The sequence below is a fragment of the Microtus pennsylvanicus genome, chromosome 12, assembly GCF_037038515.1.
Source record: "Microtus pennsylvanicus isolate mMicPen1 chromosome 12, mMicPen1.hap1, whole genome shotgun sequence".
NCBI lineage: Eukaryota > Metazoa > Chordata > Mammalia > Rodentia > Cricetidae > Microtus > Microtus pennsylvanicus.
The window spans coordinates 3,550,385-3,672,280 of NC_134590.1; the positions used below are offsets into that span (position 1 = coordinate 3,550,385).

Below are 121,896 nucleotides of genomic sequence, written 5' to 3' on the forward strand. Positions count from 1 at the left end.
AGTGTGCTGCAAAGCATTTCAATGGGTCCTCGTTATGTGGGAGACAGAGGTTCTTGCTGGGAGCCCTGTGAGGACTCATAACCCCACCCAACATTGCTGAGATCTGGCAAGAGGTCTCTTAGTGCTGGGAAAGTGGCTTCCCACCAGACCCTCTGTTTTTTTTTAATCTGTCTATCTATCTATCTATCTATCTATCTATCTATCTATCTATCTATCTATCTATCTATCCATCCATCTATCTACCTATCTATCTTGGAGACAGGGTTTCTCTGTGTAGTTCTGACTGTCCTGGAACTCACTTTTATAACCCAGGCTGGCCTTGAACTCAGAGATCCTGCCTCTGTTTCCTAAGTGCTGCTATCAAAAACGTTTGCCACCTTCACCAGTTCTATCTGCTGTTTTTAATACATGCTGAATGCTCGCCTTCATTCCCAACTGAAGTGAGTCTTCAAGAGCTCTGGGTTGTTAGACTGGGGACGAGTCTCTGACATTAAGTGGGCATTTTTCTTTCCCCTGTGTTTCATCTGTCCTGGTCATGCACCATAGTTTAGAATTATCAGCCATCATATCATTTGACTCACTCATTTATCTTAACAGATGGCCGTTCTGAACCAATGCCTCTGAAAACGCTAAGATTGTCCTGGGTATGCTAGTCCACTTGGTGAGGGTGACCTTTGCCCGCCAGAAGCTCAGTTGCACAGTGTTGTTCCAGACGGTGCTAGACTGTCACGCCACACTAGTAAGCACTGCAATGAACTAAACTTCTCTTGGGCCTTGGCTTCTGAATTCTACATAAACTGCAAACATACTTTTAATTATGTGCTATCTTTCCATTAATTTATTCCTGTACACTTTTTATGTTTACTCACCATGCCCCCGGACTGACCTTTCATTTCCGGAGAATGTGAGAGTATTCTTGATCTTCAAGAAGCTTACCGTGGCGGGGCATGCTGGTGCACACACTTAACCCCAGCACTCTGGAGCAGAGGCAGGCAGCTCTCTCTTTGAGTTTGGGGGCAGGCCTGGTCTACAGAGTGAGACCCTGTGCAATAAACAATGCCACCTTTTAAGAAGGCTTGAAGCTTTCAGAACTTAAAAGCACAGAGGGAATGTGTGAAAGCGAGTGTAAGATGCTGTAGAGTCTCTAACAGGGTACCTGCAAGTCTGGGGTCATTCACCAACAACGTGTTTCAGGAGTGCTCACTGTGACCTGGCTGTGAGAAAGGCGGAACAGCAAAGATGCTCTTTACCTCACTATAAAGTTGAGGAGTAAGGGTAGGTTGGACCTACACCATTAGGTTAAAGAGAAGAAAATGGCCGGGTTTGGTGTCTGTGTCAACTTTAGGCACTCAGGAGCCGAGGCAGGGGGATTGATGCAAGCAGGAGGTCAGTCTGACCTGTGTAACAAGTGTTGAAGACATTATAGAAACAATAGCGATGAGAGCAGGTGATGTGGGAGTCCCCTCTCTGTGCTGTGACTACCAGTAATGAATAAAGAAGCTGCTTTGGACCTATAGCAGGGCAGAACTTAGCTACGTGAGGAGAACTAAGGTGAATGCTGGGAGGAAGAAGGGCGGGGTCAGGAGAAGCCATGATGTAGCCCTGCTGGAGACAGACACTGAAACTTTGGTGGTAAGCCACAGGTACGAGGCGATGGTGATGCACAGATTAATAGAAATGGGTCAAATTAATATGTAAGAGTTAGCCAATAAGAAGCTAGAGCTAATGGGCCGAGCAGTGATTTCATGAATACAGTTTCTGTGTAATTATTTTGGGGCTAACCGGCCAGGAACCAACATGCGGCCCCTCCTTCCTACAAAAAGGCACAGTAGAAGACATGTAAATACTCTTCAGGGCTAGTGACCATGAAGTGCTATACGGAGGCCTGACCCGCTTGCAGCTGAGTTGGAGCTGGGGCAGCTGGAAGACTTCCTTGGGAAGCTGATGAACCCTGACTTTGATCTAGCTGTGAAAAGAGGGAGCATGTCCGGGTTAGCCAGCTGCCAGCCATACGCCACCACTCCCAGAAGGCGAATCCTCTGAGGAGGACAGGCTGTCACATTAAAAAGCAAAACAAGCCAGGCGGTGGTGGTGCACACCTTTAAACTCAGCACCCCCGAGGCAGAGACAGGAGGATCTCTGTGAGTTTGAGGCCAGCCTGGTCTACAGAGCTAGTTCCAGGGCAGCTAGGGCTGTTATGCAGAGAAATCCTGTCTCAAAAAAAAAAAAACCAACAAAACAAAAGCCAAGTGTCAGTTTCCACACTGAGGACAGCCAGAGAAACTGATCTGGATGAAGGTGATGTGGGCAGTGTGGGAAAAGGGGAGGAGATCGCTACAAATGAAAGGGGCATCGTGGATGGAATCAACCCTGGCCTGAGCCCTCGGGTCCAGACTCCCAGATTATTGAGGAAGAGGACGTAGAAGAGCGGTTGGACCACTGTCTGGAGAGAAGTGGTGGGGCATGGTTTAGGCCCTTCTTCGTTAGGAGTCCCGAGCCGTGGGAGCCGAAATGGAGGGCTATCAACCTCTCTCCTGCTAGCCGCACCATGCACACCTTGTTCCCCTGCCCTTCCCTCAGAGGAAGAAAAGTCTCAGGTCCTGGGGCTGATGGGACCTGTTCCATCACAGGCCTTTGAAGCTTAGGGAGCCACGTGAGCCATGAGAGCAGGTTTCCCAGCATAGTGCTTCCTGGATGTGGCGGATGTGAAGACGGGGAAGGACTCTGGCTCTGGGTGGAGTAGAAGCCAGATTGTTGGACCAAAGGCAGATACAGGTGTGAGAAGGAACAGAACCCCACATCGGGGAGGGTGAGGGGCAGGGGTGGGCTGGATGCAGAATAGTGAGATAAACATGCAGTCTGGAGAGAGAGAGAGAGAGAGAGAGAGAGAGAGAGAGAGAGAGAGAGAGAGAGAGTTAAAGAGGTAAGCAGAGGTAACTGCTACTCCCAAATGTCCCTGCCCCAGCTCTTACCTGGCCCAACACTTGTCTCCTCCTGGGAGTGCTCCCAGTTTGAGCACCCTCAAGGGTTTAAGGCCTTGGCTACGTGGTGAATCTGGGAAAAGTGCAGGGGTGAAGCAAGACCTTTAATGACATAACACCTTGTTTAATTCGTGACTTGATTGGGGATCAGCCTTCTGAGATGCAAGCTTCAAAGTTGGGTACGAGAGTGGCCCCTTAGGTAGCCTGAGGCTGTGGACGAACGGACAGATCCAGATCGTAGCTGTGCTCTGAAAGATACTGTAAGCCTAAAAAAAGCTGTATTTTTTTAATGGGGGGAGAGGAGGGATTTTGAGAAATTGAAGGAATTTAGGGCTTCAGCAGGAGTCTGTTCCTTTAGAGAGAAGACAGGTCTTCAAGAGCTGTCGGGGGCTCGGTGTAGGTGGAGAAATTACAGGTGGCTTGATTACAAGCCAGATGAAGGACAATCATAGGGAGAGATGAAAACAGACACGTGGGTGGCAGAAATTTCACAATTTTTATATTTATTGTTGGGCGAACTTGATTGTGAGATACGAAAGTGTTGCAGAATTTAGTTTGTTCATCAATGTGGTAGTAAGCAGATACGACAGTTTGCACTTTGGGTGACGGAGGACAGAAAGGGTAGAGGCCAACAGCTCCTGTTCTGGAATTCGGACAAGCTCACTCAACCAAGGCCATACGGCAGCCCCTCCCTCTGTGTAGCTAAGCGTGCTGCATCCATCAGCAGCCTCCAGCCTAGCTGAATCACCCTCTTCAACCTCCTGCAGCTCCAGGATCATTCAGAGGCCTGGCAGGTGGGAACGCAAGTGCTTCTCAACCGCAGATTACTGACGTCCTCCAGAGCAACACTGGGCACCTACGTTCAGGAGCCCAAAGCCACCCGAATGGATGCATATGTCTTGAAGTTAATGTTTTGTTCCCAGTAGGCAGTGCATGAAGGATGAATGAACCGAGATCTGCACTGGGAACTCACACTTCCCTTCTTCTTTGGTCCCCATGAGCTGTCGTAGTTTAACTCACAAGAGCTATTGAAGAATGAACACACATAGGAGATTAGGGCTTGCAGGCTGGAGAGATGGCTGAGTAGTTAGAGCTCTGTCCTGAGGACCGAGGTTCAGCTCCAGCATCCATGTGTGTGTGGGGGGTGTTCACAGCCACCTAGATACAACCTTAGCTTCCCAGGATCTGACACAGACACATACATAAAAACAATAAGTGGATCTCAGAAACAAAGACTAAGGCTTTGAAGGCGAAAGCAGTTAATTAGCGGTGCTAATTAACATTGGACCTACCACAGCATCACGATGTCATCTCTTTTCAAGCTGGCTGTCTCGTGACTTTGAACGTCAGCTTTCCTTGACTGTTGATGGGACTGGATTTAGAATACCACTCTGGAAGTTTAAGTGTTTAACGTGGGATAAGCCAAGCTAAGACACAAGTCAAAACATCTCATGCCTTTAGGTAACTTGGACTCTGGAGTCAGGTTACCAAAGTCTGGGCTTTTGTCCAGTCAAGTTACCTGTCCTGTGTCTAAGGTTACTTGGTGAAGAAGGAGTTTTGAGGAGGGTTAAACAAGGGTCTTGTAAGGGAAATTCTGGGTGTGAGGTAAGTCCTGTGTTAGCATCAATTGCGATTGCATCCCTAAGTCACTCAGCCTTGCTGGGCTTGTAAAGCAGAGAGAGCAGCGAGGGTACCCCCAGCCTTCCCCCACCCCCCAATCCTCTACCTTCAAACAAGGACTTCCTGTTCTTCCTATATGTGTGAGGCTGGAGACAGGGAGACCTTCGCTCCTGGGTGCTTTCTTTTTCTATCAGGAGACGAGTTAACTATAAAGTCCTCGAGTGTTTCCTTGTCCCCTAATGTGGTATGTGGAAGCGCTGGATGGTCAACACACTGTTAATTACAGTAGAAAACACGCAGCTTTACCAGGTGTGTGGAGAGGGTTCAGCTTTGAAGTGCGCAACACAAACTATGTGAAAGGCATTCGCGCCCTCTGGTGGCGACAGTTATACTGCAGACGTTCTTGAGTTGGCATTTCAGACGTTACATTTTGACTTATGTTCAGAAACTCTATTTTCAGGGCGGGTTAATGACGAATAGACACATTGTTCTACATTGCCAGTATGGATGTGGTTCTATGCTATTGCCATATGACATGTGGCTTCTATGCCAGGGGTCATTGCTTTGTCTCAAATTTCTGTTCTTCGTTCAAAATGTTTGCTTCTATATAATTATACAACCGTGGTTTCCTTTATTATTCTCAGCAAATAAATACAAAGCTGAAGAGAAAATGTCAGAAAACACGGCAGAGCCTCTGATGGGGAGTCGTATCTAGAATGTGTAAGAGTGGGTTCAGGGGCAGTGAGAGGGCTTTGTGGGTGAGGTGCTTGCTGACAAAGTCTGATGGCCTGAGTTAGAGCCCTGGAAGCTGTTTAGCAGAATGAGAGAACCAACTACTGAAGGCTGTATTCCGGCCTCCATATGATCTCTCTCTCTCTCTCTCTTTCTCTCTCCCCCTCTCTCTCTCTTTCTCTCTTTCTCTCTCCCCCTCTCTCTCTCTTTCTCTCTCTCTCTCTCTCTCTCTCTCTCTCTCTCTCTCTCTCTCTCACACACACACACACACACACACACACACTTTAAGAAATTGCTTTCTTACTTTATCTTGGTCATTCAAAAGACATTACTAAGAAAGAAACACTTTCCAAATAGTTCTCAAAACCAGCACTGTCTCTCCAAGCGGTGTGTCATTTGCACACTGCAGAAGCGCTGGAAGGTGTTGACTTTAATCATACACCAGAACCCTGATGTTGAAAAGCAGGAGTTGTGGTCCTAAGACCCAGAGACCTAGTGTGAGCTAACAAGTTCATAACTCCAGCTACAAAGCCACAGAGATCCCCAGTGGCCTGTGAGTGCTGTGGGAATTGTAGCTAAGACATCTGGAGGAATTCGGGTCTGTTGTACTCGAGTGGAATGTTTTCTAACTTCCGCGCCTTCTGCTTTCTTGTGTGAGCCAAAGAATGGCAACGTGATTGAAGCACGCATTTGATCTCTTGGGTTTTACACCGTGTGGCTTTGTCATGTTACAATCTATTTGAGCAGCTTGCATTTCAATCTTTGTTTTCAGGGTGGCTTAGGAAGTGACTCTATCACCAAAACAGATTCAGAAATCACACCTGGCGGAGAACAGCTGTGAAGCCACGAAGCTACTATCGGGTACCTAGTCCTAGAGGACCATGGGGATGTCCAGGACTCACCCAACCACACTGGCTTTGTAGCTCACTGTTGTTAGTATATAGCTGTAGTAGAATCTCACCTACACTTTGCACATACCAGTTTTCAGTATTTGTATATGCCTTTTCTCAAATATATTCCATTTATAGTAGGTTTTATCCCCAATGGCCCTTTTGCCTTTCATGCCCTCACAGCTCCAGACAGTCAGCTCTCAACAGGATGGATCAGAATTTCTGTGCTTTTTATCTTATTTTTCCTTTATGCACTAGGACTCTGACTCAGTTCCCTTACTTCAGGAAGTGTTGCTGGAAACTGCTTAGTAGTTGATAAAGCCAATAGCCGTGAAAAATCCAGTAAACGCACGCCTGTTATCTCCCAGGTGCTGTGTGTGCTTATATCCCATGTTGAAGCATTACACCCTAGCTCCCCACATACACATGTGTGTGCATGCACACACAACCACACTCTCTTCAAACATACGCACAGAAACGCATGTACACCCACAGATTTAAAGAAACAAGTGCACACACACAAGTACACATATAAACATATACATACACATATAAGAACACAACACATGTATGCACACAAATGCAAACATGGGACACACAGCTTCATACTGATGTATGCAAAGTACACATGTGTAGACATGCACACATAAATGCATACACATGTTTATGCCTAAATGCACACCTACACGCGCACACACACACATCACTGTATGCCCTAGGAAGGCTGTCCCTGGGACATGAAAATGTCATAATGGCCTTATGGTAAGTGAAATTCATTTTATTTCTATTAGTAGGTGTCCTGTGTATGAAGTAAGAGAAATCTTATACAACACTTCTTTTTAAAGTCCATTGACATTGATAGATAGATATATAATTATTGGCTTACAAAGAAGTGGTGACATATTTCCCTTTAGGGAAATAATTCATGTAAGAGTCAGAAACCAAGGATTATAGAATAGAGTTAATACTGAGTACTTAGTCTATGCAAAAGTAATTCACAGGATTCTTTCAAATCATGAGCTATTTAATTATAAATAAATATTTATGTGTGTTGGAGGGTGTCAACACACGCACATGGAGGCCGGAGGATAACGTGCAGGGAATTGGGTCTCTTTGCTCCATCACGAGGGTCAAACTCAGGTCATCAGACTCGGCAGCAAGCACCTTTGCCCACTGATCCATCCAACTGGCCTAACAAATAGAATAAAGATTGAATTTGTGCACTAACCTAGAGCCATGTCAGTTACTGAGGTGCACAACGCTCTATGCGCTACCATACAGTTCCCGAGTTTCGGGAAAGGGCTGGAGGTTGAAACATACAGAGACAGACAGAGATAGAGACAAGAACATGGACCTCTAGTCACTGGTAAGAAGCCCTTTATTCAATAGCACCACTGAGGCTCATATATTCAACAGTCAAGTGGGCCAACAGGTAAAAACCTTATCCTCTGATCCTCAAGGCCAAGGCAACACATGTTCGTGAAGCAGAGTTGGTAAACAACTTTGACACAGCTTTTAGTAACTTAAATCAGAAGGAAAGTAAAGATCTCTAGCAGGGAAGAGCAGCTGGAGGCCAGGACTCCAAATGGTCCCAACAAGTTACCATGACAGCAACCAAGATTTATATCTATCTGAGTCAGTTCAGAAACCATACATTTTGAATAAGTGTCAAATTTGGGTCAAATTTCCTTCTATTTTTGTTTTTTGGTATTGTTGTGGTTTGAATGTGAAATTCCCCTGATGTGAGAGTCCACTCTGGACACTGTGAATATGTTTTATTACCATTGGTTAATAAGGAAGGTGATTTGGTCAATAGCTAGGAAGAATAGAGCCAGGAGGAAATTCCAACAAAGATACAGGGAAGAAAGGGCAGAGCTTGAAAGATGCAAGGGGTCACCAGGGAAGCAAGATGTGAGGTAACAAGACACAAGTCTTGTGGTAAAATATGGACTAATAGAAATGGTTGTAAGAGGTAGTTAATAATATGCCTGAGCTAACAGGCCAAACAGTTTGTAATTAACATGAAGCCTCAGGGTGGTGATTTGGGACCTGGTGGGAGGGAGAGAAACCTCCAGCTACCTGTTCCTTGTGGGCTCGTGTTTCTGAACACTTGTTCCCCATCTGGTGGTTACAGAACCGTCAGGTACCTCACTGACGCAGGCCAGTCACCGCTCTTCAGCGGAGAGTCCAGTCCCAGTCCCTGTCTGTTCTCTCCTTCCTGACTGCAGAGACAATATGACTGCCCCCCCATTCTCCTGCTCCATCCCTGTCCTGCCATGCTGTCCTTAACTGTGAGCCAAAGCAAACCCTTCCTCCATTATGTTCTTTCTCCCCAGGTGTTTGGCCACCACATTGAGAAAAGTAACTCCTACCAGTACTGGACTCAGGACTTTTCATGTACCCAGCGTGTGCTCTGAACACAGGACTGTGCATGTACCCAGCGTGTGCTCTGAACACAGGACTCTGCATGTACCCAGCGTGTGCTCTGAACACAGGACTCTGCATGTACCCAGCGTGTGCTCTGAACACAAGACTGTGCATGTGCCCAGCGTGTGCTCTGAACAAAGGACTGTGCATGTACCCAGCGTATGCTCTGAACACAGGACTGTGCATGTGCCCAGCGTGTGCTCTGAACACAGGACTGTGCATGTACCCAGCGTGTGCTCTGAACACAGGACTGTGCATGTACCCAGCGTGTGCTCTGAACACAGGACTGTGCATGTACCCAGCGTATGCTCTGAAATCAGGACTGTGCATGTACCCAGCGTATGCTCTGAAATCAGGACTCTGCATGTGCCCAGCGTGTGCTCTGAACACAGGACTGTGCATGTACCCAGCGTATGCTCTGAAATCAGGACTGTGCATGTACCCAGCGTATGCTCTGAAATCAGGACTGTGCATGTACCCAGCGTGTGCTCTGAACACAGGACTCTGCATGTGCCCAGCGTGTGCTCTGAACACAGGACTCTGCATGTACCCAGCGTGTGCTCTGAACACAGGACTGTGCATGTGCCCAGCGTGTGCTCTGAACACAGGACTCTGCATGTGCCCAGCGTGTGCTCTGAACACAGGACTCTGCATGTACCCAGCGTGTGCTCTGAACACAGGACTGTGCATGTGCCCAGCGTGTGCTCTGAACACAAGACTCTGCATGTACCCAGCGTGTGCTCTGAACACAGGACTGTGCATGTGCCCAGCGTGTGCTCTGAACACAGGACTCTGCATGTGCCCAGCGTGTGCTCTGAACACAGGACTCTGCATGTACCCAGCGTGTGCTCTGAACACAGGACTGTGCATGTGCCCAGCGTGTGCTCTGAACACAGGACTGTGCATGTGCCCAGCGTGTGCTCTGAACACAAGACTGTGCATGTGCCCAGCGTGTGCTCTGAACACAGGACTGTGCATGTACCCAGCGTGTGCTCTGAACACAGGACTGTGCATGTGCCCAGCGTGTGCTCTGAACACAGGACTGTGCATGTACCCAGCGTGTGCTCTGAACACAGGACTGTGCATGTACCCAGCGTATGCTCTGAAATCAGGACTTTGTATGCGTAGATGGAGGCTGATTGTTCATTTCCTGCTCAGACCCAAACAGTATTAATTAAAATACTGCTTGACATACATATTAGCTCAGGCTTCTTACTAACTAACTTTTACATCTTAAATTAACCTATTCCCGCTATTTTGTACTTTACCATGAGGCTTGTGGTTTACCAGTGAGGTTCCCAGGTGAGCGTCTTTCTCCTTCAGCAGCTACAGGGCAGTTCTTCAACTCAGCCTGCTCTCTCTCTCCATCTCTGTGCAGATTTCCTGCCTGGCTATATTCTGCTCTGCCATAGGCCTAAAGCAGCTTCTTTATTAACCAATGGCAATAAAACATATTCACAGCAGACATAGGGGACTCCCACAACATGCTTGTCCCCAGCATGTGCCCTATTGCTCCCCTGTGTCTCCACACACCAAGAGTCTCCTTTAAAAAGCCGGAGAACATTGCGTTTGATTCTCCTGGGGTGTTGAAGGTGAGAAGAAAGGTGGTGCAGGTATTAACATTGATCTAATATTTGAATTTCTAGGTATTTTGCCAAGTGTTCTTTCTTAGCATCTCACCTGGTCTCAGCATAAGTTGTGGTTAGTTACAACTGGCTTTGAAAAATCAGGAATAGTGGCTCCCAGGAGACCAGGGAAAAGGGCAAAGTCCACATCCGTGGGGCTTCAAGGGTCATACTTTTAATTTATTTTTAAAAAATGTCTGTGCATGCGTGTGTATGTGCATGCACAAGTGTGTGTGTGCATGTGTGTGTGCGCATGTGTGTGAGCAGTTGCGCCCATACCATGGAGCCTGGATGGAGGTCAGAGGACTTTCAGGCCTCGTCTCTCTTCTTCCATCTTGTTGATGTGAGCTGCCCGAAGCGACACCATTTTGTTGCAGTTTCAGCCAACTCCACCTCATGTTTTTTTTTTTTTTTTTTTTTTTGGTTTTTCGAGACAGGGTTTCTCTGTGGTTTTGGAGCCTGTCCTGGAACTAGCTCTTGTAGACCAGGCTGGTCTCGAACTCACAGAGATCCGCCTGCCTCTGCCTCCCGAGTGCTGGGATTAAAGGCGTGCGCCACCACCGCCCGGCAACTCCACCTCATGTTTCACCCAGCTGCTCTGCAGCGCCCCCCGCCCCCCTGCCCCCCCCCCCCCCCTCCCGGCTAACCACATCCTGCTGACAGAACATCCGGATGCTGTCACACCTGCGTGTGATGCCTGCTGGGACACTTTCCCGAGACCCATTGTTTTACCACACAGCACTAAATTGTTTTAATCAGCTGGACCAAAACTTCTGCCCCCTGGCCTGTGACTGGTGTGATGTGGTTGTGGTGTTTGGCATTGTAAGTTCTCCCCTGACTCTGAGAGTCCTTTCTGTCCTGAGCCTGCTCTTGCCAATGACAAACAAAGGACTCTTATCTCACCTTCATTGAGTGACATTCTCCTGGGTCTTGGCGGGCATAGCAGAGGCTTGGTCTCTGTTCCAGGGTCCTTCTCTGTTGCTGTCATAAACGGCAAGATCAGAAGTGAACTGTGGGGAAATTTTATTTCTTCTCATAAGCCACATCTTCTAGGGAGGCCAGGGCAGGAACTCAAACAGGAACCTAAAGTTAGGAACGGAAGCAGGAATCACAGAGGGGTGCTGCTTACTAGCTTGCTCCTCATGCCTTGCTCAGCCTGCTTTCTTATACAACCAGGACTAGTTACCTAGGGGTGGCTGGCCCCTCCCCCATTGATAGTCAGTCAAGAAAATGCCTCACCGACAAGCTGACAGGTCAGTCAAATAGTTGCAATTCTTCATTTGTGGTTCCCCTTTCCCAGGTAGCTTCTAGTTTGTGTCAAGTCTACAAAAACTGACCAGTGCAGTTGTTTTTTTAAATTGTTTTGCACCGTGTAGCACATTCCAGGCCTCTGATCATCTAGGCCATCCTCTTTCCCATCTCCACCTCACTGTGAGAGCCAGCACGCGGTGTCAGGCTCGCGTGGCAAGAACTTCACCCACCGAGACATTTCCACAGCCATCCCCACATTTCTTATAATAAAAACTGATTTTGGACAACTTTAAAAATGGAACAAAAAAGTGCGTCATTTTGGAAGAAAACAAGGAACATGGTTTTGAGAGCAATGAGCTGGCTTGTCACCCTGCAGCTGTGTGTGATGAAGTTCTTCCTCCAGTCATCTGGCTTTAAGGTAAAAAAAACAATTCAGACCATCTTAAATTATGGATTTAGTCTTTTGGAAAACTAAAAATTTACCGGGCACAAAGAAAATGATTTATCATATCAATTATAGCCTACTGGCATATGAAATGCTCTGTTTTTATGAGCAAACCCTGCCAAGTGTCCGGTTATTCAGCCATTGAAGTCTATCTTTATGGGAATAGATGTCTGTTCCCATATGGCCCCCAGCCATACAGATGGGCGATTTGTCGCTCTGTTCCAGCCTGTAGAAAGACTGGTTTGATGTTTGAGTTGGATCTGGACCAACTAGGATGTGATGGATGCGGGCATCTGTTTGGTCCTCCATGGTGCTCATCCACATTCACTTTGGCTCCCAGCATCAGCCGGCATGCAGGGTTCGTTTCTGAAAGTTCGAGGTTTCCCATCACTGCTGCAGGCGTTTTATTAATTGCAATGTGAGCTGGCATGGTTCACTGCTTTCAAATCCTCCGCAAATGCCATCGGTATAAATAATCTTTTGTCTCTCTTACTTATGAACAGATCACAGAGTTCATTATCAGAGGTCCATTATGATGCAACATTTATGTCATTCTCTGATATGGAGTGAATGCAGCCATTCTCTCAGGATGGGGCCAAGGGATTTTTGGAAACATTTTTTTTTCTTTGAAACGATTCCATTCTTTGCTAGCTTTCCCTTGCTCTGAGGACTGGACTTTCCTTGCTTCTGTTTCAGTAGTTTGTGTAAAGCACCCCTTGTGGTGGTTCGAATGAGACACCCTCCACCCCCTACCTTCAGCCCAGGCTCATATGCTTGAAGACTTGGTTTCTGGTTGGTGTGAACAGCTTTATACTGTGCCATGAGACAGCATCATTAGGATTCATTTGTTTTTTGTTTTCCTTTTTTAAAAAATTACTTATTTTTAATTTATGCCAATGAATGTTCTGCTTGCATCCATTTATGCTTGCGCGCACACACACACGGTGCGCATAAATGGATGCAAACAGAACATATATGGAGAGACCCTGTTCACCCTCCCCCAGGAAAATAAATTAAAACCTGAATATCATTACACTGATCATAAGAGATCAGTTCATTTTCCCTTTGTTTCTGTTGTCCTTAATACCTCACCATAATCATATTTTGTATAACTATCTATCCATCTGTCTATCTATCTCTATTATCTATCTATCTATCTATCTATCTATCTATCTATCTATCTATCTATCTATCTATCTATCTATGTATCTATCTATCTATTCTATCACCTATATATCTACTCTATCATCTATCTGTCTGTCTGCCTGTCTATCTACCTTCTTACCTCCTATCTATCTATCTATCTATCTATCACCTACTCTATCACCTATATATCTACTCTATCATCTATCTGTCTGTCTGACTGTCTATCTACCTCCTTACCTCCTATCATCTATCATCTATCTATCTATCTATCTATCTATCTATCTATCTATCTATCCTTCTGTTTGTCTTCTATCTATCTATCTATCTATCTATCTATCTATCTATCTATCTATCCTTCTGTTTGTCTTCTATCTATCTATCTATCTATCTATCTATCCTTCTGTTTGTCTTCTATCTATCTATCTATCTATCTATCTATCTATCTATCTATCTATCTATCGTCAGGGTGTCTGTAGGTAACCCAGGCTCATTTTAGACTTGTGATCCTCCTGACTCACCTTCCTGAATGCTGGAATCACTAGTGTGGTCCATTGTACTTAGCGATCACTTTACATTGGAAATTTCTGGATTTGGGCTGGAGAGATGGCTCAGTGGGTGAAGGCCTTGCTGGGAAGCCTGGCAACCTGAGTTGAATCCATGGAACCCACACAGGAGCGAGAGAACAAGCAGCTCTGTAGTGGGTGGAGAGAACTGACTTCGCCATATTGTTCTCTGATTCCATGCACACTCCGGTGTGCACACAGATGTGCACAGAAGAGTAAAATGCTCACTGGATCTTGATTTTGGAGAATAAGGACACACAGTTTTCTTTGTATTTCTTGCGTCTAGCATAGTGTCCTGAATTCTCTTGCAGTAGAAAAATTGTCAAACTAAATTAAAGACATATAGAGTTCTTGGACTCTGACCGAAAGGGCTTAGGAATATGGCCTTTCTGTTTCCTCCCTTGTTATTACTAAAATGATAAAACCTTCACTGTAACTATTTTTAAAAAGACAAGAACTAGTGAACATGATTTTAGAATGACTCCAGAAACAAAGTTGCTGATACATGAATCACTTATCCTGTCATAGCAGTTTCTGGAAATATTGTCTGATATTAGAGTGACCTATAATCATATTTGTCCCCATAGGGCTCAGGGGCAACACCTGTGCTCCTTTGTAGGACCTACCTACATTATAGCTCCTAAAAGGTCTTCGTTTAATATATGTAATACAAAGTAAAACATTGCCAGACATGGCGTATGTGCATGTCCTTAATCCCAGGATTTGGAGGTGGAGGCAGGAGGATTACCAACTCACAGACAGCCTGGGACACATAGTAGGGGCCTGACCCAAAAATAACAAAGTAAAACATCAGGCTAGGGGAACTAATTTTTTTAAAACATTATTTTCTTACATGTGTGGGTGTTTTGGCTACATGTGTGCCTGGTGCACACGGAAGGCAGATGACAGCTTTGGATCCCCTGGATCTGGAGTTACAGATGGTTGTGAACCACTGTGTGGGTGCTGGGAATTGAACCAGGGTCCTCTGCAAAACCAGCCAGTGCTCTAGACCACTGAGCCATATCTCTGGCTAGGAAAGCTTTCTAATTATAGCGTGTGTCGTCTTAAAACATCGCAGTGTGGCAGAAACACTGTTGGGAAAAACATGTAGTCTGGCCTGTTTCTGTGACAGCTTTTTGTCAAACACCCGAAGAACCGAGAGTGGGGGCCCCAACTGTTGTTCTGTCGTGCGTCTGTAAATGCCCATTTGCTTCAGCACACGGCAGCATGCCTTTTGTCTGTGGCTGGTGAGCACACGCTAGCGTGCCTGGCTGGCGAACACACGCTAGCGTGCCTGGCTGGCGAGCACACGCTAGCGTGCCTGGCTGGCGAGCACACGCTAGCGTGCCTGGCTGGCGAGCACACGCTAGCGTGCCTGGCTGGCGAGCACACGCTAGCGTGCCTGGCTGGCGAGCACACGCTAGCGTGCCTGGCTGGCGAGCACACGCTAGCGTGCCTGGCTGGCGAGCACACGCTAGCGTGCCTGGCTGGCGAGCACACGCTAGCGTGCCTGGCTGGCGAACACACGCTAGCTAGTGTGCCTGGCTGGTGAGCACACGCTAGCTAGTGTGCCTGGCTGGTGAGCACACGCTAGCGTGCCTGGCTGGTGAGCACACGCTAGCGTGCCTGGCTGGTGAGCACACGCTAGCGTGCCTGGCTGGCGAACACACGCTAGCGTGCCTGGCTGGTGAACACACGCTAGCGTGCCTGGCTGGTGAGCACACGCTAGCGTGCCTGGCTGGTGAACACACGCTAGTGTGCCTGGTTGGTGAGCACACGCTAGTGTGCCTGGCTGGTGAGCACACGCTAGTGTGCCTGGCTGGTGAACACACGCTAGTGTGCCTGGCTGGTGAACACACGCTAGTGTGCCTGGCTGGTGAACACACGCTAGTGTGCCTGGCTGGTGAACACACGCTAGTGTGCCTGGCTGGTGAACACATGCTAGTGTGCCTGGCTGGTGAGCACATGCCAGCGTGCTGCTCGTCTGCGGATGGTGTGTGAGCATCTCAAGACTTACAGGCTTTTATTGTTTTACATCCTCAGTGGGTCCAGAATCCAGGAAATGCTTAGCGTGGTGCCTATGGCTCAAGGTTGGTCTTGTGGCTTCCGTTGAGGTGTCTGACGGGGGCTGGAGTCACCAGAGTGTGGCTGCAGACAAGAGGCTCTGCTTCCTTCTTAGGGCACCACCTCAGGCTGCTCAGGATATGGCTTTCCCCATGGGCAGGGATCCAGTATCGAGGCAGCATTCGCAGGGCAAAGGGTTTATGTAGTTTTTCACCTCAGGAGTGAATTCTCTTTTGTCTATTGTAGTTAAATCATTAAAGCAGGTTATTAAAAACATACTCACTAGGAGAGGAACTAAGCTTTCCCTGCGGAAGGGAGGAAATGCAAGGACTTGTGGGCATTCTTGCACACTGACCACAGGCACCTGCTGCCTGCAGAAGACAGTTTGCTTTCCAGCTGTGTGTGTGACTTTAAGGAATTTCGGTCTCCTTATAGACAAGTTGTAGACGTGTACACGCAGCAATAGATGAAGTAGTTCTGCCCTCCCACAGGGGAAGCCTTAGGTAACCTTAACGATGTTTCACAATGGGGCTCCAGTGAGCAGACGGGGAAAGGGGAATATTGCATCTGCAGCTGCGTTACAAATGGACGGTAGCGGTGAGCTTGCCCATGCATTGCCAGCATTACCGGCGTTACTGGCGTTACTGGTGAAGACAGACATCTCCGCAGACAGTTCACCTTGTGGCTTCTTCAGATTTGTGGTCAAATAATATTTGGTCACAAAGTTTCGTCACTTATGTTGTTAATTACAAATACTTCCTCTTCGTTGACTTCCGTTGATTTTGAGTGGTCCAAGGTATTCCAAACTAACTCTTTTCTAGAGAATATTTATGAATTCTAAAGGGAATATATATAATGTTTACAATTAGAAATAATTACCTATATGGTATATAGACACGCTATACATATTTTTTTATGGAACCTTGTTATTCTGGCTAATTTTATGTCAACTTGACGCAGGATAGAGTCATCTGAGAGGAGAAAAGTCCCAATTGAAAAGAAAATGCCTCCAAAAGATCGGGGTGCAGGCAGGCCTGTAGAGCATTTTCTTAGTTAGTGACTGATGGGGGATGGTCCAGCCCATTGTGGGTGAGGCCATGCCTGGGCTGGTGGTCCTGGATTCTACAAGAAAGCAGGCCGAGCAAACATGGGGAGCAATTCATGTAAGCAGCTCCCCTCCATTGCTTCTGCATCAGCTCCTGCCTCCAGGATCCTGCCCAGAGCGAGTTCCTATCCTGATAAATAAAGCTGCTTTGGCCAAAAGCAAGACCGGATAGAGCCAGGTAGGAAACCCAAGCAGAGATACAGGGAGAAAAAGGACAGAGTCAGAGAGAGAGGCACCAACAGCCACCCAAGGAGCATCATGTCAGAGCACCACTCCAAGAATTTTATGGCTAATCCTGGCCAGTCAATTGCAGACTCCATCCTAGATTCAGGTTTCTTTACTGGCACAGTGGAATGGCTGTACAGATAATTCTCCTGCAACAGGAATCCCTGGAACTGGAGTTATGGATGGTTGTGTACCACCCCCTGGGCCTGGCTCTTAACCACTGAGCAATCTCTCCTTCTCCTTCTCCTTCTCCTTCTCCTTCTCCTTCTCCTTCTCCTTCTCCTTCTCCTTCTCCTTCTCCTTCTTCTTCTTCTTCTTCTTCTTCTTCATAACCCAATGAGGCCATGTAGTGTCGCCATGTGCACATGGTGTAGGGAGGCACCCACCTACCATGATATCACTGAAGAAAACTGACTTCCCTGCCCCAGCAGCCAATATCATTTCCATTGTTCTTTCTCCGTTCTTTATAGACAGAGTTTCACTATGTAGCCATGCCTAGCCTGGATCTCACTATATAGACCAGGCTGACCTTGAACTAACAAAATCAGCCTGCCTTAGAATCCTGAGTGTTTAAAGGCGTTAAAGGTGATGAATGGGGCGAAAGGCAAGCAGAACCAAGCGTAACCATTTCCTATTTTTAGAAAATTCCTATTTTTAGCATTACATAAAAAGTCTTTGTGTACTCAAAGAGTTCTTTTACTTCTCCCAGCATATTAAGTATGTTAGTAAGTAGACTAATCACTCAGATACCTCGAATACATATATATCTATATCATTCTGTATGTGTGTGTGTTGAATGCTTACTTTCTGTGTAAAATGAGGACGTGACTGCTCCAAGGTGTGGTTGAGGGGAAGGATTTTATTGTCGACGTGAGGGAGAGAACAGCCAGGGGCATCTGAGAGAGTGCAGAGCAGCGAGAGAAAGCGGTAGATGGAATGGCCAGCGGAGTCAGACAGGCATGAGAGGAGAGAGTTGGGTGAGAGAGGAAGACGAGAGGGGATGGCTGAGATGGTATGTAGGCGTGAGAGCTGGGGAAGGGAAGCCCATGAACTGGAGAAGCTTAGGTAGCAGCAGGCTGAGAAGAGCTGAAAAGAAGTCCAGAGTGAGCCTGGAGGACAGCACACTTTGGTATTCGAACAGGCACCATACCCGTCTGTATGTTTTGGAGTGGCACTTCCTGTATTCTTTCTTTGATGAACTATTTAAAAAGAAGTTAAGATGTCACGATGCCTCACTCTTAAATCCTTCAACCTGTGTCACCTCAGAATGAATGTATCCTCCCAGACCAGCACACACTCTTTGCATGCCGGGAAAGTTAGAGTAATTAATAAATCTGGTAGGAAGTAGGTCTCAGTCCATGACTTTGGGGCATACCCATCACCTAGAGCACTACATTCAAAGTGAGTGAGCATCTGTCCTTGTCAGAAGAGATAATCCAGTTCCATTTCCCAGGCTCCAGCTCTTGCTCATACCTTGTCCCTCATCCCCTTCTTGTTCCTGTTCTCTCACCACTGAGTGATGCTGTCAGAGTTGATGGCGGGTTGCAGGACCTGCCATGACTGCCTAGCGTCTTTCCTCCTCTTGCTCAGCCTTCTCTCCAAGCTGTGACAGCACGTCCGCCTTGACTAGCCCAGCCTGTGAGCAAGAGACATTTAAAGCCTCCAGGGACAGTACTCAGTCCAGAGGATTGTAGGGTCCTGGGAAAACAGTCTCATTTGTTTATTTTTGAGACAGGGACTATCCTGCAGCTCTGACTATGCCTCCAGAGTGTTGGGATTAAAGGTGTGTGCTGACACTCCCAGCTCTACTTATTTTATTCAAAATTGTTTTCTTGATAAATCTTCCCCCCTATATTAGAAAATACACATTCAAAACACTCAAAGTTCTTCACACAAAAAAAAAAATTCAGGCATTTCCACTAAGGAAGGTCTTACTACTGTATTGAGCCACATAATTCTGCTTATGTTTGTGCATGGATTTCTGTTTGTCTTTGAGTCTAGGAAACTCTGGCCAGATTGGGGTGATGTCATGTGGATGAGTCTTCAAACCCTTGCTTGACAGGAAAGAAAGGTGTTGGTGGGAGCACATTCCTGGGGTGGAGACTTGGAGTAACTGGTTCAGACCTCATCGCTGCTGAGAATTGCCAGTGCTCATTGTTAGCAATATCTTGAGTGACTTTACTTTCAATTTCAATTTTGTAGCAGTGTGTGGCTTTGGGCCCGGTAGTTTATATAAAGGAGGAGTGAAAAGCAGAAGGAAGAGATAAGAACAAGGGGCAAGCGCCAAGCAGGTGGGAACTGCGCTGGGACCTGCAGGAAAGGGATCAGGTGAGTTTACTTTACAAAGCAATTTAGTGTTGACCTTGACTAAATCTAACTCAATGGGGCAACAGAGGTGCCTGTTGTCTGGTCTTCAGGAGTCTGTAGCGGGCCTTAATTCTGGGGTAGTTTAGCTTATCGCCTTTGGCGGGTGACATACAAGGTGGCAGCCTCACACTCTGAGGTCTCTGGATACAATGCTCTGGCATTCACAGCTCAGTGCAGCCACAAGTGCGGTGGGGAGATACCTGGGGTGGGAGACTGCCTGCTTCGCCGGGCCTTGCTGTAGCTCTGGCCTCCAGAAAAACACCATCCTTATCAAGGAGCTAACAGGCAATTGAAATCTAAAGAGAACAGTTTTGTCTGTCTCTAAATTATACCCTACTCAGAGTAGGGTTGTAAAAATATCTATTCAGAAATAAATTTAGTTAATCTCCCACTGAGTTTCTCTAAGCAAAGCACATAGTCAAAATTGACTTTGATGATGTGTAGGGTGTGCTTACACATATGCACTCACTCACTTACTCAAACACACACACACACACCCCATGATGTATGCATCTTTTCATACTCTTTATCTTATTCTCATAAATGGGAGTAAGCTGCAGAGAAGTTGATCATCCTCTTCAAGGGACTTTGCCTCTATTTGAAATTCTCAGGATTCTGAACATTCTCCTGCCTTGGCATGATGTGCTCATAAAGTCATCCCTGTTGTAGCAAGCAGCAAATTCCATCCATGTCTCTGATGGAACTATATTTAATTATGTGGGCTATCACATTAGGCTGTCATCTATCTATTGGTGGGAGATTGAGCTGTTTGCATGTTTTGGGTGTTGTGAACACAGCCGCCATGATCACTGGTGTTTAATGTCTGTCCAAGCTCTTGTTTACAATTTTTCAGGTACTACATATAAGCAAAAGTGGAGATGGATCCCGTGTTATTATGGTTAATGTTATAAAGATAACGATGCTATTTTCCACAGTGCTACAATCACTTCACACTCCTGTTAGTAATGCTGCAAACATCCACCTTTCCATATCCTGGTTCCCATTCTTTTATTTGTTCTTGGTTTTGCCCTATGTGGTAGCCGTGCTAGTGGAGTTGATGTGATGCCTGTGGTTCCCAGTGTCACTTCCTGAAACTGGGCCTAACAGAATATTGAGAAACAAAACGAACTGCGCCTTGAAATAATCTTATTTTGCTTAAACCATGAACATACAAGCCTAAACTTGACTTCAAGCAAATGCTTTGGTTTGACAGAAGCAAGACTTAAGTCCAGTTAACCCAGTGTAGTCAATGAACATGAGATTCTGTGAAAACAGACTCTGAAACAAGCACCCTTGCCTCCCCAAAGAGAAATCTTATATTTTTATATTTCTTCATTTGGAGCCCTCATCTTTCCAATAGACCCTCGTCCTTGACATTTTCTCATTGGAAAATAAACACTTTACCTTTCAATCTAGTGTTTCCCAGATACGAACTAAATCATTTAAAAATAAAATCTTCAAAATTTTCATGTGCCTCAGACTTTTCTTGGTGATCAGTGACCATGGGTATTGTCTCGTGTGTCTAGGGCTGTTTACAAACCCCTAGAGAGAAAGGTCTAGTGCAGGTCTTTGCCCATTCTTCAGTTGAGTAGTTCATGATGAAGGAGCTCTTTGTTGAGATTTTAATCCATTAAAACATAGGTGATATTTAATATTCCTCACCCCTTCTTGGGTTGCCTTCTTACTCTGGATAGAATCTTTCAATGCACAAACGTTTCTAACTTATATCTTGAGCTTTTCTGTACAAGAGAGCCAAAACGGAGTCTAGTACTGCTAGTCCTGGTTAGCCTATTGCAGTTAATGTCTTCCGGGCTCCCTGCAGACCATGCATGTTCCAGGTTGGGGAGAAGCAGGGAAGGGAAACAAAGATAGCCTGTAATTTCCTACCGTTATTGTGGCATTGTTTCAGTTGGCTATCTATGTAGCTGCTGTGATATGTGGGGTGTTTTCTGAAGTGCCCATAGTACCATTTCCTCATTTTAAAAGTTGGTTTATGGAGAGACCAAGACTTAGAACCAAGGAGTCTGTCATTTTGCTTGTTTGTCATGGTGTTAATAATCTCTATGAGCTGCTTCCTTGAGATTTTAGAAGCTTCAGAGTCTCATGTGCACTGTGGGTACTTTTACATTTCTGTGACATCACATTCTTAAGGTATCCTTTGTATGGCCCAGCATATCGTAGGGCTTCGGTGTAGTTAACAGTCACGGGAAGGATCACTTTCTTCTTACATTGAAGTGAAACTGCTGGCTACAGCAGTGATCATCTCAACAAAGCATCCTTGGAAAAATTGGATAGTGATGGAGAGTCCCTTGTAGGCTGCAGATGCAAGGTTACATGCAGACAATGTAGAGGTCTCCTCAGTCTGGAGTTGCTGGGTCCTTGGGTAATGCTGAGACAGGTAACTGTGATTTCATTTGTGTCAGGAGAATCTCGTAGGTTGGCAAGTTGCTATGGCCAGTGGACCAAAAATGATGGCCCCCATTTGTCTGGTGGAGAACCACAAGGAGCAGCTATCGGTGAACCAGAAAGCCCTGGAGATTCTGGACAAGATCTCGCAGCCAGTGGTAGTAGTGGCTATTGTTGGATTGTACCGTACAGGGAAGTCCTACCTGATGAACCGCCTGGCAGGACAGAATCACGGTGAGCATTGCTCATGTGTCAACATCGCCTCTGTCTGCTCTTCATCTTCTTCCCGGTCCTAACACAAAAGTTCAGCTCCTGTCAGTACAGCTGCCCTTTCCTGCCAGTGTCACCGCTAAATTACTATTCTGCAGTATTTGTTCCTACAGCCTTTCCTGACATTAAGAAAATCTCTCCTGCATGTGCTCAAGGCGTGTCTCCTCCAATGCTCTGAACTCTGGGATCCTGCGTGTCAGTCCCCTGCCTCATACAACATGTTTTCCTTTATCATTTCTTTAGGAATATAAGACTATTTGGCAAGGTGTGACCTTAAAAATCATTATTGGACTTCACACACTTTTATTTATTCTGAAATCACGTTGGGTTCTTTCAGCTTTATTCATTCATTCTTTTTGTTTGACTTTGGACAGAGTCTCCCTATGTAGCTCTGGCTAGCCTGGATTTTATGATGTAGATCAGGCTATCGCTGGACTCACACAGGTCCAACTGCCTCTACCTCCTGAGGCACATGTTACTCTGTCTTGTTAATTACTTGAATATAAAAGTATTAAGTCATTCTCCTCTCGAATCTCCCCTTACAAGTAACTCTGACTAGCACATCTTTCTTCCAAAGACTTTTATTTTTAAGAGATAGGATCCTGCTATGTAGCCCTAGTTGGTCTAGTGAGAGCTGTGGTGCTCAGACTAGCACTGGACCAGCAGCAAGCCTCCTTTCCCGGTCTAACTTACAGTAAGTGACACCTTATTGGCTTGAGACTACTCTGTTACAGTTGCCAGAGTCCTCCATGTTGGCGCATTCTTTAATGCCTCTTTGTTTCCATTCAGAACTTTTGTGTTTCATTGTTCTCATGTTAAATGTCCCCTATAGTTTGAAATCAATGACTCATAATAACAGAGTCTGGAGAAAATTGAGAAAGCACTGTCTTAAATGGTAGCTATTTACAGTCCAACATGCCTGACTTTGCAACACTCCTGCCCAGAGGATCTACAGCTAGTGTCCGTTTCACATAGTTGTGACCGTAGTTCCAGAGAGAACAGCTTGAGGAGTCAGCGTTTGTCTGGGTTCACAGTTTCAGAGGCTCACTCCAATGTCCTTTGGTCTGTTCACTCCGGACTCATGCCAAGGGAGAAGGTGATGGCTGCAAGCCTTTGTAGAGGAGGCTCATGGAGGACAAGAGGCAGGGATGAGGAAGGCCCTGGTGACCAACGATAACTTCCAAAGTCAGTGACCTAGTGACCTCCTTCCTTCAACTAGGCCCCAATTCCCAAAGGCTCTAGAACCTCTCCAAGTAGTGGTAGTAGATGGTCATTAAGGACTCTACACACAAGTCTCTGTGAGACATTCTACCCCATGCAAAACAGAACCCCTTGCCTCTCCCCCCAGGCTTCCCTTTGGGCTCCACTGTGCAGTCTGAAACCAAGGGCATCTGGATGTGGTGTGTGCCCCATCCTACCAAGCCAAAGCACACTCTGGTCCTCCTGGACACCGAGGGACTGGGGGATGTGGAGAAGGTAGGGCTAAGGTTCATGTCGGTCCTTTTTGCTGTTTGAAATCTGTTGTCATCTGTCTGTGATGTCTGCAGCCTGACCTGTGATGGCTGAGGGGACACTGGTCTGCTGGATTTCACTGTTAGGAAAGATCAGACCTCACGCTATCAGCCAAAATACACCTTTGTTTCTGTACCTTGGAGTAAGTGATTTGATCCAATACCTTACAGGTTAACTGAGCAGGTCAGCATAGTTTACTGTGATCCTGTACTTGGGGCAGAGATGGGGCATCCCTTGCGGCAAACTGGCCAGCCAGACTAGTCAAACCAGTGAGCTTGAAGTTCAGTGAGGGACCTTGGCTCAGCGAATACAGTAGAGGGCATCAAGGAACTCACTTTGGGCTTTCGCATGCTCACACACATATTTACACAGATATTGTCCCCCCCCCCGCCGTGGGAACATGAACACACAACCCACATGCAGTCAAGCACAAAGAAATAGCTTTTGTACACATAAGTACAGTAGAAAACTGCAATTATCTGAAAAAAAATCTTTGTTAAATTTATATATAGACTCTCAAATTGCAATTATTGTGAAATAGTATACCTGTAGCACATATATTTATAGAGTAAGAAATTCCAACATCCTTCACTGAGTGCCATTCTGAAAACCTAATACAGTGCTAGGTTTTTGTATATTATCTTCTTTCATAGAATTGAGGAAACAAAAACATTGTAAATATTTGAATCCTCTCACAAAATGAAGAACTTATTGTAGTAATATTTCACTTGTATTTTAATAAATAAAGCTTGCCTGAAGATCAGAGAGTAAAACAGCCACCCTGGTCAGCCACACAGAGCAGGTAGTATGGTGCACACCTTTAATCCCAGCACTAGAGAGGAATATAAGAAGGGAGTAGACAGCTCTCAGGCTCAATCTCATTCTGAGGTTTCCTAGAATCAGGGTCATCTTTTCAGTCTGAGGTAGAGGTGAGAGCCAGTGGCTGGCTGCTTTGCTTTTCTGATCTTAAGGTTGAACCCCAGTATCTGTCTCTGGGTGTTTATTATTCATTCAGATTCTTCTCATACTTGTCAAAGTTGTTATTGGCATTCTTGTCTATTGTCTTTGAATAGGAAATACCTTAACTGAAACGATGACCTACAGACTTTCTCTGGCTTTCCATCTCTTTCTGTCTTGCTGCTAGGGACTGAATGAAGGCTTTGCATATGCTAGGTACCTGCTCTGATACCAATTCCTGTTCCCAGACCTTTCTGTGTGTATGTATGTGAGTGTGTATTTACTTAAACCTGGAAAGTCTTTTTACATAAATATAATATAAATGTGCATGGGTCCTATACTACAAATTTCTCTGAAAGGACTCCTGAGAAGGACTCTTCTCAGCCCTCTTCCCTCATGTGTCTTCCAGGTTGACCCTACGAATGACTCGTGGATCTTTGCCCTGGCTGTGCTTCTGAGCAGCACCTTTGTCTACAACAGCATAGGTACCATCAACCACCAGGCCCTGGAGCAGCTGCAGTATCCTTGCAGGACCTGAGGCGCCATGTTTCATTGAGTGTTCTGGAATGCATATGGTGGCACTGACCTGCCCTGTCACTGTGTGGCTTTTGGTGGGGCAGAGGACACCCAAGGAAGCAAAGAGTGTTTATTGGGATTTATTTTTAATAAGAGAATCATGAATTCACTTTTCTTAACCCAGTGCCAGTTACGTCACAGAACTCACTGAGCTGATCAGGGCAAAGTCTTCCCCAAGTCCTGATGGAATAAAGAATTCCACAGAGTTTGTGAGTTTCTTCCCAGATTTTGTCTGGACTGTTCGGGACTTTACCCTGGAGCTGAAGTTAGATGGAAAGAGCATCACGGAGGACGAGTACCTGGAGAATGCACTGAAGCTGATCCCAGGTAGAGGGAGGGCTGGGATCTGCTGAGTTGCTCCCATCATCTGTGGGGTCCTTCTGTATTGGCAGTGGAATGGAGATCTGCAGGAACTCTGATAGGTCATTGGCTGGTAATGCCTAGGAGTTTGTGTTTAATTTCTTTTGAGAAAAGTAGAGCCTAGAGCATAGCAAAATTATTCCAAGCCAAGTTATTTTCAGTTTGTATTTTAGCATATAGAATATAAAGTATCTAAACTTCTCCAAGTTTGGACATTTGTATTGACTGACTTTGTGGCTGCCTTCTTTTAAGAAAAAGTTGGCCACATAATTTTTATTCATGAATTTATCATACATAGCCCATCTCAAAATACATTTTACAGAGTTGTACATTATTCTCCTCTCTCAGGAACATAGGTTCTTAATGCTGGATTGGTTATGTTGTGTGCAAAATTTATCATAATAGTCTATTTCAATTCATGCCACAGTTTCAGGATCAGTAATATTAATGGTCCATGTCAGTTCTATTAATGGTTTAAAACTATTTGCAGGGACGTTACTAGCCTGAGTGTGGAGCTGATGAAACCTTGTAAGGAATGTCAGTTTTTTCCCTCTCCTTTTTATTTCTTCGCTGTCCTGAAACAGGTGGAGAAGCGGTCTGTGAGCTCCTGCAGTCTGTGAGCTGCTGTAGTCTGAGCCACTGCAGTCTGTGAACCGCTGCAATCTGCATCCCTGTGTTGGCTCAGAAGCAGGCAGAGGAGCGGTCTGTGAGCTGCTGCAGTCTGTGAGCCGCTGCAGTCTGTGAGCTGCTACAGTCTGCATCCCTGTATTGTCACAGAGGCAGGCAGAGGAGCGGTCTGTGAGCCGCTGCAGTCTGTGAGCTGCTGCAGTCTGTGAGCTGCTGGAGTCTGTGAGCCGCTGCAGTCTGTGAGCCGCTGCAGTCTGTTAGCTGCTGCAGTCTGTGAGCCGCTGCAGTCTGCATCCCTGTGTTGACCCAGAGGCAGGCAGAGGAGCGGTCTGTGAGCCGCTGCAGTCTCTGAGCCGCTGCAGTCTGTGAGCTGCTGCAGTCTGTGAGCCGCTGCAGTCTGCATCCCTGTGTTGACCCAGAGGCAGGCAGAGGAGCGGTCTGTGAGCCGTTACATCTCAGAACTTCCAGAGCTCGGGAGAATGCCCTAAATTCAGTCTGGCTACAGTGGGCCACTAAGGCTTTTGATAAAATTTTAAAAATGAATTTTATTGTGTGTACTTTAGATTTATAAACTGATGTCATAGAACACAGGTGGGTATTAAGGTGGACACTGTAAGTCATGTAGCTAACATACCAGTCATTACACACAGTTAAGTCTTATGATAAACAGCTAGAGTTGACGGCTTAGTATGTACTTGGTGTTGCACATTACGTTTCCAGTTCTCCAAACTCTGCGAATGACTCCTGACTTCCCATCTCTCCTCTTTCCCATCTCTAGTGACCACTGTTTTATTCTGTTTGTATATTTTGCTTTAAAAATGAGTTCTGTTTAGAATCAAAGTAGTTTTGCTTTAGTGACCACAGCACCACAGCATTGTTCTTAGAATTGCTAATGTTGCTATTTCTAATCGTCTATCATCCTTTATTTGTGGCTCTTCTTTGGGGTTCCGCAGCACCCTTGCTACAAAGGAGTGATTGGGCCAGAAATCACATACAATCTGCTGTTCAGTCAACAGGGCACACAACAGTGTGCTTGATGGCATGTTCAGGGCTGTGGATTTCAGTCATATGCTCCTCCAGGGGGGGGCTGTCAAATGTCTCCTGAACTGTTTCACCAGATGTCTACCAAGTACAAACTTGGTATACTTTTGACCTGTAAAGAAGTGTTGCATGTTTATGGTAGAGACCCGTGAGCACAGAACACTTCACAGAGACAAGGGCTTCCATCATTTGCCCTCTGCTCTGAGACTACCCCATGGCTTTGTGTTTCCCTTAACACCAGGTGACAATCCCAGAATCCAAGCATCCAATTTGCCCAGGGAGTGCATTAGACATTTCTTCCCTAAACGGAAGTGTTTTGTCTTTGATCGCCCAACAAATGACAAGGAACTCTTACGCAAAATTGAGACTATCTCAGAAGACCAACTGGATCCTAAGTTTCAGGAACAAACAAAGGCTTTTGTTTCCTACATCTTCACCGAGGCAAAGATCAAGACACTCAGAGAGGGAATTAAGGTCACTGGGAATCGTGAGTGTTTTTTTTCACACTTCTGTATAATGTATATTGAATATATTGTAATGTGTATGCTATTTTTATTGATTCTAAAATAATGGTGTGCATATATTCTTAGTATGAAGAAAGGTATATATTTTATAATTATTTATTGAGGATTCAATACCTTTAAAACTGCAAACTTTGTATCTTGTATCTATGGTTTCCACACATCTAAAGAAACTCTCAGTTGCTAATACAATCACAAAGGCAAAAAAATTCTCAACTGATAATAAATTATTATTAAGGTCAATAAAGCAGATGTATATTATTTCTTACAGTGGAGGTGTTGTATATTAACTATTCTTTGCAATGGGAATGTGAAATATCTTTTTGAAGCTTAAAGTAGCTCTAATATAAATACTAGTGTTTAGGTCACTGTAAGCCCACACTTTAGAATCAGCAATAAACGCAGTCTGTTATATGTTGTCTCATTAGTCTCCTTATGTCATTTATTTTCTATTAAAATATAAGTTCTATTAAAATATTAAATGTAAATTGCATTTCCCAAAGGCACCTGAAGTTTTTAAATAAAAGTGGATTTTTTAAAAAATAAATTAAAAAAAATCACTGTGGACTGGAAAAACCATAAAAGTGAAGGGAAAATAAGAAATTGGTAGCATATATATATATGCCAGAAGAGGGCATTCAACCCCTGAAGCTGGAGTTATAGGTTATTGTGAGTCATTCAATGTGAGTGCTGGGAATTGAGCTTGGGTCCTCTGCAAGATGCTCTTAACTTGTTGAGTTATCCTTCTAGCAAAGAGGTGTGTGTGTGTGTGCATGTGTGAGTGATTTTCAAAATATAGTCTTAGAATCTTATATCCCATCAATTTATTTACCCTGAAACTCGTGGTTCATGAAGGACTGGGGACTCTGGTGACGACCTACGTGGATGCCATCAACAGTGGAGCTGTGCCCTGTCTGGATGATGCGGTGACAACTCTGGCCCAGCGTGAGAACTCAGCAGCTGTGCTGAAGGCAGCTGAGCACTACAGTGAGCAGATGGGCCAGCGACTGAGGCTCCCCACAGACACGCTCCAGGAGCTGCTGGATGCGCACACAGCCTGTGAGAAGGAAGCCATTGCTGTCTTCATGGAGCACTCCTTCAAGGATGAAAACCAGCAATTCCAGAAGAAGCTGCTGGTAATGTTTGTGTCATGACTCTGTCCCTTCATGGCTGTAGTGTTGCTGTGCCTTCGTTCACCTCGGGTGCTTGTCTTATTCAAAGATGAGCACTCTGTATTTTCATACTGAATGTAGTTGCGAAAGTCCATGAATCCTTCCCAAACCTCAGGCACCTTTAATCCAGAAATCCTTCTAATTGTTGGAAAACCAGGATAGACTTGTGCTTTGGGTGAATTCTGTCAACATATCTGTGGATTGCAATCCTGTCCAAAACATCCACAGCTTATCTCTGAACCTGTTTTCTGTACAAATTTTCTGTATAAATCCTTTCATTCATAGGAATCAAAGTTTCTTACACCAGAATTACATTGATGGTGTCTCCTGGTATCCCTTGTCATGTCATCACCATTATTAGAGACCCACAGAATGTAACGGCAGCAAGGAATCAAGAGATTGATGGATGTTGCTGTCCTTTAACTGGAAGTCTTAGTGACGAGGACAGTCCAGTTACCCATTGCTTTGTTTAGGTTTAAGGTTCTGAATTAAGTCACATTGAGATTATCTACTGATTCTGAGTCTTACTAAACTGGAATGCTTTCTCATGAGAATGACCATCCTTTTCATGACTCTTTAAAACTGTGTCTTCTTTATTCCTTCCATCTCATTTTGACTCTGTTTATTTCCCTTACAGGAATTAATAGTGATCAAGAGGGCAGATTTCCTGCTGAAGAATGAAGAGGCATCAGAGAAATACTGCCAGGAAGAACTGAATTGTCTTGCGAAAGCACTAACAGAGAGTATTTCAGCGGGGACATTCTCCATTGCTGGAGGACACAGGCTCTACATGGAAATGAGGGAGAAGATTGAGCAAGATTATTGGCAGGTGCCCAGGAAAGGGGTGAAGGTGAGGAACAGGGAGCATGGGAGCTTAGAGCAGAGGGAGGATTTCTGAAATCGGAGAGATAGAATAGAAAATTAACCACACCCTGGTGTTCAGATGCTAAGTGCTGGAAATTTACAAGGTGCACAAACTTAGTTCTCAAGATGGATCCATGTGGTATAGGAAGTCCTTCTGTATATGTGGTGCTTTTATTGGTTAATGAATAAAGAAGCTGCTTGGGCCTATGAGAGGGCAGAATAGAGCAAGGCAGGAATTCCAAGCAGAGATAGAGGAGAAAAGAAGGTGGAGTCAGGGAGAGGCTATGAAGCTGTCAAAAGAGACAGACACCCCAGAACCTTACCAGTAAACCATGAGCCTCGTGGTAAAATACAAAAATAAGAGAAATGGGTTAATTTAAGATGTAAGAATTAGTTAATAAGAAGGCTGGCCTAATAGGCCAAGCGGTGTTGTAATTAATATTGTTTCTGTGTGATTATTTGGGTCTGAGCAGTTGAGATACAAATGAGCAGTCTCTGCCTACATCCATGAGAGCATCAACTAAAGAAGTTATTGCATTCTGAGTGATAATTTCATGATTCTGTTGGAATGGTCTACCTATGAATGTCTTAGTTAGGGTTTCTATTGCTGTGAAGAGACACACTGACCACATTAACTCTTATAAAGAAAGCATTTAATTCTGGTGGCAGCTTAGAGTTTCAGAGGTTCATTTCCATCATGGCAGGAAGCATGGCAGCTGGGAGTATGGCAGGGTGCGGGCAGACATGTAGTTGAGAGTTCTATGTCTCTGGAAGGGAACTGAATACTGGGTAGCATATTGAACATATATGAGACATCAAAGCCCACCTCCACAGTGACACACTTCCTCCAAAAAGAGCACACCCACTCCAACAAGGCCACGACTCTTAATAGTGACACTCCCTTTGGGGACCATTTTCTTTCAAACCACCCCAATGGGATAGTAATAAATGTAAGAATATAGCTAACTGTAGTAAGGAGGGCCATTTGTTGGTTCCTGGCTACTTAGCCCCAAAATGATCACACAGAAACTGTATTAATTAAATCACTGCTTGGCCCATTAGCTCTAGCTTTTTATTGGCTAACTCTTACATATTAATTTAACCCATTTCTATTAATCTGTGTATCACCACATGGTTGTGGCTTACTGGCTAAAGTTCTGTCCAGTCCGTGGGGCTAAATGACTTCTCTCTAACTCCTCTTCTTTCTCCCATCATTCCGTTTAGTATTCCCTGCCTCGCTCTATTCCCCTGTATCTCTACTATAGACCCAACGCAGTTCTTTCATTCATAATGGTAATCACAGAATATAGAGGGGAATCCTACATCACCTCCCCTTTTCTGTTCAAATAAAAAAAGAAGGTTTTAACTTTAACATAGTAAAATTACATATAAGAAAACAGGTATCAAGCAAGAATTACAGTTATAATATTTATATCTAGCTTTCTTTTATCATATCTAAGGAAAACTATAACTATCTATTCTCAACTCCATCAAAGACTCCAGAAGAAAATAATATTACCTAAGTAATCAGGAAGTGTATTGTAAGCAACTTCCAAAACTCTAGAATTGACAGAGACATCTTGCTGCCTGGACAGTCATCCAAAGTGTTTTTTGTACCATTGAAGCATCCATCTTCAGCCTACATGCCCATAGTATCCAGCAGACTTTTTCCCAGGAAGCAGGAAATTTCAAAGACAGTTCCACCTATATTGACAGTTTATCAGTCCCTTTCTTCTGTGTGCTGCAGAATGTCTGGCAGACTCTTTTCATGAAGCAGGACCCTTGAAGGACTGTCCCACCTTTAACAGTCTTTTTTTTTTTTTGTGGCTCTTCAAGTTCAGTTAGTTCGTCAGGCAGTCTAGGCAAGAGCAGTTTCTTGCCCATATGACTAAACAAGCTCCATTTGGAGCCTCTTTAATGCCCATCTTCCTCTTGAAGTAGATTGGTGCTGCCAGGAGTAGATGTGTCTCATTGTCATGAAAAGTCCTAAATTCTTAAAAACACTTTAAATGCCATATTCTGAAAGTCTCTGAAAGATTTGAAGAATACCTATCTAACTAAAATATATCTCTATATATCTAGAAAACCTAACTAACATGACTGCAAGCTTGACTATTATAGATGATTCCCTATTAACTTATATTTCTTAATTATACATGACATTTTTAAATGAACTGCACAATCACAATACCTTAATTAAGAGCAGAAATATACATATATATCTCATAACAAAATTGACCTTAAATTTATATCAATAAACCAAGATACATGCCAAAGCAAAGTATCCATCTCTATAGCATATTCCCCTTTAAATATAAACATTTATAAACAATATTTGGGAGTATGGGAGTAGTTCTCTCCAGACTTCTACCTGCTGTTTATTGGGTGAAGTAATTTTTGAGGGGTGTTCAAGGCAAACTTTCAAGGGGTCTTGGTCCATCAAACCACATTAGTCTGGAATAATTCCATAGGTTCTCATCCTCTGTGGAAACAAAGGAAAAACCTCTTTTCCAAGGCAACATAACCTTAGACTCAAATTCTGAAGTCAAGATACCTTTAAAGTATATATGTTGGTTATTTAGCTCCTTCACAGTCAAAATATTCAAAGAAAACACCATCATATACATAATCCATACTCTGTGAATTTTCCATCTTTACATGGTCTATTTTTGTTTTACTCTTTTTAATCTGACTGTCTATTTCTTTTTTCTAACTCTCTATATGCTTTTTCTTCTCTCTCCCAAGCCTACGTACATTTATCCAACACTGTGACCCATTTAGAGGTCTTTTTTTTTTAAAAAAAATCTGGATTTGTCTTTATTGCATATCTGTAATTTTCTGATAAGAAGTGCTTCTTAAAATGCTAAGCACTTCTTAAGAATCTAAGCTGCACCAGTGTTAGGATATATACAGTACTTCCTGCTTGTTACACACTGCCCAGTATGGTGTTGGAACTGCTCACCACAGCCTCCTCCGAGAACCATGCACAATGCCCCTTCTCTAGGCACACAGCCAGTCCATGCTGCCACCAAGCAAGCCATAGCATGTTGCTCACAAACCCCATTCAACTGCTCAGTCTCCTGAAAGAGCCAGAGGTCACGCTGGCAGCACAGCCCAGAAAGCTGACATTTCAAAATAGCATGGCTTTTTTTTCTTTTGTTACCGCTGAATCAGGAAAACCTCTCTTAAAGAAGCTGTGGCAAGTTACCAGCTGAAAAAAAATGTGGCTAAACTTCGTTCTTTTGTGTCTAGAATTTCTTTTCAAGCTCTCTCAGGTTTTAAGTGGATTTTAGTTGGCCATGTTGGTAACAAGCAGTGTTTTAAATAATATGGATTCTGTATGATTATTTTGGCTCTGGATGGCCAGGAACTAACAATGGGTCTCCCTCCAACAGCTAATATATTACTCAGTTGTTGTCACCATGACACCATGGTGAGTCCTTTTTAGTCCTTTCTTTAGTTATCTACAATGCTTTGAGTGATGCCCCCTACTACTGTGAGAGTTTACACATCTGTACCATGAAACCCAGGCAGGTGGAGGGACGTGACCATGAGTACATCCAACAAGAGCAGAAGGAAGTGAAGCCCACATGATTATGCAGCATTTTGCATGGGGATACCATATTTGAAAGCACCATAGGTTCCAGTGAGCACATGTGCACATGATGTGAACTGGCCGGATCTGGGAGCAGGAGGTAGCAGGTGGGCCTAGAAGGTATGATTGGGAAAGCCATGGAGCAGGAAGCTCCTAGTGCCACTGTAGAGCAGGGGCAGTCTTCAGGCTTCACCATAGCATTTTGTCAGTGAGGCACAGTGGAGACCATGTTAACTCACATAGGTTCTCTCCCAGGATCCATCAAGGTCTTTGCTCCTTCTTGGTCCTGCAGGCAAGTGAAGTCTTCCAGAGATTTCTGAAGTCACAGGCCACCATCGAGAGTTCCATCCTGCAGGCAGATACAGCCCTCACTGCTGGGGAGAAGGCCATTGCAGGTACAGGAGCATGTCTCTTGGCTTTCAGGAGGGGTCAGGTTCCCACAAGGCTTCCTGATAGAAGTAGTAGTTAACCTATCCCTTTGTTAGCAGCTTTTTACCCTTCTGTGGATGCTCACTCCTAGAGCAACAGGAAGTCAGTCTGTGTTTCAGCCAGGTGGGCAGGGTCTCCTCCATCCCCTCCAGAAACACTCTGTCCATTGTGTGGACCAGTGTGGAGTCTGTAGTTTCCTTTCAGGTCTGAATTGCTCTCTGGGTTCTGGAATGTAGACATTTTACCTGACCCATCACTTTCTTCCCTCCCTGAATGTTCCTGGGACAGAGGAGCGGGCCCAGAAGGAGGCAGCAGAGAAGGAACAGGAACTGCTTAGACAGAAGCAGGAAGAGCAGCAGCAACTGATGGAGGCTCAAGAAAGAAGTCACAAGGAAAACCTCGAACAACTGAGAACGAAGCTGGTGCAGGAGAGAGAGCAGCTCATCAGAGACCAGAAGAAGATGCTGGAGAAGCAGCTGCAGGTGTGACTCCCCATCCCCCTGGTGCCTGTGCTCTTGGATCCTCAGGCAGGAGGGAAGATGGTTACAGCTGAGTAATGGGAGGAAACGTCATTGCTATGAGTTATTCTTTGGGATTCATAGAAAGACCCTGCTCTCTCTTTCCATGTCTTTGATTTTTGGTCTATATTTAGATTCTAGGAAATGTAGGTATTTATGGCTGCTGCTGGACACTGCAGAATGTTGATAGCATTTGGACTTTTGAGTTAGAGATTATATGACCGTATGAAGATTCACTAACACACTTTAAGCAGGTGCAGGTGGTAAGATTGGCAGTTGGCTTGCCTGGAGGCCAAGGTTGTCTGGACCACAGAGTCTCAGGATGTTCTGTGTTGACATAAAGTGTCCAAAATCTCCAAGGAAGAGTGTAGCAAATAATAGCTTCTGAACTTGGCTGCTGCTGTCTCTAGGGTAGGTAGCCTCCTCGATTTGGCATAGGGAATTCGAATGATTCTCTTACTGTCTATCTGCAAGTTAGAGGATGTATTCCTTAATCAGCTGGTAAGCTGCCATCAAGTCTGTCTTGCTTAACCAGTTGACTGAGAACTTCCTATGTGAGCTTGGTAGCAGAACAATAATGGTGGGCCAGATTTGGTCATTCAAACTATGCTACCTCCAACACATGGGTCCAACTCTGATGATGTTGTTTGTGCTAAATTATTTTGGAAACTGAGAAATCATTTCTCAGAGCAACCTAAAGACAGTTTGACAAAGATCTTAAACAAAGTATACCTTTGGGATTTAAAAATATTTGTTTTTGTCTCTATTTTGACTTTTTTAGGCCCAAAAGGCATTGCTTGCCGAAGGATATAAGAAGAAATCTGAGGAAATGAATGCAGAAATAAATAATTTGAAAAGTAAGATTGAGACTATAAAGAAAGAGAACACCTCGTTTTTGGAGCAAACCCTGAACGCCTTTGCTACAGTTCTCTGTGCTCCTATTGTCCTGGCTGTAGAGGTTGTAAAAGGCATTGCTGCACTCTTTTGAGACTCGATCCTCTGAGAACACGAGACAGTGAATATGTGCTTTGTCCCATTTTTAAGGCACACGTTCATTTTCATTAAGCAAAGTTTTAAACATGAAAGTGTTACTCAGTTTAGAACAGTTTAGCCTAGCCTATGTTTGCTCAAACAAATTCATGTATGTTTTGCTAGATGATGTTTGCAACATCATATGGTGGGGATTCTCTGAGTTATTGCTTGCCACGGTGACAAATTTAAAAAGACTTAAATGTCATTGATTGATATTGGCAATACAAGCTTTCATATGTGCCCACAGTTGAATACTTCTTAGTCAGGAAACACGATCTCAGTGGGGCCTCTTTTGTTCTAATAGTAAGTTGAGCACAGAGATACTTTATCAAATAAGTATGTCAAAACACCATGCCAATCTTCCATGCCAACACACAAGTGTATAAACGCAATGGGTTCTGAAAGATAGCCATCCGTGACAGGGAGGAAGGCATAGTGACCGCCAAGGATGATGACTGCGAAGCAGAGACATTTCAAAGAGGAATGAGGAGAAGTATTTGGGATGAGATAAAGCAAAACAGACCTCAAGTTTCAGGAATCTTTCTGTAGTAAATACTCAGACACCAGTGAGAGTGGAAGAGAGATGGCACCCACAGACCAATGCCCAGATGGCTCCCAGGAGGCTTTGCTCCCAGGTCCAATCTACAGTCTCATTTTATACTCTAAAACCACAGGGTGGGGTGGACAAGCAAGTAAGATTTTACAGACGCATATGCAGTAGTCAGCAGGTTGTTAAGGGCAATGACTCTTTGTTTCAGCTGTTTCTACAGGTAGCAAGTGAAATCATGTTTGGCAAACAGGTAATATAAGCAGTGCTTTAAGTAAATCTCTAAACAAACCAGAATCAAATAATTTGTCTTTTTTACCTTACTCTATGTAATCCCCTCATTTCCATCGTCACGAGTCCTCGTGAATCAGTCTTGAACAATGGGGCTGATTCTCCTAAAGTATCATCTGCGTTGCTCTCCACTGGCTTTCATTTGTATCTCTAGCCCTAATCCTTTAGACAGATTCTTGGCCTTTCCCACACTATTCCCAGCCTGTGTAGTGTAAAAACAGCGCTCCTCATTTGAAACCAGGCATGGACCTTTCTAATCAGCAGTACTCAAGTCTCATCCTCTGCTTCTATAGAGGACAATTGCTGCCAGCTAATCTATTTCATGCTGAGAGTGCCTGTGCTTTCCTGAACAATAGTTAAGTTTTCTTCGACCTGAGTAGATAGCTCATTATGTTGGGCTTGCTGGATTCCTATTGCATCAGCACCCATAGTCATAAATTTTGTCAGGATCATTCCTAGTGTTGAAACTTATTCTAGAGAGATTCCCATAACACTCCTACCTCATGTTTAGGCCCCAAGATGTGAAAGAACTCAGAATTTATCGAGGGTTTTCAAGAAAACTGTAGTCAAACGTTCCTTTGAGCCACCACCTCACAAATAATGAAAGAGAGACTTCTTATTAATCATGAAAGGCCAGCCTATAGTTTAGGCTTGTTCCTAACTAGCTCTTATAACTTAAATTAACTCATTTTTATTAATCTACATTTTACCGTGTGACTTTTTACCTTTCATTCATTCTGTATGTCCAAATCCCTCCACGTCTCATTGGCATCTCCTGCCTAGCTATTGGATATTTAGCTTTTTATTAAACTAACCTCAGTGATATACCTTTACACAGTGCAATCAAATATCTCACCGCAGAAAACCATCGATGGACCAGTAGGTTTCAGTTGGAGCCCAGTCTGCGATAACCATAGAGAAGGGTGGATGGATTGAAGTCTGCTAATGATAGGCAAGGGTTTCCCAAGGTGCTGAAATGCCTGTGGTTGTAAAGCTAGCAAGGCTGGGTAGGAGCCTGTGGACAGCTGTAGGAATACAAGATGAAGAAAAGCATGAGTGAGCGTCTACGTACAGTAAAATTTGCCTGGCTCTGATGGTAACAGTCCTGAACATGAATGGGGGACTGTTGGATTGTACCAGAGCTACAGGTCACAAGGTGATTAGTCTTTTTGTGTAGACCTCTTTTGACGTAAAGACCACAGGATAAATGACTTCTTCTAATATGGAAACCATGCGTAGAGAAGGAAGTGATGGCGGAGTCTGAGATATCTCTCTTTCTTCCCTGCAGGGGGATGTTCAATGAAGTAGCCATGGAAACCACTTTTCTCATCTCTTTGGCATATTTTCTGAGTAACCATGAACCAATTTGTTGCCACCTTCATCATATGCAGACACATAGTCATATTAAGCTTAAAAAAAGCACACTTTTAAAAAGATTGGAATTTATTCATTTAATAAATATATACTTCCTTTGACCATGTGTGCCACTGTAGAGGACACTGGGAAGGTACTGAGGGTCACATGGCTGCACCATGGTTACAATTCCTGTACTCTGAGGCATAAAACAGGTTACAGTAGCAAAATGCATACATAAAATTCCTTAAGAGCATCGTGGAGGAGTCCAGAGTCCACCAGCAGGGCAGAGAGACAGCTAGATGTGGATTAGTGAGTGGGTCTTCACTGGGGAAGGGATGTTTCAGACACAATTTCAGTAAATGCATAGCTATTCAGGAAATGCAGAACGCATGCTCCATGTAAGAAAAGAGAACGTATGTTGCCCTATCCCGCACTGCTCCAGGGATTGACCTAACATGGGCAATGAGGGAATGAAGACAACAAACAGACACAGTAAAGCTGAGATCAGGTGGGCTGGGCTCCATGATGGAGAAGCCACAATATTCAGGGAGCTCAGCGTGTTTATTACAAACAGTAGAAGAGGGAAGCGTGGTTTTGTACACAGCCGGACACAGAGGCGGGGTTTTGCATAAAATTGAACATGGAGGGAGGTTTAGGTAATCTAGTTTGGAGCTCACTCTGTAGGGGAGTGATCTTCCGCTGTAAATATCCAGGGAGGCAGGGGACAGAGTCACGGTGGACATTTCCTGCGTGCACAATCAACATTAGCTCTCAGACCAGAGGAAAGCGTTTCTCATGGGTGAAGCTTTGATCCTTAAGATGGCTGACTCATGCCAACAATACACACACACTCAGGGCTTTCTCCACTCCCTACAGCATGTAGCATTTACATTCTCTTCTTTTACATTTATTTGTTTATTGTCCTCCACAAACACAGAGAACTGAGAGAAACTTGTGGGGACTGGTTCTTTCCTGCCACTGTGTGGGTTCTGGGGATAGAACTCAGGTTGTTGGGCTTGGTGGCACTCACTTTTACCAATTTCTCCATGTGTCACTTTGGTTTGGAGGAAAGTTTGAGAGTTTTTTACTGCTGAAAGCTCAAGTGTTGAAGGAGAGATAAAGTGAGACAACAAGATGGATTCGCAGGAGCCAGGCTGAGTAGAATCTTGTAGACACAATAAGAATTGTATCCTACCCACAACAAGAAACAAAACCTTTGTGTAGGAAAATGACTTAGGTTAACCTGTTGTTTGTAATTCTAACTGCACGCAGAATAAATTAGAAATGTCTCAGAGCATTTCCTGGCTATGCCATCTCTCCTCCTGATGTCTGTTTTGTGAATCTGAAGTTATTCCTGCCTGAAGGCTGTCTTGTGAGTCTGTTTTGTCCCTGTGTCTGTCCCTGTGTGTGCTCACCTGTCTCTGTGACTGTTGTATTAGCTCTGTGTGTCTGTGTGGTTGTGCATGTATGTCCCTAACAAAGGGTTTGCTCTGTTTTTATTGAACAGCATAGAAAACATCAGATGGGAAGGAATGGAATACTTTATAGAAAGGGATCAAGCCACTGGGTCCAAATGACCCAGCTAACAAATGCTGTAGGAATTCCTACAGCCAGTAGCCTTTAGCTACCTGCCCACTTGGGCATGGCCTCTTATACTATAAATGCTGATGTAAAGCATGCAATTGCGCTCTCTTCCCGCTGCAGGATTCAGTTGCTGTTCCCTGTTTGAGCGGAGGACTGTGATCTGTGAGTCTATTCCTAAATAATACTATTATACTCAAGTCTGAGCTACTGTGGGATTTCCTTTTAGCATCCTTCTTCATCTGGCACCCACGTGAATCCGAACTCCACACCTACTGGGAGGATTGGCTTAAAGGACTAACCGATCCACAGCCCAGAAAGTCTCCACCCCCACCTGCTTGACTTGCTTTTACCTACTAAGCTTTTTTTTAAGCCCCCACCACAACAGAGCTAAGTGCATGTGGTGAGTTGGAAATAAACCAAGCTGGTACACATTTCCCCCCCACTGCTATGTTCCCTGCCATGTGGCAACTTGTGCATCTTCTGGTTTGTGCTCCCTGCTTATGAGTTCTGGGCTTCTTACTCCATATATGAAATTGATTTAATTGCTTTTAATTTGACAATTAAAGCACATTTCTCAGTATTGAACCAGAACCAAGGCAGGAAAACAAACTGACTCAGTACCATTGTGATGTGGGAGTCTGCTGTTTTGTGTTGATTTCATTGGTTAAATAAAGAGACTGCCTTGGCCCTTTAAGAGGACAGAAAATTAGGTAGGCGGAGTAGACTGAACAAAATGCTGGGAGAAAGAAGCAGATTGAGGAGTCGCCATGATTCTCCTACCGGACACAGATGCAGGTTAAGATCTTCCCTGGTAAGACACCTCATGGTGTTACAGGGATATTAGAAATGGGTTAGGTCAATATGTAAGAGCTAGCCAATAAGAGGCTGAAACTAATGGGCCAGGCAGTGTTTAAAAGAATACAGTTTCCGTGTAATTATTTTGAGGCATAAGCTAGCCATGCGGGCGGCTGGGTGCTGGGGACGCAGCCCCTCCGCTCATATTTCAACACCGTTGGTGTTGCCACCAGTTGCAACTTTGAAACCATGATACCTGCTGGACAATTAAGATTATTACACCTAAAATAATTTACTGGTCTTCATAAGAGGTAAATATTTTATTAATTAATAAATCAATAAACTTGAAAGTTATATAATTGCAGACAATATAACCATTTAGAAGTTTAGTAACTGTTTCGCTGATACTATGGATTGTATTCTGCAAGGCTCATATGGTTATGATATATCCATTTTTTGGATATTGGGACTCAGTTTTTTTCTTCATATTATATCCTTAAGAAAGTAGTTTTATAACAGAGCCAAAAATGAGGCACTTTTTAGAAATGAAACAGTTTTTATAGAATAATAACGAATAGCAGGCTGACAGGATTAATACCATTGGAAATCAAAAGTTACCTGAAAAAATTAATACTATTGAAAAGGGTAACATTAATTTGACAGACAAAATTTAATCCATGTCAAAGGGTACTTAGAAATTATCTGAAAGAATTTATACTGTTGAATTTGACAATCAAAATTTGTTAAAAACCTATGATAGGTTAGCAGATAGAGTATTTTTCCAGAAAGGCAATCTGCACATTATCCAAATAATGTTCAAGGATGAGATGTTATCTTTAAAGGAAAAACTTCAGACCTTGGAATCACATGTGTAGAATAAAGACCAGAAGCTAGGTGCCTCAGTGAAATCACTAGAAAGATATACAGGCCAGGAGATTCAGACTTGACAAAAGACAGTAGTAAAAAGATTGGAAACGACTGAGGAAATTATTAGAGCTGATGAGCAAGGAAAGAAGGTACAAGGACAGGGTGCAACATCGCCAGTAGCTGTCAGAAATGACTTACCTAGGATTTTAGCTTTCTATCCTGTAACCTTATCTGACAAAGCATCAAGTTCTAAAGGCCCAAATGGATCTAAAGAAGGTAGATGGATACCTATAGGAATGAATGATCTAAAAGAAATTTAGCAAGCTGTAGTAATTTATGGCTTGCATTCTGTATTTGTTAGGGAGATGATAAAGACATGGGCTTCTAACATTAAATCTATGCCACACGACAGGCTTCAGTTAATTTCAGCAGTCCTAGATGACAGGTCTCAACTGATGTTTAAATGCTATTTCAGAGAAGAGGCTGAAATTTTAGAACAACAGGAAAAGCAAAGGGACTTGAGACTTCCCTAGATCAAATTCTTAGTGAGGGCATTTATCCTGACCCACAGGCTCAAGCTCTTTGCAATGAACAAATCTTGTACCTGGTCTTGTAGAATAAAGACCAGAAGCTAGGTGCCTCAGTAAAATCACTAGAAATATATACAGGCCAGGAGATTCAGACTTGACAATAGACAGTAGTAAAAAGATTGGAAATGATTGAGGAAATTATTGGAGCTGATGAGCAAGGAAAGAAGGTACAAGGACAGGGTGCAACATCACCAGTAGCCTTAAATTCTTGGGACAGGATTCAAAAACTAGGAAATTGAATCATACATCAGGGTTAAACAGGGCCAGAGAGAACTCTTTAGTGACTTTTTCAAAGATTAACTAAGGCTTTATAAATAGGAGTAACAGACCCAGATGTCAGATGAGTACTTATTGAATCTCTTGCTTTTGAAAATGCCAACTTAGAGTGCAAAAAGATACTTGGGCCTTTAAAGGTTAGATTAGCAACAATGGATGAATGAATCCTGCATACAATGAACATTGCGACATCTGACTATAATATTGAGTCTTGGGTAGGAGAAGCAATTTTCAAAGGTATGAGGAGATATCAAAATGCCAAATGTTTTAGTTGTGGTAGAATAGGACATCTGAGGAGGGATTGTAGACTTACAATTCCTAGATATAATGTCTTCTCTTGGAATGGCAAAAATAAGAGGTATCAACCTTCTGGATTATGTAGAAGGTGAGGAAAAGGCTAACACTGGACCAATGATGCAGATCAACAAAAGACTAACAAGGCAACCTGATACCATTGAAAAATTTCTTGGGCGGGGGCTCGCACAGGCCACAAAGTCAAAAATAATCCAGTTATTCTCTGTCACTGTGGAGGACATTTCTTACCAGGAAAATTAAAATAATCCAGAGCCTTCTGTAAAAGACCATACTGTTCTGGATGATGGAATAAACATGGAGGATAAATAAAAATTCCAATAGGAAATAGGAAACGTATATCTTGGCAGACTTATATAAATGATCAAAGACCAAAGCTAAGGGTGCATATAAATGGCATTGTTATTGTGGGATTGATAGACATGGGTGCAGACGTGAGTATCATTACTCCAGAATCTTGGCATCCAAATTGACCTCTTAAAGTGGTAGATGTTGATTCCTAGGAATTGGAACCCTATCTCAAGTGAAACAAAGCATGATATGGGTTGAATGCATAGGGTCAGAAGGACAGAGAGGAAAGCTGACGCCATATGTGGCTAATATTGCAGTGAATTTATGGGGTTTTATACTGAAGCAGAAAATGAATTGACAATAGTTGAGCAGAAATTATAGTAAGTACATGTGAATAGAGTGAATCCAAAACTTAATTGTATTCTAGTCATACTGCCTTCCAGATTTTCTTCAACCAATAAAAGCAACACATATTCAGGACATCCCACATCAAACTAATGCTGGCTAAGAGACACCAAAAATGGGAAATACTTTTATACTGATAGTAAATTAAGACAGTTAATTAATTATGGGAATCAGAATGGAAGTTTCTGAAAAATGAAAACCAGGAATCTAACTACAAGATCTGACACCCTGATGTAAACATACATACAGGCAAAACACCAATTCACATAAAATAAAAAGAAGTAAAAAAATCAGGTGTCCTAGCTGTGTGTGTGTTTATTTCTTTTTTATTTGATTCTCTTGGTGTCCATGAGTTCTTTTGTGCCAGCGTCGTCTTATTTTGTTGTGATGACTCTACAACATAATTTGAAATCTGGTGTGACTATTATATGCTTCCATGTAGATCATGTGTCATCTTTTCCTTTTCTGTGGACAATGTCATCAGAATTTTGGTTGGTCTATATCTACCTTTCAGTCATGTAGGGCCAGTTTTGTGGTTTTGATTTGGCTGATCCACGAAGATGGAAGCTCTGCCTGTCTTCTAGTGCCTTCTTTCGTTAGTGTTTAATTTTTGCTGCAGAGGTCTTTACCTTCTGGGATTAGGTTTATTCCTAGGCAGTTTCAGAGATAGGATGAATGCATATTTCTTCCTGATAACTTTCTCAGTACATTTGCTGTTGTTTCACAGGCAGGCTTCTCCTGGTTTTGTGCTGACTGTGTATCCTACTGCTTGCTCAAAGTGTTCATCACGTCTAAGGGTTTTCAGGAGTAGTCTTTAGTGTCTTATGTATAGAATCATATGGCCTTCAAACAGTGACAATTGGACTTTTGTTCTCACCTACTTGTATTTCCCTTATTTCTCATTATAATGGGTCTTTCTTTGGACTGCAAACTCCTAAATTATGACACAGAGACATTTTATTAATTTCAAAAGCTTGACCTTAGTTTAGTCAACTAGCCCTGAAAATTTAAATTAACTAGTTTATATTAATCTATGTTCTGCCATGTGGCTTTTCACCTTTCCTCAATACTGTATATCCTCTGTGTCTGTTTGGCGAATCTCCTGCACCTCCAATTCTTTCTCAGAGTTCCTGTCTCTGCCCAGAAGTCCCAACTATCCCATCCTGACTAGTTATTAGTCATTAAACTCTTTATTAAACCAATCAAATGGTGTCTTAGGTAGGTAAGGAAGGGACATCTTATACGGAGTACAAAAAGATTATCCTGACATCTTGCACATTTTTACTCTAAGTAAGACTTCGATCACTATTCTGAGCAAAAGTGGAGAGAGTAGGCCTCCTCGTTGGATATCTGATTTTGGTAGAAATATGGATGTGTGTACAGGTGCCTGTCTTCTGTTTATGTGTGGAAGTCAATGTTGACTGTTCTCCACCTCTCTTCACCATAGGCTTGAGTCTCTTTCAGAACTCAGAGCTTGTTGTTCCAGGTAGACTGGTTGACCAGGGTATATAGAACATGCCACCATCTTTGGCTTGTACATGACTTCTCAGAGCTTGCTGCTTCAGGTATACTTTTTTAATATTTATTTATTTATTATGTATACAATATTCTGTCTGTGTGTATGCCTGCAAGCCAGAAGAGGGCACCAGACCCCATTACAGATGGCTGTGAAATGTGGTTGCTGGGAATTGAACTCAGGACCTTTGGAAGATCAGGCAATGCTCTTAACCTCTGAGCCATTTCTCCAGCCCCTGCTTCAGGTGTACTTTAAATCAAAAATCCAATTAAAAATATATTCTTCCATTGGAGTTGAAGGCCTTAATCCCTTTCTATTTTCTCAGTTAGCCTTTAAAGAATATTGTGGCCGACACAGCTGTCAGGAAAAACACAGGCAATGTCAACACTGTGTACAGGTGATTTGTTTGTATAAGTAGCTTTTTATAATTGGTTATAACATTTACTTCATTATATAATTCATATTGTGGATTGGAAAAGATGGTCATCTTGAATGACCACACGATGGCAGTGTGTGCAAGTCCTTCCTCTTTGGTACTGGCCTGTGATACTGCTGTTTTCTGATCTCTCTTTAGAGTGGATAGGCTACATCTAGAAAATGCTGGCAGAATATCTGCTCAAAATCCGTGTTTCCAAATTTCACCTTTGCTTACCTCACCCAAGTTAGCTGAAGTCCCATACCACACACTAACGTCCAGCTTTCTTGTTGCTTTAAAGGGTCCTGCAGACCCGGGCAGGTGTCTTATGTCCAATTCTGTCACCATATAAACCTTCTGCTTCTCTTCGTGTTTTGAACAACTCTATGTTATTGAGAGTTTGATTATGAGTTGTGCAGATGTGGGAGTGGATAGCTCAGGTACCCAGCAAGAATTCACATGGATAAAATCAAATAGGAGGAAGAAATATTCTCTCTCTCTATCTCTCTCTCTCTCTCTCTCTCTCTCTCTCTCGTTTTGCTTTAAGGAAAGAAAGGTTTTTGTATATTATTCCTTAAGTAGACACAAACATAGAGCCCTGTATTTGAATTACTGGGTAACCTGCAAGATAATGATTCCTGGGATAGTGATAACTCTCTACGTATTATAGCATCACATAAACAGACACCAAAGGTCGAAAGGAAGGTGAGTCTGCTCCAAAAATACAATGTTGTAGGCGGCAGTTACCCCTGTTTATTTTCCCGTGATACACGGACTCGCTAGCTGTGTATCTGCAAGGTAGCTTAGAGGGCTGTTTCACCTTTAGTAGGAAGAGTTTTCACAGGTGAGGAGAGGACTCATGAAGAAGCAGAGGGACGGGGATGCTCTCCCTACATTGTGATGTCCCGGGGCTTCCCCAACTTCACCTGCCTCCTCCTCCTGTGCACTCAGTTCATTCTTTACTCCACAAACCCACACTCAATAGCTTTCTCCTCTGACAACTAGCAACATTTCTGTCTAAATGGGCAGAGTCTGTGTCCTGGGGGAGCTGGAGAATTTAGACAAAGGGCAACAGTGAACATTTTCATACACTGCAGTTAATTCATTTTACCTTTACTTAGTTTCTTTTCTTTCCTCCTCTCCCCTCCCCTCCCCCCTCCCCCATTAAATGTGCTTATTATTGTGTGTGCACAGGCCAGGACACCCATGTGGAGGTGAGAGGCATTCTTGTGGAGTCAGTTCTGTGGTTAGCTTTTTCAATTTTTGCTACCTCTTAAGCCACAGCTCACCAGGTCAGCATCTCTCATCTCTGTAGCTACCAGCAGAGGTTAGGGCACAACTTCAGCCTAAGGAAATTCTGTTCCCTCAGGCACCGACTCTTTCAAAGTTACAACAGGAATTTATCTAAATCTCTGTCTCTCTAAAGAACTCAAGATTTACAGGTTGAGGCAAAATCCTGCTTCCCAGAGAAGCTGAAGAGCTAGCAGCTCACCTAGCTCACCTCCTGGCATCCCCCAAGAAGTTCTCTGCTTCTCCTTGGCCCTCCTTATAAACCCTTCCCCACCTGGCTCCGCCCTGCAACTTCTGGCCAGCTAGCTGCTGATGCAACCTCCTGACTGCAGGTGAATTTTATTTAATCAAACACATCTTTGCATCATTCAACAGATGTTCCAGAGCATAAACAAAAGTAACACACCTTAAAATAGTATTCTACAACACACTTCGCTCCCCCACCTTTGTGTGGGTTCCAGAGATGGAGCTGGGTCACCAGGCTGGTGCAGTTGGAGCCTTTAGAGCACTTCCCCCCTGAGCTCTCTGACTGATCCTACTTATTATTTTCTAGTTGCTTCTTTTAAAGATGATTTTTAGATGAATGGTTTCTGTTTAAGAACACACATTAAAAGCATCAGAGCTCTTCACCAAGGAAGCTGGGGGAATTTCCACTGGGAGAAACACATTTGTAACAGTCTCTGATTATGTAACTTCCTTCAGTTTCTGTTTCTTCTGTGGGGAGGACACTGGAGAGAGATTTCAGGAAAGAGAAGTAAACGCTCTCTACAGTGGGAGGTCCCTCAGCCAGCAGAGTATCTGATTGGCTTTCCTGCTGTCCTCCAGCATCTTGGCTCAGCTAACAGGGCTCTGATGCCTATACTTTCAGTTTCCTTTCTGCTGCAGCCTGGGATGCTCTCAGCAGTGTGTGCTTGGTGGACGCCCAGAGAGAGCAGCAGGGGAGCAGAGGCAGGGAAGCAGAGGAGAGTCTGAAGCAGCTGAGACCTGCTCTTGCACCTGTGGGATGGGGACCAAGTATGTTATTTACTTTTTCTTCCTTTTAGAAGCAGCTTAGTCTGGAACCTGGATTTGATTATTTTTGAATCTTAAATAATATTGTAACTGTAATGCCTACTAAATAGTTGTTTTTGTTGTGTATAATTTTACTATGTTAAAATTAAAGCCCCCATTTTGATTAGACAATTAGAATAATCCTTTTGTACACTGTAAATATGTTAATAAAAGCTGATTGCATTTGACTTTCATTTCCACGTGGTGACTGGGGGATGGTCAGGAGAGGTGCGTTCTGTGTTGTCTGGTCTGCAGGGCTGTGGCTGGCTTAGGTGTGTGAAATTTCTTTCCTTCGATAAGTGACAGATGCACAGTGGTGTCCTGACACTCCAGGCTCCCCTGCTCTGGCAGCTTCCACTGAGGCCCTTGGCAAGTGCTGTGGGAGCAACCTTGGGAGGGAGCCTTAGCTGTACCACAACCCCACAATCCTTGGCCAGACACTTAAGCAACTTAAGTCAGAAGAGTATCTTTTCTGTGTAGGAACCATTGAGAAACTTCAGTACAAGAACTTGGCAAATATCTGTTTAGAAATGAATTTAGTTTCTGTCTGACTGACTTTTATTAAGCATCAGTAGACCATCAAAATCCTCTTCGATTTGGGTGTATATGAGATATATAAATCATATGGGGCTATATGCATTTTGTCATGCTGTTGAACTTATTCTCAGATATGGGAGCAAGTTGAAGAGAACCTGTGACGTCACCTGCATCTAAATTCTCAGGATTCTGTACATTCTCCTTCCTCAGCATAATATCCTCAGGCTCATCTGTATTGTAGTGTGCAATATATTCTTTTGTTATTATTTTATTTTTTGAAACTATCTTTTCTCATTTTACATACCAGTAAAAATTCCCTCTCCCTCCCTTCCTCCTGCTACCCCACCTTTCACCCACCCCACCCTCATTCACTGCTCAGAGAGGGCAAGGCTTCCCATGTGGAGTCAACAAAGTCTTGTACATTACTTTGAGGCAGGACCAAGGCTATCCCCATAGATCTAGGCTAAGCAAGGTATCCCTCTGCAGAGAATGAACTCCTGGATGCCAGTTCAAGCACTAGGGGTAAATCCTGGTCCCACTGCCTGTGTCCCACATAATGCCCCAGTCATACAACTGTCACCCCCAGTGAGAAGGCCTAGTTTGGACCTATGCAGATTCCTCTGCTGTCAATCTGGAGTCACTGAGCTCCCACTAGGTCAGGTCCTCTCTTTGACTAGATTCTAGGAGCCTGGTCCAGTGCTAGCTGTGGATCTCTGCATCTGTTTCCATCAGTTTCTGGATGAATGTTCTATGATGACAAAGTAGTTATCAATCTGACTATAGGCAAAGGCCACTTCAGGTACCTTCTCTGCTATTGCTTAAGGTCTTAGCTGGGGTCATTTTTGTGGATTCCTGGGAATTTCCCTAGTGCCAGGTTCCTTGCTAGCCCCATAATAGTTCCTTTGATCAAGATATCTCTTTTCTTGATCTCCCTCTTTGTCCTTCCTCCATCTCAGCCATCTTATTCCTCATATTCTCCTCTCTCCTATCTCTTCTCCCCCCCCGCTTTTGTTCTTCCTCCCACTCCATACTCCCTATTTTCCCAGGCTTTCTTGTTTGCTTCCCCTTCCCTGGGGATCCATGTATGCTTTTCTTATTGTTTTCCTTGTTACCTAGCTTTTCTGGGGTCATAGATTATAGGCTGGTTATCTTTTGCTTAATGTCTAATATCCACTTATGGGTGAGTCCATGTTTGTATTTCTTGGTCTAGGTTATCTTACTCAGGATGTTTTTTATCTAGTTTCATCAGTTTGCATGGGAATTTCAAGACGTCATTGCTATTTTGCCACTAAGTAGTACTCTATTGTGGAAATGTACCACATTTTCCTTATCCATTCTTCAGGGGAGGGGCATCTAGTTTGCTTCCAGGCTCTGTCTATTGCAAATAGTGCTGCTATGAACATAGTTGAGGAACTGTCCTTGTGGTATGAGTGTGTATCCTTGGGTATATATTCTTGGGTCCAAGAGTGTATTTCTGGGTCTTGAGGTAGATTGAGTCTCAATTTTCTGAGAAACTGACGCATTGATTTCCAAAGTGGCTGTACACCAGCAATGGATGAGTGTTCCCTTTGTTCCACATCCTCTCCAGCATAAGCTGTCATCAGTGTTTTTGATCTTAGCCATTCTGAGAGGTTTAAGATGGTATCTCAGAGTTATTTTGATTTTGATTTCTTTGATGACTAAGGGTGCTAAGTATTTTCTTAAGTGTCTTTTTTCCATTTGATATTCCTCTGTTAAGGTTCTCTGTTTAGATCTGTACTCCATTTTTCAAATTGGAGCATTTGTTTTTTTGGTGTCTAGTTTATTGAGTTCTTTGAATATTTTCGAGATCAGAACTCTGTCAGATGTGGGGTTGGTAAAGATCTTTTTTCATTCTCTAGTCTGCCAGTTTGTCTTAATGACTGTGTACTTTGATTTACAAAGGCTTTTCAGTTTTAGGTGGTCCCATTTATTAATTGTTTCTCTCAGTGACTGTTCTCCTGGTGATATATTTAGGAAGTGGTCTCCTGTGCCAATGTGTTCAGGGCTACTTCTTACTTTTTTTTTCTATGAGGTTCTGTGTGGCTGGCTTTATGTTGAGGTCTTTGATCTATTTGGACTTGAGTTTTGTGCATGGTGATAGATAAGGGTCTATTTTCATTCTTCTCCATGTTGATATCCAGTTATGCCACCCCCATTCATTGAAGATGCTTTTTTCCCTATTGTATATTTTAGCTTCTTTGTCAAAAATCAGGTGTTCATTGCTGTGTGGATTAATATTGGGGCCTTTGATTCAATTCCATTGGTGTACCTATCTGTTTTTGTGACAATACCAAACTGTTTTCATTACTGTAGCTCTATAATAGAGCTTGATGTCAGGAATGGTGATGCAGGAACCCTGAAGGACCATCTCACCTTTAGGCAAGTTCAGCAGTCATTTCTGTGGGTCCTGCATGTCCAGTTCATACAACATATTATCAAGCAGTCCAGTCAGTCAAGAGCAGTTTCTTGCCCAAATGGCTAACCAACTCCATAAGGAGCCACCATGATGCCCATCATCCTCTTGAAGTAGATTGGTGCTTCCAGGAGCAGATGTATCTTATTGTCATGAAAAGTCCTAAGTTATTAAAACATTTTAAATGCCATATTCTTTTCATCTTTGAAAGGTTTCAAGAATACTTAGCTACCTGAAGTATATCTTTGTACATTCAAAAAACTTAACTAACATGATAACACACTTGACTATTATAGATAATTGTTTATTAACCTAGATTTATTAATTACACATTACATTTTTTAAAAAAATAAATACATTTTAATAAAAAACAGCAAAATCTTAAAATTCTATTATTTTTAAGACTATACTATAGAGTTAAGATATATGATGTGGGGGCTGAAGAGATGGCTCAGAGGTTAGCAGCACACACTGCTCTTGTGGAGGACGCAAGTTCAGTTCCCAGCACCCACACTGGGCATCCCTGTCAGTCCACAGCTCTTTGTCTTGTGTGGAGTTCAGGTGCATTCTCTGCTTGTGAAGGATGACTCACAGTGCCTGCCGAGTTTGCCGCTCAGTTCTGGTTGGCTGATGTTGTTCTCTTAAGAAACGAATTCTGAGAATTTCATTGCAGGCTTGACCAGGATGGAGCCCCAAAACGGCCGTGCTGTTCATGGTTTTCCTTCTAGTGGTTTGGTTGTTTGGGATTTGGCTCTTCAATTTGGGTCCTCCTGGATGGAACCATGGGCTGGATTCCCCACACATTTTACACATTACATTTTAAATGAGCTCTACAAACACAATACCATAATGAAGAGCAGAAATACACATATAACAAAATTTACCTTAAATTTGTGTCAATAAACTAAGATCCATAACAATGCAAAGTATTCATCTCTATAACATTTTCCACTTTTAATTTAAACAAACATTTATAAACAATCATTTAGGGAATTTGGGCATTGTTCTCCAGACTACTTCCTGCTGATTGGGGATGCTGTTAATCAGGTCTTTTATGGGGTATCCTGTGTGGGTAGGTGCATCTCAGCCAGTAGTTCTGAAGCTGTCATGGAGTTGGACCATCTGGGCCATTGCTCCAGAAAGTCTTGTTTGATAAACTATATTAGCCGGTAAGGAATCCATAGCTTTTGATCCTCTGTGGAAACAAAAGCAGAAGCTCTTTTCCAAAGCATATACTAGACCCAAATTTTGAAATCAAGGTATTTTCAAAATACTTATCTTGGATTAATTCAGTAGCATTTATAAACAAATATCTTTTAGCAGCTGTTGCACCTTCCTCAGCATTCAAACAATTCAAAGAGAACATAATAACATACAGTATCCAGACTCTCTCTGTGTTTTCCATCTTCATGTGGCTTTATTTTAATCTCTATTTTTTTAAATTTTATTTTTAATTTTTGTCTTTTAGAGACAGGGTTTCTCTGTACATCTTTGTTCTGGAACTCCCTCTGTAGGCCAAGCTGTCCTTGAACTCACAGAGATCCACCTGCCTCTGCCTCCCAAGTGCTAGGATTAAAGGTGTGTGCGACCACCGCCTAACTACACTCTTTTATTTTAAGGACTTTATCCTTTTTTTCTTTTCCAAGCCTACATATACTTTTAAATATACTCTAAATCGTTTAGAGGCTTCTTTGTTGGTCTGAAACTGTCTTTACTATATCTCTCTTTTTCTGACCACACAAGTCTTTAATTTGCTAAGCAATATGGCTAGGATTAAAGCTGTGGCTTTGACAGTGCCCATTCTTTAGCTTTTTTTTTTGAGAGTCTAGCCTCTTGGCAGAGGTACTGGCTGGAGCCATGTTTATTGCCATAACTCTATGGCATTTCAAGGCCTGTGCTGACACGAAGAAGCGTGCTGTAGGCTATTTATAAACACTGTTTAAGTGTTTTGTGACAGAACTTCTTAAATGGGATGCAAAGTTTTTGCAGCTAAAGCTGTCAGGAAGCCTCTCTTAAATGAGCCATATCTGGATCACAAGTATAGGCTGAAACTTCCCTCTCCCCATAATTCTCGTTGTCATGCCTCAACTTCCTTCTTGGTTGCCCTGCCTACACTTCCTGCCTAGCTACTGGCCAATCAGTGTTTTATTAAAAGCAGTATACGTGACAGGATAAAAGACCATTGCCTCACAGCACTTCCCCCCTTCTTTCTTTTTTAAAGAAAACAAGAACTCTGAACCTAATCTCCTTTGTTTAGCTTTTCTCCTGTTATCCATAACAACCTGTAACCAACATTCTAAACAAAGAAAAATATCTGTAGTCCATTTTTGAGAATGTGGCTACCTCCTGTTGATTTGGGGCACTGATAATCTCATGGGGACCTAATGAAAATTTAGAATTATGATCAAGACAGCTGGATCTACCCCATTTATTAGCTTTCTGAGAGTCTGGCCTCATGGTGGAGGTATTGGCTGGAGCCATGTTTATTGCCACAAGTCTATGACATTTTAAGGTCCCTGCAACCACCAAAAAGTATGCAGTCAGCTTTTCATCAACACCATTTAAGTGTTTTGTGGCAGGACCTCTTAAAAGAGCTGGAAGGTTTTGCAGCTAAAGCTGACTCAGGAAGCCTCTCTTAAATGAGAGCACTTGCCTCTAGCAAGCAGAGCGCACCCGAGACAGTGCTTCTATCAAGAAGTCATGCTTAACACTGTTATTTTGGGTCTAGAATTACTCCTGAGCTCTCTCGGGTTTTATGTGGATGCAGTTGTCTACATGTTGGGTACCATTCTGTTGACTGAGGTTTCTGTCTTGCCCGGTTCCCGCAGTCGTTAAGTCCTAAAGAAATCACACAGAGGCCTACATTAGTTATAAACTGATTGGCCCATTAGCTCAGCCTTCTTATTAACTCTTATAACCCATAATTCTTGTCTGTGTTAGCCACGTGGCTTGGTACCTATTTCAGGAGGCAGTCACATCTTGCATCCACTGCATCTGGGTCACAACTGCGGACTGAAACTTCCTTCTTCCGATAATTCTCATAGCCATGCCTCAACTTCCTGCCTAGTCACCCTGCCTATACTGCCTGCCTAGCTACTGGCCAATAAGTATTTTATTTATTTATTTATTTATTTATTTATTTATTTATTTATTTATTTATTATGTATACAATGTTCTGTCTGTGTGTATGCCTGCAGGCCAGAAGAGGGCACTAGATCTCATTACAGATGGTTGTGAGCCACCATGTGGTTGCTGGGAATTGAACTCAGGACCTTTGGAAGAGCAGGCAATGCTCTTAACCACTGAGCCATCTCTCCAGCCCCCAATAAGCCTTTTATTAAAAATAATACAAATGACAGGATAAAAGACCATTGTCTCACAGTACTTGGACTGCCTTTTATACCCTTTATAAATCCTTTGATGCACATAAGTTCTTAATTTTAAAACGTGGATTTTTTTCTATTTATTCACTCATATTGAAATTTTAGTATCATGTTCTAGAAATAATCTTTCCTCGAAATCCAAATTAGGTAAAATAGACACCAGGTTAGCCCCAGGTTAGTCGGTTGCAATTAAGGTCTTCTTTACTTTCTGTAGACAGACTCTGTATCAGATGGGGTGTGGGGTTAGGCAGTGAAAAGTCAAGTAAATGCACATGTAATTCACATTATTTATTCATTGGAACGTCTCAGTGTTTGTGTAATTTATGAATGTCTTTCAAAGCTCTGCTATATTTTCAGCCACTTTGAAGTCATTCACAGAGGGAACAAGGATTTAGAACCCACTGGTCTGCCATTTTGCTGAGTGTTTAAGGTTTTGCAAATTCACTTATCCTATTGGCAGTGTGCAGTAATCTGTAACATATAGGTTCACATAGATTTTGGGAGGCCACATACTAAAGATTACAAGGCTTAGCATATTGGAAGACCTTAATGAAGGCAACAGTTGTTTGGTATTTACTATTGAAGTAAACCCTTACATATGATGGCAGCCCATGTCTTACCAAAAGCTTCTTTAGAACTTTGAAGAATGATGAAGAAAGTGGAGAACCTCCTCTGTATCTATTCACCGCCAATAGGAAATGTGCAAATGTCATCAGTCCTGAGCCACTTAGGACTTGAGTAACACTGAAGCAGACAATGGCTTTGTATTCTGTTTGCAGATTCTTCTTGCAGATTCTTCTAGGTTGGCAGGTTGCCATGATCGGATCCCAAATGATGGCTCCCATTTGTCTGGTGGAAAACCAGAAGGACCGGCTGTCTGTGAACCCGAAAGCCATCGAGATTCTGAACAAGATTTCGCAGCCAGTGGTAGTTGTGGCTATTGCTGGATTGTACCGTACAGGGAAGTCCTACCTGATGAACCGTCTGTTAGGACAGAATCACGGTGAGTGGCATGCTGGGTACTAGCCAAAGGTTTGACTTTCTTTGTCCCTTTATCTTAATTCTGATTCCCAACTGTAACAAAGAAAAGCCAAAGTCCTTTCAACAAATCTATCCTCTCATGCTAATTTGCATGATTAATTACTGCTCCCCAATAATCGGTTCCTGCATTCCTTTTTTCTCCTTCCACTTCATTTAAGAAAATCTCTCCCAGGAGAGCTCAAGACAGGGCCTTTTCTGATGCCCAAAGCAATGGGATTCTGTGTGTCAGTCTCTTGTCTCATACAGCAGGTTTTCCTTTCTCAGTAAAGTATTTCCATCATGATAGAAATGTCTTTGAATACTTAAGTCTTTAAAATCATGGGTAGGATAGGTGGTCTAGGCTGCTCTTGCAGAAGACAGGATTTGGTTCCCAGTACCCATGTGGTGACTCAAAATTCTCTTACTCCAGCTCTATATAAGTGGCATGCTGGGTGCTAGCCAAAGGTTTGACTGTCTTTGCCACATTTTCTTAATTCTGATTCCCAATTATAACAAAGGGAAGCCAAACTGCTTGCAGCAAAGTCACCCTCTCATGCTAATTTGCATGAGTAATTACTGCTCCCCAATAATCGGTTCCTGCATTCTTTCCTTCCATTTCATTAAGGAAAATTTTTCCCAGGAGTGCTCAAGACAGGGCCTTTTTTGATGCCCAAAGCAATGGGATTCTGTGTGTTAGTCTCTTGTCTCAACAGAAGGTTTTTCTTTCTCAATAAAATATTTCAATCAGGATAGACGTGTCTTTGAATACTTAAGTCTTTAAAATCATGGGTAGGATAGGTGGTCTAGGCTGCTCTTGAAAAGGACAGGGTTCCCAGCACACATGTGGTGACTCAAAATTCTCTAACTCCAGCTCTAGAGGATTTGATGCCCATATTTGGCCTTTATTGGCTTGAGGTATGCACATGGTGCACTTATATACGTGTAGGCACAATTTCAATATTCATAAAATGAAATAACTAAATCTTAATTATTGTTTATTTAGAAATGAAAACTCTTGAAAAAACTTTAAAAAGGAATTATATCCTTTTAAAGCAGGACTTTTGTTTTTTTCTTCTTTAATAACTTTGAATACAAAACTATTATAATAATTATCTTTTTCTAGTTTTTTTCTCTTCTTGTGTGTCTCTGAGTTGGAACTCATACCATTTCCCACAATTTGTAGGAAGTACCTTTTTATTTTTTGAGACAGTCTTATTGTTTGATCTGGTTCTAGCTATGTAGTCTCAATTGCTCTCAAGCTAATGGCAATTCTCCTGCCTCTGTCTCCTGCCTTCAGGAATGACAGGCGTGTACAGCCATGGCTGGTTCAACACACTCACTGTAGCCACCAGAGGGCGCCGTGTTCTCATATTTGTGATGCCTCTCTGTTTTTATTTGGTGCTTCTGTGTGGCATCATTCTTATGTTAAATGTCTTTTTATAGATAGCTCATCTTGAGGAAAGATGAAGCACCGTTTTGAGTGTTGTGATTCAAATACTGCCAATTTTCATGTGCCTTGTCCTCTTCTTTGCTTTTTCATGGCTGTGTTTAAAACACCAGAGAGAATGACCTAGTGGGGATCGATTTGTCTGGACACTTGTTGGAGTCATTGATCCTGAGACCATAGTGAGATTACAGTGGCAGCTGCGTGGATGGCAGATGGCCGAGACTGAGGAAGAAACTTGTGACCCAGTCATAACTTCCAACATTACTTCTCTGGCTGCTGTGTCTTCCATCCAGACTCCAATTCCTAAATCCTTCAGAATCCCTCAACAGAATCCTGGCTGCTGGGCACTGATGTTTGAGCACACGGGGCTATCTGTGCAGGATGTTCACACACTGAACCTAAGTCCTCACTTCTTCCCTCAGGCTTCCCTCTGGGCTTCACTGTGCAGTCTGAGACCAAGGGCATCTGGATGTGGTGTGTGCCACACCCCACCAAGCCAAAGCACACCCTGGTTCTTCTGGATACTGAGGGCCTGGGTGACGTGGAAAAGGTAGGATGAGGCTCAAGCTGTCCCTTATGATCCCTTATTATCTAACTAATTGATCTATTTATAAATAGGTCTATTAGTTCTATAGACTGAACTATAGCAGGTGAGGTAAAACACTCATCTCTTTGCTGTGGGATAATGCTCTCATACCCTGTAAAGATTTGTTACTCCTATTGGCTTAATAAAGTGCTGACTGGCCAGTATCCAGACAGGAATTATAGACAGGGTAACCAGACTAGCAGAATTCTGAGAAGAGAAAAGGCTCAGTCTATAGTCACCACCCAGATAGAGAGGAAGCCAGATGAAAATGCTGCACTGAGTAAGGCACCAAGCTACCTGGCTAAACATAGGTAAGAATTATGGGTTAATTTAAATTGTAAGAGCCAGTTAATAATAAGCCTGAGCTAATAGGAAAAACAATTTATAATTAATATAAGTCTCTCTTTGTTACTTTGGAACTGAAGGGCTTTGGAACCCTGCAGGACAGAAACATCTGCCTACTTCTATTTAAATTTCACTCTGAGATAAGATCAGATCTCTTCCTTTCTTTCTTTCTTTCTTTCTTTCTTTCTTTCTCTCTCTCTCTCTCTCTCTCTCTCTCTCTCTCTCTCTCTCTCTCTTTTTCTTTCTTTCTTTCTTTGTAGGGATAAGCCCAGCCCCTTAGGGGGCGTGTTCGCCTCGGGCGAATGCTTACTTATAAATTGGGCGAGCAGGAGCCCCCCCCCCGTGCCCTCTCTGCTTCCCTGTTTGTAGCGGGAACCTGTGGTCTTGAAAGTCTATTTCCCCATTAAAGCTGTATATATTATTACAATCTGTCTGAATTCATTTACATAGATACATTTGGCGAACACGTCCCCTAAGGGGCTGGGCTTATCCCTACCTTTCTTTCTTTTTGAGACAGGGTTTCTCTGTGTGGCTTTGGAGCTTGTCCTATAACTCAGTCTGTAGACCAGGCTGCTCTCAGACCCATAGAGATCCACCTGCCTCTGCCTCCCAAGTGGTGGGATTAAAGGCATGGGCCACTACCACCCAGATATCATATGTATTATTTTAGGTAAAACATGTTTTTATTTCTTGCCATTTGGGTGAATGATTTGATTCAATTCAAGTAAAGTTTATTTAGCAGTTCAATTCCTGAATTCTAGGCATAGTAGTTAGATATTAGTGAATTAAATAAAGGGTTTTCCTTCCAAGAATGCTCCTGGTTTCATTGAGGATCCTACCTCTGTGTACTGTGGTAGAGTCTAGTACCCAGAAAGAAGCAGGATGGTGAGAGGAAAAGACATCACGGGATAGCCTCTGACCTCTGAACTTCAAGGAGAGCTGGGGCTGGAACTTTTGAACTAGCCTTTGTTGGGTCAAGGGTGAAAGTCTTTATCTCTCAGTCTTCCATGGAGGCCTTTGTCATATGGAGGCTTGGCATATGAGAGCTGCTACCCATCAGAACTGCCATAGCTAGATGAACAAGGTCTTCCATTTTGGAAGGTGACTTAGGTAGCCAGTACTACTTCTACTATGAGTGTTAGGTGGAAGCATGCTTCCATGAGAAGGTGGATGACATCATACTAGGAGCAGGTAAGTGAATGGATGCTTTGAGGGACAGTGACATCATACTAGAAACAGTTAGGCAGATGAATGCGTGGATGAGAGGGTTGATGACATCGTACTAGGAACAGTTAGGTGGAAGGATACACTGATGAGAAGGTGGATAACAGCCCATTCTAGTGAATGAAGAAGAATGACTTCTGTCTTATCTTCTGAGATACCAAGGATACATCTTGGAGATGGAGTTAAGGAGTTAGGTTTATACATTTGGGAGATATTTTTTTTTATTGTGTGTTGTGTGTGTGTCTGCCTATGGTATGTGTGTGTGAGTGAGTACAGGCATCCTTGGTGTTCAGAGGCTTTGGATTCCTGGAGCTGGAGTTACAGAAGTTAGAAACGATCTGATATGGATGTCGGGAACCAGACTGTGGTCCTCTGGAGCAGCAGCCAGTGTTCGTTCCTCTGAGCCATCTATCCAGCCCCTTGGGTTCACATTTTCTTTTTATTGTGAAATTTACTAACTGTCAACATGGCATTCTGGAAGTTCTTGAGAGAGCTGACTCTGCAGGTTAAGTGAAGGCCTGTTTGTCCCACAATAACTAGTTAGACGAACTTGACTTTCTTAAATAGGTGAACTGAGTGATTAAAAAAAAAATCTTGCTGTTGTATGTGAGATGTTATGTGGTGTATGCGGGTGCATGAATATGCGTGGCGTGTGTGTGTGTGTGTGTGTGTGTGTGTGTGCGTGCGTGCGCGTGCGCGTGTGTGTAGGCACATGCCACAGTGCCTTCCACCTTCATGTGGGTTACAGAAATTGAAATAAGCTATTGGGATTGCTCAGTAAGAGCCTTTCCATCCTGCGTTGTCTTGCTTGCTGATTCATCCTTTTATTCCTTCCCTTAGTTTTAGACATGAGAGCAGAGTCTAAATTCCCAGGTTTCCATTTCACTCCAGAAATTAGTAACACTGTATTTTTAAAATTTGTCTGATGTCATTTAGCATACTGATCTAAGGTTTATACACACTGTCTCCAATGACAGGCTTTCTCTCTTTTTTTAAATGCTGCGTTCATATTGCTGCATCCATGTTTTCTTTACCATCCAGTCACTCAGACACATTTATAGTCAGTCACTCAACATTTTGATTCTTCTGAATAATGACACATGAAACATGGATGAGTCTGGCTCTTGGAATCTCTCTTACTCTCCAGTATTTGCATCATCTGATCTACTTCCCTACTTCTGTCACAGTTTCAGGAGATACAGCCCATCAAGTGAACAGCAGAAACAAAAGACTGTTGGTCACATGTCATCTACAATTGTGAAGCAAAGGAAAGGAAGGCCTGAGTTCAGTTCTGTTCCTTCTTTTCCTTCAGCTTGAGACCCAGCTGATGGAGCTGTACCATTCATGTTTAGGACAGGTCTTCATGCAACCCAATCTAGATAACTCCTCATAGAAATGTCCAGAGATTTGTTTCCATGGTGATTTAAAATTCCATCAATTGACAATGAAGATTAACCATTACTTGTGGATAAAAATAAGATCTCAGGATCATACAGGACTTCTGCTTTTATTACTTAAGAAATACTCTATGTTGAGGTCTTTGATCCATTTGAACTTGAGTTTTGTTCCAGTAAGTTTCTCAGGCTGATCTTGGATTCTTTCTCTAGCCAGAACACACTCTCTTGTTCCACATGCTTTGCCCTCCAGAGTTTCTGGCAAAACACGGCCACAAAGGCATCCCAGATGGACTTCTGAGGAGTTCTTTCTCAGTCCTCTGCCCTCATATGTCTTCCAGGTTGACCCTACGAATGACTCGTGGATCTTTGCCCTGGCTGTGCTTCTGAGCAGCACCTTTGTCTACAACAGCATAGGCACCATCAACCACCAGGCCCTGGAGCAGCTGCAGTATCCTTGCAGGACCTGAGGCGCCATGTTTCATTCAGTGTTCTGGAATGCATGTAGAGGCACAGACCTGTCCTATCACTGTGTGGCTTTTGGTGGGACAGAGGAGACCCAGGGCAGCAAAGAATGCTTATTGTGATTTATTTTTAATAAGAGAATCATGGGAACGTGCATGTGAATTCACTTTTCTTAACCCAGTGCCAGTTACGTCACAGAACTCACTGAGCTGATCAGGACAAAGTCTTCCCCAAGTCCTGATGGAATAAAGAATTCCACAGAGTTTGTGAGTTTCTTCCCAGACTTTGTCTGGACTGTTCGGGATTTTACCCTGGAGCTGAAGTTAGATGGAAAGAGCATCACGGAGGACGAGTACCTGGAGAATGCACTGAAGCTGATCCCAGGTAGAGGGAGGGCTGGGGTGGGGGACTGGGAAGGGCTGGAATCTGATAAGTTGCTCCCATCGTTTGTGGGGTCCTTCTGTATTTGCAGTGGGATGGAGATCCGCAGAAATGCTGATCGGTCATTGGCTGGAAATTTCTGGGAACTAGTGTCTGAGTTCTTTTGAGAAAAGTAGAGCCTAAAACATGGGGAAATTATTCCAAACCAAGGCTTTAGCATCTGTGGTCTAAAGCATCTAAACTTCTCCAAATCCAGAGATTGTATTGCTAGATTTTCTGTCTGCCTGCCTATAAGAAATACTTGGCTACATAATTTCTTCCATGAATTTATCATACATAGCCCATCTCAAAATAAATTTTTACAGAGTTATACATTGTTCTTCTCATGGAGAAACATAGGTTTTGAATGATGGGTTGGTTATGTTGCATGCAAAACATCTGTGTTCCAAGTAAACTGACAGATGTGTCTCTTCAGTCTGTGCCTTCTCAGAATGTGTCATTATTTATCACAGCCTTCTATTTTTGTTCATGCCACTGTGTCAGGATCAGTAATATTAGTCTTCTGTAAACTATTTACATGGACGTTATTAGCCCAAGTAGAGCGTCTGAAGCCTGCAAGGAATGCCAGTTCTGATTGGCTCACTGCTTTCATTTTTCTGTCTTTGTTTTCTCAAAGGAGTAAAAACACAGTAGGTGGGAAAGCAGCCTGTGAAACCAGTACTCACAGTCCTGAAATTACATAGGAAATAAAGTATCCAGGCCTGGACACCCCATGGCTCAGTTCTCATCCCAAAGATTTATTTGCCCCAGAGAGACATAAGAGACAAACACAGGAGATAGTGGATGAGGGAGAAGGGGAAGGGATCAAAGGAGATGGGAAGGCGATCCTTGTTCCAGAGGACAAAGGACCTGCCCCTGGACAAAGTGGAGACAGACATGGCCCATAGCCAAATGGCAGTTTATAAAGGTAAAAGGGGAAATCTAATGTTAGGATGAGGTGTTTAATTTTAATTGGGCATATTAATTAGGTGAGCCAAAGGGGGCTTTTGATTGTTGCACTTCAGAACATCCATAGCTGGACCTTGGCAGTTGGTTTCAGCAGGAGGAAGTGGCCAAATGAGGGAATAGACTTTGGTGGCTAATTTTAGGAATATAATCTAATGGTCTTTAACAAGGAAGAGGGAATGGGGGAAAGGCAAGGCCTGCCAGACCCATGCTCACTACACTGGCCAGAGTCCCTTCACTATAATCTACTATTGTTTATTTTTAATCAAGGTATCACAATGTAGCCCTTAGCGGGCCTGTTGTTCGCTATGTAGCTGAGTTTAGGCTGGCCTGGAATTGAGTGTCTCCAGCCTCTTTCTTCCAAATACCGGGATTAAACATGTGCTATCACTCAGCTTTCCTTTCCTTTTTTCTTTCCCCCTTTCTTCTTTTGTTATTATTTCTTTTTTCTCTTTCTTCCTTTTTTGTTTACAATTTTGTTTTTTTATTTGTTTGTTTGATTTTCTTTCTTTTTTTTTTTTGAAAAAAGGTCTCACAATATAGATTATTTTGCTAGCCTAGAATGTTGTATACAGGTCATGGTAGCCTCAAACTCATTGATAAGAGCTCTGTATTCAATTTTCAGAAAACATTTATTGCTCTGCTTGAGTGTTGTACCTGGATGTTGTAGAACACAGGCGGTTCCTCCAGTGCAGCAGATGGCACTGCTGTCATCTCACATGGTTAATTGTCATGGAATGAACAGCTAAAATGGAGTCAATAAAAATCCCTAGTGCATGGGGTGGGGAGATAACTTTGTGCTTAAAGCCCTTGTCACCCAAGTGCGAGGACTGAAGGTGTGATCTCCAGAACTTCCATAAATGCTGGCTGGGTGTGAATATCTACCTTGAGTCCAGTGCCCAGGCTGAGGACACAGGCTGGTGGTGGAGCATGCTGGCTAGCCAGACAGACTGCACCGGAGAGTCCAGTTTGACCTGAGAGACCCTGCCTCATCGAATAAGGAAAGACTGGCTGTAGAGGACTTCCCATGCAGACACATGCATGTGTGCTCACACACATACACCCGGACACAGGCAAACATGCATACACACACCCCACCCATCCACATGATAGAATGGGAGAAAGTCCTCAATACAGCAGTTTCATAAAATAACGTCTTAATGTAGCACATCTGATATCTAGATGTATGTATAGACTTACGTATCCTATACTTGTTCATAGTCCTGCCTTCCCTCCCCAACTGGGAAGGATACTTTTATTTTTCTGTAGTGTATATTTGGTGTTTACAAAAATGATTTTTTTGCTCATTGTGTTGGAATTCTTTTTTTTTTTATTTTTCCATTCAAAAAATTTACACTTCCTCCCCTCCTCCCATTTCCTTCCTGCTCCCCCACTCTCCCTCCTCCCTTCCCCTCCCTCCTTAAGAGAGGGCAGGGAATCCTGCCCTGTGGGAAGTTTAGCAGCAAAGTAGTTTTCAGTAACCATAGCTTCGTGCTTAGAATTGCTAATGTTGCTAATTTTTATACTCTATTATCCTTTATATGTGGCTTTTCTTTTGGGTCACAACAGCTCCTTTGCTACAAAGGAGTAATTGGGCCAGAAATCACATTAAAACTTTTGCTGTTCAGTCAACAGGGCACACAACTACAGTATGGTGTGGGAGGTCCTTCTGTCTATGGGTTGCTTTTATTGGTTAATGAATAAAGAACTGCTTTGAGCCTATGGCAGGGAAGAACAGAATTGGGTGGGGAAAGTTAGGCCGTATGCTGGGAGGAAGAAGGGCAGAGTCAGAGAGATGCCTTGGAGCCACAACCGGAGATAGATGTGCTGAAACTTTGCTGGTACTCCATGATGTTGTGGTGATACACAGCTTACTAGAAATGGGTTAAATTAAGATGTAAGAGTTAGCCAATAAGAAGCTAGAGCTAATGGGCCAAGCAGTGTTTTGATTAATACCATATCCGTGTGATTATTTAGGATCTAAGCTAGCTGGGCAGCCAGGAAGAACAAGAGGCCCTTCCTCCAACAACAGTATGCTTGATGCCATGTTCATGCCTGTAGATTTCAACCATATGCTCTTCCCAGTGGAGTCAAATGTCTCCTGAACTATTTCACCAGATGTCTACCAAGTACAAACTTGGTATACTTTTGACCTGTAAAGAAGTGTTGCATGTTTATGGTAGAGACCTGTGAGTACAGAGACAAGGGCCTCCATCATTTGCCCTCTGCTCTAAGTCTATTCCCATTGCTTTGTGTTTCCCTTAACACCAGGTGACAATCCCAGAATCCAAGCATCCAATTTGCCCAGGGAATGCATCAGACGTTTCTTCCCTAAACGGAAGTGTTTTGTCTTTGATCGGCCAACAAATGACAAAGAACTGTTATGCAAAATTGAGACTATCTCAGAAGACCAACTGGATCCTAAGTTCCAGGAACAAATGAGGGCTTTTGTTTCTTACATCTTCACCGAGGCAAAGATCAAGACACTCAGAGAGGGAATTAAGGTCACTGGGAATCGTGAGTAATTTTTATCGTGTTTATGTTTGCAAGTGTACATGTGTAGTTGGGGGAGATTAAAAATGTAGTCTTAAAATCTTGGATCCCATTCACTTATAACTTCACCTTTATCCCCTAAAACTCCTGTTTTGTGAAGGATTGGGGACTCTGGTGACGACCTATGTGGATGCCATCAACAGTGGAACCGTGCCTTGTCTGGATGATGCGGTGACAACTCTGGCCCAGCGTGAGAACTCAGCAGCTGTGCAGAAGGCAGCTGAGCACTACAGTGAGCAGATGGGCCAGCGACTGAGGCTCCCCACAGACACGCTCCAGGAGCTGCTTGGTGTGCACACAGCCTGTGAGAAGGAAGCCATTGCTGTCTTCATGGAGCACTCCTTCAAGGACGAAAACCAGCAATTCCAGAAGAAGCTGTTGGTAAGTGTCATTAACTGTCATACCTGTGTCCGTGCAAGGCTGTAGTGTTGCTGTGCCTTCACTGACCCCGGTTATGTGACTCATTCTAAGATGGGCACTCTGCGTGTTCATTGTGAACACAGTTGTGAAAGACTCATGTCCCCTTGCCAGACTTCAGGTGCTTTTTATCCAGAAATCTCTAATGATTAGAATAATGAGTATATAGTTTCCTAAGTCCTTCAGGCAGTTAATGTTTGTGCATTGCAATCCTGCCCAGAACACCTATAAGTCATCCCTGAACTTGCTTTATTCTTCTGTTCCTATGAAACAGTTTCTCACAAGAGTCCCACTGCAGGCCACTGCTCTTCTATTGCTCCTTGTTATATCATTGAAGATGGAATTACAGGATGTGACTCCCACATGGATCCAGAGATTGTAGATGAAGAGCCATCTTTTTCCAGAAGGTTTTAAGGGCTAAGAACTTCAAGAACATTTACTGTAGCCTTGTACAGATTTCTTAGAATCTTAATTCAGGCATTAGCATTTCACATTCTCTTGTGGTCTTATTATACTACAATACTTTCTTGTAGGTAATAGGCTGACTCTTCTACAAACTTTCTTGGAACTTTATCTCTTCTATTCCTTCAATGTGTCAGATCTCTGTCCATTTCTCTTGTAGGAGTTAATAGATGAGAAGAAAAGCAAGTTCATATCGAAGAATGAAGAAACATCAGATCAATACTGCCAGGAAGAACTCAATCGGCTTTCAAAGGCTTTTATAGAAAATATTTCAACATTTTTTGTTCCTGGAGGACACAGGCTCTACATGCAAATGAGGAAGCAGATTGAGCATGACTATTGGCAGGTGCCCCGAAAAGGGGAGAAGGTGAGAAGTAGGGAGCATGGGGAAGGGGTGAGGAGTAGGGAGCATGGGGAAAGGGTGAGGAGTAGGGAGCTTGGGGATGGGGTGAGGAGTAGGGAGCTTGGGGATGGGGTGAGGAGTAGGGAGCATAGGGGAGGGGTGAGGAGCAGGGAGCATAGGACTCAGAACACAGGAAACATGTCATAAAACATGAGCACACAGCACTGCATAAGAAAAGATGAGGATAGCATGGCATCTTTAGCTTCATGTTAGTGTTGGCAACCAAAACCAGGCCTTTGTGATGTAAAGGAATTAATTGCTTTACCTTCAAGCCCCATCACCAGAACCATGCTTGGCTCAAAATGACTGCTATTTACTACTAATTCTTGGAAATACTCACATAAAAATTCTGAGTCTGTCAGGATGAGCTACCTATGGAGTGCCAATAAATCTAAGAACACAGGTAACATATTACTCAGTTGTTGCCAATGACTCCATAGTGGGTTCTTTTTAGTCCTTTCTTTAGTTATCTAAAATGCTTTGGGTGATGCCCCCCCACTACTGAGAGAGTTTACATATCTGTACCATGATGCCCTGGCAGATAGAGGGACTTGACCATAAATACATCCAGCAAGAGCAGTATTGTATGGAGGCTGCTTGTTTTGTTCCCTGCTGCTCAGCCCCAAAATAATCACACAGAAACTATATTAATTGCAATACTGTTTGGCCAAGAGTTTAAGCTTATTTCTGGTCAACTCTCATATCTTAATTTAACCTATCTCCATTAATCTGTCTATTGTCATGAGGCTGTGGCTTACTGGGTAAAGTTCAGGCATCTGTCTTCGGGGGTGCTACATGGCTTCTCTCCACTCTGCCTTCTTTTTCCCTGCATTCAGTATAGTTTTCCCCACCTAGTTCTAATCTGTCCTATCAACAGGCCAGGGCAGTTTCTTTATTCATTAACCAATAAAAAGCAGCACATATACAGAAAGACTTCCTACCTCAAAGCAGAAGAAGTGAAGCCCACACAGTTATGCAGCATTTTACATGGTGATACAATATTTGAAAGCATCATAGGTTGCATTGAGCACATCTGCATGTGATGTGAACCGGCTGGATCTGGGAGCAGGAGGTAGCAGCTGGCCCTAGTGAGATAACTGGGGAGCCATGGACCCAGAAGTATCTATTGCCAGTGAAGAGCAGGGCAGACTGCAGGCTTCACCATAGCATTTCACAGTGAGGCACAGTGGAGACCATGTTAACTCACATAGATTCTCTCCCAGGATCCATCAAGGTCTTTGCTCCTTCTTGGTCTTGCAGGCAAGTGAAGTCTTCCAGAGCTTTCTGAAGTCACAGGCCACCATCGAGAGTTCCATCCTGCAGGCAGATACAGCCCTCACAGATAGGGAGAAGGCCATTGCAGGTACAGGAGCATGTCTCTTGGCTTTCAGGAGGGGTCGGTTCCCACAAGGCTTCCTGATAGAAGTAGTAGTTAACCTATCCCCTTGTTAGCAGCTCTCTATCCTTCTGTGGATGCTCACCCCTAGAGCAACAGGAAGTCAGTCTGTGTTTCAACCAGGTGGACAGGGTCTCCTCCATCCCCTCCAGAAACACTCTGTCCATTGTGTGGACCAGTGTGGAGTCTGTAGTTTCCTTTCAGGTCTGAATTGCTCTCTGGGTTCTGGAATGTAGACATTTTACCTGACCCATCACTTTCTTCCCTCCCTGAATCTTCCTGGGGCAGAGGAGCGGGCCCAGAAGGAGGCAGCAGAGAAGGAACAGGAACTGCTAAGACAGAAGCAGGAGGAGCAGCAGCAACTGATGGAGGCTCAAGAAAGAAGTCACAAGGAAAACCTCGAACAACTGAGAACGAAGCTGGTGCAGGAGAGAGAGCAGCTCATCAGAGACCAGGAAAAGATGCTGGAGAAGCAGCTGCAGGTAGGACTCCTCATCACTGTGGTGATCCTCATACCCTAAGTGGCAGGGAAATTTGTAGTTAGGTTCTGAGAGGAACACCTAAAAGTATTGTTGCTAAGGAGGTCTTCCTTCAGGTTTTCAGTTGTTCCTTTAGTTTTTTTTTTCTGTACTAGTTTGATTTACTAATTCAGGATATTTAAAAATGACCTTATGGGAACTCACTAAACAAATTCCCAACCAGGCAATTTACTAAGGCTTGCAATGAGTCTTGTTATCAAGGCCCAGAGTATCAGGCTCCTGACACGCCCTCCTCAAGTCTGGGCATGATCTATGCTGGCAGAAAATTGAAAGACATGTCCAGACAGAAAAACGCAGGGAATTGGCAGCTTCTGCAGGTCCTGTAGCTGTCTCCAGGGTAGACAGCCTGCATAAAGCAGCACAAGGCGGTGGAGCGATTTTCTCATTGCCTATCTGCAAGTAAAACAGCAACTGATAGGTTGCCACTGTCTTCATGATATGGTTGCCACACTGTGTCCATAGATCGAGCTCTGCACAATTCAACCAGTAGCATTTCAGTGGGCATGAGCGTATAAATATCTTCACGCCTCTGCCAGCATTGCAGCCAAAACATGATGGATCAACATCGGTGAAGTTTCAACTATCTTCCCTCAAAATGTGTAGGTCTGACTCAGATGATCTTCTTCATGGTAAAGGAAATCATTTAGGGGTACAGTAAGGACCACTTGCTATAGACTTGAAATTATAATTGGTGCTATGTTTGCGTTTAACAGTATTTACTTCTTTTTCATCTTCATTGTTTTAGGATCAAAAGGCTTTGCTTGAAGAAGGATTTAAGAAGAAATCTGAGGAAATGAGTGGAGAAATAGAGCGATTGAATTCTAACCTCAAAGATATGAAGGAAAACAGTGGTTCCATTTTAGAGAATATTCTAAAAGAATTTGCTAAAGCAATCTGTGGTCCTTTTTTCTTGATCATGGACATTATAAATGGCCTTACCTCATCATTTAAATAGGATTTATTTAAATATTTTTTTTTAAAAGTCTTCTTTGGATGAAATGATGATCCTTGAATATATACTTTGTCTTTCTTTGAAGCTTCATGTTTTCGTTTTCATTCAGCCAACTAAACAGAAGAGTGTTGATTAGAGACATCTGTGCCTCACCTGCAGTGCATAGAACATATGTACACACGTTTGCACAATGTTTGCTTTTAGGGGACAAATTTTGAAACCATTCGTATGAAAGTGATGTGATTAGTCATTGTACACTGTGATGGTTACTGTTGGCCAACTTGACTGGGTATAGAATCACCTAGGACACAAGCTCTTCTGCACCCTGAGGACCATCTTATCTAGGTTAGCTTGTGGGGGCATCATCTCAGGTTAGTATGGTAGGAAACCTACCCCATGGGTGGGTAGCACCATCCCTCTGGACTTGGGACCTAGTTACAAAGTAAAAGAAAGCTGGACACTAACGTCTATCACTTGTGACATACTGATAGGGTGCCATTGATCAACCAGCCCCCAGTTCTTTCTGCATGCCTTCTCCACCATGCTAAATATATCATTTGCAGCCAGGAGCCCGAACAAACCTTTTTTGTTCTTAAGTTGCTTTTGTTGGGGTATTTTGTCATTGATAGCTGGTGTAGGATGTTCTTCTGTCTATGTGTTGCTCTCGTTGGTATAATAAAGAAACTGCCTTGGCCTTTTGATAGGGTAGAACTTAGATAGGTGGAGTAGACCCAACTAAATTCTGGGAAGAAAGGCAGTGTGGCAGACACCATGAAGCTCCTGCCTGAGACAGATGCTGGCTAGAATCTTTCCCAGTAAGCCATGACCTCATGATGATACACAGATTGGTGGAAATGGGTTAGATCAGGATGTGAAAGTTAGCCAAGAAGAGGCTGGACATAATGGGCCAGGCAGTAATTTAATTAATAAAATTTTCTGTGTGGTTATTTCAGAGGTTAAGCCAGGATGCAGCCCACTCTTTCTACAACAGATAGTGTTGTAATGGTGATAAATTTGTAAACTACTTAAACATCATTGAATAAGATTGGTAACAAATTTTAATGTCTTGATCCTGGGTTACTATATAGCCAAGAAACAAATGTCAGTCAAGCTTCCTGTATACTAACATAAATTCAGCTTGAAGATTTCTTATAAAATAAAGTGGAAACTCCATGTTATAGTGTGATTGGTATTACAGATGCTCCTATCCCATGCAAATGCACAGGAGCACAGATCAGCTGCCTCCGGAAGATTAATGGGATACCTGATCCTTTGGTTTCATCTCTGGAGAACAAATTGGAATCAAAAGTTGAAGGGACACATGTATTTCTTTATGTACTAGTCTTTTAGGTTTTATTAAGGATGCTAGGAAAATAGTATGTTTGCATTTTAAATGGGTGATAAAAGAAAATGCACTATCGTTTGATGGCATCTCTGTTTCTAGAAACAGCAGAAGCTTTCAGAAGATAGCTAAGATGAGGACTTGATTGCCAGGAAGCAAAATGTTGGCACACTAATGATGTTTTTCCTTTGAGGCTTTTAATAAAAATAATTTATATAACACATCTTATCTAACCCAATATATCAAAATATTATTTCCACATGCAGTCCATATAATTTATGCATGCCATCTTTTAACATTATATTTATTTAGTTGCAAAGTAAGAGGGAAACTGCATTCAAAGAGAAATGATAGTACAGAGTGTAAGAGAATCCATGGGTAAGTGTGAGGTGGACAGCTCAGACATGTCTCAGTGCTCAAGAATGCACTGACCGCTCTTCCAGAGAAGCTCAGTTCACAACATCCACATGGGGCAACTCGCAAATCCCTGTGACTCCAGCTTCAGGGGATCTGACTTCCTTTGCAGGCCCCCAAGGGCGCCAGTACTGCTATCACATATCCCTGTTGATTGAGAGCTCTCTGCTTAGTTCCACTGCCTATTTTTTATTGTGTCATTTCATTCTTGATGTTTTCAAGTTTATTTTTTTGTATTTTTGTTATTATTTCCCTTGTCAACGGTTGTAGCTGGTGAGGGTTTTCTCCCACACATGTATCCAGAGGACTCTGTCTCCTATTGCAGAGATACTTGCCCATCTGTGTTCATTGCTGCTCTAGTCATAATAGCGTAAATAACCCAGATGTCCAGCATTAGATGGCGCTGCTGATGAACATAATGGAAATGTGGCACTATAATAAATCCATGCAGGAAGATACAGATCACCACACTAATATAGACAATAAAGCTTATAAAGTCCTTTAGTTTTGGCCGTGACTAACAGCATGCTCATGCCTCAATCACCCTGGTGCAGAAGGTCAGAGGTACAGCATTGTCAGGGCAAAGCATACACTTTCACTGATACTGGACGAGAGGCAAAGTTACCTTGCATGATTTGTTTTGATAGAGCATAGTTATTTCAGACACAGCAATACAATCACTTTTGACTTATACTTCTTTGGTTGTTTTAGTTTATGTTTTTATATCACTAATTATTTAGCTTAACACATTTGGGTCACAGTGGTCATGGGAATCCCAAATGTGTTTCTAAGGCAGACATCACTGTTGTGGGGAAGGGGGCTGAGAAGTGTCTGAGCTGACAAAATGGACATAGGACAAGATGGCTTTGCCTTAGTCACTTCAGTACATGTATGGTGTGGGAGGTCCTTCTGTCTATGTGTTGCTTTTATTGGTTAATGAATAAAGAACTGCTTTGAGCCTATGGCAGGGAAGAACAGAACTAGGTGGGGAAAGCTAGGCTGTATGCTGGGAGGAAGAAGGGCAGGGTCAGAGAAAAGCCATGGAGCTGCCCCAGACAGATGCTGGAAACTTTACCCAGTAAGCCACAGCCATGTGGTGGTATATAGATTAATAGAAATGGGTTAAATTAGGATATAAGAATTAGGCAATAAGAAGCTAGAGCTGATGGGCCAAGCAGTGATTTAATTAATACTGTTTCTGTGTAATTATTTTGGGTCTAAGCTAGCCGGGCAGCTGGGAACCAACATGCAGCTCTCTCCTTCCAATACATGTATGTGATAGAATTTTATTCAGTTGTAAAGAAAATGAAATTTGTAGAAAAATAAATGGAACTGGAGAATACCATGCCAAGTGAGGTAATATAGGCCTGGGAAGACAAATGTTCTCTCTCAAATGGTGGTTCTATCTTGAAATTTTTACATTTGTGTGTTTAGATCAGAGCTAGGCAGAGTGAAAAACACCATTGCTGGGGAGGGGCAGTAAATGCGTGTTATATGAAAATAAAGAGGGAATGCTGGCAGAGAAAGGGTTACTTGGGGGTAAGGGAGGAGGAAGGAGGTGAGGGGTGGAGGGAAGTTCATCTGAAACTAGATCTGTGTGAAAAAGTCATGTGGAAATTTATAATTTTGTAAGCCAATTAAACAAAAAGACTTAAAAAATGAGGGGATAACGCTGCTCCCAGAGTTATGGGTTCTTAAAAAAAATTGTGGCACAGGTGTGGGACATCTCCTTGTGAGTTGTTGGTCCAGGAGTCTCCAGGTGACCCATAAGTGTAAGGCAGGTGTCATAGAAACACTTAGGTTTAGAGTAAAGCCAGAATAGGGTTGGGGGTGAAGAGAATCAACTAGAAAATCGATTACAGAAGCTTCTCAATTTCAGGAGGTACCATTTATTAATTATTGCTCTCAGTGTCTGTGCTACTTGGGTTATATTTAGGAAGTGGTTTTCTGTGCCAATGTGTTCAAGTGTATTTCCCATTTCCTCTTCTATGAGGTTCAGTGTGGTTGATCCATTTGGACTTGATTTTTGTGCATGACAATAGATATGGATCTATTTTCATTCTTCTACATGTTGATATTCAGTTCTGCCAGCACCATTTGTTGAATATGCTTTTTTATTTTATATTTTTAGCTTCTTTATAAAAAATCAGGTGTTTGTATCCAGGTCTTCAATTCAATACCACTGGTCCTCCTGTCTGTTTTTATGCCAATACCAGGCTACTTTCATTACTGTAGGTCTATTGTAGAGTTTGAAGTCTGGGATTGTGATGCTGTCAGAAGTTCCTTTATTGTACAGGATTGTTTTGGCTATCCTGGGTTTTTTGCTTTTCCATATGAAGTTAAGTATTGTTCTTTTGAGGTCTGTGAAGAACTTTGCTGGGATTTTGATCTACATTGAATCTGTAGATATATTTTAGTAAGATTGCCATTTACTATGTTAATTCTACCTACCCAAGAGTATGGGAGATCTTTCCATTTACTGGTGCCTTTATCAATTTCTTTCTTCAAAGATGTTCAATCATACCACAAAGACATGTGCTCAATTATGTTCATAGCACCATTTTTTTTTAATAGCCAGAACCTGGAAACAACCTAGATGCCCCTCTACTGAAGAATGGATAAAGAAAATGTACATTTACACAATGGAGTATTACTCAATGGTAAGAAATACTGACATCTTGAAGTTTGCAGGCAAATAGATGGATCTAGAAAAAACCATATCGAGTAAGGTAACCCATATCCAGAAAGACAAATATAATATGTATTCACTCATAAGTGGCTTTTAGATATAATGAAAAGAAAAGTCAGCTTACAGTTCACAATCTCAGAGAAACTAGACAGCAAAGAGGACCCAAGAGAGACATAAATGGACCTATATAGGAAGGTGAAAAAGACAAGATCTCCTGAGTAAATTGAAAGGTGGGGGTCACAGGAGAGAGTAAAAGGGGAGAGGGGAGGAAGGGAGGGGAATGGAGAAAATGTATAGCTCAATAAAAACAATAAAAAGGAGAAAGTTCATTACATAGTTATCTAATCCTCAGATTTGGGGATATAATTCAGTGTCATACCTGGGCCAGGCCTGAAGCCCTGGGTTAGGTCACCAGCTCTACTACATAATAGAAGTAAAAACTAAATAGAAGTAGACAACAGATGACAGAAATAAGAATGTGGTGACCTCTGGAGAGGATGGTCATGGTGGAGCTTGAGGGAAGCCCTGTGGTTCTGCCTTTCTTCTGTGTCTCATTGATGCTCCCTTCCCTTCCCTTTCTCTCTCCTACTTCTGTCCTTTTCCCATTCTTTTCCTCTCTTCTCTTTACTTTCTGTTCTTTTTTGTTTTTGCCAAGGTAGCGCACAGAGGTAGTTTTGCTTTGTAGCCCTGGCTGGTCAGCAACCTTCATGTAGCACAGGCTGTCCTTCCGTCTGCCAGCCTTGGGTCTCAGGTGGAGTGTCTGAGATTACCTGTGTGTGCTCCTATTCCCTTTCTGAGGTACTCCAAGTGTTCTGAAATAAAAAATAAGAGTTTCACAAATGCAAATGTGTCAGATTGTAAGTGTCCATCAAGCTGTCTGGTCAGATTTCCTATAACTTTGTGTGCATGCGTGGCTGTATATGGGTGTGTACCTGTGGAGGTCAACACTAGTGTCGTCCCCTCTCACACTGAGCCTGAGGAATGGACCAGGGCTTTCTGATGACCTAGAATGTCTAGTCCTCAAGCCCCAGGGATCCCCTGCCCCCCCCCCCCCCATTATCAGGCTCTTTATGTGGTGCTGGGATCTGAATTTAGGTCCTCATGCTTACAGAGTTGGGTCACTGCTTAGTGTGCACTTTTTCTGTATGTTATCTCATAGTCTGATAGAAGTTAATGTCTTCAAAAACTTGTACAATTTTTATTCTTTGAGAATTTTGAGAACTTCATACATACATGTATGTATTCATACATACATGTATTTTAATCATACTGAGCCTCACTCACCCTCCAAGACTACAACATAATTCCCTCCCAACACCTCCCCCCCCATAATCTCTTCCTCTCCCTCCCTCCCTTCCTTACTCTTTCCTGCCTCTCTCCCTCCCTCCCTCTCTCCCTCCCAACACCTCTCCCCCCCAATAATCTCTTCCTCTCCCTCCCTCCCTTCCTTACTCTTTCCTGCCTCTCTCCCTCCCTCTCTCTCTCCCTCCCAACACCTCTCCCCCCCAATAATCTCTTCCTCTCCCTCCCTCCCTTCCTTACTCTTTCCTGCCTCTCTCCCTCCCTCCCTCTCTCCCTCCTTTCCCTTCCTCTCCCTCCCCTTCTTCAATAACCCACTGAGTCCAGTCAGTGCTGCCCATGAACACATGGGAGTAGAACATTTCTCTGGATAGTCGACACACCAAGGACGCACTCCTGAAGAAAACCGACTTTCCCTCTCCTGGCAGTCATCACCTGTCTGCAGCTCCTCAGCTGAAGGGGGGGGGCTTGTGTGACCCTCCCCCACTAATGCTAGAATGTTAAAAAGACAGAGTATGAAACTGACTTCCTTTTCAACATTAACTCTCTGGTCTGTGAAGTGTCCTACACTGCACACACCGACTGCAGGTTAACAGTTAACTAAGTTAGTTCCTCCTCCTCTCTTCTTACTCTTTAGGGACAGAGATCGATATTTAGCCCAGGCACCCAAACCCCAAATCCTCCTGCCTCAGACTATCGGTTATAGGGATTACAATTGTGAACAGTGAATTAGTTTTCAATTGGTTTCTTCAGAAACAAAATGAAGCTATAAATCAATTTATATTAACAACCCGGGTGCTTACCAAGCCCTATCCTAGAATGTCCTGATACACCATGTGTTTGTTCTGTGTTAAGCAAATATTACTTCCTGTTTCTTCCTCAGTCCCATTTGTTAAGCCCCCCCCCCCCCCCAAACCGTTACTTTCAGTTTCTCTCTTCTGGGATACTAAATGCTGACTTCTCATGCTTCAATACTGCTTTGGGCCTGACCTAGGGTTCAGTGCTGACAGCCTAGTTCTCTGGAAGCTGGCCCCGAGCAGAGCTTGACCCCACATTCCTCCTCCACGGCGCCGTTCCCCCACACCACTTCCTCCACCCACGCCCTCCCCCCACCCCAGGACGTCCTGGTGTTCTACTTCCTCTCCTCTCTTTGGGTGTCGCCCAAGTCGCTGTCATTGAAGGAGCAGAGGTGGCCTAGATGCAGAGACTATAGGACACTGTGGGGCAGAAGCCGGAGTCTCAGACCAGAGCTGCAACTCTCCTCTCATCCTGTGCGGAAACAGACTGGGCCTCTGCTTCCAACCCGGTGAGTGTGGGCAGCCAGGGCTGGGAAATCCTTTGCAGCTCCATTTTCAAGTGTGAAATGCAGATTACTGGTCCTATCACCTGTCTGTAGAGGGTGTGGTATTCAGGGCGGGTTGATCTCCAGATGTGTGAAGGTGAAGAAGGTTCATGATGTCGGGTGGGCGAAAATGTTATCAAGTAGTGAAGTTATCACAAGTGCAAAAGAAATTTGTTAACACTGGTATTGTAAGGGACCTGAACAATTTATCCTTTTTCTTTATCTCACGATGTAAAATTTGTCCAAAAATCTGTAGCTTGCTATGCTGCTATTCATTAACTCCTTACATCTCTTCCTTGGATACTGCGGAAGAAGTTTGAACAGACAAAAATCAAAAGCCAATTGTAAACTTGCTAGTTGTTTGTGTATATATAATGCAATCTTTTTTTTCCCTGTCTAATACTAGAAATGTAATTGCTTATCTAGTTTTAGGAAGACAGAAAGTTTAATAGTAACACATATTAATTAAGGATATGTGTTCAAGTCTGTGTGTTTGCACAGAAGAGCCCCCTTTTTAAAAAACTGATTTTATTGAGCTCTACATTTTTCTCCGCTCCCCTCCCTTTCTCTCCCCTCCTTTTCATCCCTCTCCCATAGTCCCCACGCTCCCAATTTACTCAGGAGGTCTTGTCTTTTTCTACTTCCCAGGTAGATTAGACCCATGTATGTCTCTCAGAAGAGCCCTTCTTATGGAATTAATATGCCTCTCTCCAGCAGTACATTCTCTTTGACCAACATGTATTAAAATGCGCACACACGCAGAACCTATTTCTGCATTTAACTGTGGCTAAGCATCTGAAGCATCGAAAGGAGGATAAATATGATAAGTGGACAATAAAATGCAAACTAGAATGGAGAATTGTGAGAAGGAACATGAGAATGGGGTCCTCAAAGTGGAACTGAGTTACATTTTAAGTGATTTATTCAGTTTTATTTGATGTGCATGAGTGTTTTGCTTGCATGTATGTAAGTGCACTGCTTGAATACTTGGTGCCCCTGGAGGTCAGAGAGGCCCCCGGATCCCTGGAACTGGAGGTGCAGACAGTTGGAAGTCCCAATGTGGGGCTGGGAATGGAACCCAGGTTCTCTGCAGGAGCAGCGTGTGCTCTTAACTGCTGAGCCGTCTCTCCAGCCCTTAAGTTGTATTCCGGAGACCATAGCAAGAAGGGGCCAATCAGTGTCCCAGCTCAGGAACAAGAAGGGGAAACATAGTGACTTTTCAGAGACACTTCTCCTGGCTTTTGCTTTTGAGGAAACATCTCTTGTGTGGGTTAATTTGGGATGTTGAGGAGACTTGAAGGGTCTAGAACCATCCCATAATGCCAGAGCAGTGCCTCTGCTAAGGTAAACTTTAGCTGTCATTTCCCATACCCTGTTACAGACACCTTGATGAACAGGCCTTACTTAAAAATAAACCAAGGTTTTCTATGGGTTGTGTAAATTTCATGTTCTCTAAGCATTTGGAAAATACTCACCTTCGAGCCACATTGTATATCTTTTGGGAGCACCATGTGACATTTCAGTGAAGTTGAACAGCATGTATGATCAGCTCAGGGCCGCTTTCCTAACACCCCAGACGTTCTGTTACTGTTTCTGATTTAAGATGGATTGTATTTGAAAACTGTATGAAGTAGGAAGTCTCAGAAGAACTGCTTGAAGAAAATAATTAGGATTAAGATGGATTATGAAAATGAAAGAACTGGAAAGCCTATCTTGCATATGTGTGCATGTGTGTGTGTGCGCGCACACACACACTCAAGCTACATTCGTACATAGAAAATTAAAATTTCTTCTCCACGAAGATTATTGCCCGGTTCACTTCAGGATGTGAAACAAAAGATTAATAGTCTAGATAACTTTGGCTTCACACTTATTCTCTTCAGGAATGACCTTCTTATAGTATAATTAACATCACACACCTCATCGACTTACAGTGCACAGTTGTGTGGCTATGGGAATATTCAGAGATATGCAAGCACATTTCCATTATCTACTCTGCTTATTTAATCCAGAGATGCTTTCCTACAGCTTCTCTTGGTATTTTCAGAGTGTGTGTGTGTGTGTGTGTGTGTGTGTGTGTTACACTGTGTGTGGAGATCGCAGGATAATTCTTGAGAGTCAGTTCTTTTCTTCCAGCTTGTTGAGGAGATCTCTCCTGTACTTTTTTTCATGCTGGGTCCTCCAGGGTAGCTGGCCCTTCAGCTTCCAGGAGATCTCTGTGCTAAAATACAAAGGCATGCCACTGTAGTCCCCTTTTCATGGCGTTATTGGATTGAACTCAGATCTTCCAATCTTGTTCAGCCAGCATGTTTTCCTGCAGAGACTTCTTGCTGGACCCTGGATGGTTTTCAGAGCTGTTTTCTTGGTATGTTTTTCAGAGGATCAAGTCCAGAGCCTTGAATGTATTAAACATTTCACCCACAAACAGAGTAATTTGACTTCTTCCTTTCCTGATTGTATGTCTCTCTCATCTTATTTCTCTGAGCATTCAAACCCTGTATTAGATAATAGTTCAGGGAATGGCTACCTTTGGCTCTCATTCTCTAGACTATTTCTTTTTGACTGGGGGCAACTGTGTCTTTGGCAGAACCTTGAGAAAATTGGGATATAATGAAGTCCAGGCTTGAGTAGTATCAGTCAATTATGTGAAACTGGGCTATCTCAGCCAGAAACCTTGAAGCTATTTTGGATGCAGAATTTTGAAGAGACTGTAAAAGAGGGATTTTGAAATGCTGGATCATCTGTGCCATCCATTTTCACTGGTGTTTTGGAGGCAGAGACTGCTCATTCATTTACTGGCCACCCAGATGCAAATAATCATATAGAAACTATATTAATTATAACACTGTTTGGTCAATAGCTTATGTATATTTCTAGCTCTTACAACTTAAATTAACTCATTTCTGTTGATCTGTGAATCACTACTAGATTGCTGCCTATTGGTAAGTTTCTGGCTGGTGGCTTGTGTCTTTCTCCTTCGGCAGTTACATGGCGTCTCTTTCACTTTGCCTACTTCTCTCTATGTCCCTGTTTGGATTTCCTGCCTGGCTTTACTCTACGAAGCCATTGACCATAACAGACCTCCTAAAAACGGTGACTGTAGACATGAAGGAAGAAGCCAAGAAAAACTACAAGATGATGATTTATAAGCTGGTCCCTTGACATGGGACCAGCTCTGAGACTGAATGAGACATGATGAATCTAGTTGGCTACAGAGTCCTCATGACAATTGACCATGCAGTTCACACGGACTTATAAAGTTGACAGATGCCTTTTATCTGCTCAAATATAAAACAAAAAGTCATCTTTAGTTGACTTGTGCACACTGCGTATTCCATGCACGTGTTAACGCAGATATGTATGTCGCCTTTAAAAGTCTGTACATTTTCAAAAAAGAAAAAAGGAATAGACACCAATGAAGAAGAAAAGTAGCCCAGGTGATTCAGTCTCTCAGAATGCCTCTATTATACTTTCCTCAAAAAAAAAAAATCAACCTCCAGGACAACTTCAAAGCTGCTAGCTAAGATGATCCAGCCTGACAGACTAGTCTAGCTAGTATTTCAGATAAACCCTACAACTTTTCCATTACACAGAAACTGGAAAATAAAAGATATGCTAGCTCTCCCAAGACTTGATCATTATCTCACTTTTCTCAGTGTTCCCTAAAGAGTCTATCACCCCAGACAACAGGAAGTAATTTTAAGAACACAGTGCCCACATTCCTAAGAGGTAGAGTGGGTGGTTTTTGATCGCTTGGTGGGTTATGGATGTTTGTCATTATTTAGGATGCAAATTGGTATTGGTCATGGTAAGGGAGGAAATTAGGCAAAGTTGGTTTAAGGAATCTCTTTCTGAAAAAAAGGGGGGTATATAGGAATGACAGGCTAAAAAGACAGATTATTGAATCTACTTTTAAACTAAATGGAACTATTAATCTCAAATATTTTACATTGGTATCATTTTTTGTATATTCATACAAATTTAAGGTTATTCTTATTAGAATATATTAATATGTTTTTTATCTTGCTTAATGTATTTTTGTATATTCATACAAATTTAAGGTTATTGTTATATGATACTATATATATATACATACATATAGATACACAATAGTAGCAATATGTATTTCTACTATCAAGGTATTGTACCTATGCAGCTCATTTCAGAATGTGATGTATAATTCTAGTCCTTGAAAGCCATTATTATAAATTATTTAGGATAATTAAGAAATGGAGGTTAGCAGTCATCCAGAATCATCAAAATTATAGTCATGTTTGTTAGTTGTGTTGCCACGAATATGGCACCATGAGGATCGCGAGCAACACACGTGCAGACACATCTGGTTCAGAAGGGCATGTGACACGGCACATCAGCCAACCCCCTTCCGGCTCAGAGGGAGGAGGGCCACAATCAGGGCAGAAAAGAGGGTGTGCCAAACTTTGCCAAGATGGCGTAGAACCGTCTGTCAAAAATTCCTGCTTTACCTAAAAGTCTGTCAGATATTCTAGGCCTGTGGGCTGAAGATGGATGCCCCAATGTTGCAGATAAACCTTGGGTGACTGTCAAGGCAGCCAGTTTCTCTCATTTCTATAGTTTTAGAAGTTGTTTGTTCTCCACTTCCTCTTTACTCAGGTAGTATTATATCCTTCTCAGGTCTCTGATGGGATTGAAAACTATGTAGTTTTAGTTACAGCTTTTCTTGTAACCAGATTCAGAAAAAAAACTCACAAAAGAGATGTAAAGTATATAAGGTTGAGGAGAGACATAAAAGCTTAAGTTATTTATCTAAGTAAATGCTTCAAGGTCTAAGAAGATATTTTTAAACTGGCAATATAAGTTATGATAGAAAATAGTTTAGGTGTAAAACTTTGAAATCACCAAGATAGATAGATAACAGAGTATTTTCTCCAAATTTGTCAGATACAAATGGATCTGACATTGTGAATGTAATCCATACCTGATAATTGTTTTTATTGTGTATTGTTTTACTGTGTTAGAGTTAAAACCCTTTCCTTTTCATTTAGGCAAATATGTAGATGGAAGTTTCTGTCACCCAGTCCCACTGTCATTCAGTCCCAAAAAAGCACACAGATGCTTATGTTAGTTGTAAACGGTTTGGCCTATTAGCTCAGGCTTATTATTAACTTGCTCTTAAAACTTAAATTAACCCATAATTTTTGTCTATGTTCAGTCATATGGCTTGGTAACTTTTCTCAGTGAAGCATTCTCATCTTGCTTCTTCTACATCTGGCTAGTGACTATGTCTCTGCCTTCTCTCTTCCCAGAATTCTCCTAGTCTGATCACCCCACCTATACTTGCTTAAAATGCTGTCTTCATCCTTTCCCTGTCAGTCTTTATATGTGTTTCCGGCTAGCTGAGTTTCCCACGGCAATAAACAAGTGGTCATTGTTTCCTGCTTTTCAATTCAGCCTGCCAGTTACATCTTTTACTCCAGAATTGAGACCACTTATATTTAGGTTAGTGATAAAATGTTTGTACTGAATGAAATCCTGTAATTTGGCAGGCTTCTCTTCACCTTCTGACTTCCTGTTTTGGCTTCAATTGCTGTGTTCTTTTCTTTCTCTCTCTTAGATGTTTCTCTCTCTTAGATGTTTGCTGGCTCATTGGCACTTTGCTTTCGATTGTTGTGAGAAAACATCATGACCAAAAGCTACTTGGGGAGGAAAAGGTTTATTTGGCTTACACTTCCACATCATAACTTGGGCAGGAACTGAATCAGACCATGGAGGAACATGTCAATAGATGCAGGCAATTCTTCACCTGTGGATTTTTCTTCACAGATGACTCCAGCGTGTCAAACTGATAAAAGCTAACCACACACTTCCTGAGTTACTGCTGTTGATTCTTCAGAACTACAGGAGTTATTTTCTCCTGAGCTCTTGTGATTCTAGCTTTCTGTCTTCTTCCTTTGTTTTTTTTTTCCTGTGAGTGTCTTAGTCACTGCTGCCTCTGTGGTTATGCATTGCTTTAGCTATGTTCATCTTGAAGTTCTTTATAAAGGACAAATTTGCATGTACTCACATTGGTTGTCAGTTATTTTCTTTGAGGACTCAAAATACACAGTTGCATGCTCTGGGCTTCAGTGTTTCTGTCAAGGAAGGTGCTGCTGTTCTGATTGGTTTTCCAATCAGGTAAGGTGTTAGTGACATGACTCTTCTCTGTAGTAGCTTCTGGCATTCTTTTCTTTTTCTACACTCTCTACATTTTACTAACAGTGTGATATGTCAAGAATATTTCCCGGTTCCATCTATGTGATGGTCTAAATGACCTCTGTACCTAGACATTCTTATCTTTCAATACATGTAGGGTACTTTAGGATAGTTCTTCAATGAGTAGGTTTTTTATGCCTTTAGTCTCTAATTCAGCATTCTAGTTTATTAAAATGTTCCTGTTTGGTTTGTCTGTGATGTCCTGGAGGTCATCATAATTTTTCTTTATTCTTCTCTGAATGCAATAACTCGTTAACCTTATCTGTGAAGACCTGGTATTTTTTAATCTTTCAGTTAATTTACTCTGTCATTGATTATTTCTCCTGAATTTTAGAAATATATTTGTAAACTTTCTCAAAATTTCCACTTAATAAATCTCTCTTTCTTTATCATTTATATCCTATATTGTTTTGCTTATTTCATGAAGTTGTCTATCTTTCTGAAGTTGCAGTCCTCTTAAAGTTAACCTCCTGAATGATTTCTTTAGCATTCTACCTAATTAAGTATGCTAAGATTCAGTTGCTGACACTTTATAACCTTTGAGGAAGTGGTGTGACCTTGTTTCCTCGCATTCTTGTGTTTTGTTGTTGTGGTTGGTGCACCTGTGGGAGTGAGTGTGTTTTACAAAGTGATGTGAGGACGTGAACAGTGAGCATTCATCTGCCAGGAGCTTAATCCTCAGCACTGGTCAGGATGGAGAAAGCAAACCTCAGTAACAACAACACCAGAGTCATCTTCTCCAGAGTTACTGTAATGGGCATAATAGAAGTAATGGGAAAAACCAACTCATAATAAAACATGGCATTTGCAACTAATAAAGGTACAAACAATAATAGGATGTGTAGAAAGAAATGAGAGAAAAAAGAAGAGTAGAAGAGAAAAGAGAAAGAGATTAAAAGCAATACAGTTACCAACTTTAAAAAATGTAAATAAAATAGATCTGACAAATGGAAGGTGAGGTAGGAAGATCACAAATATGTGGAAAGTCTGAATCAAGGAGGATCATGTAAGCCACAGACAGATTTTTTAAAATATTAAAAACTTTTTTTCATCTTGAAAATAACATACTATAGAAAAATTACACATAACGTTTCAGCATCTGGAAGACAGAGACTTGGAAGAGCCTCTCTCGATGCTCATAGAAATTTCCGGGTCTGGGGGCATCAGAGTTGTGGTTGGTGTGCTTCGTCCCCCTCTGCTGCCGTCTTCCACGTTGGTGCTGTACACAGGTGCCATGAGGAGCGGAACACCTCTCACGCTAAACACCTCCCGTCTCTGTACAGTCTTCTCCACAGCTAGCCCCAGAGGTCTTTGTGGCCTGTAGTCCAGGTAGGCACTTCTGTTTGTGGGTTTGTCTAAATGAAGCAGTGTCTCCTGGATGCTTTGGAGAAGTGGGGATGGCAAACAGAGCATGGAGAAGTTCTGGGAGCTGAGCTGTTTGCCTAAGCATTTTCAGATCCTATGCAGCAGCAAACCACCATGCAATGAGGAAGAGGCTGTGGAAATTGAGTAATCCTTTCACCCTAGTTATCAGTTCTCAGCCCCTGTCTTCTGCACACAAATTGAACCGTGAGAAAGTCTCAGAAACCAATGAATCTGCCAGCCACCTGCTCAGAACTCTCATGCTCAGCAGTCATCCAGAGGAGCCAAGTCATTCTGGTTACAGGAGGCAGGGCTGCCTGTCCTCATGCCTCCACAGCCTGAGCTAGGAGTGTGTCTCAGTCACTCCCTCCTGCGCTACTGTCTCTCATGGCTGCCTACCCACCAGGGCATCCCAGGGCACCATAACATGTGCTAGATGATTTTGGATCCCACCACAGCTCAAACTCAGAGAATAAAAGCTCTGGATTCTAGCACTGTGAGAGATAGAGTGTGGAGAGCTTGGGCTGTGCCCCTTTGTGTTCCTTTCTATTACATAGGACAGGGGTTTTCAGTTTGTGGCTTGCCCTGAGTGACTCCATTTATAAGGCAGTGGTTTGCTTCGTTTTGAAAGCAAATACTGAGGCACCTTTGAACGTTATGTGTGCAAGTGTCCAGCAAGACGGTAAGATACAGATTGATAAATAACTTATAGAAACAAATAAATTATTCCTACTTTAAACATATCAAGCCAGGAACACCTAGACCCCTGGATGTTTGAAGAACTTGCCCAAGAAACCAGAGCAATAAGCAATGCAAAGCCCTCACTTGGATCATACCCACTGAGCCACGATCAGGGCACCCGATGTGTGCATCACTAGACACAAGGCAAGAAACTCTCAACTTTGACCCGAGGACTTCTGCTCACATGATCAGCCCTAATTGAAGTGTCCCACTTGAGCTCCCATTTGTTCAGACCCCTTATGCCTGGCGTCAGCTCTGTGCTTTGGAGCAGTCTGCCCCAGGAAACATCTCTCTATCTTGAACTGACACTGTGCCTTGAACCAACTGAGTATTTATTGGTCACCCTGTTCCACAATAGCTCTCTGTGCATGTTCATCTGCTATGTGATTCTTCCTTCTATAATTCCACACATCTGCACATCTATGCACATACACCACCCTCTCCACACAAAGAGGTGCTGTGAAAATGGCGCCCACATACCTGCCTCTGAACTTACATTGTATCATAGATTATGCTTTTGAGGTAAGACAGATTTGTCCCCTCATCTGTCCTTTTCTTGCTTTATGAATTATGAAGAACATTTGTACTGCACTCATTAGGGTTCATTTCTTTCTTAGGAGTTTGGTATCTAAGAGGAGTCTATGTCCTCAGTTATGTCTGCTTCTCATTGGGTCCTTAGGTGATCACAGCAATATGAACAGGACAAAATCTGCCCACGAGTGCCCAGTTTAAAATAATCCTGATTGTTACATGTAATAACGTTGTTTGTGTGGACCATCAACTTACTCTTGCTGTTCCTTCTACAGGAAGGAAGAACCTCTCAAGATGGCGTCCAATATTGACCCTGTTGCAATCCCAATGATAGAAAGCAATCCGAATGACCTTCATGGAATGGACACCAGTGACCAGAACACATTGACAGGAGAAGCTGTGTTAAGTTTTCATAACATCAAGTATCAGGAAACAGTTCAAAGTGGCTTTCCATTTCGTAAAAAATCATTCATGATAGAAAGACTATCAAATATGAAGTATGTAAATAAACTAAAGAGATTAGTATATTGCATACTTTTTTCAACAGAGACTTTCTCTACTATCAACCAGCTGTGTGTGCATGTCTGTGTACATGTCTGTGTACGTATGTGTTAGTGTGTGTATATGTCTATCTCTGCGTATGTGTGTGTTCACATGTACAGATGTGTGGATGCTATGACACACCTGTGGTACAAGGCTGTTAGAGGACAACCTTGAGCCCTGATCTTCCCCTTCTACCATGTTGTAGACAGAGTCCCTCATTGCTCACTGCAGTGTGTGCCAAGCTAGCAGACTGCAAGTGTCCTGGGATTCTCCTGCCTCTGTCTCCCATCTCTTCATAGAGCATGGAGTTACAGGTGCCCACACTGCATCCAGCTTTATGTGAGTTCTGGAGGTTTAACCGAGGTTCTCACTCTCGCACAGCAAGTGCTTCACCAATGAACCCTCTCCAGCCTCACCTTGTTATACAGACAGATAGATGCATGATCACAGACAGATAGATACATGATCACAGACAGATAGATACATGATCACAGACAGATAGATACACGATCACAGACAGATAGATACATGATCACAGACAGATAGATGCATGATCACAGACAGATAGATACATGATCACAGACAGATAGATACACGATCACAGACAGATAGATACATGATCACAGACAGATAGATACATGATCACAGACAGATAGATACACGATCACAGACAGATAGATACATGATCACAGACAGATAGATACATGATCACAGACAGATAGATACATGATCACAGACAGATAGATACATGATCACAGACAGATAGATACATGATCACAGACAGATAGATACATGATCACAGACAGATAGATACATGATCACAGACAGATAGATACACGATCACAGACAGATAGATACACGATCACAGACAGATAGATACACGATCACAGACAGATAGATACATGATCACAGACAGATAGATACATGATCACAGACAGATAGATACATGATCACAGACAGATAGATACATGATCACAGACAGATAGATACATGATCACAGACAGATAGATACATGATCACAGACAGATAGATACATGATCACAGACAGATACATGATCACAGACAGAGAGATACACGATCACAGACAGACAGATACACGATCACAGTGAAATCAATGCGATGGAGGCTGAAGGACAGCATAATGGATGAATGGCACAAAACTGGTTCATTGAAAACACAAACTTGATAAGCCCTGGACATATTACAGAAAACAAAAAAAAAAAAAACAATTGTGAGAAATGGTTTTAACTCAACAAATTAAGGATGAAAAAGTAATATAAAAACCATACTGTTAACCTCAAGAGATATGAGGGATTACTGCAAATTTAAATTCTACAAATTAGAAAATCTAAAAGAATTGTGTACACATCTATACACACATCCCCTCCCTAAACTGAACTGAGAGTTTAGACCAGGCTGACTGGGTCAGTTACCAGTGATGAGAAGAAGCAATGAGGAAGTCCCAACAGCAGAAAGTCCAGGTCCTCAAACATTTGCTCAAAATTCATTAAGAGCTAAAAGCAACATTCCACACATTGTTCCATGACATAGAAAAGCCATGTTTCCAACCAATTCCGAGGACAGAGCACACATGCCAAGATGTCCCCACACAGTCTGCGGAGACTCTTCTTCCCGACCCCAACCATCACCTCTATTATTGGGCGCTGGTCATTTCTGCTCCTCAGCCTACAACTTCCACCATTTTCTTACTAAGAGGGGAATGGACAGGGCAAAGGATTGACACATTGTCTGAATATGAAATAACAAATGGGAGCGTAGCTATGCTTTCTATAAGAATATAGAAATATGGCTTTTTCAGCTGAATATTCACTACTCTGAATCAGTCAATCAGTATTTTGGACATAGTTATGTTTGTGCTGTACCTATACACCAGTAAATAATGTCCTCTACTTGAGGGATGTTTTCCGATCCTAAACTGAGTGTATTAAAATCTCTTTATCAAGAAAGGAAATCATCGTTTCTGTGGGTGTGTATTTAGCTTTTCTGTTTTGATTAAGGTGGTGCTTTGTTGTTGTGAGTGTTACTTGGCAGTCCCTCCTGTCTTCTTTGTTGTTGTGAGTGTTACTTTGTTGTTGTGAGTGTTACTTGGCAGTCCCTCCTGTCCTCTTTGTTGTTGTGAGTGTTACTTTGTTGTTGTGAGTGTTACTTGACAGTCCCTCCTGTCTTCTTTGTTGTTGTGAGTGTTACTTGACAGTCCCTCCTGTCTTCTTTGTTGTTGTGAGTGTTACTTGGCAGTCCCTCCTGTCTTCTTTGTTGTTGTGAGTGTTACTTGGCAGTCCCTCCTGTCTTCTTTGTTGTTGTGAGTGTTACTTGGCAGCCCCTCCTGTCCTCTTCGTTGTTGTGAGTGTTACTTTGTTGTTGTGAGTGTTACTTGGCAGTCCCTCCTGTCTTCTTTGTTGTTGTGAGTGTTACTTTGTTGTTGTTGTGTTACTTGGCTGTCCCCTCCTGATCTCTGAGTGCTTCTTTCTAGTCTTTGAATTTCTACTTACAATGGATTGATTTTGGTTTGATTCTATTTTAATAATAACGGCATGGCTACTGATATCCCGTGAATTCTTGTGATGAGGTTTACAAGGCAGCAATCAGGGCTATATGAAGATACTGATCATCAAACATTAGAGAGAAGCTATACTTGCTAATAGTTATATTAGCAAATATAGCCTTGACAGATAAAGGCTGTGTGTGTAATGGAGTTCTCCTGAGAATAGATCACTTGTTTCAAGGACACTGAACTTAGATGCTTGAACTATGTTTCAAAAAAGACAAGTCCTTAAACAATAAATAACAGGGGTTTTGTGATATCTGAAGCATTTTTTTCTGATGAATTTCCACTAGCTTTCAATATTTTTCATAAACAATAGACCTCTATTAATATTTAAATTTTTCCTATGCATTTATGCTTATTTTCTGTGTACAGTTTTACCTAATTTCAATAGAATATTTAGTGTAAACATGAAACTAATATAACTTCTTTAAAAATAGAAAAAATCAACCAATATCATTTTGTGTTTACAGTGGGATCATGAAACCTGGCCTCAATGCAATTATGGGACCTCAAGATGGGAGCAGATCTTTGTGAGTATAATGGAAAGCTTACGCAAGCGCACAGTATCCAGTTTCTGGGCTGTAAAAGTCACCCTATAGAAGTTACCTGAGTACTGTGTGAGTCTATCTGTGAGTGTGTAAGTCTGAGTCTGGTCCCAGGTGCCATGGATAACATGTAGGAGGGTGCATTTTAATTTTATACCAAGAGCAGGAAGTCTTACCAGGTCACTTTACTGATAGGAAATGATAGAGTGTTGTGGTGTTGGGTCATATTATTATTATTTAATATGGTGAAAATAATATTAGAATTAGAAAGATGAAGACATTTTCTGGAGACAAGAAATCATCACCAGGTCTAATTCTCAAAACATAGTAGCACATTACCTGCTTGAGTTTCTAAGGTCAGATAGCAGGGAGAGGTGGTCCTGTGAATCATGTCTTACATGCATAATTCTGGGCTGTATTAGAGCACACACTGAACAGAAAGGAGTGTGTGTGTGTGTGTGTGTGTGTGTAGAGAGAGAGAGAGAGAGAGAGAGAGAGAGAGAGAGAGAGAGAGAGAGAGGGAGAGAGAGACTTCAGTTAAACTTATGCAGCATTTTTTAATTTTTATTTATTTATATTTATTTATTAAAGATTTCTGCCTCCTCCCCGCCACCGCCTCCCATTTCCCTCCCCCTCCCCCGATCAAGTCCTCCTCCCTCATCAGCCCGAAGAGCAATCAGGGTTCCCTTTATTCTGAGTATCTGAAAGCTGATAGCTGTTACTGAAGGGATGAAGCAAACTACACAACATATGTAACTCTTGTAGGTTATTAGATGTCTTAGCTGCAAGGACAGATCCACAAGGATTATTGGGAGACATTTTGATAAATGGAAAACCTCGACCTGCCAATTTCACATGTATTTCTGGTTATGTGCCCCAGGTAAGTACTGGTGGGTTTGTAATTTTAGATTTTCCCCTTGTATTGCTAGATGCTCAGCTAATAGATTTGTGTGTTTCCAGTTCATTATATGACACATTGATAGGCCCAATTTTCTCTACACCAGCTTTTCACAATGATTCATTAGCCTGAAGGTGGCATTATTAAATAGGAAGATGGGGAGAGACTGGAATATGACATCTGCATCACAGTATTAGTAACTGAGCTGTGATTTACTTCTATAGAGGACTACTCTTGTCCATTTTGTCCTTCCTTCATCTTTCTCTACTGCTTAGATGTTTTCCTCAAATAATTGCAGGTAGCCGTCACCAAAATCCCTGAGCTTTACTTGGAAGGCAAATGGGAAGGAAAATTATTGCATCAGGTTCTCTACTTGAAATTAGTAAAACTGAAAACTTATTTTTCAGTGGAGTATTACCTTGTGTATGTTTTATATAAGGATTAGGTTACATTTGTTAGAATGATTGTTTCACTGATCTCTATATTTAATTGAAATACTATTTAACCTTAAGAATGACGTGGTGATGCGCACGGTGACTGTGAGAGACAACATAGAGTTCTCAGCAGCTCTTCGACTGCCAATGACTATGACAAGAGATGAAAAAAGAAGGCGAATTAATGAGGTCCTTGAACTTCTGCATCTGGATAAAGTGTCAAATGTCAAGGTAATGTGAAGAAAAATCTTGAAAGGCTCAGAGCCAAAAAAAAAATTCCCAGTATTGATAATATGATACCGCCATTACTTTTCTATGTGTGTGGTCAATGCGGCTGCTCTCTGTATTAGTGGGTAAGTGACTGGTCACATGCTGTAGAGTGGAAACTGAGATGTGAAACCCTCTTTACAGTGGCAAACCCTGGGAATGGAGTGTGATCCAGCAGGGAAGAGTGTTCCTCACATGGCCATACACGGCCATTTCCAACTGCTCCTCACATGAGCCTCCTCTTCTCTCAGCCTTAAACTCTTGACTCTTGAGAAAATTGGACAAGTGCTTTCTTCTTTTTATTGTCTCTTCCCCTAGAGGACTTGTCCCTTGTAGTTTCAGAATGTGCTTCTGTACTGACACAGGACGTGAGATGGAGAACTCTGGCTCTCTGCATTTGTTCCCCTCCAGGGTTGTCCTTGGTCTCTTTAGCTTTTTTTACTTCTCACATATGAGTGTTTCTTATTTTCTATAGTCTTTCTTTTTGTGTTTTTATCTCATCCTGTTTGTGGTGTCTAGTTTTAACTGTCAACTTGATACAGTCTAGAATCACCTGGAATCATCTAGCAGAGAGTCTCAGTGAGGAATTGTAGTAAGGTTGACTTGTGGGCAATCCTGTGGGCAATGGTCTTGATTAAGTAAAGCGGTGTGGACATCCCCAGCCCACTTAGGCAGTGCCATTGGGTTTAGATCCTCGGTGTTGTGAGAATGGGAAAAGTGAGTTGAGCACTGACAGGCACGCATGCATTCATCCTCTTCTGAGCTCTTGACTTGATGTGACCGGCTGCATCAGCTTCCTGCCTTGACTTCCCGGAAGTTGTCAACTCTACTTTTAAACTGTGTGTTGAAATAAAACCTTTCACTCCTTGATTACTTTTTGTAAGACCATTTTATCTTAGTAACATGATGGAAACCTAGGATATTCTTTTGCCCTTACTCCCTTCTTCCATATATTCTGTCAATATTTATTACCAACTACTGTGTCAGGATTTAATGATACAACCTTTGGCGTGAACAACAAAGAGTGGATCTGTTGACTCCTCAGAGGATTTGTGCAGGATCAGTAGGGGCAGTAGATAAGTGGTGGACTGCTTCATAGCTAGTTACTAACACTAACTAGTTTCTTACTAACATATGTTTAAAAGACTGTTATGTAATACTTCACTCCTGAGTACTCAATTATTTTTAATTTTTAAAAATTAAGGATAATTTAGAAATTCCATTCTTGACTATCAAAATAAATAAAATCTTGGTATCCTTAGCCCTGTCAGGTATATAACCATTTGTAAACCCCAAATGTTTTTATAATTACATTGATTAGAGAGCTTGCTCATGCATTTATTTTATTATCTGTCTAGAGTTTTCATCATTAGAGTTGTTTTTCTTTTCTTGTGTCCTCCAAATAATCCTACCTTTTACAATGACATCAATTCATTGAGAAGATTATATAGAGATGTCTGCTGAGCAGCCATTTCGGGGTATGGATGAAAATGGTCTTCCCAGAATAGGAATCTCATGGATTAACTCCTGTGGTGTCTCCTCCTTAGACGCAGTGAGGAATAGGAAGGTACTAGCTGTTAACTCTCATGATGCTTTTCTGCAGTCATTTATGAGAAGTTTGTTTTGTTGGCAAGAATAATAGAAAAAATGACATTTACTATGTTCCTTTTTTCCCCAAGTGATGGGCTTTGGTGTGCTGTGCTCTGTTTATTACATGGTTTTATATGGACAATAAAGTTCTTTCTTTTGTTCTCTTTTTAATAACAATTAGCCATTGCCCTAAGTTCTTTACTTGTTTTTTAAGGACAACATATGAAGATATTTATTAACTTCTTAAGGTCATGAAATGTAATAGATTGCAAGAACTTTAATATAATTTTTAAATGATAGCGTTCCAAAAAGTGTGTGTGTGTGTCTGTATGTGCATGTATGTGTGTGTTCACCAGAATGCCTTAACACACACATGGAGGTCATAGGACACCTTTGTCACGGGTCCGTTCTCTCTTCCCACATTGTTGGTCTTGTTCTGCTGATGCCCTGCACACATGCCTGACGCCCTGATCCATGTCCCACCTCACTGTAGTTACATCTTGATGGAGTTACACAGGCATTACACTGCTACCACTTTATGTGCGAGTTCCAGGGATTGAACCCAGGCTTCAGGTTTGTGGGACAAGTGCTTTTTGCTGCTGAGACTTAATTCTCTTCAACATTTCACCAGATTTTGACTTAAGAAATGTAGAGGTGTTGGGGGAGGCTGCTTGTTTGTTTCCCAGATTTCCAGTCTTTGGAAATAATCACACAAAAATCTGTATTAATTGCAATACTGTTTGGCCAATAGCTTAAGCATATTTATGGCTAACTCTTATATCTTAAATTAACCCATTTCTCTTAATCTGTATATTATTGCCACATAGTTGTGGCTTACAGACAAGGTTCTGGTGGGCTCCAGCAGAGGTGTCTGTCTCCTGCGGGTGGCTACATACCTTTTGACTCTGCCTACTCTCTCTCTATATATATCTCTCTTCCAGCCTGGCTTTACTCTGTTAAGCCATTAGCCAAAAGCAGCTTCTTTATTAACCAATGGCAATAAAGCATATTCACAGTATACATCACCTCCCACACCACCTACCCTTTTCTGTCTAAATAAAAAGGAAGGTTTTAACTTTAACATAGTAAGTTTACATATAACAAAATAGGTATCAAGCAAGAATTACAGTTTCAATATTTTTATATACTTTATCTTTTAGTATAACTAAGGAAAACTATAACTATCTATTCTCAACTCCATCAAAGATACCAGAAGGCTATAGTATAGAATAATGATATAACAAAATCTTGTATTGCTGAAACAGGCTTATTTGCCTAATAACAATGACTGGGCATTCTTATTGATAATGATGGTCATTGTTGCTTTAGCCTAGATCTAAAGAGCTCAGGAAGAGGACCAGTATAGCAATGGAGCTGGTTGCCGAGCATCCCATTTTGTTCTTGGATGATCCCACCACTGGCTTAGACTTGAGCACTACTACTGATGTCATCTCAGTCCTGAGAAGGTAAGAGCTGAAGGAACATTAAATTTTCTTCTCTTAATAGCTGATCACATGTGTGTATTTTGGGTGCAGGAGATTCATATGTAAGCAACAGAATTTCTCTCTTGTTTATTAGAGGGAAACTTGTATTAACAAGGATTACACATCAAGATCAATGAGACAGGAGCATAGGGAGGGATGATGAAGGCGCAGCACTGTGCTAAGTAGCATGTCCCCATAGCATGTCCCCATAGCATGTCCCCATAGCATGTCCCCATAGCATGTCCCCATAGCATGTCCCTATAGCATGTCCCCATAGCATGTCCCCATAGCATGTCCCCATAGCATGTCCCCATAGCATGTCCCCATAACACTCAAGCATTGGTCAAGTGAGCTGAGTGGGTGAGATCTGAACAGAGTGCTGTATAGAGGGAAAACTCATTTGTTCTGAGCATGTTTGGTGTGTCTGGAGCATTAAAGAGAACACGTTGACTAGAACCTGGTGTCCTGAGGAGAAGGAAAGTTGGTAGTTCTCTGCTAAAGACACCACAGACTGGGTGACTTGACAGAAGTTAAATTTCTCACAGTTCTGAATCCTGGAAAGAAGATATTCAGGCATCCACAGGCTGTTTCTGCTGAGGCCTGGGTCACTGAATTGTGGATGGTATCTCTTCCATCTTCATGTGTTTATTCCATGATCTCTTATATGGACACCAGTTACATTAGGACACACTAGTAATTTTCATTGAAACTTAATTACCGTTTTAAAGAGTCTGTATCCATTATAGCCACATTTTAGGTTCTTAGATGTGAGGTCTTCAACAAATGAGCCTTTGGAAAGATACAGTTCAGTTCTCCACGTTCCTAATTGAAGTGAGGAGGTTGGTTGGGTTGGATGTAGATTGCCTAGACCACCTGAGCCACTGTAAGGACTAAGGTTTCCACGGCAGGGGATGTGGGAAAGCTTCTGAGTTTAGAGCAGAGCAGTGCATCATGGAGAAGGTTATACAGCTGCTCTATGGGGATGTAAAGATATCACCAGAAGACTGAGATGTGGGGGTTTCTTAGCTAGCGTATTGTGGACTCTAGGTAGCTTCATATATAGAATAAACAGCATTATCTCAGAGATTGACCCTGGAAGTGATGGCTGAGGGAATGACTGCTAAAATCTGGGTCCTGAACCTGGGAAAATGAAATAAAAGTACTGACAGTTCCTTTTTTCAAGAAAGAAGATGTCTAATGGTGAAATATTTATAGAAAAAGTATAAGGGTTATGTTTTGTCCAAAAATAAAACATTTTAGAAATTAATAGAGTTTCAAACTGACTGAATAACTCCAAGAACCATCTAAGGATTTTCACATTCCCATGACCTAGGCTACTGACTGTTGAACTTTATAGTGCTCGATGTCTTTCCTTCCTTCCCCTTGTTTTTTGTTTTGTTCTGACCTCATGGTCTGTTATAGGAGGCCATTTGTTTGTTCTCAGATGTCCAGACCAGAAATAATCACTCAGAAACTATATCAATTAAATCACTGCTTGGCCTATTAGCTCTATCGTCTTATTGGTTAGCTCTTACATCTCAATTTAACCCATTTCTATTAATCTGTGTATCGCCACATGGCTGTGGCTTACTGGCAAGGTTCTGTCTGGTATCTGTGTCTGGTGGGGCTACATGGCTTCTCCTGGCTCTGCCTTCTTTCTCCCTGCATTCAGTTTGGTTTTCTTGCCTAGCTCTACTCTATCCTTCCACAGGCCAAGACAGCCTCTTTATTCATTAACCAATAAAAGCAACACATACACAGAAGGACTTCCCACACCAATGGTCCATCACCTTAAATACTGTTATCTGCACCTCCAAGAACAAAGATCCCTTCCTCATTGAACCTTCCCAGTGAGGAAGTCAAAAAGTGGGGCCTTGTCATCATCTAGTCTGTAGACTCCTTGGGTATCACCACCTTTCCTGTCTGCCCCCTTTCCTGTCTGTTTCAGGATACTCCCTGTAATCTCTATGATCAGCTTCTTGCTTAAGTTCCAGTCTGGAATGCTTCTCTCTGTCCCTGTGTCTCATGCCATGGCTAGTCTCAGTGCATCGCATGGGGTCCTCTCATGTGTAGTTTCTCCCAGTGTCTGGGAGCAGACTCAGTAGGCCCTGATATGCTGTGTTCTCTCTGGCCTCTAACACTCCTGGAAGTGCATCCTCCATGGTAGGAATATTTAATTTTTTTACATTTGTTTATTTAGTGTATATGTATCTATATGTGTGTATCATGCATGTAGAGGTCAAAGGGGAAATTTAAGTGATTTGTCTCTCTCCTTCCACCAAGTGATTTCTGGGAACTCAACGCTTCAGACTTAGCATCGGGTGTGTCTACACATTGATCCATCTTGCTTCCCTGGCTTGAATCTTGATCATCTCATCATTCTGGTGCTTCATGGCTTATATCATACTAAATTACAGCTTTTCCTTTTGTGATTATAAATAGTATGACAGGCTGTTATTCCATTATTCTGCTCCTTATCTAATCTCTGCCAGCCAGTTTTGGTGTAATTTTTTTCTGCTTTCGTTTTAATCACTTCACAAGCTTACATGGCTTTCTGTGTGGAATGGTGTCTCTCCGCAGTTCCTATTTTGCCCTTTTTTGTTTTTCTTTTTAATGATTTACTTATTTGTTTATTTATTTATCTATCTATTTATTTAGTATACAGTGTTCTGCCTGTATGTATTCCTTCAGGCCAGAAGAGGGCACAGATCTCATTACAGGTAGTTGTGAGTCACCATGTGGTTGCTGGGAATTGAGCTCAGGACCTCTGGAAGAACATTCAGTGCTCTTAACCTCTGAGCCATTTCTCCAGCCCCACACTTCCTATTTTGTACAGTGTGCTGTAATATGTTATTCTTTATTATTCTAAGTATTAAGGTAATCCAAATTTGGCTAATGGAAGCCCCTTCACTGTGAGGATAATTATGTTTTTATTTATTTCATAGGAATTTCAAGCAATATGTTTCAATTGTATTTTTCTTTTAATAAGGATTCATATATTTAAAATAAAAATTTTTAAATTAAATTCTTTGACAAGAGCTGGAGAGATGAAATAAGAGTTAAAATCATTGGTTGCTTTTCCAGAGGACTCAGTTACATTCCCTGCATGCCCATGGCAGCTCACACCAATCTGTAACATCAGTTCTAGGAGATCTAATGCAGTCTTTCCCCCTCCACATGCACCAGGGACATGTGGTAACAGACATACACTCAAGGCAAGACATCCTGTAAAGAAATGGTTGTCAAATACATATTTTTAAAATAAAATTTTACTTTCATGTTAAAAAACCCTTCTATTTCTTAAGGTGTGATTCTGTCGATATGATTCCGTACATGTGATTATGTCAGTGTGATTCTGTAGGTGTGAAACACTGCCCAGGATTCCAAGATAAATGCTATGGGAGGAGATACTGAGGCCCCAGATCCTAGACCTTACTTTGAGGAAGGCTCTTGCCATGTCTGCTGTCTGCTTTGAATCTTTGAAGCTCTGACTACCATGTTCCTAATGTTCCAGCTTACAGCAGAAGGGCCTTTCAGCCCCTAAGATGCTCTTCCTACAATCTCTTTTAATCGTTCAATTCCACACCGGTTATTTCTCTTTCTCTCCATCCTTCTTTATGTACCTATGTCTTCCTCCCTGTTTCTGCTTCTTCCTACATTCTCCCTTTCTCAAACACATTCAGGCACACACAATCCTTGCTGTGTAGCAGTGAACTCTCATAGTTTCTTGGACAGACATTTTCATTCGTATTCTGTACAGCTTGTTTTTTCTCTTCTTAGGTGCCTCTCTTGTTTTACCTGCAGACGACCTGCAAGTCTGTTTTCTCACAAGGGATCCTGTCTACTTCTCTTCCACCCTGTGTTGGTATTACTGTCTGGCCTGGCTGATTTGAGGAAGTGGTGACACCTCACAGCATACACTTATGAGACGCTTGTCTTGAGGTTTCACAGTTTGTTACTTTATTCCATAGCCCAGGCTGATCTCACGTTCTTGTCTCTGCCTTCTAAGCTGGAGCTCAAGGTGTGCACTGCACTTCACAGCTTTCTCGTTCTCGTCTCCATTTCTCCCTCCCCCTCCCTTTTCTCCTTTCCTTCCTTTTTTCCTCCCTCCCTTCCTTCCTTTTTTCTTATCCCTCTCTTCCTCCCTCCATCCTCTTTCTCTTCTTCCCTTCCAACCACTCTCTTTTATTTTTTCTGTTTGTCTTTCTGAAACAGGGTCTCTTATAACCTAGTTGAGCCTTGAATAATGGATCCTTCCAAGTGCTGGGGTATTACAGATATGCCATACCCAATTTTATTAAAAATATTTTTGTATATGTTTCAAATACTGTTTTTGGTTATTGATTCTCCTAACAGAAGATATGACTTCCTGAAATGGACATTCAGCTTATTTTTTCATGTTATGGAATTAAACCAACAATCAAATCCTAGGTTCGCCCCTCACTAACTGTGGCTTCTTGGTCTGTTGCTTGACATTTTAAGCCTTATCAAAACAAAGGGGAAATTATATTAGAATTGCCTTATGCCGACATTGTGAAAACTGAAATTACTGCTTCAGTGTTTAGCGGAAGAGCAAGTGGTTAGGACTGTGAGTCACATCATCAGAGCAGTGAGCACCAATTCCTAAAGAGACAGAAAGTGTGAACGACTGACGGGAATTGTACATACAGTCACAGCTGTAATGTTTGCTCTGTCATTGCTTCTCAAGCTTGGGTGAGCCTGTCAATCACCTGGGCAGCCTGTTCATGATATGGATTCCCTGCACTGACTCCCAGATGTTCTGACTCAGTGTCTGAGAAGACAGCACTGGGATCAATGTGGTAACACTTGAGTGCACTACTGACGTCCCACATGTTAGATGTCATAGACTTTTAAATAAGAGCTTTAACTTGGTTTTGCTAGCAGGTGCATAAGACAAGTGAGATGAAGTATTTTTTTAAGGAAAATTCAAGCTTAAATGAGAGCAAACATAACTTCAGGAATAAAATATTTTGTCGAGAACTTCAAGATTTCAATGTTCAGTGACCTATGACTTTTCCCTCTTTAACCTTAGGATGTCTATGAGGGGACGGACAATCATCTTCTCCATTTATCGGCCCCCATATTCCATATTCAGATTTTTTGACAGCCTCACCTTAGTGGCCTCAGGAAAAGTCATGTTTCACGGGCCTGCGCAGGAGGCTTTGGAGTACTTCACATCTTCAGGTATGGCGGGCTTTGCCGTGAGAGCTCCTTCATTCACGGGATCTGGGGAGAGAAGAGGGGTCCTCAGGAATGCTGCTTGGTCCTCATGCAGACTTACTGTGTGTGGGCTTCTCCATTTTAAATACCTTTGGTTAATTTGGTGACAGGGTTCTGCTATTTGTGCAGCATGGGCTTGTTGTGCAGGTCTCTTCCTTTCTCCTGTCCTGTATCATGCCTGTGTACAGGATTTTTGCTGAAGCTCCTGTTCTGCTTCCCAGTCATGGTGACCCTCTTAATTAACACGCCAGCCTCTGGCACATTTATCCATCTCTTGAAAAGCTTTGGAAAAGCTTCATGGGGTTCTTGCTCATGCAGCAGATGGTGGTTTTCCGTTTCCCCTAATGTGACCTGACTCTAAGGAGCTGTGGTTACTTAATTTAGTAGCTTTGCATTTCAAGTTTAGGTGCTGCTCATGGGCTGAGGTTGCTTAACTTGGGTTCCATGGACTCATGTTTTCTGTCTCCATGGTTTTTTCACATTTCACATTGAATGATGATGTATTTTTAATGGTTTATGCCATCAATTTCATCTTAGCGAGTTACGAATATAGTTTTGGGTCACTCTCAAGGTTTAAATATTTACTTTTCATAACTCTGTAGCAGCCTAAGAGACTGTACCCAGGGTTGCAAAAAAAATGTCTTTCAGAATAACAGAACTTAGGAATAATTCTTTTTTATCTGAGGGAATCAGACTCAGGCATGTATTGACCATCATTTATTTTTCTCCAGCTTCTCTCTCTTTCTGTCTTCTCTTATATCCATCCTGTGGAATGTAAAAAAGCTATGTAGGGAGTGAGCAGCCTTGGCAACACCTAACTTCAGGGTTCAGGTTGCAACCTGAGGTCTGGGTTGCAGTGCCCAGTGAGACAATTTTTGTAGAAAGTAGGTCTTTGTCAGCCAGACTTACCAGGTGGGGAACTGGCACCAGGGTTGCTTGATGTCTAATCTTGATTCCACAATTATACATCTGGGAATTTGTCCTTTGTAGGGTTTGTCGAGTTTTAACTTGTGAGACATTGAGTCTGGACTGAATTTGCTCTGAGGCCCAAAGTCAGCCAGTTGTATGTAGCTTGTCTTAGAACTGAGAAGAAATTGATGTTTTCTTTATGTCAGTCTGAGCTAATGATACAAAACAGGGCCTAAGCATCTTGCAGTCCTTGGGAAATAATAGATCTAATTTTGAAGCACATCCTAGCATGTTTTCTATATATCAAAATTAAACAGCTTAATGATGAGTCATACCCAGAAGGTCCACAGATATAAGTATCCATAAGATTTAAATGTGATCATGAGATTCCATTTACATATTATATGAGATTACACAGTACAGTGCAGGTGTTGGGAGAGAACACAGCTGTACATATTATATGAGGTCACACATTACAGTGCAGGTGTTGGGAGATAACACAGCTGTACATATTATATGAGATTACACAGTACAGTGCAGGTGTTGGGAGATAACACAGCTGTACATATTATATGAGATTACACAGTACAGTGCAGGTGTTGGGAGATAACACAGCTGTACATATTATATGAGATTACACAGTACAGTGCAGGTGTTGGGAGATAACACAGCTGTACATATTATATGAGATTACACAGTACAGTGCAGGTGTTGGGAGAGAACACAGCTGTACATATTATATGAGGTCACACATTACAGTGCAGGTGTTGGGAGATAACACAGCTGTACATATGATATGAGATTACACAGTACAGTGCAGGTGTTGGGAGAGAACACAGCTGTACATATTATATGAGGTCACACATTACAGTGCAGGTGTTGGGAGATAACACAGCTGTACATATTATATGAGATTACACAGTACAGTGCAGGTGTTGGGAGAGAACACAGCTGTACATATTATATGAGGTCACACATTACAGTGCAGGTGTTGGGAGATAACACAGCTGTACATATTATATGAGGTCACACATTACAGTGCAGGTGTTGGGAGATAACACAGCTGTACATATTATATGAGATTACACAGTACAGTGCAGGTGTTGGGAGATAACACAGCTGTACATATTATATGAGGTCACACATTACAGTGCAGGTGTTGGGAGATAACACAGCTGTACATATTATATGAGATTACACAGTACAGTGCAGGTGTTGGGAGATAACACAGCTGTACATATTATATGAGGTCACACATTACAGTGCAGGTGTCGGGAGATAACACAGCTGTTTTTGCATGTGTGATTTTACACACAGAAGCAACAGTATCCATAGGCAGTGGGAAAACACCCATAGCTGTTTTTAGGGGAGAAATGTAGTGTCACCCAAGAATAATTACAGACAGAAGCAACTGGTTTTCAGAGTCTGTGGTCCTGTAAGCCTTAAGGAGATTTCCCATCAGAGAGCTATTCATCTCATGGGTCGACACCCGAGTCATGAATCGCCATGTGCAGGGTGTTCTTGTGGCCTCTGGTAAGGCCATTGCTATCAGCGTTCTCAGCATCACTCTTTGTTTTTGATTAATCTTTGTCCTTTAAAAGTGTAAACATTTGTGAGTCTTGGAGTCTAATAAAATTGTAGGCCAAACTCAAATGATTGTTTCATAGGAAGAGTCCATATTTGTATATATAATATACACATAAACTTGCATATGTATTTGTAAAAGTGTATAAACATATAATATATATATATATATATATATATATATATATATTAGACTGGGACTCAGATATTGTTGAAACATTGAGTGTATATATGAAAAGAAAGGATAAGTTAGGAAAGGAGCGGCTTAGAAGAGGAAGAAGTTCTTAGATTCTTTGCCCCTCCCTGTCCCACTCTCTGAAAGAGTCTTCTCATTTGTATTCATGGTCTACATGCTCTGTAGGTTACAATTATGATTCCCACAACAACCCTGCAGACTTCTTCCTGGACATCATTAACGGAGGTTTATCTGCTCTATTTGACACAGAGGAAGATGGCCGTGATGGTACGTGAGTCTTCTAGAGACACAGATTTTTGTCTAGTTGGTTTGATTAAAACACAAGCATGTGTCTGATTAGAATATAACTTTTTATGTTAATAAACTGTCCCCAAATTAGCTAATAGACTTTGTTGTTTGTTGTGTTTGGTGTTTTTTATTTAATTTATTATCGACCATTTATGATATTGACACAAGGGAAATTTCTGTTAAAAAGTAAATGTACCTATTGTTTGTCATATTGCTATTGTTTTAGATATTGTTTGATTATGTAGTCAGACTGGCTTTAAATATGTGCTCTTTCTACCTCACCTCCCAAGTGTAGGTATTACAGGGCTATGTCACCATGCCTGGCCTTATTTATAACATTTTAAAAACATGATGCTTGGCAGTTCATACATTTGCATATACAGTCACATGTGGAAGAAAGCAGGGACCAGACTTCTATGTTAAGAAGTATAGATTCATAATGGAAGGAGAACTTTGTTAAGAATTGGGGTCCATATGGGAAAAGGCCAATCAGATTGCTGTGTCCATGGGGTAATGACAGTAGTCATGTCAGTTAGGGACACTTTTCTAATCTGCGAAGGAATTACACAGGAGTAATTATCTCATGCTCAAAGTTTGGTGGGCTGAAGATGGAGCTCAGCTGGTAGAGTGGTTGCCTAGCATGCACAAAGAAAGCCATGAGTTTGGTTCCTAGCAGCATATAACTGGGTGTGAAGGTGCATGCCTGTAATCTCAGCATTGAGACAGAAACAGGAGGACTTGGAGGAGTTTAAGGTCACTTGACATCAGAGCAACTTCGAGCCAGTCTAGGGTACATGAGACTGTCTCAAAGACCTGACACATAATGTATGTGCTATTCATGAAAAGTGTCTCAGAAAAATCAATTAAATTATTATCTGTTTCTTGTCTTTATCCATTTTTATTTCAAAGCTGACAAATATAAAGAGCTTTCTGAGAGACAGTACCAAGTCAGAGTAAACTTAGCCAATACGTATGCCCAGTCCTCCTTATACAGCGAAATGAGAACTGAACTGGATCAACTGTTGGGGGAACAGAAGGCAGGGAAGAGCTCAGCCTTGGAGGAGATCACGTGTGTCACCCCTTTCTGGCATCAGCTCAGGTGGATTATCTATCATTCATTCAAAAATTTCCTGGGTTTTCCACGGGTCACCGGGATCCAGGTAATCTGATGAGTTATTTTATTTGTTTTGTGAAAACCTCACGTGGGAGCAATTTGTTTCTGAGTCAGTCTACTGCAGGGCCACACTTATCTTCTGCTCCCTTCCATGTGTCTGTCATCTCCACTCTGCCTGGCATAGAGAAATATTCAATAAAGCAAGCAGACTACGATTAAGTTCTTATAAAATATTTTTAGTGGTTATTTTTTACCTAGAGGAACTGTAATTACTAATCCAAGCAGGAAATTTAATTCGGGCAACGCAAGAAACTCAGCACACCTGTGAACTCCTCACACCTGTCTGCTTTATTTCACCAGTGCATCCTACAATTCAAAGTCCAGGAATGAGTCAAGGAGGAAAAGGCTTTTTCCTGATGTAGCATTCCTTGTGAGGGGGTGGATGGTAACTGGATAAACAGACAAAACTGTAGCCTGTCAGATGAGAGAATGGACTTGGAGAAGGTTTAAATAGAGAAGGAGTGGAGATGACTGGAGAGGGAAAGGACGGTTGATCTGTGGTTGAAATCATGTGGTGAGGAGACAGGGCCATAGAACAGCTCTGAGGGAGCCTGAGCATCGACTGCCTGAGATGAGCCAGCTGCAGAGTGCTGTTCCCTCATCAGGAGTCCAGAGTGTGAAAGCAGCAGCTACTCAAAGAGTGCAGCTCACACACACAGTAACTGGACTGAACAATGCTCTTCCCTGTCAGCGACCTGGAACTGGGAGGAGGTGAAGTTCTACTTTTCCTTAAACTGATTGTGTAAGAAGAATCATCATGACTTAAGATTTTCTGTATTTTAACATGAATATCCCACAGAAGTGTGGTTCTTCCAGCTCATTGGGCCATCACTTATTCAGTTATTTTTTATTTCATAATGCTGATTCTGCTGTGTTAGTGTTTGATCCTGGGGCCTTAGCCATTAGAGGGCAATCACTCTACCTTGGACCTACATCCCTGTCCCCGAACAACCGGAACCTGTGGTCAGTCTTTCTGTTAGCGCATTGTTGTGTTATTCTCAGGCATTTAGTTTCTGTTGCATACTGAGTGTTCGTGTGTTGTTGACTGTAATGAGACACTGCTTCCAAACATAACTACCACTTTCTCATATTTAAATGTTGCTGCCTTCCTGCCTGTATATGAATATTCTGACCATTTGAGTTATACTGTCAGTTGCTCCAAACACTTTGGCCTTTAACTTGGGCAATTATGTCTAAAGGAGGCATTTTTTATGTCCATTTTTTTCTGTGAAAAAAAAAGACTCAATATGATTTTGGAACAAGTGAGTTACAGTCATCAAATTGGGCTACTTACTGTTCAATAGTGAGGTAATGTGTGTGTGTGTGTGTGTGTGTGTGTGTGTGTGTGTTAGCAATGTATGAATTGAGGACTAATTTTAAATATTTATTTACTTTTATGTATGGGTATTTTGCTTTGCTTGCATGTATATCTGTACTCATGTGCATGCCATTGGAGGCCAGAAAAAGGCATCAGATTCTCTGAACTGGAGTTACAGAAGTTGGCTAGGGGCCATTTGGGTTCTGGGAACTGAATCCCAAGTCCTCTGCCTGAGCAGCAAGTGCTCTTAACTGCTGAGCTATCTTTCCAAGCCCTGGAATTTTGATCTCTAATTTATCACATTACGTGGTAGGATCTTTACCCTTAGATCATAATGTTCTACTTTTAAGGCATATTCTGAGGAATAATAGAATCTTCCAAATAAGTTCCAGCATCATGTAGCCTTACTCCTTTGCTAAGTGAAGCACCTTCTAAGGTCATTTAAATCCAAAACCACAGCAGTGCAGGCTCTTGTGATGGTCGGCACAGATTGGGTAGATGGAGGTAGATGGGGATATGGAGGAGCTGGCTGTGTAGGTGAGACTTGAGCCCAGGCTGCTCTGACTGAGGCTGATGGAGCAGCAGTGACAGAGGGGATGGGCAATGGGAGACTGTGGTGACCCAGAGGACGCTGTATGATCGCTGTGGTGACAGCAATAGTGCTGATTCCCACACAGCACAGACTTCCCTGAGGTGACACAGGTGAGGACCAGCTCACCCCTTCTTAGCACACAAAATCCCATTGCTAGGAACTGTGTTGTGAGCCATTTTAAATTCTGTTTTTTGGTTTACACTTGAGGGGATTAGCATTACTGTATGTTGTGAGGACTCTGACACTGAGCTGTCCCCTTGGCCTGGGGTGCACTTGTTTCTAACTGTAGGGGTAAAGAAAGCCTGAATTCCCTTGAGTGACTTGAAGTAGAAAACTGTGCATGTTCGCTGGCGCCAGAGTTGAGACCTCAGTTTAGGTGAAGACTTTCTGTCACTTACCTGGGTTTGTTCCCAGAGCTCGCCAGGTGCCTGCATTCTCTCCCACCCTGTGTCATCCAGGTTTTAGTACCTGAACTGAGTTCTCGACTGTCCATTCCTGCTGGAGCACTGGGAGAAGTCTTAGCTTTTCCAGGGTCTGCACTCAGACTGCAGAGACCTTCATTGTCAGTTTGACATATGAGCAGTCTATTGACATGTGTGTTGTATGTTTTTTCAGGGACTCTGGCCATAATAGAGTGTTCATCTCACTGGAGAGATCTTATTAGGAAACCATACATCTTAAAATAATGGACAATGTGTAGAATATTTTCTACTCCTAATTGAAAATTTTCTTTTTCCTGTTTTCTTTTTGAAAGGCAATTATCACAGTCATACTGGCCGTGATTGTGAGTATCGCTTTCCGTGTCCTAAGAAATGACTGTACTGAAGTCCAGACCAGGTAAGCAAATGAGAAAATGCCGTCACTTTGTTTAATCCTATATAAATCAATGAAAAGTTGGAATTAGAGGACAAACTTCCAGTAATAGATACTGTTATGGAGACAGAGGAGACTAAGGGACTCATTCTTCCTGACATTTTAAACCAGAACAGTTCTACATTATCCTTCTTTCTTTTTAAAATACTTATTTTATTTTATGTGAATGAAATTTTCCTACATGTATGTCTGTACCATGTGTGTTTCCTGAGAACTGTGGCTATCAGAAAGAAGCATCATATTCTGTCTTAGTTTAGGTTACTACTGTTTTGAATAAACACGTGACCAAAGGCAAGTTGGGGAGGAAAAGGTTTATTCAGCTAACATTCCTACATTTTCATCCACTACTGAAGGAAGCCAGGACAGGAGGAACTCAACGAGGCAGAATCTGAAGATGCCATGGTAGTCCTGCTTACTGGCTTGCTCCCCATGGCTTGCTTGGCTTGCTTTCTGAGACCCTCAGGGATGTATCACCCACAATGGGATGGGTCTTCCCGCTCCCATCAGTAATTAAGAAAATGACTTACAGCTGGATCTTATAAAGGCATTTTCTCAATTGAGGTTCTGTCTTTCAGATTAGCCTAGCTTGTGTCAAGTTTACATAAAACTAGCTGGCATGGAATCCCCTTGAACTCGAGTGACGAATGGCTGTGATCTGCCATGCGGGTGCTGCCAACCAAACTCGGGTCCTCTGCAGGAGCAGCATGCTCTCTTCACTGCTGAGCCATTTCTCTAGTCCTGCTTTTGTTTTTTTAAGAAAAGATCTGTCTAATGTTATGATTTAATCTACAGAACAAGGTGTCAAGGTATACTGGAAAGAACCCATCCTAATGTTGAATTTATTGTTGCTTTTGTCTCCATTCTCTCCTGACAGAGCCAGCCTGCTCTTCTTTCTCACAATCTTCCAGTGTATTACAAGTGTGTCTGCCGGGGAGCTCTTTGTGATTGACAGGAATCGCTTTCTGTGAGTAACCCCTGCTCCAGAAGCAGGCATCGGGATAGCAATCAAATTAATTACATTCATTGTTGGGCCTAGAATGTTATCTCATAAATTACCAGTAATTTCCCCTTTTCTTATTTAGTTGAAAATAAATTATAAAATTTCGTGTTTATCATGTGGTGTCATGATTTTTGAAGTGTGTAAAGAGATTAATAATATTAACTGAAAAATGGGTAGAAAATCAAGAACAGAGGGTTCTGCTGCTCAGAAAAATTTCAAAATTGAGGTGAGACCACTAGATCTCATTGATTCAGACAACACAATAGTAAGGAACTGATGAAAATCACAGGATATTCATGATGCCCCCGAAGAAGAATGTCAGGGGTTTCATAGAGCTTGGGTGTAGTGGGTTCAGCAGCACATTGAGGATGGAGAGACACAGCTGCACAAGAATCAGGGTCCTCATGATGCAAGGGTGGAAAGAGCCACACAGCAGCTGCATATGAAAGAGCTGTTTATGTCCTGTGTTGTCAAGCATGGAAGAACCTTTTCCTGGTGGTCTATGCTTAGGATTCCCTGCTCTCAAAGATGGCCAAGAAAGGTATGGTCCCAACTGCATGCCATGGAAAGGAGTCATCAGAGAGGAGATGAGGGTCTTGCTCAGTTGGTAGAGCGCTGGCTTTGTGTGCATGAAATCCTGTGTTAGAGTCACAGTGCCACAAAACCCCGAAAATGGCTGTATGTCTGTAATCCCAGCATTTGGGGCTGGGGAAGAGATAGGAAGTTGGTCATTCTTGGGTACATATAGAATTTAATGCAGGTCTGCATGGTGAGCATGTCTCAAAAAAAAAAAAAAATCAGAGATATGCTGAAGTCACCTGAAGGGTAAAAGCTTGGGATTTGGAAGAACCAGGAAGGAGAAGGGTTACATTTGGCATCTGGTAGCAATTCGTGGTTGTAAAGAGAGATTATCAAAGGAATACATCTGTCCTAACATGAGGGTAGCAGAACAGAAGGATGTGGTGTCCTGAAGGTGCACTGTGACCTCAGAGTGACAGTGTCACCTTCTTCATAAGGACTAGAAGGAGAGAAGTCTCCGTGATCACTGTCTGAGGTGAGGTACGAATGAGCTGCTCCTCAGGGAGCCAGCTTCAGAGGGCAGAGACTCTGAGGAGAGTGGGCACATTGGGCTGTTTGCCTGGAGGGGTTGTTGTGTGCCCAGAGTGGACAAAAGAGGGGAGAGTTCTCTGGTGGGGAGAATCATAGTGAGAAGGTCATAAGGCTGTTGACCTAGAGTGGCTGGTCCCTAAGATGGGGATGTGTGTGGGAGTCAGCATGGAGTATAGAGGACACTGTCCTGTTAGCCTGCCTGTGGTAGCAGAAGTCAGTATAGCCAGCATCTCCCCTGTGCCTTCTGGAATAATCTAAGGATGTATCTTTGTCTCTGATCTTTGTCTCTGTAGACATGAGCACACCAGTGGATACTACAAAGTGTCATCGTATTTCCTTGGGAAATTGCTGGCTGAGCTGGTACCCAGGAGGTTATTCCCAAGTCTTACATTTACTGTTATAGTATTCAGCATAGCAGGTAAGTGACAAAGTGAGAGAATGCGTCTTTACTGTTGGGGGAGCGTGTTTTGCTTTGTACAACTGTGGAAAGCCTAAAGTAGAAAAGTGTAAGTAGAAAAGCACGTCTCCACTGTGAGCCATCAAAACAGGAGTTCAGTGGGAGAAAAGTCTCTATGACTTGATCACAAAACACTACAAAAGATGTTCGTGAAACTGTGCTTTACTAGAGATTCTGTGCACTGTAATGAGTGTGGAAATAGCGCACACATTTGAGACAGTGCCAATGGAGCAAGGTCAATTTTAGATATCTATCCATGCATGTTATAAAATGTTTATTTTTCTTTATTTGTGCATTTGCTTGATTGTGTGTGTGTGTGTGTGTGTGTGTGTGTCTGTCTGTGTATCTGTCCTGTGTGTGCACTAAGTGGATGCAGTGCAGTGCCTGGGAGACCAGAAGAGGACATCAGATCCCCTGGAACTGTAGTTACAGTACGTGAGCCACTGTGTAGGTGCTGGGAACAGAATCCAGGGCCTCTGCTATAATAGCACATGCTTTTAATTAGTGAGCCATCTCCTTAGCCCAGCTATATATTTTCTCTGTGTTTCTGTATATGTCTCTGTATATGCATGTAAAATATAGAAATGAGGATAATATCTCATACATGTGTGTGTAAAAGAACTTAAATGCACACAGTATTATGCTACCTAATCTTACAAATAAAGAGGATACTGAATTTGAGTTTTGTTGAAATTAAATAATATAAATGTTATTTGAAATATGTGCACTGATCCATTTGTGCATTATGGTTAAACTTTATCCTAGACTAAGTGCTGAGAGTTTACATACTTTTCACACACACACACACACACACACACACACACACACACACACACACACATAGAGAAAGAGACAGAGAAGCACTAATAAAGCTTAGACTTTGTTTTATAACAGATTTACCATTCAGAGACAGTCATTTAGGCCAGGGAAAAATTATTTGTTCTGTAACCCAGGACCACTGCCCAGGGATGGCATCATCCACAGATGTCTAAGACCTCCCACATAAATCATCCATCCAGACAACCCGAATTTGATCCTCAGAGTCACAATGGAAAAGAGAGTCACTCCAGAAAGTTGTCCTTAAACTCCACATACACACCATGGCTCATGCACATCATACCACATGCATACCCATACACACATGTGTACCATACCCACATTGATAATCGTAATATTAACTTTGAAAACAATTAGGCATTGAACTCAGCTCCTACAGACTCTGTGTCCTTGTGACTATTATAAAACACAGGACTATGCATGTCTTATAACATTAGCACCATAGCCGGGCGGTGGTGGCGCACGCCTTTAATCCCAGCACTCGGGAGGCAGAGGCAGGCGGATCTCTGTGAGTTCAAGACCAGCCTGGTCTACAAGAGCTAGTTCCAGGACAAGCTCCAAAGCCACAGAGAAACCCTGTCTCGAAAAATAAAACAACAAAAAAAACCCATTAGCACCATAAAGATTACAAATCAGTTTTGGAACCCATTACCTTCCTCCAAAGCAGTTATATGTTGATTTTCTAGGAAAACTAAAGTTGCAGGCACCCTCCCATCCTCTCATTATTAAAATCACTGCACAGTTATTTAACCCTTGCCTTGGATAGGTTTCTAGCACTGTGACAAACACCATGACCAGAATCAACTTGTGGAGGAAAGGGTTTATTTCATCTTACAGTTCAATGTCCTTTAAGAAGGAAAGTCAGGGCGGAAACTCAGGGCAGGACCCTGGGGGCAGGGGGTGAAGCAGAGTCCACGGAGGAGTGCTGCTTACTGGCTCCTAATGGCTTCCCCAGGCTGCCTTCCTATAGAACCCAGGACCACTGCCCAGGGATGGCATCATCCACAGATGTCTAAGACCTCCCACATAAATCATCCATCAAGAAAATGTCCCCACAGGCTTGCCTACCTGCCAACCTAAAGGAAGCATTTTCTTAGTGAGGTTCCCTCTTTCCACATGACCCTAGCTTGTGTTAAATTTACAAAACAACTAACTGGTACAGCTTGGATCCCAGTTTCATTACTAATGCAGTTATAATAAACACAGGGGAATATGAACATGAATGTGTTGCATTGCTGATTCCACTGTGAAAGAATGCAATACAATTTTGGCCAGTTGTATTGCCTGTAGCTCTCCATGTCAGGATCCTGTAAATTGCTCATAATTGTGTATAGAGGAGAGAAGCGAATATATGGAAATATATTTTGTGTCAGGTGTAAAAATAAAGCCATGCGATGGAGTTGGAGAGAGGCTCATTGGTTAAGAGCACATGCTGCTCCTCCAAAGGCCCGAAATTTTGTTCCCAGCATCCACATGATCAGGACACAGTTAGAGACGCAGAGAAGTTGGGTGGCCGAGAAACTGTTACCAGTCTCATTGACTATTAAAGCATTGTTTGAAATATGTACAATCTCTCGACTTAGGTGATGAACTGACCCTACTTTTTTTCTTTCTAAGGAGTAAACACAGATGTGAAGGGTTTCTTCACTATGATATTTACCGTCATGATGTTGGCTTATTCGGCCAGCTCACTTCCACTGTGTTTCAAAGCAGGGGAGAATGCAGTGGCTGTACCAACTCTATTTGTGACCATCTACTTTGTGTTCATGCTGGTGAGTGTGAATTGTGGTTTTTTTAAATATTTTTTTAATTTACTTTTTTAAAAAAGAGCTTTTTCATTTTACTTCCCTATCCCAGTTCCCACTCCTTCTGTTCTCCTGCTTCCCCCATCTTCCCTTACCCCACCCTATCCCCTCCTCAGAGAGGGTAAAGCTTCCCATGCGGAGTCAACAAAGTCTGACACATCACTTTGAGGTAGGACGAAGACCATTCCCCCTATGTTTAGACTGTGCAAGGTATCCCTCCAAAAAGAATGGGCTCCACTATGCCAGTTCAAGCACTAGAGAAAAACACTGGTCCTACCGCCAGTGGCTCCACAGATTTTCCAAGCCACACAGCTGTCATCCACATTCAGAGGGCCTCGTTTGGACCTATGCAGGTTCCCCACTATCAGTCCAGAGTCAGTGAGCTCCCACTAGCTCAGGTCAGCTGTTCCTGTGGGTAGCTCTGTCATGGTCTTGACTCCTTTGCTCATATTGCTCCTCCCTCTCATCAACTGTTCTTCAGAAGCTCAGCCCAGTGTTGGATCTCTGTATCTGCTTCCATCAGTTGCTGGGTGAAGGTTCTAGAATAACAATTAGGTAGTAATCACTCTGATTACAGGGGAAGACCAGTTCAGGTACCCTCTCCACTATTGCTTGGAGTCTTAGCTGGGGTTGTGGATTCCTGGGAATTTCCCTAGTACCAGGTTTCTCTCTAACCTCATAATGACTCCCTCAATCAAGATATCTCTTTCCTGGCTCTCCAGCTCTGTCCTTCCTTCAACTCAACCATCCCATTCCTTAATGTTCTCCTCCTTCTTCCCCTTCTTCCGTCCCACTCTGCCCTCTCTTCTCCCCTGCCATGCTCCCAATTTTCTCCGAAGATCTTGTCTATTTCCCCTTCCCAGGGGGATCCATGTATGTCACTCTTAGGATTCTCCCTGTTATTTAGCTTCTCTTGGGATTTTGAACTATAGGCTGGTTATCCTTTGCTTTATATATAATACCCACTTGTGAGTGAGTACATACTGTGTTTGTCTTTTGGGGTATCAGTTCCCTTACCCAGGATTTTTTTTTAAATAGTTCCATCCATTTGCATGCAAAGTTCAGGATGTCATTTTATTTTACTGCTGAGTAGTACTCCATTGTGTAAATATGTCACATCTTCTTCATCCATTCTTCAGTTGAAAGGCAGTTAGGTTGTTTCCAGGTTCTGGCTATTACAAATAATACTGATATGAATAAGGTTAAGCAAATGTCTTTGAGTATATGCCCAAGAGTGGCATTGCTGGGTCTTTTTCTTTTTTCATCTGAAAACATGTTTTCCTCATTTATTTCAATTCTTTAAGAAGTTCATGCAATGTATTTTTTCTTTTTTAATTGAGAAAAGGAAAAAAAAGTTTCCGCCTCCCAGCCTCCCATTTCCCTCCCCCTCCTCCCACCCTTCTCCCCTTCCCCTCACACCTCTCCCCCTCCCTCTCCAGTCCAAAGAGCAGTCAGGGTTCCCTGCCCTGTGCAAAGTCCAAGGTCCTCCCCCCTCCGTCCATATCTAGGAAGGTGAACATCCAAACTGGTTAGGATCCCACAAAGCCAGAACATGAAGTAGGATCAAAACCCCGTGCCATTGTCCTTGGCTTCTCATCAGCCCTCATTGTTCGCCATATTCAGAGAGTCCGGTTTTATCCCATGCTTTTTCAGTCACAGTCCAGCTGGCCTTGGTGAGCTCCCAGTAGATCAGCTCCACTGTCTCAGTGTGTGGGTGCACCCCTCGTGGTCCTAACTTCCTTGCTCATCTTCTCTCTCCTTCCGCTCCTTATTGGGACCTTGGGAGCTCAGTCCAGTGCTCCAGTGTGGGTCTCTGTCTCTATCTCCATCCATCACCAGATGAAGGTTCTATGGTGATATGCAAGATATTTGTCAGTATTGCTATAGGATAGGGTCATTTCAGGTTCCCTATCCTCAGCTGCCCAAGGAATTAACTGGGGACATCGCCTTGGCCTCCTGGGAGCCACTCTAGGTTCAAGTCTCTTGCCAACCCTAAGGTGGCTCCCTTAACTAAGAATTGTGCTTCTGTGCTCCTCTATCCAACCTTCCTTTATCCCAATCATCCTGTTTCCCCAAGTTCCCCCCATCCTCCCCTTCTCACTTTTCTCTCCCCATCTCCCCTTACCCCCCATTGCTGGGTCTTGAGGTAGAATGATTCCCCATTTTCTAAGAAACAGCCGTACTGATTTCTAAAGTGACTACAAGTTTGTACTGTCACCAGCAATATAGGAGTGTTCCACTTCTCATCCTCTCCAGCATAAGCTATCACCAGTGTTTTTGATGTCAGTCGTTCTGACTGTTGTAAGACAATATCTCAGATTCATTTTGATTTGTATTTCCCTGATGGCTAAGGATACTGAGCAATTTCTTTTTTTTAAAGATATTTCTTTCTTTCTTTATTATGTATATAATATTCTGTCTGTGTATATGCCTGAAGGCCAGAAGAGGGCACCAAACCCCATTACAGAGGGTTGTGAGCCACCGTGTGGTTGCTGGGAATTGAACTCATGACCTTTGGAAGAGCAGGCAAAGCTCTTAACCTCTGAGCCATCTCTCCAGTCCCCTGAGCAATTTCTTAAGTGTCTTTTGGCCATTGCAATTTTTCTATTGAGAATTTTCTATTCGCCATTGCAATCCATTTTTTTAAATATTTATTTATTTATTATGTATACAATATTCTGTCTGTGTGTATGTCTGCAGGCCAGAAGAGGGCACCAGACCTCATTACAGATGGTTGTGAGCCACCATGTGGTTGCCAGGAATTGAACTCAGGACCTTTGGAAGAGCAGGTAATGCTCTTAACCACTGAGCCATCTCTCCAGCCCCTGCAATCCATTTTTGTATTGGATTGTTTGGTATTTGGATATCTAGTTTCTTGTGTTTTTTTTTAATATATATTTTGGAGATCAGTCCTCTATCTGATGTGGGGTTAGTGAAGATCTTTTCCCACCTTGTAGGCTGCCATTTTGTTTTGTTGACTGTGTCATTTGCCTTACAGGAGCTTCTCAGATTCAGGATGTCTCATTTATTAATTGTTACTTTCAGTGACTGTGCTACTGGGGTTATATTTAGAAAGTGGTCTCCTTTGCTCATGGATTCAAGTTTATTTCCCACTTTCTCTTCAGACTTTTGATGACTGCTTCTATTTCCTTAGGGGTTATATATCTACTTATATTGTTTATCTTGTCTTTATTTAATTTTGGTGTGTGGCACCTAGCCAGAAGAATCTCTTGCCCATCTTGTTTCCTCTGCATCTGGCTAGCATCTTCTGACTCTGCTTTCTTCTTCCTATAATCTTTAGTTTGGTTGCACCACCTATACTTCCTTCCTGGCTACTGGCCAATTAGCATTTTATTAAATAAAATTGAGTGACAAATGTTTATAGTGTACAAGAGGGTTATTCCACAGCATTTTTTAGTGAAGCAGGAAATTTGAATAACTGTCTCACCCATAATGACAAAATTTGAAAGTATCTTTTCTCTGTGTCCTGAAGAATGACTGACAGTTTTTCTGTGATACAGAAAACTGAAGGACTATCCTGCCTTGTTTTGGAAAAGTTTAGCAGTAACTTTCCTTAGACCCTTCCATGTCCAGTTTATACAACATGCTGTCAAGCAGTCCAGGCAAGAGCAGTTTCTTGCCCAAATAATTATCTTGACACATCAAAAGACAATCCATAAGGATTTTTGATGTTCACCATCCTTTTAGATGTAATCGGTGTTCTCAGGAGGCAGAGGCAGGCAAATCTCTATGAATTTGAAGTCAGTCCAGTCTATAGAATGAATTCCAGGACAGGCTCCAAAGCCACACGTAGAAACTTAGTCTCAAAAAAAACAACAAAAAAAAAGAAAGAAAAGGAAAAAGAAAAATGAAAAGAAAAAGTGGTAAAAAAATAAAGAAAGAAAAGAACAAAAAGAAAAAAAGTAATTGATGTTGCCAGGAGCAAATGTGCCTCACTGTCAAGTCTAAGTTCTTACAACATTTTAAATGCTATATTCTGTAGGTCTTTTAAAGGTTTGATGATTACCTATCTGAAACATATCTTTGTATACCTAGAAAACGTAACTAACATGACTATAAGTTTAACTATTATATATGACTTAATCTGTAATACTTAATTATACATTATACTTTTATATGAGTTGCATAAACATAATATTTTAAAGAAGAGTAGAAATATAGATACAGTATAACAAAACTGACCTACAATTTGCATCAACAAAGCAAAATTGATACCAATGTAAAATATTTTGAGATTAACAGTTGTTTTTTGGATTAAGGTAGATTAAATTATCTACCCCTTTTTAATCATAATTATGTATCCTTTCTCCTGTGTTTTCTCTATCATATCCCCCATTCTCCTTAAGAAAGAGATTGACTATGATCATTAAGAATTTATAGCCAACCACCTTTAAATGAAAACAAACATTCATAAAGATATTGGGAATTTGGGCATAGTTCTCTAGAATACTTCCTCCTGATTGAGGGTATTGGTAAGCTTATGGAACCCTGAGAAAATGTGAGATATTGGCCAAGCCCTTGGAAGACCAGATATAACCTTGTTGATAGATATCACTTGGAAAGGTTGAAGATATCTCTTGATGAAACCTGATCCATCTTAATCTGGAATGAATCCACAGCCCCTCCCCCTTTCTTTTCCCTGATGGAAATACTCCTTCTCTAAAGCAATGCATCTTTTAAATTCGATTTTACAAATATAGTTTTGGACTTTTGTTTTAAAATTAAGGCATACTTAACATGTCTAGGCTGGTGTGTTTTATCAGTCTTTTCAATCTTATGTTTCTCAGCAACTGTTATTTGCTTGTTAGCATTCAAAAAATTCACAATCAGCGCAATAGTATACAGGATACAGACTGTGTAATTTTCCATCTCTATGTGCCTATGTGACTTATTTTTAGATAAATTTATTCTCTCTTTAAAAACTTTATTTTTAAACTATATATTTTATATACCCTTTTGCTTTTCTTAAGCCCATGCACAATTTTCAAAAATACTGTGATGCATTTAAATGACTTTATGTCTGAGTTTGTTTTTATAGTGTTTCTTAGCCCTTTTTACCTGTATGAGAAAAAGCTAAGTCCACCATGCAGTGTGCTACATGGCTTGAAGAGGTCTCTGTGTACTGTCCTGTGAATCTACCATGCTGTAGCTCAAGTCTATATACCCTGGCATCTTTGTACCACAGCCTGCATGAGAAACACAACTAGGAAGCTGAGGAAGCAATTTTTGACTTTCCTTTTGTGTATCTAGAATCCTTTTTTAAAGCCTTTCAGGCTTTATGTGAATATACTGGCTCCATATTGGGTGCCATATATAAACAGATGGTTCTCTTCCACTCACTAATTCCCAAATAATAACTCAGAGTCTTATAATAACTATAGATGCTTGGCAAGTAGCTCAGGTTTATTACTAGCTAGTTCTTACACTTAAATGAACCCATAATTCTTTTCGATGTGTAGCCATGTGGTTGGTGGCTTGTTACCTCATTTTTACATGGCTTACTTCCTTGTTGGTTGGCTGGCATCTGCCTGACTCCACAACTCTCTTCTCTCCTTAGTTTAATTGTCCCACCCATACTTCCTGCCTGCCTACATGCCAATCAAGTCTATTATTAACAACGAGTATAGCATTCACAGTGTACAGAAGGACATCCCACAGCACATCCCCAGGCTCATGTATCCTTTCCCTTTTAAAGGGACCATGGTCCTAACAGAGAAAATGACATGTTGTCCTCTTTATGAGAGAAGGGCACTTAGGGTGGTAAAGTTCTCAGGAGTCTCTTGCTCTTATTCCCAGATGGGTAGACAGACCCATCGAAAGCCTCTTATCAACAGAAGATTAATTATTTCTCACATAACAAAAGGATGGATTCTTTCACCAATGGGTGGTGATACCTGTGACAGTTTTATTCTTTTTGTTCAGAATTGTTCTTCTAACCTGGGTCTTTTTAACTTCCATGTGAAATTTATTATTGTTTTTCAATTTCTCAGAATTGTACTGAAATTTTGGTGAGGATTGCATTGAACATGTTGATTTCCTTTGGTAGATGTATATTTTTATAATTTTTATCCTCCTAATAAATAAAGATGGGCTGTCTTTCTATCATCTAGTATCTTTAATGTAACAGCATAAATGAATGCAGATAGATTGTAAAAATATATACAGCTTTAATGGGGAAATAGACTTACAGAACCACCGTTCCCGCGGAGACCAGGAAAGCAGAAGGGGCGGCTGGGAGCACGCTTGCCAGATTTATAGGTAAACATCAGCCCAAGGTGAACACGCCCCCTAAGGGGCTGGACTTATCCCTACACTTTAATTTCTTTTTTCCAGTGTCTTGAAATTTTTATTATACAAAAATTTCATTTAGTTAGATTTATTCCAGGATCCCCCATGCCCTCTCTTTTTTTTTTACTTTTTGATGAATGAGATTGTATGTCTCATCCCCCCCCCCATTATATCAGCAATTTTTACTTAGACAGTTTCCAACTTTTCTGCTTGTCATGGTGCTTTATCAGAGCCACAGGCAAGGAACTAATACAACTGGTTATTGTATCAAGTTTCTATATGGGACTTTGAAAACCAGTTATGATGCCAAACGTATTTTCTGTACAGGCATTTGTACAGATGCAGTCTGAATGCATGCACGCACCATCATTGTTGTGCATATTCTAGTGTGCTTAAGAGCAGACAGAATAAATTTTTTGTGACCCTTGTTTATCCCCATCAGGGCTTTCTTCCATTTCTGTTGTGATTTTGACTTTTGGTAGCGTTTTTAAATGGGGGATTGAGCACTTTCTGCTGCTCTTTTACCACATGGTGTGGATTATCAGTTCTAGGCTTACAATTGTTTTAAGGTGGTATTTTAATTGAATCCAAACTCCTAAACTCATGACTAAGAGAGTCAAAAACTCTTATAAGTAACAAGACTTACTGATCCTTGGAAGTAGAAGTGGGTATACAATGATCAGTGCTTATCCACATTAGGTTTCTATTGCTGAGATGAAACACCATGACCCAAAGGCAAATTGGAGAGGAAATGGTTATTTTGGCTTACACTTCAATATTACTGTTCATCACTGAAGGAAATAAGAATAGGAACTCAAACAGCAGTATCCTGGAGGCAGGAGTTGATGCAGAGTCCATGGAGGGGTGCTGCTTACTGGCTTGTTCTAAGTCCTCACTCAGTCTGCGTTCTTCTAAAATGACATACCTACAGATGATCTTATAGTGACATTTTCTTTTTTAATTTAATTTATTTAACATTTTTTATTTATTTTACATACCAACCAATGTTTCTCTTCCCTCCTATCCTCCTGTTACTTCTCCCTGAGTCTTATTTGTCCCTTCCTCATCCCCTCCTCTTCAATTTTCATTCAGAAAGGGATAGGCCTCTCATGGGCTTGAACGAAGCACAGCACATCAAGTTGAGGTAGTACTGAGCTCCCTAGAGACATTTTCTTAATTGAGGTTCCCTACTCTCCTGTGAATTTAGCTTGAGTGATATAAAATGAGCCAAGACAGAGTTCTTCTAGCTGGAGTTCCTAGAAGGTAGCAGTTTTACTAGAGCAGTCACTATAGTTGGCCTGTCATATTGTAAAGATTAAATCAATCACATACTGAAAATATAGGAACAAACGGCTCTTCTGCTCTGAATACTGCCATCTCCTGAATTATGCTGTATAAACTACAGAGATTAGATATTATAAGGAATCTTAAGAGGATTTTGAATATGTATGGTAGGTGTATGTAAAGTATAAAGAATGTTTATAGGTTGTGTGCCATTTTAAAGATAACATAATATTGTAGGGCTTGAAATCCACAGAGGAGGGGGGCATTCTTTTACCAACCACAAAGAACTTTGGTTTTAACATGAAGAATTCTGTTTAAAGTTTACTGAAGAACTTTTTAAAGAGCTGATCTAAGAGGAAACAGAAGGATGAGGGGTCTTGAAGAGAGAGGATCTTGTCGAGAATTCTTAATCAATGGACTGATTCTAATTCATAGATTTGTTCTCCATAGGTTTTCTCAGGTCAGTCACTATATTCTGGAAACTTCATACCTGGGCTCTCATGGATTCAGTACTTTAGTATTCCGCATTATGGGTTTACAGTAAGTTGTCCTGTCTGTCACTGTATTTGGGTTCTCCAATTGTAGCAACTGAAATGGTTCCCAACCTAGTCCTTTCCCCAGCTGTAATCTTTAACCAATCACTGCCAAGGATTTTCCTTCTAGGAGCAGAAGATGGGAACTGTCCTATTGGTTTTAAGTGAGTCATCTGGGATTTTTCATAGTCATGTTTTATTTGAGGGAAACAAATGGTGACAGAAACCTCAGAGCAAAGGGGAAAGGTAGATGATACGATGAAAAGCCAACAGTTGTAATTATGCCCAATAAGGAAATAAGGAAAGGATCAGGGACTGTGATATATAGTGTATTCAGGAAAATAAAAGAAAGAAGCAATGTGATACCCAGAGCTATACTGGTTTTGCTAAGCTTTCTCTCCAGTAAAGTGTTTTAGTAGACTTTCTTACTCCTATAATCACAACTGGTTTTGATGAAAATAATTAAGAATATATTATTTCTATAAAGCAATAGTATTATTTTAACTACAGTGCTTAGTGGGTTATTGTCTAGGCAGAGAAAGAGGTTCCTGAGGTGATTTAGTTGAGAGTCTATCTCTTAGTAGTTGGGAAAATTCATTATTTCAATCCTAAGTCTCCTGGGTGTGGGGGAGGAGACTGCTTTACTGGGCAGACTGAACTTGGTGGGATTGTTTATTTAAAAATATTTTTGCAAATTGCAGTCAAGATTGAACTTGAATTTATAGATGGTTGATTCTGTGGAAACTTGTGGAAATACTAAACTATTTGCCTTTCTGTGTCCTTCTTTGTTTTATAGGCTTTGATGCACAACGAATTCTCGGGACAAAACTTCTGTCTAGAAAACAACACAACAGAACTCAGGAGATGTCACAACTATGTGATGTAAGCTTGAGTTCCGTGTCACAATGGGAACATAGAATGCTCCTAGATGTAGAAGGAAAACCCATGCTTTCAGGATTAACTCTGTCTTCTGTGGGGTCCCTAGAGTGCATCATTGTAACCAATGCATGTGGCTGTGTTTCCATTCTACTGCCACGGTGTAGATAATGTGCAGAAAGGGTTCTTCGAGGCTTTCAAAAATGGGTTTGGCGTCTTGATTGTGGGTTTGGGTTCCATGTTTGAATTTGGCATAGGCTGCCCTGATAGCTTACAAGGGCATACATTTTCCACATGTGTAGACTATGACACCTGTGAGCAGAGCCCAAGATTGTCAGGCAGCAGGGGCCAAAAGGACTGAGCTTTGCCTGGCAGCATTCAGGGTCTTTCCTTTGCCTCATACTCTAGAGAACTTGGAGAAAACAAAGGGTGATGGTGGTGGTGGTGGTGGTGGTGATGTGTGTGTGTGTGTGTGTAAAATGTCCTACCAGAGGATATACCCTGTAATGAAACATAGACATATTTTAGTATGTTGAGAAAGAAATCTCTTTTTTTGTGTAATGTCACTAAAATAGTAACGGAGGTTTTTAATCAAACAAGTGTGTTGTTTTAAAGTTACAGTACTTTCAGTTTCTATGATTGCTCTTTTTGATTTGATTTTGATATATAAATATGAGAGAGGAATATGCTGATACATTAGATCTCTCATGGATGTTAAAATAATAAGGAATAATAGTAAGCCAAATTTAAGTTTGAAATACTGATAAGAAAACAAGTATGGGGATATCCTATTTTCCACATCTCCTCTCTCCTGGTGTGGTCTGGCATCCTTGTACTACAAATTCATTACTGGTTTCTTGTCCAGGGTGGGATGGGTAAAGTTTAACCAGAGAAGGGTCATCCACAGATCTTGTACACACAAAAGGATTGTCCTCTCAAGAGGAAGAAGAAAATGGCCCTCTCAGTGGATTTGGGAACTGTTAAATCCTAATAGATACAAGGGAATGGAGAAACATAGGAGTAGAGACACACAGGGATGGAACACAGGGATGGAGATAGACAGTAATTGTAGTGTGTTCAGAAATTATAGCAGCAGCTGTTTTTCTAAGTTGTATCAGGACCCCTGCATCCTGCTGTGCTCCAACTACTACCCTGGGCTCCTGGGCATGCTCCATACCTAAGTATCCAAGGTTGTTACTACTCTCTTAGTACAGGAGCTCACAGCAATTGAATGACTCCTCTCAGAAACCCTTAGTCTCCTCTGGTCCTTGGTCTAGAACTTGATGTATTGTGTGATTGTGTGCTGAGCCAGCAGAATTGCATAAAGCTTTGATCTCTGTGTGTGTCCTTAAGAAAATGAGGTTTTCTGCTTCGGCAGAAACAAGTACTTCACCTGTGACTTTGCCCTTTGAAGAGAAAGCAGTGATGTAGGTTTAGAAATGAATGACACCTTAAAGGTTACAAAGTTGGATCTAATGTGAGTCTTTAAACTCGACCAAGTTTACTAAGCCTACTTCATCTATGCTTTTAAATAGATGTGACAGCTTTGCCTCTTGAAATTAACCAAGGTATCTGATTCAAGTAGTTTAAATTGATATAATATATAATAAAAATTAAATACATCAGTATTACTACCAATTAAATATAAAGATGAAGTTTTTGATGATATGCTGAAACAGAGTTTTTTAAAAGGAAGGAGCAGTAAATGTACAGAATAATCTTTGACGTTATTTTTGTTTGTGTTGAATTACAGATGCACTGGAGAAGAATTCCTGATAATCCAGGGCATCGACCTCTCATCGTGGGGCTTCTGGGAGAATCACGTGGCCTTAGCTTGTATAACAATTATCCTCTTATCATTTACCTATGTGCAGTTATTGCCACATAAAAAAGTATAAATTCTTAAGTCTGGTAGGAGGAGTTTTCAACAGTTGTTTAAAGAACTGTGATACCAAACTCTCTTCTAAGTATTTACCTTTATACTCATGGACACATGCATTACCCAGGAAAGATTCCCAGTGTAATGAACTGTGGTGAATGCAGAGACTCATGGATGCTCAAGGCACCAGAGTAGGTAACCAGGACACCTATACCAACCCTCTAAAGCTTAGACAGTATGGAAAGGGGATGGAAGGAGTACAGGAGTCAGAAGATGAGAAGAATGGCTGGAAATGCTATATTGTGGGCATGACACAGCTCTTGTAACCATGGTCCGTCTCAACATCTGCAGCTCCCTGCACAAGACTGGGTCCCTCATCAGCACAGCAAGGGTCAGAGAGGTACTCAACAGGACCATACCCCATTCTACTGAACTATTAGCTATTGGTAGATTATGGGAGAGAGGCAATCATTGATTTCACATGTATACTCACAGGAGAGCCAGCTAGGCTTCTGTGAACAGTCTAAAACCCAGGTTAAACACAGACAACCCTGGTTAAACTCTGTGGGTCACAAGATAAAACCCAAAAACATGAATGTGGGAAAGGGACTTGTAGAGAGAGGCACCTGTAGTGGTTGGAAGGGGAATCAGAAAGGTGGAAATGAGTGAGAATGATTGAAATGCATTATATACATATATGCAATTGTCATTTTTTAAAAATAATATTACAAATATAAAAAGAAGCTTTTGTGTAAAGTATCTAATTAAAACTCTTTTCTATGTGTTTTCTGTTGTACTGTAATTCAACAATGACTAATATTTTAGGCTTACAAATGTAAAACATAAAATTACAAGTAAAAGAATCCTAGGCTCAAATTAATGCTATTAAATATTGTGTGTTAGTTCATCTCATCAATAGAATTAGGCAAGAGGCTCTCCTGAAGAACACTGCAGAGACACAGATGTTGGGGTCCTGCCTTGTACATCAGTATCTGTAGAAACTACCTCTTGGGATACTTGTGCACTCCTAGATCTGGTAGATCCCAAGATTATTTTCAGTCCTAGAGACTGTAGACTATGTTTTAGTAGCATTTATATTTGAACCTTCTCAGGTCTTTATCTGTGTTTCTATAATTTATATCCATAACTCATTTATTCAGTCATTTCCAGCTAGAACACTTTTGGTTATAGACCCAGAGAGCTATACATAGCACTACAGTGGCACTTGCTCATTCACACTCATTACTACTCTGTTCATAACTCCTGAAGTTGAAAACAGCTTCTATCACCATCAACTGGTGCTGAGATACTGAATCTGAGGTACATTTATACAGTGGAACATTGTTCAGCCATTAAGAAAAAAATGATTTTTCAGAAAAAAATGAATGCATAGAAGCAATTATTCTGAGTTAGTCAGAATACAAAATACAAAAGTTCATGCTTTCTTTTATATGTGGGTGTTAGCTTTTAAGATTTAGACATGTGTGCTTCAGTCTGAATAACA

The 121,896-nt window shown here is 42.1% G+C and overlaps 3 protein-coding genes across 5 annotated transcripts; all 3 read left to right on the forward strand.

Annotated features, from left to right (window-relative positions):
* The first annotated feature begins 19,312 nt into the window (after nt 1-19,312).
* On the forward strand, nt 19,313-36,195 carry LOC142832690 (guanylate-binding protein 6-like). Its single transcript, XM_075943378.1, has 11 exons — nt 19,313-19,402; nt 21,865-22,081; nt 23,466-23,593; nt 24,996-25,105; nt 25,293-25,489; nt 27,432-27,677; nt 28,567-28,847; nt 29,521-29,733; nt 33,635-33,737; nt 34,060-34,253; nt 35,071-36,195. The coding sequence occupies exons 2-11, from the start codon at nt 21,892-21,894 to the stop codon at nt 35,275-35,277; spliced, it is 1,869 nt and encodes a 622-aa protein (XP_075799493.1). The 5' UTR covers nt 19,313-19,402; nt 21,865-21,891; the 3' UTR covers nt 35,278-36,195.
* Nucleotides 36,196-46,552: 10,357 nt separating this feature from the next.
* Nucleotides 46,553-69,414, forward strand: LOC142832504 (guanylate-binding protein 6-like). Of its 2 annotated transcripts, none has more exons than XM_075942984.1 (11): nt 46,553-46,870; nt 54,040-54,263; nt 56,150-56,277; nt 59,618-59,727; nt 59,929-60,125; nt 63,399-63,644; nt 63,781-64,061; nt 64,720-64,926; nt 66,223-66,325; nt 66,652-66,840; nt 67,643-69,414. In XM_075942984.1, exons 1-11 carry the CDS (start codon nt 46,860-46,862, stop codon nt 67,660-67,662), a joined length of 1,716 nt encoding a protein of 571 aa, XP_075799099.1. In that variant the 5' UTR covers nt 46,553-46,859; the 3' UTR covers nt 67,663-69,414. The 2 variants fall into 2 exon arrangements, with proteins under 2 accessions (XP_075799099.1, XP_075799098.1); XM_075942983.1 differs by having other exon boundaries at nt 46,568-46,870; nt 66,647-66,840.
* Nucleotides 69,415-74,646: 5,232 nt separating this feature from the next.
* On the forward strand, nt 74,647-121,199 carry LOC142832682 (ATP-binding cassette sub-family G member 3-like). 2 transcript variants are annotated; one of them, XM_075943363.1, is made up of 16 exons: nt 74,652-74,899; nt 84,076-84,297; nt 87,380-87,439; nt 88,220-88,334; nt 88,865-89,017; nt 91,973-92,109; nt 97,181-97,332; nt 100,223-100,324; nt 101,255-101,505; nt 104,184-104,266; nt 105,177-105,266; nt 106,706-106,830; nt 109,324-109,478; nt 117,555-117,644; nt 118,434-118,519; nt 120,267-121,199. In XM_075943363.1, exons 2-16 carry the CDS (start codon nt 84,095-84,097, stop codon nt 120,409-120,411), a joined length of 1,947 nt encoding a protein of 648 aa, XP_075799478.1. In that variant the 5' UTR covers nt 74,652-74,899; nt 84,076-84,094; the 3' UTR covers nt 120,412-121,199. The 2 variants fall into 2 exon arrangements, with proteins under 2 accessions (XP_075799479.1, XP_075799478.1); XM_075943364.1 differs by lacking the exons at nt 118,434-118,519; nt 120,267-121,199 and adding an exon at nt 112,212-112,300 and having other exon boundaries at nt 74,647-74,899; nt 117,555-117,639.
* The last annotated feature ends 697 nt before the right edge of the window (nt 121,200-121,896 follow it).

Excerpts from the sequence above, each read along its gene's own strand:
- LOC142832504 (XM_075942983.1), top strand. Across the intron at positions 56,278-59,617 it reads GCCTGGGTGACGTGGAAAAG|GTTGACCCTACGAATGACTC; the intron begins GTAGGATGAGGC and ends TATGTCTTCCAG. Across the intron at positions 64,927-66,222 it reads TGCCCCGAAAAGGGGAGAAG|GCAAGTGAAGTCTTCCAGAG; the intron begins GTGAGAAGTAGG and ends TTGGTCTTGCAG.
- LOC142832682 (XM_075943363.1), top strand. The coding sequence starts at position 84,095 with ATGGCGTCCAATATTGACCCTGTTGCAATCCCAATGATAGAAAGCAAT. Across the intron at positions 92,110-97,180 it reads GTCATCTCAGTCCTGAGAAG|GATGTCTATGAGGGGACGGA; the intron begins GTAAGAGCTGAA and ends CTTTAACCTTAG. Across the intron at positions 104,267-105,176 it reads TGTACTGAAGTCCAGACCAG|AGCCAGCCTGCTCTTCTTTC; the intron begins GTAAGCAAATGA and ends CTCTCCTGACAG.
- LOC142832690 (XM_075943378.1), top strand. The coding sequence starts at position 21,892 with ATGGCCAGTGGACCAAAAATGATGGCCCCCATTTGTCTGGTGGAGAAC. Across the intron at positions 22,082-23,465 it reads CCTGGCAGGACAGAATCACG|GCTTCCCTTTGGGCTCCACT; the intron begins GTGAGCATTGCT and ends CTCTCCCCCCAG. Across the intron at positions 33,738-34,059 it reads TGGGGAGAAGGCCATTGCAG|AGGAGCGGGCCCAGAAGGAG; the intron begins GTACAGGAGCAT and ends TTCCTGGGACAG.